We start from the raw sequence: 144,179 nt of genomic DNA, 5'->3' as shown, positions 1-144,179 counted from the left end.
GCTGTAATTCCACTGGGGCCTGCTTGATCCCTGATATGAATACCATAATCATTTGAGCTGTCAGGTAGCTGTGAAGGTAGTGGGTACATGTCACCACCCATACGTTGAGGCTTATCACAATCTGTACTCAGATGACCTAGCTCACCACAGTTCCAGCATGTAGGAATGAAATGACGGCCCCTACCACGTCCACCACCTGTACTTCCCATTAAATTTAAGCTCAAATTCTTCATAAGATCAACCATCTGTTTCATATCCTGTCGTAATCCCTCATCAGAACGTGCAGAAACCATAGGTACTCCCTGACTAGCTTCTGGGTGTAGCCTCCACTCTACGAATCTCCGGCTGTGCTACAACTGGAATCATCCCCAACTGATTCATCCGCTGCAGTTTCCAATCTTTTGACTTAGCAATTTCTACCGCATCCTCAAAAGACCTGGGCTTCTTCAATTCCACTTTCCAGCGAATACTCCTCTTAAGCCCGGCTACAAACTTGTTCTTCTTCATCATATCAGGCGGTACCTGATCTTCTCCCAAAGCCCTGCATAGAGTCTCCCATAGCAAAGAAAATTTCTTCATATAATCATCTATTGATTCAAACTCACCTTGTGTCAGAGCTTGCACCTCATGCCAAACCTTGTCGGGGTCTTCTACTTTCTTGAACCTGTTGCTAAGTGCTGTCTTTAATCCATCCTCAGTCATCTCAATGCGTGGAACAGCAACCCTCAATGACTCCTCATAGGCTCTATACCAGGTCCTTGCATCCCCTTTCAAACAGATGCTCAACAGCCGCAACACCTGTACCGACTCATTAATATGGTTGCTTATACATGCAACCTCCATCCTTACCAAAAAATCTGCCACATCCTCATTCGGACCACCATAAAACTCTGGATAAGACATCATCTTGATCCCAAAACTTCACCTTCAATCCCAAAAAAACCCAAAAACACCTTCCTTCAATCTCTCACTCTGGGGCATACACCCTCGTAAGAGAAATCCCTGAGCAATCCTCAGTGGGGGCACCAGAAGGATGTGAGGTGAAAAAAAGAAGAAAGAACCTGCCTCTATAGCTCTTCCACCTCCCAAACTTGGAAACACTACCACGAACGGGGCACCACCAGCCACCGGCGGTTGGAACACTCTCTCAACATGCACCACCCACCCACACCATAAAGACAGCTCAAAACCACAACGAACAGATGATCATTCAGCAAAAAACATATACAGCATCAACCATGTACAAACTCAGCAAGTACACCAAAGACCAGGACTCTGGCCAGGATTTACTGCCAAGGGAATATACCCTTGCGTCTGACAACCAAGCCTCTGTCTCCCGGTCCCTGTAATCTCCAGAGGGCGCCCACACCAGCAACCCTTCTTCACTTTCTCTGTAGCTCGGCTACTCTCTGTCCCCAGCTGCTACCTGCCAATTGTCGTAGGCGAGCCCCACTGTCTCCAGCCCACACATCAGCACCTCTACTGCATCCAACACACAAAAACCCAAGGCTCCCTCTCTGGTCAGCATTCACGCACTGCCTGCAATCATCGCCCACACAAGACCAGCTACTCCTCTCCAGAAGGCGCCCACACCAGCTAACCTTCACTCAGCAGCTCCCACTCTCTGTATGTCGTGACCAGCAGCTTCACCAACCACCAGAGCCTTGCACAATCCTCAGCACCACGAACCACTGCTCACCGTAGCATCCTCAGACATCTAGCCCAAGCTTGATCTTCTCAGTCCCTTCCTAACAGCAGCCCTCCCTTGCTGCTTCAATCAGATGCCCACACTAGACATCACCCAAGAGACCTGCAGCCTCTTCTGTACCTGCATCTCTGCTGCGCCAATCACCAGGCTCTCTCTCTCTTTGCCTCTGTCTTCAGCGCCACAGCAAGGCTATCCTCGCACCAAGACGAGGGGCTATCAGACAGCTAGACGGCCCAGGGAGAAGGCGGCGGTGACAGTAGAGCGAATAGAGGCGAGAGGGAGAGAGAGAGGAGCAGCGAACAGAGAACAGCGGGGAGAAAGCGGCGGCGAGCAAGGGCGGCCTAGGGAGAAGGCGGCGGCGATAGTAGCGAAGAGAGAGGGCAGGGGACTTTTGGATGGTATTTCTCTTACCCGTTCTCTCCGGCAAGGCTGTCCTCTTAGCCCTCTTTTCTTTGCCATTGCCACTCATCCTATGTTATCTCGCCTAGATGCTACGGCATCGCATGATGAAGTGGTTGGTTTGCATCTCCCTCATGGCAAGCAATTGGTTGCTCAAGCCCTTGCGGATGACACTTTTATGTTTCTCAGGGCCGAAAAAGCCAATATAGATCGAGCAATGGAAGCTTGGAAAAATTTTGCATTGGCTTCTGGGCTGAAAATAAATTCAACAAAATCAGCCCTCATTGTATGCACGGAATTTGATCTTGAGGCATTAGGGTGGCAAGGCCGTGTGGTGCATACAGGAGACATTGTTCGTCATCTTGGGTATCCGGTGGGTGTGGATGTGGACCCCCAAGCGCTTCTTGCTTGGATTTCTGCTCGGATCTCGGATAAATTTGTGTATTGGAAAGCTCAAGGGTGGCCTATGCACGTGAGGGTTAAGGTAGCTGAGGTTATTATGCTTAGCATGATTTCCTATTTTTTGCCTTTGCTACCTTGGACGCACAAATCTCTTCTCCGTTTGGTTGCTCCCATTCGGTTTATGCTGTCGAAGAGGCAAGGAAATATTATGGGTCAAACATGGATAGCTTGGAATCACATTACGACACCCAAAAGAATGGGTGGGGCTGCTTTACTGCATGTCTGCTTGCATAAGGTGGCGCGTAGGTGGGTCCTTTTTCAGGATATGTGTTTGCAGGAGCAGCCTTGGGTATTCATGGCTCGTGACTTGATTGAGTTGGAGGGATTGTCACATGGACGAACACGTGTGCAGGCTTCATGGTGGGACATTGTGAATGCGGCTCATCCTGTCCGTATTCGCTCATCTCACATTTTATCGCATATTCTCCTTTCTTGGCATGAAGTTCTACTATTGGCTCGGTGGGATCCTGGTCATGAAAGACTACTTTTGAACTCTTTGCAGTTCGAAACATTTGTGGAGTCGCGTGTCATTTTTTGGCCAGACAGAGATGCTTCACGCATACGACTCAACCGCATGGTCAGGTTAGGCTTGGTTAGAATCCGAGATGCTGTGATACCTGGTGGTGATTGGCCATACTCGTTTCGTCGTATTCGGTAGCACTTTAGGTTTCCTCGGACATTTCAGCCACTATGGGTTGACATCATGCATGCAGTTGAGCCTTTTACTCCATTGCCTCGGCCATCTGCAGATCAGCCTTGGCTTGATTGGGCACTATGTAAATCTGGTGACTTGACATCACTTTCAGCTAACCAGGTCTATCATAAGCTCGTATCAGAGAAAGATTGGGTTTCAGCCAAGGCCAATAAGGTGTGGGGATTGCACAAGTCTAAATCATGGTGGCAGAAAACTCTTATGCGTGGTTGGCAGTGTAAACTCCCTTACCAAGGTAAGGTTTTCATTTGGAGGATGTTGGTGGGAGGGTTACCTACACGGGATCAGCTCAGCCGTCGTAAAATTACATTGGCCTCTTGCTTCTTCTGCACGACATGCACTGAAACAGTTATGCATCTGTTCATGAGTTGTCTAGTGGCCCATCACATTTGGTCTTTTGTCTCTCGCGTTTGGGAGGCAGTAGAGAGGTCTACTGTTTTGGCTCATCAGTGGATATTTGGGATTTGTCCTCAAGTCATTACTTCGGACAGTCACCTTGTGATATTCCATTTCCTTAGATGGACAGGACTTTGGCATATTTGGACTACACGGAATGGGTTCATCTTTGATTCCTTGTCTGGAATACATGGGCACATTCTACGTCTCCGCGGTTTGCTGCTTTGGCAGTTTTCTTCTCTTCTCTCAGCTCAGCTACTGGATGCAGATGTTATTTCGTTATGGTCTACGGCGGCTCGGTTGGCTGATCTTTGCTGCTTTTATCTGGGATGCTTATTTGGCTAGGAGGCCTTCTTATTAGTGTACAGGCTTGCATGGTCATGATCCTTTAGAGGATCTTTTGTGGGGGTTTTTTTGTGGCCATAGGTTTTGTGTGAGCCATGTGGCTGATGTACATTTTTTACATAGAATATAAAACACCATTTTACGAAAAAAAGAGAGAGAGGGCAGGGGGGCTGGCGGGACGGGGCGCAGAGGGGGCTGGCGGAGGTGATGGGGGGCGGGTGGGAAAAGGGAGGACGAGGGGCTATCAGACAGCCAGATGGCCTAGGGAGAAGGCGGTGGCGACAGTAGCGAACAGAGACGAGAGAGAGAGAGAGAGGAGCAGCGAACAGAGAACAGCGGAAAGAAAGTGGCGGCGAGCAAGGGCGGCCCAGGGAGAAGGCGGCGGTGACAGTAGCGGGGGGGGGGGGGGGGAGGGGGGAGAGAGAGAGAGAGAGAGAGAGAGAGAGAGAGAGAGAGAGAGAGAGAAATGAAATGTTATATTAACGTCTTCAAAAGGCCATAATGACCTATGAGACCAAAAGTTACATCATGGTGGATCTGATACAATGTCTGGATAAAAAAACCCAGAAAATTAAAAATAAAGATGATACTACTGGCACCTAGAAAATGAATCTGGGACTGGAATATAGCGAGAGAGAGAGAGAGAGACCTCTTGGTGCACAGCAGGGTCTTGTGGGAAGTTTTGGGTTTTGATTCATGCTCCAAGGGTGCAGTTTCATACTTGTACATACTACAGAAAAGGTGCTGAATTAGGGTTTTGAGAGAGAGAGAGAGAGAGAGAGAGAGAGAGAGAGAGAGAGAGAGAGAGAGAGCTCTCGGCGCACAGCAGGGTCTTGTGGCAAGTTTTGGGTTTTGATTCATGCTCCAAGGGTGCAGTGTGATACTTGTACATACTACAGAAAAGGTGCTGAATTAGGGTTTTCAGGTGTTGAATTAGGGTTTGAGAGAGAGAGAGAGAGAGAGAGAGAGAGAGAGAGAGAGAGAGAGAGAGACCTCTCGGCGCACAGCAGGGTCTTGTGGCAAGTTTTGGGTTTTGATTCATGCTCCAAGGGTGCAGTTTGATACTTGTACATACTACAGAAAAGGTGCTGAATTAGGGTTTTGAGAGAGAGAGAGAGAGAGAGAGAGAGAGAGAGAGAGAGAGAGAGAGAGAGAGAGAGAGAGAGAGAGAGAGAGAGAGAGAGAGACCTCTCGGCGCACAGCAGGGTCTTGTGGCAAGTTTTGGGTTTTGATTCATGCTCCAAGGGTGCAGTTTGATACTTGTACATACTACAGAAAAGGTGCTGAATTAGGGTTTTGAGAGAGAGAGAGAGAGAGAGAGAGAGAGAGAGAGAGAGAGAGAGAGACCTCTCGGCGCACAGCAGGGTCTTGTGGCAAGTTTTGGGTTTTGATTCATGCTCCAAGGGTGCAGTTGGCTGCTGCTGTTGGTGGCATGGCTGCCAATAGCCTTAACATGGATCTTATTGAGGAGATGATCGAGAAGGATGTGGGTTATGCTTCAGATGCCTCGGAGCAACAAAAACGTCAAAGGTTTGATGTTGATGCAAGCTACACTCCGGTGAATGTTGGAGAGAATGTAGAGGAAAGTTCTCAGGTACCTTCTCCGGAGTTTGCACGTTTGCTACAAATTACTGGTGAGCTTTTGCAAGAATATTTGAAGGCAAATAGCGTGCAAATGGCTGCAGTAGATAATGGTGGTGTGGCTGATGTACAGCTAGGAGATTTTCATGATCGTGCTGCTATCTTCTTCTTTTTTTTTTCCGAGAAGAGATCCTTTCATTAGTTAAAAAAACCCGCCCACTGGGCTACAAAAAACCTCTCTTGCTCATAAGAAGGGAGAGCAGAGATCCAATCAAGGCAGCTAGGGAGACTCTCCCTAGGTGCAAAAAGGGTACAAAGATCAGTACAAAAAACTGAGAGCTATATCATATACAATAGGAGGGGGGGAAAACAGGTGGCCTGTAATGCCAGCGGGGGGCTCCCGCGTGTAGTGTATAGAAGGGGCCGTTGCGCCAAGTGGTGTGGAAGGCTTGGCGCCGCAAGATCGCCGCATCCGAGTCGCCCCAGATGCGGTCATACTGTCCGCGCAGGGTGTGGATCAGCTCCTGCCAAATCCCCCGAACAGTCTCTGCTGGTGGCTCCAGTCTCCCCTCAAAGGCCCTGAAACACCGGGCTCTCCAGGTGAACCAGATGGTGAGGCTGCTGAGGAGCTCCCATCGTAGATCCCTCTCCTGTGTCCAGACGGCGGACGAGAAGTCCGATGAAGGAACAAGGCAAGGCTGGCCCCTAATGAATCTGATAGCCTGGCTGTCCTGCTCCGTCTCGTATCCCAGAGCAGGCAGGCACTGACGATGTCGACCAAGCAGCGGCACCCCACATATACATGCCCTCTAAAGAGAGGGGGACCAAAATGCACAGCATCCTCAGCCAAATCTGCTGCGCCTGTGGACAGTCCCATAGGCAGTGTCTCTGTGTCTCCAAAGGGTGGCCGCATCGGACACAGGCCACCGGAAGACCATTGTAGACAAGCCAGGTGCCAACTGCAGAGCCCCTGTGGGCAACAACCAGCCACACTGAAAAGTCGAGATCCTGCGTGCCTTGTCTACTAGCCCAAAGCCTGGCCCAAAAATCCTCCAGGAACTCCTGTGAGAGTCCCTGTAGCCGCCAATGCTCCGCTGTGGCTGGAGAGACCATCCTCCTCGCAGCCAGAATATGCCTCCCCAACCGAACAGTGTACTGGAAAAAGGTAATCTCTGTGGTCTCGGGGGACGCATAAGGATCATGCCACTCGTACTCGCGAGGGTCCCATTGGAGCCGGGCCAAAGGGCGCGCATCATATGCCCAAATGCGCCAATCAGAGTCCACATCTGCAGGGTCTGGATCAATATGCCACTTCCGGGAAGCGGCGGCCACTACCCGTATCCTCTGAAAGATGCACTCTGCAACCAAAGGCGACTCCGCCTCCACTCTCTGAAGTCTGCCCTCATCCTGGATCTCATAGTAGAGGCATCTCCCATCCTCAGTGCAAGCTCTGACAGCAATCAGGATCTCCAAGTGTGTAAAGGCTCCCATCCATCGTGGGGCCGCTGGCTCGAAAGGCGTGAACCACTCCTCAGTGAGTGCCTCCTGAATGTCATCCCGCATAATCAGCCCCCCTCTGAAGTGACTCAGCCTCTCCACCTGAACCTCCTCTGGGAGACTGCAAAAGGCCTGCCAGTCTCCAAAACTGCGTGCTGGGCCTGCCGCCAATGGTCCCCAAGCTAGACGAGGCCGAGAGCCCAGCACATGACCCTGCTCAGTGCATACCGCAGGGCTCCATTTGAGCGGTTGTCTGGCCCGCTCCTCATCACAAGTAGGTGGTCTCTGAGAAAGCCCCATTCTCAGCAGCTCCCAAGCTCGTAGGATGCTCAAGGCAAATCTGTCCTCCCATCCTCTACTGAGGCCTGTCCTCCTTATCTCTATGAAGATCCATCGTATCTCTGGTGCCCAAGTGCCCCCTGCTGGCGGAGCCCTAGCCTGCAGTCGCTGAAAAAGCAGCTCCTTCGAAGGCTTAGCGCCTGGAAGCAGCCCCCGAATAATAAGCTTCCCCAATAAGGCTCTACTCTGATCAACTGGATCTATAATGCCCAAGCCTCCTTGGGCCAGCGGAAGAGTAATGACTGCCCAAGCAACCTTAGCCCGGGCTGGCTAACCGTCCCGCCCAGACTAAAGAAAGTTGCTGATCAGCCTCTGTACCTGGCTGATGCAAGAGCTCGAGAAGATCCAGCAAGACGTGATGTACCACATGGTCGCTAAAAGCACTTGATTTGTCACCACCACCCTCCCAGCCAAGGATAGCCGAGCTGTACTCCAATAGAAAAGCTTCTTCCGAATAATCAGAAGAAGCGGGGCGATCTGCTGCTCAGGTGACAAATCAAGTCCAATCTGGCATCCCAAATACCGCACTGTTGTGCCAGGAGGAATCCATCTAAAACCCGGGTCTGGGCTCCATGCCGGAGTGGGAGCGCTACTGATCCAAAAGGCCACTGTCTTGCGCCAATTGATCAATGCTCCCGAAGCTGTCCCAAAAACCTGTAGCGACTGCTCTGCCCTCTGAAGATTGGCCTCCTGGCCATGCAAAAATAATCCCGTGTCATCAGCAAACTCAGTATCGAGCAAGTCCTCTCCCCGGACTGGGAGCTGGAGTCCTCGCCGAGAAATCTTGCTCGGGCCGTCGCCTCCGAGAAGGTGAAAATGTTGTCAAGGATACTGCGCTCCTTGACGAATCCTGTCTGGGTAGCATGAATCAACTCCCAAGGAAGGGCTGGATCCTCAAACTCAAGGCCTTGGCCAGTACCTTGTAGACAATATTGAGGATCGTAATAGGTCTCCACTGCCGAATATCATCAGGCACTCCCTCCCCCTTGGGGATAAGAAAGATCAAGCCCTCTGAAAAGCTCTGTGGCATCACCCCAGTGTCCAAAACATACTGAAAGCCCCTACGGAGGCTTGGCCCCAAAATGTCCCAATAACGCATAAAAAAGGCTGGCGTCAAACCGTCCTCCCGAGGGCAACTTTGGCGCGGAAGGACCCTCAAAGCCTCAACCAGCTCATCCTCTCAAAGAGGCTCACCTAGAACTGTGCGCATACGATCTGTGACCCTCCTCTGTACATGGGCCCACACAGTGTGTCTGCAAGCATCACGTGCCTCCGTGGCTGGCTCCGCTGAGAGCAGGTGTCTATAGAACTCAGTGGCAATGGCTCTAATCTTCCTGGGCTCAGTGGCTAACGAGCCGTCCTGTCTCCTGAGCTGGCGTACACCTGCCCGAGCAAGGCGGGGTCCGATAATCTCAAAGAACTCCCCAGTCACTCTATCACCAAGCTGCGTCCATTGTGAGGCCTGGCGATGATAGTAGAACTCATGTCTCTGCTCCTCTGCCTCTCTAACCTCCTCGCGTGCCTGCCGTGCATGGTAACATGACTGCCTCCCACCCTATGTGCCGGGTCCTCAAGCATGTTGAAGTCTCCTCCAACACACCAATGTGCGGCCTCGGGCAATGCATTTGTAACAAGGTTCCAGAACTCTGCTCTGGCACTAGCATGTTTAGGCGCATAGACATTGAGCACGCTAAAGAGCTCATCATGCATCCTCAGAATAACATACTGTGCTCTACTCGGCACAATGACCCCGCGATCCACAATGGCCTGTCGCCATGCATCTGCAATGACCATACATACTCCTCCCTGCCCACCCAAGGGGCCAAACCCTGCAAACCAAAATGTGTCCCATCTGCCAGGCATCACGGAACCATATCTCCGAATCCTGCTCTCACTCAAATGGTGCTCCTGCATCATTAGAATATCAATACTGCCCCCAACCAGGCATCTCTGAAGCTCCTGCCTCGAGCATCCACGATAGCGTACATAGTGTGCGCCGCCAAGGCCTTGTACATTCCATGAGATGATCCTCATGGATGACCTGCTGAGGTGGAGGCTGTCTCAGCCATACGGCGGGCCTTCGCAAGTGGCTTGGATGGAGAATAGTCTCCATCCGAGCGGCTACGAATCTGCCCACCTGGTGTGCTGCAAGAATCTCGGATCAGGCGCCAATGGCTGTGTCCCATGGCAACTGCCTCCCGCTCAGAGAGAGCAACCTCGTGTATACATACATATCCAGGGTCGCGTGCTAGGTCTGCCACTATGCGAACCACTAAGTAGCGAACCCCGGAGGCATCCGCACTCCCGGAATCAAAGAAGTGAGCCAGCTCCCAGAGTCGGCCTATCACGTCTGTCACCTCCAGATCGCTCACATGGTGAGAAAACTCAACTGCCTGAGTCTTCAGAATGCTAAGAGCGAGATCCAGAGTCCACTCCCGGTCACTAGTGCCGCAAGAGGGAAGGAGAAGGGCACCGCTGAATCAAGTGCCTCCTCCCCTCGGGCCGGAGGTATCACCACATGCACTCTGATGGGTGCTGGCTCGTGGGGGCCCTCTGCTCCAAAAAGCCGTGTGAAGGAGTAGTCAAAAGCCTCCGAGCATTGTCGAGCGTTGAGCCTACTCAGCCGACTGCGGATAGAAGATATCCGTGAAGCCCGAATCGGCATGGTAGGTCTCCTCTGCGGAGCTCGAGCAAGGTCACTGCTCAGTACCCGCTGGATAGCAGGTGAGTGCCAAGGTACTGCCCGGGCCTCCCGGGGAGCTGAGGCGAGCGGAGGGGGAGGGGGGGGGGGAGAAGGGGGTGGGGAAGGAGCCGCTGACAAAACCGGAGTGGGAACGGGAGGAGGCGAAGGCGGAAGCGAGGCGGCAGGGGTGGACGGGGGAGGGGGGGGTGGGGGCGAAGGAGGGGGTACTGGCATCTCCAGATCCTTAGGCTGCGCTGGGGTCTCCTCCTGGAGGGGAGCAAAGCTGTTCCTCACTGAAACCCAGTGATGTTGAGACTGTGACTGCTGCTGCATCGGCCTCTGGGCCTGCTGCTGTGGCTGTCTCCCTCTACGGTGCCCCTATCCAGGCTGCCAATCTGAGGTCTCCGTGGGCTGAGCAGGTGTCCCGGAGGCTGCTTGCCGAGCCGCATCTGTGGGCGGGCCATCGCGGGCTTGCTGCTGTGGTGAAGGTCGGGGTCTCCTGCGAGGGCAGGCCTTGGCCAGGTGACCGACCTGCCTACATATAAAGCACTGGTTCCGGAGCCCCGAGAACTCCACTCTCTGATCAATCCATCCCCCCCCTATCCTAGGTAGCTGAATGACCTTTGGAAGGGAGGACATGTCAGGAACCAAAACCCTGGCTGAAGGCAGGCCAGCTGCTCTAGCCACCACTGAAGCTGCTGTGGGGCCAGTCTCAAGCACCGAGCCCACCAATGCCCCTATCCTAGAAAGGAGCGGAAGGTACTCGCGGCGGAGTCCAGGGAAGCAAACTGTGACATGAAAAAGGCGCTCTCCCTGCTCGGCCGCTGCTGGGTCGAAGCCATGCTGCCAAGGTTTGAAGAAGGCCCGAGCGCCCCTGATGTCCAGGGGACTCATGTCTAGGACCTGGGCCGCGCTCTGGGCTGTCTCGAACTCGATCTGGTAGTGTCCGCGGCCCAGTAGCTGAACGTCCAGGATCTTGCCCACATCTGCGAGAAGGCGGGCCTGGAGAAGATCCCGGATCTCCCCTTTGCTGGGGCGAGTGCTGACTATACGGCAGATGGTGGAATGTGCCTGGAGGCGTTCCACCTCTGCGGCGAGGCTCGCTTCCTTCTCCGGCGAAAGAGAAAGCCTGATGGGGGTTATCCTCAGGGGCGGGCGAGGGGGCTGTGGAAGAGTCCCTCTGAGGTGGGGCGGGAGGAGCCTCCATCAGTGTCTGAAGCTTTGTTGAAGGTGAAGCGTAAACCGAAAACCCTGTAGGAACCGAGCTGCACAAACGGCGGAGGAGGGGGAGAACAAAGGGGGGGCGGAAAGAAAGTGAGGGGAGGGGATTACAAACACAGGCGGCAAGGGCAGGGGGGGCGGAAGAGAGACGGAGCAAGAGGGGGGAGGCTGTCGCGAAAAAAGAGAGCAGTGGAGGGGGGGGGCTTGCGCGAACGAGCAGAGGCCCGGGGGGGGGGGGGGGGGGGGGGCGCGATAGAGCACAGGCCCGAGGGGGGGGGGCTGGCGCGAGTGAGCACAGGCGAGGGGGGGGCTGGCGCGAATGAGTACTGGCAGGGGGGCACACGTGGCAGAGAACAGATGCGGGGGGGGCGCTAAAGAGCAGAGGTGGGGGAGAGGCGAGGGCAGATAGGAGGCGGGGAAGGGATGAGCGTGTAGACTGCAGCACGAGCGGGGGGAGGGGGAGCGGAAGCTTCAGCGAGCGCTCTTAATTGGGGTCTAAATTGGCTGCTATCTTCTTCTTTACTGGGCGTGTTCCGTTGTTGCCTTGTCTTAGAGCATGGTTGGGCCGCTTGGTGTCGCCTGAGGCGCTTGAGGAGATTTATGATGGTCTGAGAGGCTTTTATGAAATACTTTTTCGCACTTCGGAAGCCCGTAGGGCAGTCTTGGAGCAGGTGCCACTCTTTTTGGATGGGTAGTTGGTTCATGTGGTTCCGTGGAAGCGTATGGCAGAGTACCAAGATATGTTGCGCCAGGGTTGCCCAGTTTGGGTTGAAGTGAAACAATTCCCACCAATGTTTTGGCGTGTTTTACCAGGTCTCATGCGAGGTATCGGTGATTTCTTGGTGGTGCCTCGAATGACATCTAGAAACCAAAATCGTCTATGCATGTTGTGGGATACTGGGAGACCTAGGCCGACACATTTGCGTGTCAATATGGCTGGGCTGCAACCTTTAATGTATGAATTGAGGTGGGATACATTTGCTGGCCACTGTTTCAAATGTGGTGAGATGGGCCACTTTGTCTCCGAATGTCCTAAGAGAACAAGTTGTTGCTACCAAGGATATCGTTGATGGGCAGTTATGAGCATGACGCTCCTTTACATGATGCCCAGCACATGGATGTACATGTGGATGTTCAGAATGAGGTTGAGCAACCATGGGTGGAAGTACGTGGTAAAAAGACACGATTTGTTTCCCCGCGGGGGGATTTCTCAGATGCTGTTTGGCGGAGGCCTTTGCGTACTCATCAGGGGCCCTTACATACATATGCTCGTCGCCCTTTGGGTTCAGGTGCCCAGCAACAGACCAGGATTGAGAGGCCGGGAGGCCAACTTTCTTAGGGTACAGGGGCTCTTGGGGTGGATAGAGTAGAACGCTATCCTATTAGAAGTCGCCTAACAAAAGAAGCACAACAACAATTGCCTCTTGTGTTTGGTTCGAAGGGTGAGGTCATCTCGCCATGGGATGGTCATTACCCTTCGGCACGTGCTCGGGAACTCCAAGGGCAGTCTGTGATCACAAATACCATGTCTAAAAATGCAATGCTTCAAAGGGTTCGTGATTTGGCAGATTGTCCTGGGCCTAGTACACGGCCTTGTTGATTTCTTTTCTGGGAAGGCTTATGAAAATTGTACAATGGAATGTAAAGGGTATTTCTTCGCGCCAAAAGCAGTTCAGGCTTTGGCGTACAACTTTTTGTCATGGTTGGGATGTTTTGTGTGCAATTGAACATAAGCAGCATAAGTTGGCTGGCAAAGCCTATGTATATAAGGTGTTTCATGTTTTCTACAGCGGACATCCTGCTTCGTAGTCAGGTGTTATGTTTGCTGTTCGTTCGCAGTTTCAGCCTTCTCTTGTGATTCAAGATGTTCATGGAAGATTTCTAGTGATACAGATTGTTTGGGATGATACGCCTTTATGGTTGTTAGGGGTGTATGCTCCAAATAATGCTCGTGCACGCCGTTTGCTGTGGAATGACTTGTGTGCTCTTTCAATCTCTCATCCTGGCTTTGTGATCGGAGACTTTAATATGTGTGTCTCCAGGGAGCAAGCCACGTCGCCTCATTCTGTAATGGATGGCCTGGAGAGAATGGCGTGGGAAGCTTTTGCAGCAAGGTCGCTAAAACAAGACATGTGGTCTTGGTTGCATCCAGATGAAAGGGGTTACACTTATGCCTCACAACAGTTTCGGGGCACTTATGCTAGATTGGATAGGATGTATATTTTACATCAAGATCTCTTTTTGCCAGAGGTTCTTACTATGATGGTTGATCAGCAACAGGTTTTCTCGGATCATTGGCCGCTTGTGTTTGAAATGGTCTATCATCTTGTGGATGCATATAAAGGCTTGTTGAGACGCTTGCCTTTGCGCTTAAACCACACTTTTTTGGAGCATGAAGTTTTTGATGTTTATATGCGTCAGTTGATACGACATTCCTCCACAAGAGTGTCCATGGCTGATTATCATGCTTGGCCAGTGTTCCTTACCAACACTCGGAAATTAGCGCGGCATTATGGTCTTGCTAATGCCTCTATACAAAAACAGCATGTGGCTCTGCTTGAGTCGCTTTTAAAGGGCTTGCAGGCATTCATGTTTACTGACTCTATGGATGCTGAAGTTGTGGATGCCATAGAATGGCTGAAAAAGGAGCTATTTAGGGTGCAGGAAGCACAATATGTTCGCTTTAAACTACTTGCACGTCTTGATGCTTTGCGGGATGCTAACTGTGAATCTCATCGCTTCTATGATAAGTTGCATCAAAAACATATGCTTGAGAATATTGTTAGGCTGATGGATACCCAAGGCAACCTTCTTACTCAACCTTCTGAGGTTATTCAGCATTGCATCTGGTTTTTTGAAGATTTGCTTGCCCCTCGAGAAGATGTCTCGCCAGTTGTCCTGGCTGCAAGGGAGTCATTGTTTGCTGAAGTACGATATCAAGTTGACCCTGATGTGGCGGTTCAGCTTGATGCTTCTGTTACTCAAGGTGAAGTGGAAGCTGTTCTCTGCAAACTTTCCATGGGAAAGAGCCCTGGTTGGGATGGTTTGACAAATGAGTTTTTCTGAAAATATGCTGATGAGCTTGCAGAGCCTTTGACGCTTATTTGTCAAAGGGTTTGGGATGAGGGATATATGCCTGCCAATTGGAAGTTGGGCATACTTCGTTTGTTTCCCAAAGTCCCTTCGCCTACTTCTTTGGCTCAATGGCGCCCGATCTCACTTATGGGTATTATGTATAAAATCTTTACAAAGATTTTTGCCAATCGCTTGCAGAAGGTGCTTCCTACTCTTATTCATCCATATCAATATGGATTTGTGCATGGCAGGAATATTTTGCATAATATTCTTAATGTGGTTCAAATTGGAGTGGATTATGCCAAGGCAAAGAAGCAAGAGATTGTGATGGTGCAACTGGATCTTGAAAAAGCTTTTGATCATGTCAGCTGGTCTTTCCTTTCTCAGTTAATGACAGCCATGGACTTTGGTCCCAAAATGGCTAATTTGGTGCATTTACTTGGCTCTGGCTCTATCACACGGATTATGCTCAATGGAGGACTTTCGGATGGTATTTCTCTCACCCGTTCTCTCCGGCAGGGCTGTCCTCTTAGCCCTCTTTTCTTTGCCATTGCCACTCATCCTATGTTATCTCGCCTAGATGCTATTGCATCGCATGGTTAAGTGGTTGGTTTGCATCTCCCTCATGGCAAGCAATTGGTTGCTCAAGCACTTGCGGATGACACTTTTATGTTTCTCACGGCCGAAAAAGCCAATATAGATCGAGCAATGGAAGCTTGGAATAATTTTGCATTGGCTTCTGGGCTGAAAAGAAATTCAACAAAATCAGCCACGGAATTTGATCTGAGGCATTAGGGTGGCAAGGCCGTGTGGTGCATACAGGAGACATTGTTCGTCATCTTGGGTATCTGGTGGTGTGGATGTGGACCCCCAAGCGCTTCTTGCTTGGATTTCTGCTCGGATCTCGGATAAATTTGTGTATCGGAAAGCTCAAGGGTGGCCTATGCACGTGAGGGTTAAGGTAGCTCAGGTTATTATGCTTAGCATGATTTCCTATTTTTTGCCTTTGCTACCTTGGATGCACAAATCTCTTCTCCGTTTGGTTGCTCCCATTCGGTTTATGCTGTGAAAGAGGGAAGGAAATATTATGGGTCAAACATGGATAGCTTGGAATCACATTACGACGCCCAAAAGAATGGGTGGGGCTGATTTACTGGATGTCCGCTTGTATATGGTGGCGCGTAGGTGGCGCTTTTACGTGTGCAGGCTTCATGGTGGGACACTGTGAATGCGGCTTATCTTGTCCGTATTCGCTCATCTCACATTTTATCGCATATTGTCCTTTCTTGCCATGAAGTTCTACTATTGGCTCGGTAGGATCCTGGTCATGAAAGACTACTTTTGAACTCTTTGCAGTTCGAAACATTTGTGGAGTCGCGTGTCATTGTTTGGCCAGACAGAGATGCTTCACGCATACGACTCAACCGCATGGTCAGGTTAGGCTTGGTTAGAATCCGAGATGTTGTGATACCTGGTCGTGACAGGCCTTATTCGTTTCGTCGTATTCGGCAGCACTTTAGGGTTCCTCGGACATTTCAGCCACTATGGGTTGACATCACGCATGCAGTTGAGCCTTTTACTCCATTGCCTCGGCCATCTGCAAATCAGCCTTGGCTTGATTGGGCACTATGTAAATCTGGTGACTTGATATCACATTCAGCTAACCAGGTCTATCATAAGCTCGTATCAGAGAAAGAATGGGTTTCAGCCAAGGCCAATAAGGTGTGGGGATTGCACAAGTCTAAATCATGGTGGCAGAAAACTCTTATGCGTGGTTGGCAGTCTAAACTCCCTTACCAAGGTAAGGTTTTCATTTGGAGGATGTTGGTGGGAGGGCTACCTACACGGGATCAGCTCAGCCATCGTAAAATTACATTGGCCTCTTGCTTCTTCTGCACAACATGCACTGAAACAGTTATGCATTTGTTCATGAGTTGTCCAGTGGCCCGTCAGATTTGGTCTTTTGTCTCTCATGTTTGGGAGGCAGTAGAGAGGTTTACTGTTTCGGCTCATCAGTGGATATTTGGGATTTGTCCTCAAGTCATTACTTCGGACAGTCACCTTGTGATATTCCATTTCCTTAGATGGACAGGACTTTGGCATATTTGGACTACACGGAATGGGTTCATCTTTGATTCCTTGTCTGGAATACATGGGCACATTCTACATATCCGCGGTTTGCTGCTTTGCCAGTTTTCTCTCTTCTCTTAGCTCAGCTACTGGATGCAGATGTTATCTCGTTATGGTCTACGGCGGCTCGGCTGGCTCATCTTTGATGCTTTTATCTGGGATGCTTATTTGGCTAGGAGGCTTTCTTATTAGTGTACAGGTTTGCATGGTCATGATCCTTTAGAGGATCTTTTGTGGGGGTTTTTTTTGGGGCCATAGGTTCTGTGTGAGCCATGTGGCTGATGTACATTTTTACATATAATATAAAACACCATTTGACGAGAGAGAGAGAGAGAGAGAGAGAGAGAGAGAGAGAGAGAGAGAGAGAGAGAGAGAGAGAGAGAGAGAGAGAGAGAGGCAGGGGGGTGGTGGGAGGGGGCGTAGAGGGGGCTGTCGGGGCTGGCGCAGGCGACCGGGGGGGGGGGGATGCAGGCAACGGAGAGAGAGAGAGAGAGAGAGAGAGAGAGAGAGAGAGAGAGAGAGAGGTATTACCGTCGGTAGAATGCAACACGAGGGCATATACGACCAACTGTGGGACTTGAACTCGGGTGGATCATGGCCTTTATAAGAGAGAGAGAAAGAGAATTTATGGATCATATAAGAGAGAGAGAAAGAAAGAAAGAAAGAAAGATTTTATTAACGTCTTCCAAAAGACCGAACTCGGCCTATGAGACAAATCGGAGTACATGTATGGGGTATCCTCTGTCATCCCAACAAAATGAAAAAGTACTGAATAAAAAAGCTGAATTTGGGTGTGTAGGGGATGGAGCTCTATTACTAGGAGAATGCAAAGCTATATGCTTGGAGTATACAATCATGATATGCAACCTAGCTAGCTCCATCCTGTACCATACTGGGGGTATAAAATGGTATACATCAGTGAAGGGGGTGTCCACAGCTCCCTGAAGAACATGCCTGGGTGTGCTCTGAAGCGAGCCAGTCGCTCCTCACCCTCTCTGTGAAACTGAGCTCTGATCTCTGTCATCTCTCTCTGGTATAGGCGTGGTGTCCGAAAGCCAGGTGTCCTCTGTCTCCTGCGGGCTCTAAGTGTCTCTGCTCTCTGGAGAGTAATTCCCTGCCGTGTAGGGGCTGGGAGGGGTATGGATCTCTGAAAAAATGTAGTAATCTGTGTCTGTCGCCCCCCCTCTGGAGTTGTCTGAGCCTGTAATAATGTCTCTCTGTGGCGCTGTATGTCTAGAATGTATCTCCCCAGTATGCGCTGGTCTGCTGCCTCAAAGATCTGGCGTAGGGAATGTGGCTCTCTGAATAAAATGGGATATCTCTCTCTGATGGCTGTATATGCTCTGCATCTGCATACATAATGCTCCTCACTCTCCACCTCCTCTCTGCACAATCTGCATACCCTCTCCTCTCGGGGGATCCGTGCTGCTGTGCCAGTCTCAATCTCCAATCGGTGTGATGAAACTCTGAGCTGACCAATAGCCACTCGGGAGCCGTGTGGTAAAAAGCCCTCCATGTATCTAGGCCTCTCTATAAATCCATCATCAGTGATACTCATGAAGTGATCTCTGTAGTATAGCATCTTCGGTGGAAGAGGCTGTGTAGGCGATATCCATGTCTCTCGTGTATAGAGCTGCCATAGATTCTGTCTCAATACTCTGTTCCTCTCACTATGAGAGAGACGGATATGTGGTGCATCCCTGTCATACTGGAATGGTGGTAGATGATCCATGTCTAGGCCATGCTGTGAGAACCAATGTGTGACCTGTGCATACCATGATCCTCTGTCTCCTGCCTCAGCCAACTGTCTAGAGAGAGAGAGAGAGAGAGAGAGAGAGAGAGAGAGAGAGAGAGAGAGAGAGAGGTATTAACGTCGGTAGAATGCAACACGAGGGCATATACGACCAACAGTGGGACTTGAACTCGGGTGGATCATGGCCTTTATAAGAGAGAGAGAAAGAGAATTCATGGATCATATAAGAGAGAGAGAAAGAGAATTCACCCAAGATAGGTCAACTTGTGATATAGAGAAAGAAAAAAAGATATATTAACGTCTCCTAAAGGCCGAAATGGCCCATGAGACCAAAACAAGGTACAACTGATGATGATGATGATGATGTCTCATCATAACAAATCTGAAAGAAAGAATGAAAGTAGTAACATCCTAAGAGAGCTAAGAGCTGAAAGCTAAACTGTTGAATCGTTGTGGTAAAGTCCTCCGGTGGCGGGCAATGATGGCTCGAATCTGCCGATGGTGAGGGAGTCGTGGACGCGATCCTTGTGGTCGTGGGCGTCTCGCTCTACAGATGGCAATGGCTCTGTCCAGGGTGACTCCTCTAGATCGTGGTCTGCAAGGTAGGCCTGTAGATGGGGGAGTAGAGGCTGGTGGGGTTACAGTGCTGGCTCTAAAAATATCTGTGAGGGCTCTCTGTCTAGGCGGCTTTGGTCCCACTACCCTCCTGTCCCTCAGTAGGCTCTCTTTGTGGCATCTAAGCTCAAGTATGAAGAGCCCTAAGCACCTTTGGTCCTCAAAGTCCATGATCTGACACAAAGGTCCAAAGCCCTCACGGAATAGGTAGTGGTACCTCCCTTGGAGCTCATAGTAGACAGTACAACAACATATATAGTGTTCCTCCGACTCCACCTCCTGATGGCAAAGCTGGCATATGCCATCCTCTAGTGATATATCCTCATATCGACGTGTCTCTATCCTCAGCCGGTGTGGAGAGGTGCGAATCTGTCCAATAGCACTCCGAATACCATGTGAGAGGGGTGTGTCCATGTAAACATGGCGGATAATAAACCCATCCGAAGAGAGGTGTAGAAAACGACTATGGTAGTGTGGCATTTTTGTGCCCAACGGCTGCGGGGGCCTGACCCATGTCCTCTCTGTATCTAGTCTCACAATGTCCATCCTGATCCCTTGATTCAGCTCTGAACGGCTGAGATCTAAGAACGGGCAGTCCAGGCTGTAAGCAAAAGGCAGGAGTGCATCAATACTCATTCCATGCAAGGCCAGCCTTGTGCGCATCTGGGCATACCAACACTGGGTGTCTCCCTCATCTGCAAGCTGTTTGGAGGAAGTGAGTGCTAGGTGAGGGTATTTCTGCTGAGGGAGCTCCCAGAAGAGGAGCATTTTACAGTAAAAGATAGAGACATCACACTATGAAAAGGAAAGCATACGACGAAATAAAGAGAGGAAGAGATTTCACCATTTGCTGCTTTATCTTCCCCCATGGATATAGCACACACCCATGTTGCAGGTGAGGGTTGGTGAACTAAGAGAGTTGGAACTGAGTCAACGAAGGTGGCCAAGGGATTGACATTGTTACTTGCGCTGAGGTCATGTTGCTTCTCCATCATAACAGAGCCACAGAGCACAATGGAGACCTGCAGTTTGTAGTGCTTGGTGCACATGGAGCCTTTTGACCATCACCTTGCAGCGGTGGCCCAAAACTCGTAAGGCCGATGGAGCTGAAGCTGGAGCCCTGCTTTACCTTTTGCAAGGGGCGGTGAGTAGATTGGGGGGGTGTGTGGGTGTAGGAAGGGGCGAGCAGATCAGAGGCGTGAGAGAGAGGCAGCTGGCATGGAGGCGGTGAGATGAGCAAGGTGATTACGTGCAGTAGGGGGCCATAGGTTGGCGGTGGACAAAAGAAACTGGTATGAAAGGGGCCTCCTGGGAACGGAAACGTTGTGTACAAGTGTGAAGCGCTGGAGTGGTGGAACAGTGTGCCGGGCAGTTAGTTTGGATGGGCAGCAGGTAGCAAGGCCGAGTAGGGTGGACGGTGCCAACTGTGAAGCGGTGGCGTGAAGCTCTCTGAGCATGCCAGTGAGTCAATGTGGAGGACCGCTGCGCTACAGGTGTGAGAATGGTGGCTGTGAGCACTATGTGATTAGTGATAGAGGTCAACATCAGAAGTCCGCCTCTGTTGCTATAGGCACGAACAATTTGAAAATTGTTACAGCAATCACCTCCTCACCTTTCTTTTTGGCTTCTCTTCTCTGCTGCACAGACAATGCTGTGACCAGGTAGGTAACCGCCTCTTAGTGGAGTTCGAGTAATGCCAGGCTTACAGAATTGCAGAAGCTTCTCTGATGAAGCAAAAAGCATTGGCTATGCCTAAAAAGATGGGGATGTAGGGAGGGGGAGCGATGGAAGCTCAACCCCGTCCCACTGGGCGTGCCAGCTGTAGCTGAATTGGTTGCCCAATCAACTAAAATGACAAACTTAAGGGAATAAGCACGACTAATAGAAAAGTACTCACAGAAATGGCGAAACACTTGATATTGCATTTGAATGATTTTCAAACTCAAGTACACCCACCTTTTATACAACTCATTAAGATTTTCACACCCGTGTGCATATGGGATAACTCACACACACACACATCTTTCTCAACTACAATCATGACTACAACTCACACATCCACACATCCGGGCAACCCGCCCTGCTACAAGCAGGGAAGCACTTTTATATTGATCCCCCTTTTAGGGATGTGACATGTAGGATATCACTGAGGGCCTGGTGATGCATCTTGTGAGAGTTGTTGGCAGAGCAGGGAAGCACTTTTATATCGATCCCTCTTTTAGGGATGATCACATATGCTTTGAGCCTTTGGTTTTACGATAGATGCCCTATCATGTATTTGCATTGGGATTCCGGTGAGTGGGAGTGGATGGATTTCCACCGTTTTTAGTTTTCTTTCCTCATGTGTGAGACCTTTGTTGCTTTGACGGGGTCTCTCTTTGTACATTTGACATAATAGAAACATTGGTGGAGGGATGCTACCAACCCACTGAAAAGCATGCCTTTCTTTAGTTATAGTGTGCGTAATGGTAGGCGTCTTGTCCTAGAACACATTTCGAGGGTCTCTACTCTTAGACCTCATTGGGAGGCTTATCATATCACATCTGACATTCAGAGGACTTTTTGGCAGAGGTTGTGGCTCTCTTTACAGAGAACAAAGATATCCTTCTTTATTTGGATTTCTCTACTTGTTGTGGTCTCACCACCAACTAGTGGAGATTGGTCTCGCTGATGTTAGCCTAGCATGCCCGAGATGTGCAGGAGCTTTAGAGATAGTCTACCATTGCTTATGGGAGTGCATGGAAAGCACAGAGAATTTGGAGTCTACCATTGCTTATAGAAGTGCATGAAAGCATAGAAAATTTGGATTGCGATAGCAGATCTCCTTGGAAGGATGAGGACGGATGCTTACACATATCCTCCTTTATTTGGCTCTCTCTACTTGGTGGTCTTGTCACCAACCAGTGGAGATCGGTCATTGGTGTTAGCTTGTAACTCTGAAGGGCGGGGGGGGGGGGGGGGGGGGGGGGGGGTCACAAAACACTTACCATTAATGCGATTAAAAACTCAAATTGACCACAACCTTAAACATATGCCACTTAATTCCATAAAATTGTAAAAGATAGATGTGCACATTTGACACCACTTAGAGGCCGGAATGGGTCGACCACCACACTGCCCCTCCCCCCCTTCTTGGAGTATTTTATTATCCAAGGTGATAAATATCATGTACAAGCTTTAAGGGCCTTAGTCTCCCCACGAGAGATGCGAGATTATCCATCTACAACCATCATTCGACCATACACACGAGCTGATCGAAAGAAGCCCCAAAATACCATGAATGTGTGTATTCCGTGTAGATGCCGGCCAACATAGCTTACCTGATGGCCCACATAGCTGTCTATGAATGTATATCGCTGAATCATAAGCCCATAAAGTTGTCCATGAACCCACATGGCTGAATCATAAAGCCCATAAAGTTGTCCATGAACCCATATGGCTGAGATACAATACCCCATGGTAATAGCAAGTGCCCAATGGCTCAAATACATGCCTGATTTTTGTAGCAAGTGTCCAATGGCTGTCTGTATATAACCAATTAAAAAGACAGATGCTCAATGGCTGAATATAGTGATCAAATACCCTCGCCTTTAAGGTTTTTTCGCGAGATGGAAGCGTTCAAAAATCCCCAACAACCGGTATACTTCATGGGCAGCCTTCGAGAGAGAGAGCAACCGGCATTAGGGCAGCTTGTAGAGGTGGTAGAGAGACATAACCTTGGAGTAGAAAGAAAGAAAGATATATTAAGCGTCTACTAAAGACCCAATGGGCCTATGAGATCAAAGTGATACAATAATGTCCATGGCATATCTCATCAGAGAACCACCAAGAATAGAGAAGAGCTGCCAACATTGTAGAGGCTGGTTTGTAGCAATAGAGCTTGCTCAAATGAAGAGAGAGGGCTCCAATTTATAGATTTGGGGCTCTCATGAACTAGAATGGAAAGTAAAAGCTATAATGACAAGTGTAGAGCTAAGGTGACTGTTTAGCCACATATTAGAAACCCATGTGAATGCACTCTTAGAACCTTAGGCTTTATAACCTTTCACATTCCACCTTTTCATATCCCCACATACATGCATGGAATTATACCCACTTTCACCTTCTTGTAATCGAGCATGAATATTCACAAGCAAACAATGAATTCAATGGTGTCCTTTGTCTCTTTGTGTTTGCATATATAATGTTTTTTGTTAAAGGCTTTTTGCCGACAACTGGTGTCCTTTGTCTCTCTATGTTTGCGTATATAATGTTTTCTTCTGAAGGCTTTTTGCCGAGATGACAGCGACAAGTGTGATGCCACTTGTCTCACTTTCATCCAGAGTCCTGCCACATGTTCTAATTTGAGAGATGGTCCCCCCCATAGACTTCATCTCTAAAAATATCTAAACTTGTAGACATAGAGGGTTCAGTAAGTTTCCCCATGTGCTTAGCTTATGGACGTAATGATGCGAACATAATTTCCATTGGGGGGGTTGTCCAAAAATAGTAACCCTCCTAGATTTTAGGAGTGTAATCCTTTGTATTCCACCTCATTAGAAATGTATGCGAGCACCATGCAGAACCATGTTTCAAAGCTAGATATCTCCCAAGGATCACACGTAGGATAAGGGTGCTAGCAAGAGGAGATCTAGATTTGCCGTGGGATTGGAAATAATAGCCACTGTTAGAAGTCATCTCCTGTCTAGATTTATACACCAGTGCCTTTGTTGTGGGTGTGCCCGCCCTTATGAGGTGTTTTCCCATTTTTCCCCACTCTCCATATTTTTCCCTTATTTTTTCCCATTTTTCTAAGGCTTGGGAGGGCTGCCAGAGGGTGCCAAGAGCAGTACAGTGCTGGCCGACTGGGTGTTTATCAGTCGTGGGCACTGTTGCTGCTGGCCGACTGGTTTTCATCAGTCGTGGGCACCAGTTTGCTGGCGGACTGCATTTATGCAATCGTGGGACCTCTTTCTTCAGTCGTGGGCACTTTAGTGCTGGCCGACTGCCCTCCAGGGAGGTATATATAGGCCCCCAGCCCCCATACCTCATTTGTATCATTTCTCGGGATCTTCTTGTGTATATAGAGCAGAGTTACACGCCTACATCTCTCTCTCTCTCTTGTGCTGTTTTTCTGCCTGCGTTTTTGCTCTCGTGTTCCTAGATTTGGTCATCATCTCCGCTGCATATTCTGACATGGTATCAGAGCCTAGGCTCTAGATAGGTCTTGGGATTTGTGTGAGCAAGAGGGGGACTGTTTTGTGGCTGATTGGTGGACTGTTTTGGGCTTATCGGGAAGAGGAGAAGCAAGAGGAAGGCGGGCTGATTTGCTGGACAGCCACTTGCAGGTTTTAGTTCTTCTGTGTTCCCACCCACCCACCCTTTTCAGAGTACATCCCCGCTATGGCAGATCTGTTTGAGATGGCCGAGAGACATGTGAAGATCCTGACACTCCCCACGTTCCCGGTGGACCGTCAGTTGGACGGGAGCAACTACGGCATATGGAAGGTGATGATGGAATCTATTCTGGAGTCGCACGACCTCGCTGATTTCGTCGTTGTTGGTGTTCCACGGCCGGAAGTAGAGGAAGGGGAGTTACCGTCAACCCGAAAGGACCGGGAGGCTCAGACACAGATGTGGGATCGTGTCAACGCCAGGGTCCGTTCGTTTATTTTCCTCAACTGCACACCGCAGGTAATCAATCATGTAAAGCACATGACGCTGGCTAGAGGTATATGGCAGCATTTGGCCTCACTTTACAACAGGGTATCGCCCATGAAGAGGATTTCCTTGGAAGTACAGATGCGGGTTATGAGCCCTGCAAAGTCGTCGACGATGCGGGAGCATATTAACAAGCTGCAGGCTCTTCAGTAGGAAGTTCTTCAGGCTGGGAAGGAGATATCGTCAGAGGACATGGCCATCACGTTGCTGTCACACTTGCCCTCTTCATACTCAGCTTTTTACTCCTCTTTGATTACTAGTGGCAGGCTCAGCACCATCACGTGGGAGGAGCTTGTGCCCATGGTCCTGGACCAGGAGGAACGATTCACGAACCCTCCTCAGGGTGGAGGTTCGGAGGCCTTAACTGGCCAACGGTTGAAAGGCCGTAACTCGGGCAAAGGGAAGGCTTCATCGGAGAAGTCTTCTGAGAAGAAGTCCGACGTTGACCGCGAGAAACTGAAGGCAGAGAGGACCTGTAATGATTGTGGCGAGAAAGGCCACTATTGGAGGCAGTGTCCCAAGCGGAAGACCGAGAAGGGTGAAGATTCCTCGGTAGCAATCATGAAGACTCCGGCTTTTGTGCACCTGGAGGTGATGGACACCGATGCTTCATTTTCTTCAGGCAGGGAGGAGATTGGAGGATTCTCCGCAACGGATACTCGGGAGTGGATTCTCGATAGTGGTGCTTCGAGGCACATGACTCCTTCCCGTTCCGGTTTACAGGATCTATGCAGGCTTTCTGGTCATATTCTTTACTGGGGATACGTCCGCTATCCCAGTTCACAGTGAGGGCAGGATGGAGATAGTTCCCGATGGCAGAGGGGGGAAGCATTCCTCCCAGGTGTTCATAGTTGCCACACGTTTTTTGAAACGCGTTTTTGAAACGTGTTTGAAACGTTTCAAAAACGTTTCAAACAAATTTCCAAAAGTTTTTTAAAAGTTTTTTTCAAATTTTTTTTCAGGTGTTTTTTCCAGGTTTTTTTTAGGGGGGTGTCCATAAATTTATGTTTGGTACAGTTTAATGCTAAAATCTACATTCAACTTTCATATACATGAATCATGATACATCATGAATGATGAATCCATGATTCAAATTTCATACTGAATCCTGATTCTTAATACATCATACATGATTACAATTTACATCATACAATGATCATACATGTAACATGAATCATGATACATCATACATGATACATGGCAGTCTTCAGGCTGAATTCCCTTTGCTGCTTCATGTTCTCTCTTCCATTGCTGAAGAGACGCTACAACCTCTCTTGGTACTTGACTGCAAGGGCCAATGCCTTCCCCTCTTACTCCTGTAAAATGGGCCTTTACCCTAATAATAGACCCACCTGACACTTTGGCACAAAAATTGCATTTCCACCTTTCTGTGCCTGAACCCCCATATCTGCTCACAGGAGTTACGTGGTTCCACATGGCATCCTTAGCCCGAGGCATGATGAATGAATGAAGAAATTTGGGCAACCTGGCAAGAAATGCCCAAATTTCAAATCTGAAATTTGGTCCAAAATCAGAAAAAATCAGCATTTAGGGTTATTAAAAACCTGAGAAGCAGGGTGCGTAGGGGCCGGAGGAGTAGGCTTGGTGCGTAGGCAAGGTGTGCATGCACCAATGTAGGCAACCTGGCAAAAAATGCCCAAATTTCAAATCTGAAATTTGGTCCAAAATCAGAAAAAATCAGGATTTAGGGTTAGTACAAACCTGTTACCTACGGTGCGTAGGGGCCGGGGGAGAAGGACTGGTGCGTAGGTAGGGGTGCAAGCAAACCTGGAAGACTTCAAAGGCTGGAAACGTCTCTTTCAAGCGTCACTTTCAAAACTGAAATGCCAGGAGATACTGCATCGTACGTTTTCTATCATAAAAAAAAACTGGCCCAGCAAAAAAACGCGTTTCAAACGTTTGAAACGTTTGCACGTTTCAAACGAGTAGCCTAAAGTTTGAAACGCGTTTTTTTGCAACTATGCAGGTGTTGTATGTTCCGGCACTTGGTTTTCATCTGTTGTCAGTGCATCAGGTGTGCAAGACTGGCGTACGGGTGGAGTTTGATGAGCATTTTGTTGCTCTTCGGGACAAAGCAACAGGCCAAGTGGTTTGGAAAGGTGGAGTGGAGAATGGAGTTTACAGGCTTCAGTATTCTCTCTCCCAGGTCCTCAGGGTTGTGATGAGTGGCAGTCTGGTAATGGCTACTCAAGTGTGGATACGCTGCAGGTGCGGGCTTTCCGGGAGCAGATGGTGGATAGCGTACCAGTAGATGGCAGCAGTTGGCAGGAACTTTCCAGTACTGATGTTGGTAGTTCTTGTGTTCGTGAGTCAGAGGAAGCTGAACAATTCACTTATGCTCCGATGTCTCGTAGTGTTCGGGACATAGAACCTCCAATAGATGAGGATGTTCTTTCCACGGGGACCTTTCGGAAAGCCAGGCAGGTGGCAGGTGCTTACTTGCAGAAGGAGGTGGTTGCTCCAGGCTTTGTGGTTCCGGATTCAGAGGGGGTGGTTGACAGGTTTCATCAGGTTTCCAGGACTTGATTGTGCACCGTAACAGGTGTTGATCCTTGTGAGCAGTGTGATGTCTCTGTGACTCAGAAGCTGTATGGTTCATTGATCTGGTTGATGGACACCAGATTGGACGGGAGCTTCCTAATGAGGCGGTTGAGCTCATGGATGCAGATGTCTCTTTGGGAGGCAGGATTGCGTTTCCTGTGGTTTCTGCGGCATGCGAAGGATCATGGACTCTTATACACAGGGGGGGGATTGTTGGATGGAGTCCGACTCCACGGTTGGAGTGACTCGGTTTGGGGAGGAGATTCGGACACGAGGAGATCTACTTATTGCCCAGGAGCAGTTTTATGGAGCAGGAGGAGGCTACATTGCAGGTTTGGGCTTCCACTGGAGGAACCCATGGTCATCCAGAGGCACTTTGTTCGTGAACAGATCGTTGCTGATGACATCTTGCTAGAGTTCTGTTCGATGGAGGACAGTATGGTGGACCTCTTCACGAAGTCGCTCTCTCAGGATTTGCTCAGGCGGCACCCCAGCTCCCAGTGGTTGGTCACACAGCCAGGAGCTGAGAGGGGGTGTTAGAAGTCATCTCCTGTCTAGATTTATACACCAGGGCCTTTGTTGTGGGTGTGCCCCCCCTTATGAGGTGTTTTCGCATTTTTCCCCACTCTCCGTATTTTTCCCTTATTTTTTTCCATTTTTCTGAGGCTTGGGAGGGCTGCCAGACGGTGCCAAGAGGAGTACAGTGCTGGCCGACTGGGTGTTTATCAGTCGTGGGCACTCTTGCTGCTGGCCGACTGGTTTTCATCAGTCGTGGGCACCAGTTTGCTGGCGGACTGCATTTATGCAGTCGTGGGACCTCTTTCTTCAGTCGTGGGCACTTTAGTGCTGGCCGACTGCCCTCCAGGGAGGTATATATAGGCCCCCAGCCCCCATACCTCATTTGTATCATTTCTCGGGATCTTCTTGTGTATATAGAGCAGAGTTACACGCCTACATCTCTCTCTCTCTCTTGTGCTGTTTTTCTGCCTGCGTTTTTGCTCGTGTTCCCAGATTTGGTCATCATCTCTGCTGCATATTCTGACAGCCACGGGGTAATAATAATAACTAGGAGCTAATAATGGCTTAAAGCTTATAAATAAACCAGTAACGCTTTATAAATAAAAGCAGGCCACTTTTAGGGAGGTTATTACTATATTAGTGACTTAGGGTCACTTATTAGACACAAGAGACTGAAGTAGCCATGTGGTAGCCTGGGGATACGAAGGAGCATACATGATCTCTCGACCATGGAGGTGTTAGCGGCAGGTGACTTGGATTGGTGGTATGGGATGCGAGGTTGGGGTCATCAGTGACTTGTGGGTTATTGGTCGACCATGCTTCCGCAATCAAAGATATAACTCCATACTGGTAGCCTTTGAGCTTGGTAATATGATCCATGATACCAATATAAAGAGAATAATGGTCAGAGGCACAAAAAGCCCTTTCCATAAGTCCATAAACCAGGTTGCCTTCCTCTTATGCTGTTGACGCATGACTTTGAATCAGCTGACCATGCTTAATAGCATTGATGGCGAGTGTGGTCCCCAGTTGTGATCTTCTTCTTCCTTATGAGAGAGAAGGAAGCATGTGCTCTAATACCAGTGAAAGGGGGACTAGGGCCTTTGACACACCTTCTTATACCGTCAATGCATATTAAACATTAAACATGGCCACAACCACTTAACCACACTCCATAAAGAACTTGGACAATGGACATGTCACATGACACGAGGATCGGAATGGGCCGACCCCCTCAAAAGGTATTTTCATTCCAAGTACAAGCTTTGGGGGTTTAGCCAGATTCAGGAAAACTGAATTATTCACATACAATACCATATCATCATAATCATATACAATGAATCCATAAATTCTGGTCTCTTAAAACCTGGCCAATATTCGGTGCAGGTCTTGATTCTTCCCCTCAATGCACATAAGCCAACATTTACCAATAATCATAGGAAGTACAACAGGCTGGTACAGCACTTAGGGTATCCGGTAGAGCTGGTACAACACTTAAGACATCTGGTACAAACGGTACATGAAGTACATCAGGTTGGTACAACACTTAAGGCATTTGGTACAGCTGGTACATCAGGTTGGTACAGCATTTAGGGCATCCGGTATAGTTGGTACGACTAGTATAGAAGCTGGTACAACAAGTACAGTGGTGGTACAGCAGGTACAATGGCTAGTATAGCAAGTACAGTGGTAGTACATTGATTGGTGCAAGTACACTTGAAATAGCAAGAATATCGCCATAGAAAAGCTAGAGGGATAGAGTATCCTTTTGTAGAGAAAAGTGAAGTAGCGTAGAGACTCTCCATAGAGTGTTGTAGAAAGAATGTGAAAGAAGAAAACTTGGCTCTGATACCCCAATGTAACTCCGAGAGGGCGGGGGTTTCACAAAACACTTACAATTAATGCAATCCACCCTCTCCTCGAGGAGAGCAATTAACCCGTTGACATTTCCTACTCTTTAAGCAACCATATTCTCCACAAAAAGACTAATGCCTGATGCTTTTGTTTCCTTTGCATCCAACGAAAGAAGAGAACCGAACCTTTCTGACAAATCCTGTGTACACCCTTGTAGTGATACAAGGTTCATTTTGTAATTCTCCTTTGGACGAGGAAAAAACTCCCTCTGCTTATGATACCATGTGTGTTATGCACTTTTCATAAGGCTTTTCTTCTTTTGTTTTCCGACCTGTGGTCTTTTAAAAAAAGGGTAGGGCACTGAAATTGGTTGGTTTGCATACTGCACCTAGCATTCTTAACATAATTAACCACTATGGTGTGTTCTGGGTTGCATGTGTTCAGAAGTAGATACTATAAACCATTAGCTTTTTGCACATGACCAGAAAATGTTGCCATACAAGGTTCTAAAGCCCAATTTCCATTTCTTATTGACTTTTTAACACTCCTTTTATTGCAGGACACTTCAAGCCAAATTTTTTGTTCCCATTAGTTTCAGTAAGATGATGAAGATCAATTCTGTGCCAAAGAACCTGAAGTCTTTCAATGTGCGGCAGGTATGCATGTGAAACTGTTGTTTACTTTCAAAGATGCAAATGAGTTTATTCTGTAGGGCGTGCCAGGGCATGTCTTTTCAAATATCTTTGAGAATGACATCCAGGCAACTGCTCCCCAGTAAAGTAAGATCACACTTTGTAGATGGGCCTTGAGGAAATGTGTAGGCAGGGAGAGCTGGATTTCCTTGCATAGCAGCTCACTGACCCCCCTTCCTCTGTCGCACTTCTTGCAGTTGCATCCTCCCCTCCCTCAGCTGCTATCTGGATGTCTGCACACTTCGATGTTTTTTCCATTTTTCTTTCAATTCCTTTTCAGTTCTTCCACGGCTCATTATATCCATGGTACCATTGTATTGCTTATGGTCTCATAGATCCTTGGGGTCTTCCGTAGACATTAATATAACTTTCTTTCTTTCCAGCAGTCCTGTGCTTCCACCTGTGAGTTGCAAATTCAGGACATACTATGGCGACATGGAGAGGCCTGGTGGAGGATAGTATTCTTATTAGATGAGACATGCATTCCTCTCGCATACTGGCACCTTGTATCAGCCACATGGCTACCTGTCCTACTTTTTTCTTTATATTCATTTTTAGTTACTTTTCCTTGGACCAATATTTTCATGGAGGTTCTGTACTACCATTTGGTCCATAGACCTTTTGGGTCTTTTTGAGGATGTTAATATATCTTTCTCTTCTCTCTCTCTCTCTCTCTCTCTCTCTCTCTCACACACACACACACACACACACACACACACACACACACACACTTTTTTTTTTTTTTTTGTAAAACCAGTTGAAATTGCATTATATCATAAATGTACAAAAGGGTTTGACATCAAGAGGATGTCTAAACCCTAGAACTTTAAAAACAGTAGTAAAGAAGTTCTATCGAAGATCAGGGCAGTGCTCAAGAAAAGAGCCTATGCCCTATCCATCAGAAACAGTAAAAGAAAAGCTGAACACAAGAAACATCCAAATCTTCCTCATGTACAGCATCATATAAGGACTGCCGCAATGAGGCTCGGAAGAACTCATAAGGGTGCTGAAGGGGTGAATTCAGATATGCATGATTTCGCTGTAGCCAGAGGGTCCATAAGGCCCAGTATCTGATCCAATGGAGGAAAAGAGAATATTGTGACAAAGAAGCTGATAACGTGCCAAACATCCAGAAAAACCTGTAGAACCTGTGTGCAGGAAATCTGAGAGATAAAAAATAGGAGATCTTGTCCAAAAGGTCTCTGGAATATGAACAAGACCACAATAAATGCGGAATACTCTCAGTAGTATGATGACATCTTGGACAAAGAGGAGAGGCAATCCTTCTTTGAGCCAATTTCACTCCCACTGGAAAAATACCGACAATGCATCTCCAAAGAAAGAGTCGCTGCTTCAATGGCATTTTCAACTTCCATATCAATGTCAGTTTTCCTTTCCACCAAGCTAAAGACTTATCCAGATGCCAAAGAGAATTAGCATGATGAGCAATCCATGGAGGAGGTAATATCAATCGATAAGCCTGTATAGAAGTCAATAGATGCAAAGGCTGAGAGGATAATCTTGAATTTGAAGACTGAAGATGCCAATCTTGAAGCCTGTCTCTTACATCCAATGTTGGAATCGGAATGAAAGGGTGTAAGAGATCTACAATAGCTTTCCATATAGATCTATGATGCATCCCAAGATTGTATTGTTGACATGCTGTCGGAAAAGAAAGAATTTGCCCTCGAGTATCTACCACGTCGTCAATGAACCGGATGCCCAACTTCATAAGATTGTAAGCTCTGATTGGTTGTTGTACAGCAAGGGGAGAGTAAAAAACAGCACTCCAATGTAGGCTTTCCATTCGAAGCGAGGAAGCTATAGAAGCAGGACTGGGAGACCATTTGATGTGAGAGAGCACTTTCTTCCAATCCTGAATCAAGGAAGTAGAAAATGGACAACCAGGGATTTTACCTTGAAATTTGCCAAGCACTACTTCCGATGGATCAACTAACCAACGACCATAAGCATTTGTGCGCATCTGACCACACAAAATTGCCAACATGATAGACCAAGGCTGCTCTTGTTGAAAAAAGGTTTTGAGCATAGTGATCTTTCTTGCCAGCGCATGAAATTTGATGTTTATAATATTCAAACCACCATGCATTCTTGGCGAGCAAAGCAGGTCCATTTTGAGCAACCTTAAAGCTTTTTTATGAAGCTTAGTTTTCCAAAAAATCTCCATGGCTTGAGACATAAAAGAAGAAAGATCTCGAGATGACCAATGTAAGAGAGGAAGGTAGAATTGGACATAAGCCAGAACAATGGACTGAACAATTCGAAGCCGTACATGCAATGGCCAAGTGGAGATCTTCCAATATTCTAATTTGTCCTGAATTTTGTTTAGCACCCAAGATATTTGTTGCTTATTTCTGATTTTCCAGCCAATGGGATAGCCCAAATGTCTTACTATGCTTTCCGGATAAATAATCTGGCCGGGCCACATGATAGCATGCCAGTCACAATGCTTGAGAGGTAAGAGTTTTGATTTCTGAAAATTAATTTTTAGACCAGCTGCCAACCCAAAATCTGAAAGAGTATCCATCAATAGACGAAGCTCCAAAGGACTGTTCTTTGGCATGAAGAATGAATCATCTGCATAAGCCTGTGCAATGAAAGGCCGTGAACCAGAAATCTGAAGCCCATCTAACTGTCTAGTATCAACCAGATGATCCATATAAAGAAGCAAAGGATGCGAAGCAATAGCTCCATTTCCTTGGATGGACAGGACTTTGGCATATTTGGACTTCACGGAATGGGTTCATCTTTGATTCCTTGTCTGGAATACATGGACACATTCTACGTATCCGCGGTTTGCTGCTTTGGCAGTTTTCTCTCTTCTCTCAGCTCAGCCTACTGGATGCAGATGTTATTTCGTTATGGTCTACGGCGGCTCGGCTGGCTCGTCTTTGATGCTTTTATCTGGGATGCTTATTTGGCTAGGAGGCTTTCTTATTAGTGTACAGGTTTGCATGGTCATGATCCTTTAGAAGATCTTTTGTGGGGGTTTTTTTGGGGGCCATAGGTTCTGTGTGAGCCATGTGGCTGATGTACTTTTTTACATATAATATAAAACACCATTTGACGAAAAAAAAAGAAGAAGAAAAAGAAGAGAAGATTATGTTTCTGCCTTGGGGATCTAAGCAAGGGTGGTGGGACGACAGGGACGCGCGCAGCATGGATAGAGTATGGCAGCTAGCGGAGGGAGAAGGACGTGTGCAACACACAGAGAGTATGGTAGCAGCGCCTGGCGGAGGGACAGGGAGGCGTGCAACATAGACAAAGTATGGCAACAGTGCCTGGTGGAGAGACAAGGAGGCGTAAGCACACATAGAGTATGGCAATGCTTGTGCGTAGGTAGAGCAGGGTGCAGGGCATGGACAAGATGACGCGGCATGAGTAGATAGAGTATGGCAGTGCCTTTGCACAGGTAGAACAAGGTGCACGCCGTGAGAAGCCAGAGTATGGAAGTGTCTGTGCGTAGGGAGAATAGGGCGCACGGCGTGGACAAGGCGGGGCGGTGTGTGAGCAGACAGAACGGGGCGCCACCTGGATTAGGTGGCGCACACTGCGAGGAGACAAAATGTGGCGCCTATGCACGGCGTACGAGCAGAGGCTCACGCCATGTTGAGAAAGAAAGAAAGATATATTAAGCATAAAGATCCAATGGGCCTATGAGACCAAAGTGATACAATAATGTCGATGGCATATCTCCTCATGGAAAGGAAAAGAAAATAGAAACAAAACAAAGCTATCTCACTGGGGTGATACAAAACTGTCCATGGAATTTTCATCATGGAATACTAGGAACATTGAACATGAGAGGAGAATCAACTTCCAATAGATGGTATACCACTCTCCAAAATATCAAGCATGGGGCTAATGAGTATGGACGAGAGGTCTCCCTTAGCTATATCACGTGGAAAGGTAGCTTGATGGCGATGGAGCATGTCCTGGATCTGGAGCTGATGAGGGGATTGTGGCCGACGTCCAAGGGGCTGAGGGCATTTGGCATGCTAGAATGCGGAGGCCCGGTCCGAGGTAACTCCTCTTAGGTGAGGTTGGTCTGGAGTAGCCCGAGATTGGTCCAGAGAATCCACTGTATGTCTGTCCACCTCTTGGGTTCAGAAGGCGCTAGTGATGGTTGGCTGGCTAGGGAGGGGTCGGGGTCGGGGTGGATGGGGGCGAAGCTTTCTCAAAGAAGTGTCCTTGTGTCTGCGGAGCTCAAACAGGAAGAAGTCAATGATCCTGGAGAGTGGACCAAATCCCTCACGAAACAGACAGTGAAACCTCCCGTGGATCACATAGTATACTGGACAGCGACATATGTAATGCTCCTCTGTTTCAACCTATGTGTGGCATAATCGGCAGATCCTCTCCTCACTGGGTCTCCGTATGAGCTCCCTGGCTCTGAAGAGACACTCAAATCTACTTCTGTCCACTCTGAGGCAGTGGGATGAAACCCGTATCTGGCCAATAACAATCCGCATGGCATGGGATATGTGAACACTCAGGTAGCCCGGCTGCTGGATGAATCCATCCTGTGCGTGTGACGAAGTGATCTCTCTAGAAGTGCATCTTTGTTGGGAGCTCCGAATATGTGATCCATGTGCAGTGGGTGTAGAGGCTAAGAAGATCTAACCGGATAACCCGGTGAGAGCTGGAGAAAAGGGAGTACAAACTGTACTGAAGGGGTGGACCGTGGGAGGCAGTCCATGCTGAGCCCATATGCTAAGAACCAAGTGGAAACTAAGGCATACCATACTCCAAGGTGGCCCTCGAGGGCTAGTTGTCTCAAGGACTCAGGGCAAGCCTCAGGTACTTGTGGGGATCCATGTGACTGATGCGATGGAGGTATGTGATTATCTAGAAGAGTGCATCCACTACCATCGGGGCTGCAACAAACTCTGCCTGGATAATTTGGTGTGGGACTGATGGTTTGCTGTGGATCATATGGGAGAATATCATGACCTGGGGTCTCTCAGCTCGTTGCCAATCCTTGTTGGATAAAGCTGCCCCCAAAAGGCTGCTCCATACATCAGGGCTGGTGTGAGGAGGGTGTCAAAAAGCCAACCCTTCATCATAGGCTCTTCGAAATGTGTGTGGAGGCACTGTCGCTGAAGTAAGTTCAAGGCTGCATATCCTCGTGTCACTCTGGCTTGTGCTGCGGGAAGCATGGTGAAGCGTGGGCCACTCAAAGTGACACCAAGGTAGACATAGCATGAATCATGAGACAATATCCACAGGATCCCCTCTATATGTGAAGCTCAATCTGGATGTGAAGGGGCGAGAGGTATCGAAGACCATTACCTTGGTTTTACCAAGGTTAACAGAGAGGTCCCGCTGAGTGCAAAAGTCCTGCAAGGCACCCAACTATGTTTGAAGCCCCTTGGCTGAGTCTGAGAGGAGGACGATGTCATCTGCATAAAGTATGGGGATCAATATGCTTGCCAGTGTGGGACCAGCCCTGCCTAATCCGTCAATAAAGCTCGAGATCTCATCAATGTAGAGGCCAAAAAGAGTGGGTGATAGAGGGCAGCCGTGTTTCACCCAATAGTGCTGGAAATCTCCTGTGACGTACCTCCTAGGGCTCTCACTCGTCTGGTGATGGACTCACAGTGGGCGATGATGCTCTAAACCATGTTAGATGGGACTCCTATCTCCTATAGACGAGGCTCGGAGTACACTATCAAAAGTTGTGCAGAATTACACAAAGCAACAATAAATCCTCTAATGTTGTGCTCTACCCTGCTCGATGATGGCATGGAGGGTGAAGATGTGGCCAAAGGTAGAGTAGCTCCTCCGAAAGCCTACCTATCCTGAGGCTCTACATCCCTATCTCTCTGCAAATGAACTGAGCTTTGCCTCTAGCATTGATCCATAGAGTTTGGCCAATGTGTGGCCAATCATGATCATCCTATAATTATTATGATCAAGTGGATCTCCGGCTTTGAGGATGGGGTTGATGGTATTAGCAAAACAAGAGGGTGGAAATCCTTCACAAAGGGCTCTAGTGATCATGTAGGATAGTAGGGGCACCAGGGTATCATTGGCATGTGAGATGCACTCGGCAGTAAGTTCCTCCTGATCATAAGCTCGCCCATTACGTAGTCTACGAATGACCTTGAGGACCATGCCCTTTGTGAAGAAGGTGGAGGTGATAGGGAAGGTATTTGGTGGTTGGGATAGAGGTGGCTGATGGGGGATATGATAGAGGGAGCGTACATAGGAGTGCCATGCGCAACTTTCTTCAGCTGCTTCAAGTCCATCCTTAGACCCTCCTGAATATTCAGTTCCCTGTATGGTCCTTGACAGTAGCCTCTAGGGCTTCCATTTCTGCCTGGAGTTCCCCTATCACTGCCAACTGGGGTGGGCTCTGGCATTGCCTGTTGTTGCATCTGGGTCTCTCTCAACATCCGAATCTCCTCCTCTTGTTGGTTCACCTTTTCTACCAATTCTTCAATCTTGTTATTCTTGTCCTCCACAGTCTTGATGTATGCCTCTAGCTCCTGTAGGTTCATCCTGGCTATTTCCCCCAAGAGCGCCTTCTTGGTGTTGTCCTCCACAGTGTTGATGTATGCCTCTAGGTTCATCCTGGCTATTTCCCTTGAGAGAGAGAGAGCGAGAAAGAAAGAAAGTTATATTAAACGCCTTCAAAAGACCTATTGGGTCTATGAGGCCAAAAGTGATAAGAGTAGTGACCACGTAATCTCGTCATGGTACAAAAGAAAACAAACACTAGAGCTATGAGCTGGGAATGTCAAATCCAAGCCATATGATACAAAGTGGGACCATGATCGTCATACTGCCTATGGAGCTAACCCCCCAGTAGGAGGATGGGGCCATCAAGGATATCAAGCATGGTGCCAAGCGTGGGAAGGGCTTTGCACCTCTCCAAGATCTCCTCAAGCTAGGGTTGATTTCTGTGTGTTGGGGTCTAGGGAGTCTAGGGCATTGGGCTCACTGTAGCACCATGGCCCGGTCTAGAGTGACACCAGAGTGAGGTTTGACGGGTCGGGCACTTGAGAATGTGTGGCTTGATGCGGCTTTGGGTATGTCATCCATGGCTGGTGGGGCGTCCTCTCGTGGTTGGAAGAATTGAGTGATGGTCGCCTAGGGCCAGGAGAGAGATGAAAAAGAAGAAGAAGCAGAGGAAGAAGGAGACGGAGGAGCAGGAGGAAGAGCAAAAGAAGGAGAAGAAGCAGACGAAGAAGGAGAAGAAGGAGAAGAAGAACGAGAAGTGGGAGGAGTAGAAGAAGCAGAAGAAGAAGGAAAAGCAGGAGGAGCAGAAGAAAGAGGAGAAGACGAAGAAGAAGAAGAAGAAGAAGAAGTACAAGGAAGAGGAGGAGGAGGAGGAGGAGGAGGAGGAGGAGGAAGCAAAAGAAGGAGAAGAGGAAGCAGGAGAAAAAAAAGGAGAAGAAGCAGAAGGAGAAGGATAAGCAAGACAAAGAGAAGAAGGAGCAGAAGGAGCAAAAAAAGGAGAAGTAGGAGAAGCAATAGAAGGAGAAGAAGGAGAAGAAGAAGAAGAAACAGGAGAAGAAGAAGAAGAAGAAGAAGAAAAAGAAGAAGCAGGAGTAGGACAAGCAGGAGAAGGAGAAGGAGAAGAAGAAGAAGAAGAAGAAGAAGAAGCAACAGAAGAAGGAGAAAAAGAAGGAGAAGAAGAAAGAGAAGAAGGAGAAGAAGGAGAAGAAAGAGGAGGAGGAGGAGGAGGAAAGGATGAGGAAGAGGAAGTGGAAGAGAAAGAAAGAGCCGAACGAAGAGAAGAAGAAGAAGAAGAGGAAGAGGAAAAGGAAGAGGAAGAGCAAGAAGAAGAAGAAGAAAACGAAGACCAAGAGGAGGAAGAAGAGGAAGAAGAAGACGAGGAAGACAAAGATGAGGAGGAAGAGGAAGAGGAAGAAGAAGAAGAAGAAAAAGGAGAAGGAGGAGCACAAGAAGGAGAAGCAGAAGAAGAAGATGAGGAAAGAGAAGAAGAAGAAGAAGATGAAAAAGTAGACGAAGACGAAGAGGAGGAAGAAGAGGAAGAGGAAGGGGAAGATGAGGAAGGAGAGAAAGAGGAAGAGGAACAAGACGCAGAAGAAGCAAAAGAAGGAGCAGAAGAGGGAGAAGAAAAAAACGAAGAAGAAGGAGACGACGAAGAGGAGGAAGAAGAGAAAGAGGAAGAGGAAGTAGAACAAGAAGAAGAAGTAGAACAAGAAGGAGAAGAAGAAGCAAAAGAAGCAGAAGAATGAGAAGGAGAAGAAGAAGAAAGAGAAGAAGAAGAAGAAGAAGAAGGAGAAGCAGGAGGAGCAGAAGAAAGAGCAGAAGAAGTAGAAGAAGCAAAAGAAGAAGCATAAAATGGAGAAGGAGCAGAAGAAAGAGAAGTAGAAGGAGAAGAAGATAGAGAAGAAGAAGGAGAAGAAGGAGGAGGAGGAGGAGGAGACCCAACGGGTCTATGCGAGAGAGAGAGAGAGAGAGAGAGAGAGAGAGAGAGAGAGAGAGAGAGAAATGAAATGAAATGTTATATTAACGTCTTCAAAAGGCCATAATGACCTATGAGACCAAAAAGTTACATCATGGTGGATCTGATACAATGTCTGGATAAAAAAACCAGAAAATGAAAAATAAAGATGATACTACTGGCACCTAGAAAATGAAACTGGAACTGGAAGGTAAACAGAGAGAGAGAGAGAGAGAGAGAGAGAGAGAGAGAGAGAGAGAGAGAGAGAGAGAGAGAGAGAGAGAGAGAACAAGAAGAAGAAGAAAGAAAGTTGTATTAACGTCTTCAAAAGGCCAAAATGACCTATGAGACCAAAAGGTTACATCATATCCATGAGGTACATCATCTTGGGTACAAAATAGGAATAAAGAAAGATAACAAAAATCTAGAACTATAAAATCTGATCTAAGTACATGAGCAAAGAGCTCTCATATCACCCTAATACATCTCTCATGGGCCGTTGTGACATGGTGCTCAAGATGGTAAAACTGAGCTGGCGTGAGAAGGTCCTGCGGTGATGGGAGATGATGGCTCGGATCCTCCTGTGGTGGTGTGCCCGTGGGCGAGGGCCATGGGGTTTGGGGCGTCGAGCTCTGCATAACTCAGTGGCTCTATCGAGTGTCACACCTGTCAGCCAAGCTCCTGCACTAGCCTATGGTCTAGGTATGATGAGTGGATCGACCCTCGAAGTACTGGTATGGAAGAAGTCTGTGAGAGCTGTCTATGCTGGTCCTCGAGCAAGTACAGCTGATCTGGATCTCACTAAGGACTCCCTGTGTCTACGGAGCTCTTGAAGAAAAAGTTCCAGGCATCTCTGATCCGGGAAGTCCATGATCCTAGAAAGTGGTCTGAACCCAGCTCGAAAGGGGCAATGGAACCTCCCCCCAATCTCATAGTATACAGGGCATCCGCATATGTAATGATCCTCTGTCTCGGGCTCTATGTGACAGAGTTGGTATATCCTGTCCTCTGGTGCGGCCGCCCTAGGCCCATATCTGGCAGTCTCCACTCTCAGCTGGTGGGACGAGGTTCGGATCTGGCCGATCGCACATGTCACCCCAAAGGATAGGTGTGTGTCCATGTAGCGTGGGCGGATGATGAACCCATCCTCTATCAGGCATAGGAGGTGATCTCTGTAGAAGGCCATCTTCGTCCCCAGTGGACGACTAGGTGAACTCCATGTCCTCTGAGTATCCAGTCTAACAATGTCCTTCCTGATAACCCTATTCCGCTCTGTGCGGCTGAGAGCAAATGACGGGGCCTCTATGCTGTACTGGAATGGGGGGAGTGCCTCCATTTGCATACCGTGCATGCCAAACCAAGTGCCTACCTGTGCATACCCGTACTCTATATCTCCCTCAAGTGTCAGCTATCTCGAGGACTCCAGGGCTAGCCGGGGGTATCTATCAAGTGGAAGCTCCCATAGCCTGTGCTAGTTATGTCACTATCTGGAATAGAGCCTCTGTCACTCTTGGTGCAGCCCCCATCTATGCGTGCACAGTCTCATGTGGCACTGATGGCTTACTCCTAATCATGCGTGAGATCATCGCCACTAGGGCCCTCTCCATCGGCTTCCACCCATCATATACCTCCTTTGTATCTGTCTCGGCCAGCTCTCTCCTCTGTCTCCTCCTATGGTATAAGCTAGGACCCCAGATGAGGGCACCATACAGTAGTGCAGGTGTAACTAGAGTATCAAATAGCCAAAGCTTCGTCCTCGGCTCTTGAAACTGTATCTGTGAACATTGCCTCTCTAGCGAGCCAAGGGCTACATATCCCCTCATCAATCTAGCTTCGGCTGCATTCTGCATCAAGAACCGAGGTCCAGCAAAAGTGATCCCAATGTATACATATGAGGTAACATACTCCACAGGCTCTGCATTGTATGTAAACTATACTGCAGATCTACTTATCCACTATGAGGAGGTGTTAAAGATCATGACCTTGGTCTTTCCAAGGTTCACAGTGAGGTCCCGGTCCTTGCAAAAGGCCTGTAATGCATCCAAATGCCTTTGCAGCCCCTCTAGTGAATTAGAAATAAGAACAATATTATCTGCATACAAGAGGATCGGTATCGGGATTCCCGCCAAATGTGCTGGTGGTCCTCCTTGTCTGTCTATGTAATCCGAGATCTCGTCAATGTATAGACCAAATAGAGTAGGACACAAGGGGCACCCCTGCTTCACCTCGATAGTGTTGTGTATAATCTCAGAGTCACCTCCTGTAGCTTGTACTTTGCCTGTGACTGACTCATGGAGTGTAATGATCCCCCAAAGCATCTCTGCTCTACTGGCACTCCCATATCCTGCAGTCTCCTCATTAGTCTGACCCGTGGGACGGTATCAAAAGGTTTGCGGAAATCCACAAAGCAGCAGTATATCCGATGCCGGTGAGCTCTCCCCCCCTTAATGATCCCCTGTAGTGTAAAGATATGATGAGAGAGAAAGAAAGAAAGATATATTAATCGTCTACTAAAGACCCAATGGGCCTATGAGACCAAAGTGATACAATAATGTCCATGGCATATCTCATCATCGAATGGAAAATAAAAGAGAGAGAGAGAGAGAGAGAGAGAGAGAGAGAGAGAGAGAGAGAGAGATATTAAGCAGCTACTAAAGACCCAATGGACCTATGAGACCAAAGTGATACAATAATTTCCATGGCATATCTCATCACGGAATGGAAAATAAAACATAAAGAAAACATAAACCTAGCTATCTCAGTGGGGTGATACAAAACTGTCCATGGAATCTCATCATGGAATACTAAGAACATAGAAACATGAGAGCAACATCAGCTCCGAGTAGATGGTATACCACCCTCCAAAATATCAAGCATGGGGCTAATGAGTATGGCCGAGAGGTCTCCCTCAGCTATGCCTTGTGGCAAGGAGCTCAATGGGGGTGGATCATGTCCTAGATTTGGAGAGCTGATGAGGTGATCATGGCTAACGGCCGGGGTTCCGGGGGCGTCGACCACGCCGGAGTGAAGAGACTTGGTCCGAGGTAACTCCTCTCGGGTGAGGTAGGTCCGGAGGAGCTCCAGGAGGGTCCACAAGATCCACTATATCGGTGTCCTCCACCTCTTGGGTCCGGAAGAAACTGGTGATGGTTGGCTGGTGAGGGAGGGGTGGTTGGGGCCGAAGCTCTCTCAAGAGGGTGTCCATGTGTCTGCGGAGCTCAAGCAGGAAGAGGCCTAGGCAATGCTGGTCATGGAAGTCAATGATCCTGGAGAGTGGACCAAATCCCTCACGAAATAGACAGTAAAACCTCTCGCGGATCTCATAGTATACTGGGCAACGGCATATGTAATGCTCCTCTGTCGTCTCAACCTCTGTGTGGCATAATCGGCATATCCTCTCCTCTGTGGGTTTCCGTATGAGCTTCCCGACTCTGAAGATGCGCTCAGCTCTACCTGTCTCCACTTTGAGGCAGTGGGATGAAACCCGTATGTAGCCAATCGCAATCCGCATGGCATGGGACATGTGAACACTCAAGTAGCCCGGCTGCTGGATTAATCCATCCTCAGTGAGTGTGAGGAAGTAATCCCTGTAGAAGTGCATCTTCGTGAGGAGCTCTGGAGGTGTGATCCATGTGCAATGGGTGTAGAGGCTGAGAAGATATAACTGGATAACCTGGTTGGTATCCTCATGAAGGGAGTCCAAATGGTACTGAAGGGGGGTAGGCAGTCCATGCGGAGCCCATATACTGAGAACCAAGTGGAAACTAGTGCATACCATACTCTAGAGTGGCCCTGAAGTGCTAGTTGTGTTAAGGACTCCAAGGCAAGCCTCGGGTACCTGTGGGGATCCATAAGACTGATGTGATGGAGGTATGTGACTGTCTGGAAGAGTGCATCCACTTCCATCGGGGCTGCAGCAAACTCTGCCTGGATAATCTGGTGTGGGACTGATGTTTTGCTGCGGATCATATGGGAGAACATCTTGACTTGGGGCTTCTCAATTCGCTGCCAATCCTCGTCGGATAAATCTGGCCCCAAGAAGGCTACTCCATACATGAAGGCTGGTGTGACAAGTGGGTCAAAAAGCCAGCCCTTCGTCCTAGGCTCCTCGAAATTTGCTTGGAAGCACTGTCGGTCAAGTAATCTCAAGGCTGCATATCCACGTGTCACTCTGGCATGTGCCGCGGGAAGCATGGTGAAGCCCGGGCCATTGAAAGTGACACCAAGGTAGACATAGGATGAGACAATCTCCACAGGATCCCCTCTATATGTGAAGCTGAATCTGGATGTGAAGGGGCGAGAGGTATCGAAGACCGTTACCTTGGTTTTACCAAGGTTAACAGAGAGGTCCCGCTGAGTGCAAAAGTCCTGCAAGGCATTTAACTGTGTCCGAAGCCCCTCGGCTGAGTCTGAGAGGAGGACGATGTCATCTGCATAGAGTATGGGGATCAATATGCCTGCCAGTGTGGGACCATCCCCGCCTAATCCGTCAATGAAGCTCGAGATCTCATCAATGTAGAGGCCGAAAAGAGTGGGTGATAGAGGGCAGCCGTGTTTCACCCCAATAGTGCTGGAAATCTCCTGTGACGTACCTCATGGGGCTCTCACTCGTCTGGTGACGGAGTCATAGAGGTCTATGAGACGAAAAATATGATACAAGGTATCCATGGCTTACAGTGATCTTGGTAAATAATGTAAATGAAAAAGAACCTAAAACTAACATCAACTGCATACAAGTAAGTACTGGCTAACTGAGGCCTGTACAACTAGAGAGACTAAGGCTCATGGGGTGGTGGCATCCTAGAGAGTGGAGACCTAGCCTCCTCAACAACTATGTAGAGCGGAGGGACAGGGACAGCGATGGCAGGGCATGGACAAAGTATGGCAGCAGCGCTTGGCGGAGGGAGAGGGACGCGTGCAACACAGATAGAATATGGTAGCAGCGCTTGGCAAAGGGACAGGGACACGTGCACATGGACAGAGTATGGCAAAGCTTGTGCCGCAGGTAGAATAGGGCGCATGGTGCGGATAGGGTGGCACGGTGCAAGCAGACAGAGTATGACAGCACCTGTGCGTAGGCAGAACAAGGCGCACAGCATGGACATGGTGGCGCAAATAGCGAGCAGACAGAATGGGGCGCCTATGTGCTGCACACAAGTAGAACCTAGGCTCATGGGGTGGTGGAATCAAGCAGAGTGGAGACCTAGTCTCCTTAACAACAATGTAGAGCTCCTCAATATCCACCCCTTGTGGGAATGTACCGCGGTGTCTCTGGAGCAGCTCCTAGATCTGAGACAACCGAGACTGGAAAAATTGAGGGCACACTCCCCTCATAAAAGATTAGATTAGGTATTATCGTCCACTGGGGGCCATATATGACCCATGGGACCAAATTTCCTTACAAAGCATAGATAATTCTCCTTTAAACGAAAGGGTTTAAGGGGGTGTTAGTTTGACTACTTACACGGTGTTGTTGATGATCCAAAAGTTGGTTGAGAAATGTGCCTAGCATGGTGGGAGAAAAGAAACTTGCCGGCAAAAGCTATTGTATTTGTTCACATCCATCTAGAAGTTGCTTGAAGTTATCTCTAAAATGTGAATAAGCTTGGCACTTCAACGTGAAGTGTTACTCCGTCTCAATGGCATGCATAGAACATTGTCTACATAGCCGACTTTCTGTCAAGTGACGTGCCCATGTACCTTCCTCAATGCTAAGGTCATAGCTGTCACGGTACAAAAATACGATTCGTACAGTATGATACCGAATGGAAATTTTTGGTACGATATGAAATTTTGGAATACCATATGATAAAATATGATTTTTTTAAAAACACTTACAAACTATGGAGCTTCAAGCTTGAATGTGAGGGAAGGTTGGGGGGGGAGGAGTCCACAGCGCTTGAAGAACTAGAACATCGAGATGTGTCTCTCCTAGCTGGATCTCCCAATTGTCTCCAAAAAGTGCATGCATAGGTAATGCGATGCCAAAAGTCTCCTAGTGTGGAAATATGGGCAGTGCATCTAGGGTGATAGGTTTAGGGACTCCTTTGCAGATCAAAATGGCCCTGTCCAAATCTTCTCCCTCGTACATAACTTGAGGATTTGATTGTCTAGCCCACCTATACCAGGGATTTCCAAGTGATGTAGCAAGATTCTCTCCTCATCCTACCAATCAAGTATACACTACCAGTCTACCTCGCTTGATTTTTTGGGTCTCTCAGCAACCCCATATGGAATGTTGAGTGGACACGAAAGTTGCAAAGTATTGCGAGCATTTGGGATCTTCCATCTTTAATTGTTGAGCATGATTTCTATTTTTGTTGAGCATTGGGATCTATTTCTCAAAGAGGGGGGGGGTTGGGTTTGGGGGGGGGGGGGGGGGGGACTTATCATACCGTACAAACCATATGGTACGAATTGGTTCATACCGGTACGAGAAACAACCATGGCTGTGGGGGTGGCATCTAGTGTGTAATAAAGTAATGGCTCTCCTAGCATGAGAGAGAGAGAGAGAGAGATATTAAGCGTTTACTAAAGACCCAATGGGCCTATGAGACCAAAGTGATACAATAATGTCCATGGCATATCTCATCATGGAATGGAAAATAAAACAAAAAGAAAACATAAACATACTATCTCATTGGGGTGATACAAAACTATCCATGGAAACTCATCATGGAATACTAAGAACATAGAAACATGAGAGCAACATCAGCTCCGAGTAGATGGTATACCACTCTCCAAAATATCAAGCATGGGGCTAATGAGTATGGCCGAGAGGTCTCCCTCAGCTATGTCACATGGAAAGGTAGCTCGACGGCGGTAGAGCATGTCTTGGATCTAGACCTGATGAGGTGATCGTGGCCGATGGGGGGACCGAGGGCGTCAGGCACGCTGGAGTGCAGAGGCTCGGTCCAAGGTAACTCTTGTCGGGCGAGGTAGGTCCAGAGGAGCTCGTGGAGGGTCCACAAGATCCACTATGTCGAGAGAGAGAGAGAGAGAGAGAGAGAGAGAGAGAGAGAGAGACCAAGGTTCAAATAGATGAGATCTTAATGTTGTTTGTTACAGTGCAAATGCTTATTTTATTTGTTTCAAATAGATGAGATCTTAATGTTGTTTGTTACATATGTGTCTATATAGGTATCCAAGCTGTTAGCTTCAGTGTATTCTTCAAAGATAGAGGCTGATGCGGTGGATGATGTTGCTAACAATGAGAGGCAGACATGTAGTGAATTTGTGTATGATTTCATGTTGAATTTGTATGGGCTCAAAGGAATTGCTGAGTCTGCAATCCATGGGCTCTTTAAAACCATCAAGGGCTTGATATCCAGCAAGCAAATGGAGAAGCATCACAAGGTAACCACCTCATGGTTTAGTTGGAGTTATAGTTCATTGTTACCTCCATAGATTGGTCTTCTTGTGTCTGGTGGTAGGATTGAACTCGTCGGGCAGAAGCCTGGGTTCAAATTCTGCCAGCCTACACCCATAGGACGATTTTAACAAAATGTATAACATATCTCTTTCAAGACAGTCATTTTGTATGCATATGATTATGTTTTACAATTCAATTTTTTATAGGAGCCTGTGGTGTCACTGCACTTCCTTCTCAAACTCAATGTTTCTACTGCTGCTTGTTAAATCTTCCGTTCCGTCTCTTTTGGGTGCGATTGTGTGTGTGTGAGTGTGTGTGTGTGTGTGCACCCTTTCTCTTTGTCTCTCCTATTCCTGTGTTAAATAATTTGCTCATTTCTTATTTTCTGCTTTACTCCCCTCTTATGTGTGTTTGTGTCTTGTTTTTTGTGCCTCTTGTATTTTTCACTTGTTTCTTCTCTCTCTTTCTTCATGGCCCAATCTGTAGCTACTTACCACAGAACATAATTGTTTGTTGATCCCAAACGCAGACAGTTGCATTCTCATTTGCAACCTTTCCATTGTGACAACCCCGAACTGCAACAATTTTGTGACACTCTCGAGGAAGGCTTTGCAAACATTCGACAACCTTGGATGCGCTTGTGCCAGATTTCAATTTGAAAATCCCTTGTTTGTCTTCTCTGTTTTTTGTGTTTTGTGTCTTCTTTTTTTGTGCCTCTTGTATTTTTCGCCTGTTTCTTCCCGCTTTCTTCATGGCCCAATCTGTAGCTACTTACCACAGAACGGAATTGTTTGTTGATCCCAAACGTAGACAATTGCATTCTCATTTGCAACCTTGCCGTTGTGACAACCCCGAATTGCAACAATTTTGTGACACTCTCGAGGAAGGCTTTGCAAACATTTGACAAGCTTGGATACGCTTGTGCTGGATTTTGAAAATCCCTAGTCATGTGCTCTTCGACCCCGTTACGAGACTATCTCAGAAAGCGGTAATCCTTTTTTTTCCTGGTAAAATGCTTGCTACGGTAGATGTTGGCCAACGGATAAAAGCCATGCTTGGTGGATGTCTTGTGGAAGGGGTTTACTCTACAGCAAGAGGTTTCTATGAGGTCATTCCCATTGAATCCAAGCATAAATAAATGTTGTATTTTTTAAAATTTTGGATATACTTAGTTTTATTTAGCCATTAACCTTTGTATAGCTGCTATTTTTAGAAGCATTGAGTGTAAAAACAAACTAGTTATACAAGCAAATGTAGTTACTCACTCACAAGCATCTACAATACAAGTTCTTTGGACAACAAATGGTGCATGTATACCCTTGGTCGCCCACGAAGGACTATCAGAATTTTATCAAACATAGGTGCCCTGTATGGGTTGCAGTGGTGGGTCTCCTAGTTTATATGCGTCCTGCATTGCCTTTTTTGGTTGAATCACTGGGTAAGGTTGTATGCCCTCTCAAATCTTCTCGTAGTGTAAATAGATTTTGTATCCTTTGGGATACAGACAAACAAACCCCTTACAGGGTTGCAATGGATATTGAAATGCAAGGGATTCCGACACAGGAAGTTTTCTTTAAGCTTAAGTGGGGAAATTTTGCAGGTTCTTGCTTTACTTGTAAAAAGTTTGGACATATGTAGTCAGAAAGTCTATTGCGGCCTCCTGTTGTAGCCATGCCCTCTCCTCAAATTGCTCCTATACTATCTGTACAAAGCTTAAAAGGGAAAGAATGTAAATCATTCATAGCATCTAGGTCTAGATAAAGGAAAAGAAAAAGTTGCCTCGACAGGCTCTGATGTGATGAATGTGAAAGATGAAGACAAACCTGACTCTGATACATGGCAGACTCCCAAAAAAACAATATCTTCTAGACAAAGACCCTTGGTCTCTCATAACTGGATAGAGGAAGCTTTTGCATTTGCTTCAAGAAATATTACAGGAGTAGGAAGTATGTGGGTGGCGGTAGTGAGAGGTGATTCTTTGTTTGCACATGATGCAGAGAACTCCATGCACAAAAATATGCTTGATTTTCAAACTACAGAACGTCCTCTGCATGGTGACTTGACCAGTCATGGTGCCATGCAAGGTGAGGTGTAGCATCTACATCACTTGCATTGTAAATAAGTCCATACTAATCCAGTGTTTTACTTACAATATACAAGGCTTATGTGATGTAAATAAATGGAGGCTGCTTTGGTCAATGTAAATACAATGCATCCTCATGTGGTTTGTTTGCAAGAGTACAACTAGCATGGTTTTGCTAGAAGACAAGGAGTCTTCTCTGGATATCAAATCTTCTATGTAGGATCTCAAAATTTTTCTGGTACCTGTTGAAAATATGAAAGCAAGAGCAAAACTAGAAATGAAACAAAAACAAATGAAAGACAAAGAGTTACCTTGAGATGAGTGTAGACAAGACACAAGATTGATACTTTCATTGATGTGACACCTACAATATATAGGTGAGAAGTACAAGATTGAGTAGACTGACTTATGGGATAAATGTAGAGATGCCACATGGCACTAGACTCAAGACACAAAGACTTAAGTGAAACTAGACTAGAAATAGTACACCTAGTGTGCACTTATTTCCAACACCCTCCTTAAGTGGACACTAGGAGGAAGACAAAAAAAGACAAGACTAGAAGATAGACATAAAGATTGATAAACTGAGAGACTAGACATGAGAGACAAAAAAATCCTGAGACACCCCTCCTCAAGTGATATCCTCATATGGGTCCACAAGGGTAGGGACAAGATGGATCTAAAACAAGACACAGTCAGATTGATAGACAGATAGACAGACAACAGATAGATAGACAGACAAGACTAGATAGACAGAAGACTGACTGTAGAACTGACTGTAGACAAACAGATGGACCTTGAAGACATCCCTCCTCAAGGGCAATCTCTGCCTCTCAAGTAGGGACAAGAGAGAGGTCCTAAAGCAGAATGAGTAAGACACTAGAACCCCTTGACCTACATCATCGGTGGTCAAAGTGGTAGACAAGAAAGGTGAAGTAATCAGAAAGCCCATTCCTCATCATGTGAGGAATGAACAGCAAGATCTGCTGATGTAGATGCTGTAGCAACATGGGCTGAGGTAGATACAGGGGCTGATGTAGAGGTTTTAGAGTAGCAGTCCTTCTCCCGGTGATTATCACGGCCACAAATGGTGCATGGATGAGCCTTGAAGCAGTCCTTCTCCAAATGATTAGTTTTTCCACAATGGGTGCAAGGCTTTCTTACCTTAGAACCTCCTTTCTTTGCTAAAAAAGCAGTGTCAGTTACCTTTTGTTGTTTTGTTCTTTCCTCTTCTTGGAGAGCATTGATGATACCTTCAAGAGTAGGATTATTGTGATACTTGAAGGTAGTGACAAGAGTAGCATAGGTTTCAGGTAAGCTTTTGAGAAGCACAGCAATAGCAATATCTTCGGAGATGGGGGACTTCACTGAAGCAAGGTGAACCATAAGACTGCGAAAATAATTGACATGAGAGGCTATAGTAGCTCCCTCCTGCATATATAGATCAAAGAATGAGATCATAAGTGCAATCTTAGAGTTTTTAGAACGAGGTCCAAAAAGGGTATCCAAAGTGATCCATGCTCGAGAAGCAGACTGTATGTCGGAGATGTGATGAATGTAATCATCGCCAAGACCGAGCAGGATGATAGCATAGGCTTTGTCATTCTTGGCAGTGGGAGCATAAGTGATAACTTGCTCAATGTCTGAATCTTCGGGAGCAGCATGGTGAACAACGTCCCAAAGACCTTCTTTCATAAGATGGCACTTGATTTTGATTTGCCAAGTATGAAAGTTGGAGCCATTGAATTTGTCGATAGACATGAGAGAATGAGTAGAAGAGGCCATGTGGGAAGGTCTTACCTCTTGCTAAAATGCAAGGGCAGTGTCTATTCCCTTACAAGATTGCAGAAATGAATGAAAAAGAGATCCAAACTGTTTTTAGAAGCCGGCTCTCTCACCACTTGTCAAGGCCATAGCATGTGACAGCCTATCGAAGCATGAGGAACTAGCAGTTTGCAGATATGAGGAAAGGACTGACCAGCAAACTGAAGGAGACAATGTAGCATGTACCTTGTAGATTCTTCAAGAGGAGAGGGAGACCGACAGTAGCTGCAGGTATGGAGTGATGCGCAGCCTGTAGAGGGTGAAGCGCAGGCAGCAGCAACTGTAAACAGGTCAACGCAGGCAACAAAAACTGGCGCAGAAAATGGCGGGCAGATTCCTGAGTGGAATGGCGGGCAGATTCCTGAGTGGAATGGCGCAGATCTGGGGCAGGAAATAGGCGGCCAGAACTTGAGCACGATGGAGAGGATAACGAGCGACGAGGCAAGGTAGAAGAGAATCAAGGTAGCATCAAGCTGGAAATGAACTAGGAAAACCTGGCTCTGATACCATGTTGAAAATATGAGAGCAAGAGCAAAACTAGAAATGAAACAAAAACAAATGAAAGACAAAGAGTTACCTTGAGATGAGTGTAGACAAGACACAAGATTGATACTTTCATTGATGTGACACCTACAATATATAGGTGAGAAGTACAAGATTGAGTAGACTAACTTATGGGATAAATGTAGAGATGCCACATGGCACTAGACTCAAGACACAAAGACTTAAGTGAAACTAGACTAGAAATAGTACACCTAGTGTGCACTTATTTCCAACAGTACCCTCATAATGGTTAAGCATGATTTGTAGCCTGTATTACTCCACAATGATCCGAATGGCTGTTGGCTTGTGGTACAATGTATGATTCAAAGAGAACTCTATGAATTTGCAACTATTTATGCTTTCCGAACTTCAGCATATAGAGTTGAGATGTGGCACTCCTTACGCGTATACCCATGGATTTCGAAGGCTTTCATCACACAGGATTTTAATAATTCACCCGACTTTCATGATAACACTTCTTACTGCTCTCATATGCTGTCCTTTGAAAGACAAGATTGGGTGCAGACAATGACTTCTTTGGATGCATGTGATTTATAGACAGAGCTCATGCCGTAGTCAAAGGGTTATACTTTTCATCATAATGTTGTTTTGCATTACAGGGCTCGTTTGGATAGATGTTACCTTCTGAATGCTGCTCAATATGATGCATACACGTGTAAGTTGTGGGTTGATCATACATTGCGCCTTTGTGATCATTCGCTGGTATGGCTTGCTCTGTACTTTGGTGTGGCTGACAATGATTGTCCCTTACCTCATAAAAGATTGCTCATGATCAATAATAATTATTTGTCGCATGCTCTTTTTGCTGATTTGGTAGATACAGTTGTGCATTCTCTTCTCATGCACACGCAAGAGGATATAGATTTTTCTTGGTTCAACTTTGTACGGTGAATGCAAGCTGTGATACATGACTATGGAAGGTGGTATATGGGAGAGAACAGAAGACAAATTGAACAAGCAAAATTGGCAATTGAAGAGTACACTGAAATGAGCCATTCTAGAGAGTTGATTAATGATGAACAGTAGCTGTCAACACAAGCTGAAATTTGTCTTCGCCGTGATGAACGTAAGCTTAATAAATGGCAAACTAGGGCAAGGCAGAAGCCATGCTTGATAAAGGCTGCTCGTCAAAAGCTTTTTTCAAAGGTCTCTATGCTTCCAGGCAAAAACAATGTATTACAACAGTCAAAAGAACAGATGGTATTTGGACATGCACAAAAACACCGCTTGCAGAGTCTTGTCATGATTACTTTTCTCACATTTTTGCTGCCTTTCTCCGGCTTTCGAGAGAGGCTCTTGTTGTGCAAGAACTTTTCTTACGCTAGGTTATGCCTATCATTACACGCCAAGAGGCTAACAATATGGATGAGCCCTTTACGGATGTAGAACTGGACGATGCTTTGAAGGGCCTAGGTAAATGGAAGTCTCCAGGCTGGGATGGTTTGACAGTGGAGTTCTACATGCAAGTTTGCATCTTGTGCAGTATGGATTTGTCCCTCGAAGGCAAATCACTGACAATATAGAAAATGTGTATATTGGCATTGAATATGCCAAGTATACGGATCAGGATGTTCTTATCATGTAGGTGGACATAGCTAAGGCTTTTCATACACTACAATGGGAGTTCATAGCTCAGCTTATGGACAGAATGGGATTTGGGCCTAAATTGAAAAATGTCATCTTTTGATTTTATCAAGAGGGATCAACTAAATGCATTTTGGGTGGAGAACTTTCAGCTTCATGGTATCTTGGGAAAACTGTTCGGCAGGGTTATTCCCTTAGTGCACTTTTGTACGCCATTGCGACTCACCCAATGCTCCTTTACATGGACAGATTGACACAAGATGGACAGCTACACGGCCTCTCCTTGGCCGATGGTACACAATTTGTGGCACATGCATATGCGGATGACTCTTTCTTTTTTTCCAAGAATACAGAGGCTGATGTAAGGACTCTCATGAAAACACTTTCCCTCTATGGTTTGGTTGCAGGATTACATGTAAATTTTCAAAAATCAAAGTTGCTGACTTTGAAAGATTATGATTGGCATCAGCTTATGTGGCCTTGTCAGATCATCCCACCTAAAGAGATAGTCAGGCATCTTGGTTATCCCATTGGTTGGGAATTGTCTTTGAAAGATGAAACTCAATGGGTGATGGCAAAATTGCACTCTAAAATTGAATACTGGAAATTATCTACATGGCCTCTACATGTGCCATTGCGTATAGTACAATCAATAATCTTAGCATATGTCCAATTCTATCTTCCGCTCTTACCTTGGCCGAGCAAACAAATTGATAATTTCATGTTTAAAGCGATGGAATGCCTACAAAAAACCAAGGTAGATAGAAAAGGGTTACGTTTGTTAAGGCAAGACCGTATCTGCTCGCTTAAAATGCATGGTGGGCTCAATCTCCTGAACATTCATTATCATATATTGGCAAGGAAAGCCACTCTTCTACTTGCATTTATAGAGCAAGTCAAGCCATGGGCATGCACGCTGGGAGTGTTAGCACATTCATCCCTAGTTTCTGCCCATGTTTGGTGTCTCTTTTGGTCCCTTTTTCATGGCCCTTGCTTGTGGGCTGGCCACCCCTTATTTATATATTTTTCTAGGATTTTTCCCAGCCTGATGTATTTTCCCAGTTGGCCAGCTTTATCATGTCCAGTTGGCCAGTAGTAGCATGTCCAGTCAGCCAGCCCTTCCTACCTATAAATAGGTGGGCTGGCCTCTACACGTCTTTCTTTTGCTCCCTCACTTATGAGACTATTTCTGTCTCTTGCTTGGGATTGTATCACTTCAGTATATTCGGCATAGTTGCTCCATATCTCTCTCTCTCTTGCACACTCTAGTGCTTATTTGTTTCCGCTTTGTGCACTTTCATGGTATCATCGCTCCCGGTTCAACGATTCCCTCTGCTGCCCCAGATTCAGCCCTATCTACAGCCCCTTCACCTCTGCGTTGTTCTCAGATTTGCAGCCCTGTGGATGCTGTGTTTTCTGGACAGCTGCTGCTGATTGCTTTCCCTTCACTTTGGCTTCATTGCTTAGAGCGTGAGGTAATTTCTCATCAGTGTTTTTCTTCTACTTGGAGTTTGGAACTAGGCGGCCTGTTTTTTCAGGACAACAGCCCCTCTTTGGCTGCGTTTTCCTCTCCAGTGGACATTCCCTTTTGTAGAGGGGGTATTGTGGTGGTTCGGGCTTTGGTGGCAACCTTGGTACCTGTGGTGGACACTCCTTCCGAGATTGTGCATATTTCTGAGATTGAGCCCAAGCTTTTGTGATGGCTGCCCCAACTACACTTCATATGTTCTGTGAGTTTGCAAAGTTGGATGGTTCCAACTACACTTTGTGGAAGGTGAAGGTGAAATCAGACTTGCGTGGCATGGATCTCTAGGATTGGCTTGTTACACCTGCCAATGCCACCCCTCCCACCCTTGCTTCTGGTGGTGTGACTCAAGCACATATTGATATTTATCCGTCGAATGATCGTTGTGTTTTCTCCTTTCTGATGTTGAACTGTCAGGATTCTGTTCTCTCTCATGTGCGTACAGCAGATGCTGCACATGAAGTTTGGAAAGCATTTGGAGATCTCTACGAGATTAAGTCTCCGGGTCGGATTTTGGCGTTGGAAAAGCAGCTTATGAACTTATCAGTTTTTGCCTTACCATCTTTATCTTCTTTCATCTCGAAGATGAAAGATCTTTGGGACAAGCTTGTTGTTTGTGGCATGGATATCTCTACAGAGGATATGGTTGTTCGGCTTCTCTCCAAGCTTCCAGAGAGGTTTGATGCTTATTTTCAGTCTCTTGTTTCTTCTCCTTGTCCTGTTCTAGTTACTTGGGAGGAAGTTCTCCCCTCCATTATGCAGATTGAGTCTCGCTTTGAGGAGTGGACTGGCACCTCTGGTGGTTCTAATGGAGCTTTGGCTGCACGAGATAAAGGGAAGAATCAATAGAAGAGAGGGAAAGGGGGTTCTTACAAGAACTCCAAGGATAAAGACAAAATCAAATCTTCTAAAAACAAGGACATTGAGTGTCATTATTGTGGCAAGAAGGGTCATAAAATGCCCCAATGTCACAAGAAGAAGCGGGATGAAGAAGCAAGGAACTCTTCCTCTACAGCGGTGTCTCAGACCAAGAAGGATGATGGTATTCTTCTATAAGCAGGTACTCGTCGTATACTTGCTCTTGTGATTTCTCAGTCTCGCAGTCGTGGATTGTGGATAGCGGTACTACTGCTCACATGACACCCCATCTAGATTGGTTCGAGGACTTCACTGCCAGGTCAGGCGAGATCACTTTGGGTGATTCTTCTTCTGTGCCAGTGCATGGACATGGCACCATCCCCAGCTCCGCTCTTCCGAGGACAAGAGGTACTTCTCTGATGTTCTGTACATTCCAGATTTGGCATTTAACCTTTCATCAGTGAGTGCTCTTACAGCTCAGGGTGTGGAGGTGATCTTCTCTCGTTATGAGATTACCATTCATGAAAAGGAGACTGGTAGCATCGTGGCTTAGGGAGTACAAGTTGACCGCTCTTCTTTCTTCTGGTTCTTGTTCTGCTCTTTGGCATGCTCGGTTTGGCCATTTGAGCTATCAGCTTCTATAGCGAGCTTCGAAGGATGGGTTGGTTGAGGGTTTACCGACCATCAAGGCTCCATCTTCTGCTTGTTCCTCTTGTTTACAAGGGAAGCGACACCGAGCTGCCTTTCCGAAGGAGGCGACACATAGATCTTCGACATCACTTGCTCTTGTTCATGCAGACTTATGCGGTCCTATGAGTATTGCGTCTTTGAGTAAGACGTTGTACATGCTTGTGATGGTGGATGACTTCTCTAGATATACTTGGGTCTTTTCAGCACTTTTGTGATTGGAGAGTTGAGGTGGAAAAAGAGACCGGTTCCTCGGTCAAGGCTCTCGGGACCAACAGAGGGGGTGAGTTTACATCCCAGGAGTTTCAGCAATATTGCAGGACCCATGGCATTCGGAGACAGCTTACTACAGCACATACTCCATCACAGAATGGAGTTGCAGAGAGGAAGAATAGGACCATTATGTAGATGGCCCGTGCTATGCTTGAGCATTCTTCATTACCTCGATGTTTCTGGGCTGAGGCGGTGTCTACTGCTATCTATATTCAGAACAGGTCTCCTGCTCTTCCAGATAAAACTCCATATGAGGCTTTCCATGGTGAGAAGCCCTCTGTTGTTTATTTCCGGATATTTGGTTGTTCGTATGTTCATGTGCCAAAGGAGCATCGCTCCAAGTTGGACTCAAAGTCTCAGCGCATGACTTTTCTCGGATACAACACTGTGTCCAAGGCATATCGTCTTTATGATCCTCAGGCCGGCAAAGTAGTTGTGAGCCGTGATGTGGTGTTCGACGAGACTCCTACATCTTCACAGGGGGGTGGTGAGCTTCTTCCTCTGCCTCCGCCTCCTCCTCCTCCTCCTCCTCCTCCCTCTGCTTCTGTTAAATCTCCAGTTGTGGATTCTCAGTCAGATGCTGATGACTTTGCTCCTCCTCCAGCGAGTTTGAGCAAATCTGTGCTTGGATGGTACTATCAGACAGTTCGTGATTTTGGGTTACGTGAGCTTCCTTCTACTCCGCCTGGTTCTCTCAGGCGATCTTCCAGAGTTACAGGGAAACAAATTCATGAGGGCAACATGTTTGTTTACTATGCTCTTATGTCCTCTATCATTCATGGTTCTTCTGATCCCACTTCTGTGGACGAGACTTTCACATGAGCCTTGGCGTCGTGCTATGTAGGCAGAGCTGGATGCTATTGAATGGAATAGCACTTGGATTTTGGTGCCTAGGCCACTGCAGCGTAAGGTGATTGGTGTGTGCTAGATCTTCAAATCGAAGTTCCGAGCTGATGGTAGCTTGGACAAGCACAAGGCGAGGTTGGTTGCCAAGGATTATGCTCAGCGCCCTGGAGTCGACTTCCATGAGACTTTCGCTCCAACGGCCCGGATGACTACCATTCGCACCGTTCTTGCTCTTGCAGGACATCATAGATGGCTCGTATTCCAGATAGACGTCAAGTCGGCTTTCCTGAATGGAGAGCTTACACAGGAAGTTTATGTTGATCAACCGCCGAGATTTGTTGTTCCAAGCAAATTGGATCAGGTGTACCGGCTGAAGAAATCTTTATATGGTCTGAAGCACACTCCGCGGGCTTGGTACTAGCGGATTGATGAGTTCTTTTAGAGCTGGGCCTGCGCCGTTCTCATGCAGTTTCGAACCTTTATATCCTCCTTGAGAGGGGGTTGATTGTTATCATTGTGGTCTATGTTGATGACCTCATCTTTACAGGTTCTTATTCGGTGCGGATCCGTTCAGTCATGGATGCTTTGGAGACAGAGTTCGAGATGACGGATCTTGGCCTTCTGCATTATTTTCTTGGCTTTGAGATTTGGCAGACCCCGAAGGGCATTTTCTTCTCTTAGCAGAAGTACACACGGGAGATTCTTGACAGATTTCAGATGACTGGATGCAAACCAGTATCTTCTCCTATGGATACTAGTGAGAAGCTTTCTCTACTTGATGCTTCTCCAGGGATTGATCAGGGCAGTATCGGGTTCTCGTCGGTTGTTTGGTTTGGTTGACCTACTCTCGATTGGACGTATGTTTCGCAGTCAGCTTATTGAGTTCTTTCTCATCCAAACCCCGTCAGCAGTATTGGCAGCGTGCTCTCAGAGTTCTTCGGTACTTGCGTGGCACTTTGGACTTTGGCATCTTCTATGGCCAAGGATGCACTCTTCTTGGATGGTCTGATTCAGATTGGGCTGGAGATCCAGATACTCAGCGTTCGACCACTGGTTGTGTTTTTTCACTTGGGTCTGGAGCCATTTCATGGAGCAGTAAAAAGGAGCCTACTGTGGCGCTTTCCTCTACAGAGGCGGAGTATCATGCAGTTTGTTATGCTGCATGTGAGGCGATTTGGTTGCGGAGATTATTGGAGGAGCTTGGCTGTCCTCCTACCAGATCTACTCTTCTTTGGTGTGACAATCAGAGTTGCATCGCCATCGCCAAGAACCCTATGTTTCATGCTCGTACAAAACACATTGAAATACAGTATCACTATGTTCGTGAACGGGTTCTTGCTTGAGATTTGTGTTTGGAGTATTTTCCTTCAAAGGAGAATGCTGCAGATTTGTTCACCAAGCCGGTTTCTAAGGCTTCCTTGGCTCCTCATCTAAGGCTTCTCGGAGTATGTTCAGCATCTGGTGTTGAGAGGGGGTGTTAGCACATTCATCCCCAGTTTTTGCCAATGTTTGGTGTCCCTTTTGGCCCCTTTTTCATGGCCCTTGGTTGTGGGTTGGCCACCCCTTATTTATATATTTTTCTGGGATTTTTCCCCAGCCTAGATGTATTTTTCCAGTCTATCATGTCCAGTCGGCCAGTAGTAGCATGTCCAGTCGGCCAGCCCTTCCTACCTATAAATAGGTGGGATGGCCTCTCACTTTTCCATCTTGCCTAGTCTTTCTTTTGCTCCCTTACTTATGAGACTATTTCTGTCTCTTGCGTGGGACTGTATCACTTCAGTATATTCAGCATAGTTTCTCCATCTCTCTCTCTCTCTTGCACTCTCTACTCAGCACACTCTAGTGTTTATTTGCTTCCGCTCTGTGCACTCTTTCAGGGAGCTCTGTGCACTAACAAGCAAACAGATGCATATGAACATTGGATCATCAATTGTGGTGATATATTTTTGGGCATTTTCACGGTTGTATTCTAGGCTCTCCATATTTGACTGCTCTCATTCGAGATTGGCAAGCTATATTGTTGTGACCAAAGTTACCACTCTTAATACTCGCCTTAACATGTTGCCGATTCAAAGACTTCTGGGTTGAGTTTTCTACAAGAAAAGTCACCCCTTTTATGCATGTGCATCTTTTAGATCCTGCTCCGACCCCTTCCCAAGTCTTAAAAGGTGTGATACGTTACTCTGCTTTTAACTCCTCCAGGGACCACAGATCAGTCTCAGATGCATTGATTCCGTGCTGTGCCCAAGGGCTGTCTAGGGTCTCTTCTAGATGTAGCTGATGTGACCATCTAAAATAAAAAAAGGCTTCATCCATAAGATGGCAAGACCTTAAACATGTGTCCATATTGACTATGTTAAGGAAAGGTGGTGTTTGCCAAGATAGAGAAAACCAGTCATCCCCCAAGGAAATCAGGGAGAAGCCAACACTGGATGTATGTTTATGAATTTTCGGAGCCACATGTTAGGCCCATGCAGCCATACGTCTGCACATCCATGCATACACATGCTATGTTTTAAGTATGCTCAAGTTTCATTGATTTATATCAGCTGTAACAGGTAAGGCTCTTCAGCAAATTTGTTGGAGTAGAGGGGGAAAGCTACAGAGAACTGGATTTGTACATCTACTTGAAGCTTCTTCAGAAAGCAATGGGCAAATCAGGCGCCATTATTCCTTCAGATCAAGATGATGGGTTAATATTTCTGAACTTTCCTTATCTAGAATACATTCTGGATGAGCCAAACCTGATGCAATTCATGGGTTCTGAGGCAGCTGCAAGAGAAGTGGTCATGAAATTTGCAACGAAGTATGCCATCACCGAGAAGGCATCACCTGAGGTAATTTGATAACTAACAAACACAATATTTTGAAGTTTTTTCAACTTAAATTGTCATGTACATTTATGGAGATTGAAATGCATTCACATATGCTTGCGTGTCATCTGTAGTTTTAGATGTATAATGGAATTTTACCACCTGAATCGAGACTGATAATTGAACTACATGAAGGTGCACTAATCAGTCTTAACCGTAAGCGTATGCAATTGAAAACATGTATAGTTGCATGCACCCACCTACACAATCAGCGTTAAAAAAAAAAAAAAAAATATAGGGTGGGGGGGGGAGGAGGGTGGGAGGGTGGGAGGGTGGGGGACTGTTCTATTACTTCACTATACAAGGAAAGCAGCCCTCAAAAGTGAGGAAAACTTCTTTAAGATCAGAAACAGTGGAAAATCAAGTCAAACTGCAGCTGGTCCATCTCTTGTAGTCTATGGCAATCATAAAGAGATTGGCACAAAGATTGGCGAAAATAGGAGTACTTGTCAATCTATGTGCAGTGAAAGATCACGTGTTGCGTCCAATCCAGAGAGTCCAAAGTGCCCAAAAGTGTATAATCAGCCAATCTTCGGTGATATCTCCCAAAGACCAGAAATGCTTGGAGAAGCGACGTTCTGGAAATAAGGCAACCAAAGAAACAGAGGTATGCAAACAAGCCCATAGTAAATGAGACATGGACTCATTGCGATGTGAGCATCTAGAGAGCAAGAGGCAGATGCTATCCTTCTTTTGGCTAGAATTTCACCAACAGCTAGCACTTCAACTAGGCATCACCAAAGAAAAACTGTCTGCTTTGATGGCAATTTATTGTTCCAAATCTTTTGGAGATTTTGTTTCCACCACTTGGCTGTCTTATCCATATTCCACAGCCTGTTTGAATGAGCAACAATCCATGGCTTGGGAATAATCAATCTGCATATTTAGGCAGCTTGAGCTGTGACATAGGCTCTTTGTGAAAACCAGGCTCATCTCTCTACAACATCCAATCTAACAATATGTTCTCTCGACAGGTGCTCTAATTTTCTGCTAGACATGCCTGTAATGCATGCCCGAATTCCATATCCTCTGCCCCTGGGAGAATGTAAGTATTCTATCATCTGGAGAGACGACATCCTGGATTAGACACATGTTTTTAGTGGAAAGAAAATAGGCTTTCCTTGTCTCTTGAATTGCTTAAGATTCAAGAAAAACTCTGCTCTAGTGAATGCTCTCCAATCTGAGTGAGTTACCCTCTAAAGGTCTTCCAGACCAATCCCAGTAGTGGAGGACATTCTTCCAATCAACTATCAGTCTAGTAGTGAAAGGACACTCTGGTATCTTCTTTTCCAAGTTTCCAAGAAGGAAATCCCAATCTATACATTGCCACCTGCCAAGAGAATCTGTTTCAAGTGCAGTATGCATAGCTACAATCATCACTATCCAAGGCTACTTCGGGCAAAAAAAAGGTGGACAATAGATTTGCTTTTCTTGCCAAAACATGATAATGAATATTAAGAATATTCAGCCCTTCATGCATCTTTGTTAACAAATCCATTCACATCCAAGAGCCTAAGAGCATTTTTTTGATGTCTGGTTTTTCATAGGACATCCATGGTGTGAGACAGGAAAGTAGTGATATCATTCCAAGAGGCAAGAGAAACTGTACATAAGCCATCAAGATGGATTGTACTATCCTTATTAGTCACACATGTAAAGGTCAGGTAGGCAAAAAAATTTTCATCTTTTGAAAGACCCAATTTGTGGTATCACTAACATATACATTCCAACCCAATGGGTAACCGAGATGTTTAACAGTATGTGTTGGTGAAAAAAACTGTCGAGGCCATAGTATATTGTGTCGATCCGATGCTCTAAGTGGTAATAGTTTGGATTTGCGAAAATTGATGAACAATCCTGTAGCTTTCCCAAACAATTGGAGAGCCCTCATAGGGTTTGCAAATCTTGCGAAGCATTTGGGGGGAAGAAAAAGGAATCATGAGTATAAGCTGCGCTACTAAATTACGACCATTTGACAATTGCAAACTATGCAAAAGTCCTTGATATGTGAGTCTGTCCATATATAGAAGCAAAGGGTGACTGGCAATTGCATATAGTAATGCACGCAAAGGCAACCCTGCTTGAGTAATTTACCCAATATCCAAGACTCAATTTCTGTTATGGTATGATAGATGAAGTAAATCCCGGATAAAAAATTATTCTATGGAAAAGAATCAACGGCTGTGTCTCTCAATGAGGAAAAAAGCGTTGGTCTCTTTGATCCAAGTGCAAATCTTTTCCTTGATCTGACTATGATACTTACGGGTTCGATCAGTTCAGTTCAGTTAGTTAAGGCTCTTGACTACGTTAGAGTAAAAATATCCTGGAGGAATCGCCCGTGCTTTCCGGGTGAGGGAAGTTTTTTCGGGTTCGGTTTTGGAAGAACCGAGGGATTAGTCTCTTGTTCGGATATCCATAGGCGAGGCCCCAAGTGAGGGACCCTGCCCCACGCAAGAAGTGCTACTTCTGCTGCTAGCACCCCTGAAGTCGTTGCGCGTAGTGGGGACAGGGATCTTTCAAGAAAAGAAAAGGAGTGGTACCTACCTGTAGCTATGAAATCCCATTGAACTGATCGAAAGCCTTTGCAACATCTATTTGCAAAATCAGTACATCTTGTTGTGAGTATTTGGCTTACTCAATGCCCCGATAAGCATTACAAATGTTATCTATGATCTGTCTTCTAGGAACAAAGCCATATTGGGCTTGATGCAATTTTCTGTGCAATATCTTTTTGACTCTCGAAGTTATCATCTTAGTGATGATCTTATCAATAACATGCATACGGATGCCAATCCAAAAGATTGTGACAGAGCTGCTTCTTCGGCACTAATGTGACTAGTCCTTCTTTCTAGGATAATGGCATTATACCATATTGTCATGATTGATTGATCATAAGTAATAATGGATTCTCAAGAAGATCCCATAATTGCAAAAAGAATTCGACAATCCACCCATCCCATCCAGGAGGTTTCCATTTGCCTAAAGCCTTGACTGCATTGTGTATCTCCATAGACAAAAATAGGCTTTCTAGTTCAATGGCTTCCTACACATCCATTATTTCTATGACATTCTGAAGCAATTCTATCCGAGCATGTGTCATAGTGGGGGGTTTAGCTGGAGGCGATGCAAAAGCTTGTTGAAAGTGAGTTACACATTCCTGCTCAGGTTGCAGGAAATTTTGCATCTACTCGTAATTGTCCTTTTGCACTTGTGAGATGTATTGTTTTTGTTTGGTTACATGGAAGCTTTTAAAGAAGGCTTTAGATGAGCAGCTCTTGTCCAACATAGGCTTATGTGTGGATTTGACTGGCCACTTTTGCCACTTTCTATAATTATTCAATTCAAGTTGATGCTTGGCATATCATATCTGGTCCTCTTCCTGAGGAAACAAGGGATGAACATGGCTAGTTTTTTCAAGAGTTTGCAGTTGATTTTTCAGCTAGTGAATTCTCTCTCTCTCCTTACGCATATACCATTAGCCATACTCTGCAATCACCCCTTGCATTCAAGATGCAAAATGGTACCAATCAATATCCATATCTTCATAAATTGCAACCTTCAAAGAAGGACAACATCGGCAACCACGTCTCTGAAATGCTGATGTGTCAAATAATTGTTGTTAATCAATAGTAATCTCTGAATTGATAGTTGTAAATCATCTATTGGCATGTCAAAGTACAAACTCAGCCATATACGAGCATGATTAGAGAGCTGCAAAGATTAATCCACCCACATTCTACGTGTAAAAGGATCAATCCGAGTAGCATGCATTCGACAAATACCCTCTCACACATACATGTGCATATACATGTACATACACACATACATGTACATGCAAGACACGGCGTGTATGCACACATGCACACATGCACAGAGGTGTCCACACACACACGTGTGCACATGTACAGGCACGCACACTGACGCGCACACACAAAGTGGATTTACGCACACATGCTTATATATGTGTATGTGATGTTTGTGTTTACCTAAAGCTTGCATTGGCCAGGTTAAAAGATTGTGTCAATTTTTACATTGCAAAAAGTTGGATCTTATATTATTGGGAAATTTCTTGAACATCATGGTTAAGACATGATGTTCTGAGATTTCAACCATTAGAGGGCACATGCTACCTTTTGGTTTGAGATCTCCCTTTATATGATTTTATTTTACTTAATAGAAATCTCTCTTGTAGAGCAAAAAAGAAGAAGAGAAAATGTTGTCTTAGAGACGTGGTGTTTAAATTTTATTTTATTTTTCCCGAAAAAGAGGCTTCTATGAAGTATCAAAAAATATACAAATGGGAGATTTCCAAAGGGGAAATCTCAACTAATCAGGTGCCTTGTGCTGCCAACAAGGTCCCATTGAGTGGTAGTGAAAAGATGCCATAATCCCACTCTCATTAATTGGTGGTGCTTTCTCTTTGTAGACCTTGAAGATCGGCGGATTTTGGCCCAAAGTGGCCAAGAGGGTGTGGATGATATCACTCCAAATCTTGCAAATGCATTGTGTATCATAAATCAAAATACCCTCAATGCCCTCAGTGTGTCTAGCCTTCCAATGCTAGCAATACTCGCCCATGCACTGCCCAACCTTTGTGCAGCCGGGACGTATCTTGACTCCGGCACGTCGTGAAGACAAGACTGCCGAGCTGACCAGATCCTTGTTGTTCCCCTCATACTTGAGGTGTGGACCCAATTGTGTCAACCAAGTGATAGCACCAAAAGAAATGTCGTTCCCCTCATACTTGAGGTGTGGACCCAATTGTGTCAACCAAATGATAGCACCAAAAGAAATGTAAGCATCCCTCCTCATCCTCCCAAAGAGATGTGCTATCGCATATGTGCTTCCTTTCACTTCAATAAGCAATGGTAGATTGTCTTTGAAGCTCTTGCACATCTTGGGCATGCTTCCTTTCACTTCAATAAGGAATGGTAGATTGTCTCTGAAGCTCTTGCACATCTTGGGCATGCTGGGCTAACACCAACGACCAACCTCTGCTGGTTGGTGGCAAGATCACCAAGTAGAAAAAGCCAAATAAAGGAGGATATCTATGTCTTCCTGTAAGAATGCCACAACCTTTGCCAAAAAGTCCTGTGAATGTCAGGTGTGATACCATAAGCCTCCCAATGAGGTCTAAGAGTAGGGGCTCTCTGAATGTGTCCTAGGACAAGATATGTGGCATTCTGCACAGTATAACTAAAGAAAGGCATGCTTTTCATCAGGCTGGTACCACTCCCACTCATTTGGTAGGACATCCGCTGTACAACCAAAGTGTTAAAACCCTAAGATCTCTCTAGATAATTGTTATGCATAAACATGCATAAATCAGGCATAAACTCAACCACCCAAGGGATGCACACATGAATAATAATGAAATACATCATACCTCTACCTTGATGTCCCATACCATCAAGAGGTATAACTCCAATCCAATAGCATGTAGCTAAAGTGTGAAATGGTAGAAGAGTAGATATGAACCTCTACACAAGAGAGCATAACATAGCCTTGGCCTCATGGAGCCCAAACCTCCAAGCCCTCTTGAGTGTGCCCCATACCTCTATTATATAGGAGGGCCCTCAAGTGACTCTTGACTCTCCATTTCCCATGTGTGACCCTTGGATGCTTGACCCTCACCTTAACCCTTAAGGTTAGTCCTAACCCATGCTCCACTAGAGCTTGTTCCCATGCTCCCATGCTCACAAGCCTAATGTGGGTTAGCCTCCTAGTATATGCACACATAATGTGTATATAACATAGCACACATAATGTACATATAACATACTTCCCCTCTCTCAAAACATTGCACTCTTGCAATGAAAATAAGGAGAACTGCGCTGAACAATCTCAACCAACTCCCAAGTCGAATCCTCAATTTCCCTATCTTTCCACCTAATTTTAACCTCAGGGATTAGTCAACTAGAAAGTTTCCTTTCCCTGAATTCAAGTACCTTATCAGGTTCATGTGGAACATAGGATAATTCATCGACTTCAACGAGTTCTTGTGAGGAGTAACTATGTTATCCTCACCTCCCAGTTTCCCTTTCAATCTATGGATATGAAAGACTGGATGAACTCTAACAATTGGAGATAGTTTTAGTTCATACGCAACCGTGCCAATCCGATGTATAACTCGAAATGGACCACAATATCTAGGAGATAAATTCGAGCATTTTCCCATTGACAAAGTCTGAGAATCTTTAAGAACATTAAAATAAACCAACGCTCCTAGTTCAAAAGACCGAGATGAGCGTCTCCTATCAGTATAAAACCGTGCCCTATCATGAGCACTCCTGATAGAATCCCGAGCTTCGGTCAGCATTTCCTACATATCACGCAAGAAATCCCTTGATGCATCAAGCTCGATGTCCTTAAGACCGACATCAATAGGTGCCCTAAGTTGATATCCATACATAAGTATGCACAGACTAAAAAATAATAGCCGTAAATTTAGAACTGTTATAGGCAAATTCCATCATTGGAATATATTTTTTCCAATATGATGATTTTCTAGAGACATATGCACGAAGCATATACACTATAATCTGATTCATACACTCTGTTTGCTCATCAGACTACTGTGGATGATCAGAGCAATTCACATTCAAAGTAACTTCCTCGTTGTAAACCATTCGGAATAAAGTAGGAAAGCATGGCATTATAACAGCAAAAACCAGGGATTCATCGGCGCCCCGACATACCCACATCTGCATATGGAATAATCGACGTCTCAAGTTAGTCATATCAACATAGAGAGTCATCAACGTCTTGATGAGTCACATATGTCCATCCGTAAACCTATCAGGTTGATTGTGTAAATCACCTAAAGTACGGAACTAGAGAAAGAAATGCCAACAAAGGAAGAATCCAAATTTCCTTATCCGAACACAACAAGATAAACTTGTTTGAACTCTAAAGAAAGAGATTTCAACAAGTGAAAATGCCGACGAGATTACCCTCATCAAACATGCAGGCTATAGATAAAAGAAATTTATCTAGAGAATGCCCACAATATAACTTATAGAGTGAATTTAGAAAATGAGATTGTCTTTGAATGTTGAGGTCAACATGCTAAGTGATGTAAGCAAAGCAACAATCTTGAGCCCAAATTATCCCATAAGATAATATATGTGAGGGATTACTAGCGTCCCATACCACCATGATACCACCCATACATACCTTAACAATTTGAAACTCCCTAGTATGCCGTCTAGGAAAATATAAATAAAATCCTGTATAAAAGGAATAAGATGGCCTTATCCAGACTTTCACATACTAAACCTGTCTCTATATACTTGAGACTACATCAAGGAATAACCCTTATCGAGTACATCATTAGAAAAGAATTTTGAATTATTGGCGCCTTTCTAATGATAACTACCCAAAACACAGTAAAGTTAGGGTAGAAAAATAACTCACCTAGATACATAAGCAACTAGGTATCCGAGTTGGAATATATACAAGAGTATAAGAAATATACTCCAAAATTACGTGCAAAAAATGAAGGCAAATGCTACCTTCAAAGCACATGTAATTATTCAAAAGATCAAAAGATCCTTATAAAACCATGGATAAAAGCATAGAAGCTCCTAGAATCCATAAAAACCATAGTTGATCATAAAAATCAATGCATACCATCTAATGGACATAAATCATGCCAAAAGAAGCATTAAAATTGGTGGCCAACTCATCAATCTGGAGTATATGAACATTGTGTTGTTCAAATAAAACTCCAAGGTAAGAAAGTCAAACACATGTATGTAACACTCAATAAAAAACCCCTAGACACAAGTGATCTAGGTAGAACTTGATGAGTCTATATAAAACTTGGAAAACATCCAATAAAAATCCACCAAAACAAACCGATCAACTAACCCATGATAGAGGCTTAAGAAATTAAGCACAAATCACACTTAAAAAAGTGAAAAAATAAATTATCATGGAAAAGTGTCAAAGGTGAAACACGCTTTGAACGTAAATTATAGCCATCAAAAGAAATTAAGGAACATGTCCAAAAAAAATGGCTAAACAATGGTAAAAAATCATGAATACATCGTTTAGAATTAATCCAAACATAAATATCCATTAATACGAGGTATAATCGTATTAATAATATGCGAATAACCCGCATCTATTTAATGTCAGCACGAGAAAACGTACTTCAACATTAAATAACCCTCGAAAATATTAAATTCTCGAGAAAAAGAATTATCATGATTTTTTTTCTAATTTTTTCTAATTTTCTAGGGCCTCAAAATATGATAATTTTGAATTTCACCAAACCTATCTTATGGCATTTCAAACCTATATTTTTTCAAAAAAGATTTAGCAATCAATTTTGCCAAAATATCATTGATATTTTAAAAAATATCAATTTTTAGGATTTCTAAAAATAATATCTAGAATATTTCTAATTTTTCTCGAGAATCCCATCGTTCACCAAATTTGCAATTCCGCCCGACAATTCTCAAATCCAATGAAAGTTTTTAATTTTAATGGATTTTTTAATTTTCTGTCAAAAAATATATTTTTAAAGGAATTTGAATGGTCATGGGTGCCCGAATGGACACACCACTTGCCAAACACTAACCCCACATTTTTTCAAAATTTAAAATAACTTTTGTCTAATTTTTCACTAATTTTCAGGAATTTTTTGAAATTTTTAAATTACCCCGAACGCATTCAGAATACGAACGGTCAAAAAAAATTCAGAATTCCAACGGTTTTCCCGGAATACGGAAAGCCAAAAGTTTTGGGAAAATGGAAAGACAAAAAAAATCGGAATGTGAAAGATCAAAGGTCTCCAGAATACGGATGGTGAAAAGTTTTTCCGAAATTCGAAAAGCCAAAAGGTTTCTGAAAAACGGAAAGCCAAAGTTTTTCCGGAAATTGAAAAGCCAAAAATTTTCAAGAAGAAAATTTCAAAGATTTTTCATAGATTTTTTTTCTCAAATCCAACAGTTTCCATTATTTTCCAAGCTTTTTTTGAAATAAATGCAAAAGCTTTTTTTTTGAAATAATAAAAAACTTATTTAAAAAAAATATAAATAAAAATAAGCTTTTTAGCTTATTACCATTTTGATTTTTTCGGGGGGGGGGGGGGCGATTTTTTTTCGCTCGGCTGCAGCGCAGCCCCCTTCCCCCCCTCCCCCCCACGTCGCCTGCGCGTGGACAAGTGAAAGAGAGAGGGACTCTCTCTTCTCCCTTCTCTCCTCCCTTTCCTCTCCATTTCCATCTATCTCCTCCAATCTCTTCTCTCTCTCTCTCTTAATCAGAGACATTAGCTTATAGAGCTTATGGGTTCACCCTTATAGATGAGCAATGGAGTTGACACTTGAAAAGTGGGTCGCTCTAAGGAAATTAATGGGTTTGGGGCTTGGATAGCCAACAATGGTTTCGTAACCTTTAGTGATGTAGAATCTTCACCATCAATAATCATGTCTCGTGTGATAGGGTTTCTCTTTGGGATCTAGACTTTTTTGGGTGTTGGTGGTGAAGGTTCTTTTGGGTGTAAGCATGTTAACATTTACTAAATAGCATGTCCATGGACATTGCTTGCTAGCATATGCTATTTGTCTTTCTATTTATTTAACAAGGTGCCTTTTGAAAAAGAGTTTTTTTTTTTACGAGACGTTTTTAATACAATTTAAAAAAGAACCCTCAACAGGGACAGCTTGGTTCCAACTGCATGGCTTTAGTATGGACAGGCTACCTCCATTTCAGTACTCCCTGGATGCACCCTCCCTCTCTCACACGGGCAGAGATTACCAGACTTATCAGGCAGGACTTGACTCAGCTGGACACTAGGAGGACATGGATACAGCCGACACACGAGCTTGGTACGAAGATGGCTTTCTATAGAGATCATCTTCTCCAGCTCACGCAGGTTGGGTTTGTGATTAGACCTAGCTACATGGATACTCGTCTTTCTCATGGGGTACGGTGTGCTATCGGTCAGATGCGCACATCCTCACACCAGCTAGAGATTGAGACTGGCAGATTCAGAGGAATACTAGCTGAGGCCAGGATTTGTCAGCTGTGCCAGATGGAGCCAGAGACAGAGTTACATTACATATGTCACTGTCCAGTATATTATGAGATACGATGCCGTTTTCATTGCCTGTTCAGAGAGGGTTTCGGACCACTTTCTAGAGTCATGAGATACCAGGATTAGAGATGCCTTGGATTATGGAGTTGCGTAGACATAGAGAGGGTCTCTTGAGAGGGAGGGGATCAGAGAGGGAGAGACACCTACAGAGGCAGATTAGAGACTTCTTTCGACCAGAGATTGAGCAGTCAGGCCAGCAGGCATTGCAGCTAGCCCCAGAGTATAGCCGCACCAGAGGTACACAGATTGATTGGGCTATAGAGCTGGGGCGGTCCAGGCGCCACAAGATGAGAGGCCCATCTCGACACCGGCGGAGACAGGGCTGATTGTTGAGGACAACAGAGGTGCATTCTCAGTAGTGATGGAAGAAGTAGTGATGGAAGGGCTGATTTGTTGATATACACAAATGTTTTGGTGGACACACACACTCAGAACGCCCTGTCTCATTCTTCCTCTCTCTCTCTCTCTCTCTCTCTCTCTGCATGCCACGAGTCTTACACGCGAGGAGAGAAGGCAAGAAGGCCTTCTATCGAGATGGTCGGGTTATCATTGATGGCCGGCCCATGGATTAGCGGTTTGGGGCCTATGGGACATAAACCAGGCCACTGACAGAGATACACATAGCAGTATGGAAGCGTAATGGTTCACTATGGGTGCAGCGTGGACGACTGGAGCATGTTATGGTGGGGAGAGACATCATACTTCTGACAGAGACACATCAGAGCCCAGAGAGAGGGCTACCTCGAGTAGAGGGATTCCAGTGGGAGTCAGCATACAGGAGGACCACACGCCAGGGTACCTCGAGAGGGTCGGGGGGGGTAGCAGTCCTATTCAGACGGGAGCTACAGGGGAGACTGAGAGTGGTAGCACAGGATCCAGAGGCCAGATACATGTGGATCAGCTTACAGCTCTCACAGGACAGGGTTATATACATAGCTCTATGTTACTTTTCTCCATCAGGATCCTCCTATGTCATTACAGAGGACATGCCACAGGAGGAGGAGACAGGAGCCTCGCCATACACTTGTCTGTCAGAGGAGATTATGCATTATTCTACACTAGGGGAAGTATTTCTTACGGGTGACTTCAATGCCCACACACAGAGCAGACAGTGTGAGGTGTATGACTATGATGACATGGAGATCCTCCACCCTGTGGATCCAGAGGAGATAGGGGCTAGTCGGGCATCAGAGGACACTGGACCAGACAGAGGACATTATGGGGACCACTTACTGGAGTTGGGAGCCAGGCATCATCTCGTTATTTATAACGGGATGCTACAGTGGCCGGGATCAGGAGGGCTGACATGCTTCCCACATGGGGGTCATACACGGACCGGAGGCACGGTGGTAGACTACATTATGGAGTCTTTGGAGGCATCACAGCTTGTCACCTCATGCTCCATTACACCTCGTCCATTTGGGGAAGATCATACATACTTGGCATTTTCACTAGCCGGATCACCAGTATCACCAGCCTCCCACATACCGACGCCACACACTACCATCTACTTCACACATGACATGGCAGACATATACACTGGCAGAGTAGAGGATGGGCTCCTACTCATGGATCCGCTGGCATCTATGGATACCATTACAGCCCAGCTGGCATCACTCCTACACACGGCTGCATTACAGAGCTTCCCACATCGTGTACACTCAGGAGAGCCTGCAAGACCTGGGACTATGCCCCAGAACAGATGGTATGATGACGAGTGCAGAGCCCTATACTCACGGCTCCGCATACAGAGAGCCTTGGGAGCCATCACAGAGCAGGAGTCTAGGAGAGAGATGAGGAGACTTACTCGCCGCAAAAGACGGGCCTTCGCAGAGATACAGGAGCTAGAGATCTTTCATTTCTTCATGAGTAGAGATAGCCCTGTCTCATGGCTGCACTTCAGAGAGCCCCGGACCCCGACACCTATTGCAGACCCACAGACATGGCGCACATATGCAGAGGGTCTATACCATGCCCCACAGCAGCCACCTATACCTCAGCCACAGGAGCCTCGACCTACCACAGCTAGCTTCTTTACCCACTCGATGGTACAGGAAGCTATCCGCCGCCTATAGCATGGACGGGCCGCCGACCATATGGGCCTGCAGGGTGAGCATCTCATATATGCAGTAGATTCTTTAGCTCCTTTTCTTGCACACCTGTTTAATAGGGCACTAGCAGAGGGTTTGCCTGCGGAGTGGACAATGCACACCATTGTGCCGATTCACAAAACAGGGGATATGCTCGATCCGAGCAACTACAGGACGGTTATGGTTGGCCAAACTCTATGGTGCAGTGCTGGAGCAAGAGCTTAGCTTATATGCTGAGCGAGCAGGTTTACACTCATCAGGGCAGGCAGGCTTCAGGAGAGCTTTCTCTACCACTGACCATGTATTCACTTTGAGATGTATGATTGATCAGGCCAGAGTGAGGAAGAGAAAGCTCTATTACTGCTTTGTGGATTTCCGCAAGGCATTTGACACAGTACCACGAGAGAGGCTCTTTCAGCGCCTGCAGTCTCTTGGCATTCCAGCAAATATGACATGAGGCATCTATGCATTATATGAGCAGGTTTTTGGGCGAGTCAGATGTCCAGGAGGTATGTCCGAGACTATTGCTAGCACCATTGGTGTGAAGCAAGGATGCCCACTTTCCCCCACGCTATTTGGGTTATACATTGATGAGGTGGCTGACTTCATTACACGGGGAGGCGGAGATGGAGTTGATTTAGCAGGTACCTCAGTACATATTATGCTCTATGTTGATGATATTGTATTGGTGTCTGAGTCTCCAGGTGGTCTACAGCAGCATCTACATGCACTCGATGATTTCTACACACAGAGGGGTCTTACTGTGAACCTTGGGAAAACCAAGGTTATGGTCTTTCATACATCGAGACAGGGCAGGAGTCAGCTGACATTCACTCTCGCAGGATGCCAGGTGGAGGTGGTGACATCATACGTGTACCTAGGGGTTACCTTCTCTGTAGCAGCCACACGCTTCACCATGGGTTCAGCAGCCAGAGCTAGATTGACACGGGGATATGCAGCATTGGCTATGCTAGAGAGACAGTGCCACCAGGCGCATTTTCAGGAGCCCCGGACGAAGGGGTGGTTATTTGACACATTAGTCACACCGGCATTGATGTATGGAGCAGCAGTATGGGCGCCAGGCCTTGCTACCCATTGGTGGACACAGATAGAGAGACCACAGGCCCTCATGATGGCACGCATGATACGCAGCAAACCGTTAGTACCTCATGACATTATCCGAGCAGAGTTTGCTGCGCCTCCTATGATGGTAGAGGCCATATTTCAGACTTTATGCCTGCTAGACAGATTCAGAGAGATGCCACAGGACAGATTATCATACAGAGCTTTTGAGCCATCTAGACAGTTGGCTGAGGCAGGAGACAGAGGATCATGGTATGCACAGGTCACACATTGGTTCTCACAGCATGGCCTACACATGGATCATCTACCACCATTCCAGTATGACAGGGATGCACCACATATCTGTCTCTCTCATAGTGAGAGGAACAGAGTATTGAGACAGGATCTATGGCAGCTCTATACACGAGAGACATGGATATCGCCTACACAGCCTCTTCCACCGAAGATGCTATACTACAGAGATCACTTCATGAGTATCACTGATGATGGATTTATAGAGAGGCCTAGACATGGAGGGCTTTTTACCACACGGCTCCCGAGTGACTATTGGTCAGCTTAGAGTTTCATCACACCGATTGGAGATTGAGAGTGGCAGAGCAGCACGGATCCCCCGAGAGGAGAGTGTATGCAGATTGTGCAGAGAGGAGGTGGAGAGTGAGGAGCATTATGTATGCAGATGCAGAGCATATACAGCCATTAGAGAGAGATATCCCATTTTATTCAGAGAGCCACATTCCCTACGCCAGATCTTTGAGGCAGCAGACCAGCACATACTGGGGAGATACATTCTAGACATACAGCGCCACAGAGAGACATTATTACAGGCTCAGACAGCTCCAGAGGGGGGGCGACACACACAGATGACTACATTTTTTCAGAGATCCATCCCACTCCCAGCCCCTACATGGCAGGGAATTACTCTCCAGAGAGCAGAGACACTTAGAGCCCGCAGGAGACAGAGGACACCTGGCTTTCGGACACCACGCCTATACCAGAGAGAGATGACAGAGATCAGAGCTCAGTTTCACAGAGAGGGTGCGGAGCGACTGGCTCGCTTCAGAGCACACCCAGGCATGTTCTTCAGGAAGCTGTGGACACCCCCTTCACTGATGTATACCATTTTATACCCCCAGTATGGTACAGGATGGAGCTAGCTAGGTTGCATATCATGATTGTATACTCCATGCATATAGCTTTGCATTCTCCTAGTAGTAGAGCTCCATCCCCTGCACACCCAGATTCAGCTTTTTTATTTAGTACTTTTTCATTTTGTTGGGATGACAGAGGATACCCCATACAGGTACTCCGATTTGTCTCATAGACCGAGTTCGGTCTTTTGGAAGACGTTAATAAAATCTTTCTTTCTTTCTCTCTCTCTCTCTCTCTCTCTCTCTCTCTCTCTCTCTCTCTCCCGCTGAGAGACATCTTTGGATAGTGAGGTGTATGATGCTTACCTCCTTTGTTGTTGGAGTTTTCGTCCCAGATGTTATCCATTAGGAGCTCCTAGTACCGTACTTTTTCTCATAGTTGTTCCAGTTTCAATTAGTTGTTTAGTTGTTTTTAGCTTTTCTTACACAGACATTATATCAGATCCACCAATTGTTGTAACCTTTTTGGTCTCATAGGTCATTTTGGCCTTCTGAAGACGTTAATATATCATGTTATTTCATTTCTCCCTCCCAAACGTGGACATTAGAGGCAAGATTACAGGGTTGATTGTTGAGGACAATAGAGGTGCATTCCCAGTAGTGATGGAAGAAGGTAAATTTTTGTATTATGATTGCAATGTTCATGGAAGAAGATGGTACATGCTACATTTTTGTATTGTTACCAAGTCACTTGACTGGATTGTAAAGCTCACTTTCACTAATTGTAGGATTTCAAAGACATGAAGATTCAATCAATCATATCCTTTTGGAGAAACAACTTGAATCATGTGCCATCATCAAGGAGTACGAGGCCAAAACATGTTGTAAGCATCAACGTGGCAATACCATAACTGAAGAATTGAAAGAACTAGTTTACTCATTTTGGGAATCTGAGTCACGTGTTTCTCCCAATAAGACGGATGTTTGTAGAAAAAGATTAGGAAAGAAAAGTTACATCATGTCTTTTTCGCGGTCAGCCATACATGTCTTCGAAGCGCCTTCGTACGATGCAACTGTTGTGCCAATCTCTCGGAGCATGTTATCCTTCCATTTCTGCATCTCTTTTTTCATTTCCGTGTGCATCAAGGCTTCGGCTAATTCCATCTCAACCCGTACTTGGGCTTGCATTCCTCCCTTCAATTGGACATATATCTCTTCCTTCAGCGTTTCGTATATCACTTTCCTTTGGGCATGCATCTGCTCGGTCCATTCCTTTTCAAGCTCCTGTCGCATGGTGTTCATCTCTGTCCTTATGTGAAGATGTAGCTCCTCATAAAGGTCCTCATCTCGTCGGGCCATCTGCGTAATCCTTCGTGAGCCAGGGGACATGATTCCTTCCCTCAGTCTTCTGCGGTAGGCATTTGGTGCCTTCGTGGGGGTGTGAAAGGTTGTCTCACCATCTTGTTCCCCCTCTAGGGGTTGAGACATGTTTTCCCCTACTAGTTGCTGCCTTGGGGGCCTGAGCAAGGGTGGGTGGGAAAAGGCCGCAAAACTGAAAACTGGCAATGCACCTTAGAGTAAGGGTGGGTGGGAAAAGGCCGCACCTTACTGTACCTCTTGCACCTTACTGTTTGCACCTGCGCAGCCTGCCAGTAGTCCTCCAGCCGTCTGCAGTTCTTCCCGACAGTATGCAGAAGAGAGAGAAAGGGAAGTATAGTCCCTTTTGTGCTTTCTGCAACTACCTGCAAACCCAGGCGCCTCCTACAGTCCTATTTGCCTGCAGCCCTGCACCTTACTGTACCTCCTGCACCTTATTGTACCTTCTACCCGACTGTACCTTCCAGCAGACAAAATGAATCTACCCTTGCAAAGAGAGCGAGAGAGAGGGGTAACCAGCACAATCTATCAAAGAACCTGTCCAGTGGGTCGAGGAGACAGACGCTGGTTGCACAGACGAGAGCACGGCGGTTACCTCCAACTCGATCGCCACTGGTTGCACCGACGAGAGCACGGCGGCCACCTCCAACTCGACTGCTGTCCAGTGGGTCGAGGACGGACGCTGGTTGCACAGACGAGAGCACGGCAGCTACCTCCAACTCGATCGCCACTGGTTGCGTAGACGAGAGCACAGCGGCGGCTACCTCCAACTTGACCGCTGGTTGCACAGACGACGCAGTGCTCTAAGCACAAACGGCCTGCACTCCCTCCTGATCGGAATGCTTACAGCACCCGCTTCTCTTCTATCCGGCGGAACTGAGGTAACCGAGAGAGAGAGAGAGAGAGAGAGAGAGAGAGAGAGAGAGAGAGAGATTTTATTAACGTTGTCAGGCAAAATTTTGTAAAGGTGTTTTGGGCTTGTGTACATATGGGATGCATGGCATGCAAAAAAGCTTTGCCCTGAATGCCCTGGCAGGTGTACAGAGTGGATGGTTTTGTAGTAGGCTAGTACATGCATGGTTTTTTTTTGGGAGTAGGTGCTTGAGGTTTGAAGTTTCTTTTCATTGTAGCTATGCGTATGGCCTTGAGGAAGGTTGGTCTCCAATGTGTGGAAAGCTTGCGGAAGGCCTTTGATGTTGGCAGCCTTTGGGCTTTGACGCATGTATGTTGGAACAGGATGATTTCATGCTCCTTTAAGAGCTCTTGGTAATGCCTCCATATTGGGATAATGATTGGACAAAGCATGTATGGAGTCATGGATTTGATAGTGCACTCTTACCATATATGATGCCTCCACGTGAAAATATATGGGAACCCCAAATGTGATGATGGCTGGTCGATCGTGGGCTGATTTTGGATGTTATTCTTTGGCGCCTATACTGTGTAGGTGTTGGCCATATTTAGTAAACATGTGAAGATGGTTGGCAGCGCATGGGCAATAGCCATGTTTGGTATTTATGATGTAGCTGATCGAGAAACAGTGGCGGCTCTGCTATGGAGATGGTCGTGGCCATCGCAGCGTATATACATGATCGCTACAGTGTGTGGGGCTCTGCGGGAGGAGGGTATGGTGGTTGCAGAAATGAAGGACCCTGATTGCCAAGGCGGCAAGAAAAAATGTGTGAAGAGGAAAAGTTCTTGAGGAGCGAGGGTGTGCAGTCGGTTGTTGGAGCAGTCGGGTTTTGTTGGGGCAAATAAGTGGTTGTGGAGTTGGCAAAGAGTGATTGTCTGAAAGCTGCAGTTTTTTGCCATCCTTCTCTTGACAACATCAAAGAGGCAGTAGCCAGGGCTCGGGTTAGGGAGGCACCGAGGAAAAAAGTGCGTGAAGGGGAGTTTTCTAGGAAGAACATAGAGCGGCTGCAGCCGCTGCTGCCGCTGCTATTATGGAAGAGTCTGCTCTGTTGCCTAAGCTTGATAATGTCAGAAGCTGGTGGTGTGTCGACCTGATGTCCTGGAAGTTCCCTATAATGGGCAGCAGATAAGTTTGAAAAAGTTGATGAAGGGTAAGGAGTCTGTGTATCGAGCTGAGGGCTCTACCGAGGACTGAGAAGCGATCCATCGCCTACAGTCTGGACATTTGGAGCATGATATCAGGCGACCAATGAAGTGGATGACAGAGGCGGGTTCTTTTTGTTTGTTTTGCTGCCAGTTCTCTGAGGCTGGTGATGCCAGAGAGAGTTTTTTATGTGTGTGTACATTGTTGAGGTTGCCGCAGAGCTGGTAGCACAAAGAGAGAGAGGGTGTCTTGTTGCCTTTACTGCCGCAGAGATAAGAGCAAAGTTTTCTTTTTGGTTGGGTAGTCGCCTCAAAATGCAGAATGGCGAGCTGAGTGGCCAGCTGGCCGAGCTTATGTTGGTGTTTTTCCTTTTTGCCGCTGGTGTCTGAGGCCAGCTCATGGGCTGAGGTGATGATGTTCTGAGAGGAGGTGAGAAAGGGATCAGTCGTCATGTTTGTGGGCAGCTCGTAGCCAGAGGGTGTGTTGTTTTTTGCTAGTATTGCTGCTGCTGATGGTGAGCAGAGATGTGTTTGTTTCTTGTGTGTGTTGATTTGAAGGAGAAGGCGTGATTGACGTGTTTGGTGGTGTAGTCCACGGATTAACACTTTCACAGCGCACTTTGTGCCAGCCTTCGATTACCTCGTCATGCACACAGTGGAAGCATATGTGTTTGCTATGGTGCCCCCGTTTTGTGCTAGTGATTCCAAGGTTGGGGGAGTGGGAAGCTATAGAGGCCTGTTCCCTTGTTCTTTTTTCCACTCTACAGCTTTTTGGTGCCCCCACTGAGGAGAGCTAAGTATTTTTCTTTGCCTACAAGGGTGTATGCCCTAGGGGTTGAAGGTTTCACAGAAGGTGTTTTTCTTGTTTTTCTTGGGATTTGAGGTGAATCTTGGGGATTAAAATGATGTCATATCCAGAGTTTTTTGGTGGTCCTAATGAAGATGTAGCAGATTTTCTTGAAAGAATGGAGGTTGCGTGCATAAGCAACCACATCAACGAGCCGGCACATGTATTGTGGTTGCTGAGTATATGTTTGAAGGGAGATGCGAGGACATGGTTCAGAACTTTTGAAGAGTCATTAAGGGATACTGAGCCACGCATTCCAATGACCGAGGATGGATTGAAGACTGCACTTTTGAACAGGCAAGAAGGTTGAGGTTCCAGACGGAGTCTGGCATGAAGTGCAGGGGTTGACACAGGGCGAATTGGAGCCAATTGATGATTATGTAAAGAAATTCTCCTTACTGTGGGAGACCTTGTGCAGGGCTTTGGGGGAGGATCAAGTGCCTCCGGACATGATGAAGAAGGATCGTTTTGTTGCAGGATTGAAGGGAGGCATTCGCTGGAAGGTTGAACTAAAAAAGCCCAAATCTTATGAGGATGCTGTGGAGATTGCCAAATCAAAGGATTGGAAGTTGCAACGGATGAACCAACTGGGGATGGTTCCAGTGGTAGTGAGGCCTGAAATTAGAAGGGTAGAAACGGTACCGATGAGAGCCATGCTGGAAAGAGTGCAACCGACAGAAGCTCAAATGAATAAGGCCACACCACAGGGGACAAAGGTGGCACCCACAGCTGTTACAGCTTCTGATGAAGGGCTTCAACAAGACATGAGGCAAATAGTGGATTGTATGAAGAATCTGAGTTTGAAAATGATAGGGAACACAGGTGGTGGTGGACGTGGCCGAGGCAGAGGTTATAATCAGGAAGGGGTTGAAGGTCAGACAAGCTATGGAAGTGGCCGTGGTTTTGGCAAGGGTAGACGGTTTATTCCTACATGTTGGAATTGTGGTGAATTGGGGCATATAAGTCCCGATTGTGATAAGCCGCCGCGAATGGGGGGTGATATGTATCCCTACCCTCTTAGATTCCCAATAGGGCAAATGATTATGGAATTGAAATTAAAGGTGAAGCAGGGACCAGTGGGCTGACAAATGAGGAGAAGGGTAAAACTAAGGTGGTGAATGTGGTCACCCTTGAGAAGACGAAGGAGACGGAAGCTGATGTAATGCCTTTGGGGAAATGGACGCCACAGGAAAGGGAAGGCAGAGATGCTGCAGGGCCTAGCAAGAAGAAAGGTAAAGTGAAGGAAGGAGGGGATGTAAAGGTCAAGCGGTTTATGCTTTTGAGTCTTTGGATGATGTACCTTTGTGGGATGAGTGGGATATAGAAAGTCTGCAGGATGATGAACCCGAGTTGGAGTTGGATGATCAGATATGTATTCATGTTAAGAAAGCCACGAGCAGAATTGATGCTATGAGGGAGGAGCGAGACCAGAAGACTATGAATGATGTTGATGCTATGGATGAGATTATGGATGCTGTGATAGATGAATTTCTTATTGGCCTTGATAAAGATAAAACACACAAAAACTGAGGTGGATGCTTTGGCAATGGTGCCTTTTGAAGGGGAGTTTGTTTTTCCTGTAGTGGATGGCTTTGATGGTGATGTTTCTTATGTTAATGGACAAGAAAGTGCTATGGGACAACAGGTTATAGAGTCTTGTTCTTTGGGATATGCACAGCATTATCAGTTATTATTACCCTCAACAGGAGTTGCTTCACTGGTTTTCTAGTAATAGTGTTGACTACATCAGTGATTATGGAATTGAGATGAGACAGGATGCTATGTATGTCAAGAGCTTTGTTTCCAAAAGTTCTTATGTTATGCTGTGGGATGTGGGATGGCAAACTACGTCTTGGGAAGATGACAATGTTTCTTCGAACACATGGAATAGAGATGTTTTGGTTACATTGTATGATGCTCAAAGGATTGACAGAGGGAAACGTGGTCGTATGCTTTTTGTTGCTGATCATAAATGATTTAGCAGGCTAGGGGTTGGGCAAAGTATGTCAGGCAAAATTTTGTAAAGGTGTTTTGGGCTTGTGTACATATGGGATGCATGGCATGCAAAAAAGCTTTGCCCTGAATGCCCTGGCAGGTGTACAGAGTGGATGGTTTTGTAGTAGGCTAGTACATGCATGGTTTTTTTTGGGAGCAGGTGCTTGAGGTTTGAAGTTTCTTTTCATTGTAGCTGTGCGTATGGCCTTGAGGAAGGTTGGTCTCCAATGTGTGGAAAGCTTGCGGAAGGCCTTTGATGTTGGCAGCCTTTGGGCTTTGACGCATGTATGTTGGAACAGGATGATTTCATGCTCCTTTAAGAGCCCTTGGTAATGCCTCCATATTGGGATAATGATTGGACAAAGCATGTATGGAGTCATGGATTTGATAGTGCACTCTTACCATATATGATGCCTCCACGTGAAAATATATGGGAACCCCAAATGTGATGATGGCTGGGCGATCGTGGGCTGATTTTGGATGTTATTCTTTGGCGCCTATAGTGTGTAGGTGTTGGCCATATTTAGTAAACATGTGAAGATGGTTGGCAACGCATGGACAATAGCCATGTTTGGTATTTATGATGTAGCTGATCGAGAACCAGTGGCGGCTCTGCTATGGAGATGGTCGTGGCCATCGCAGCGTATATACATGATCGCTACAGTGTGTGGGGCTCTGCGGGAGGAGGGTATGGCGGTTGCAGAAATGAAGGACCCTGATTGCCAAGGCGGCAAGAAAAAATGTGTGAAGAGGAAAAGTTCCTGAGGAGCGAGGGTGTGCAGTCGGTTGTTGGAGCAGTCGGGTTTTGTTGGGGCAAATAAGTGGTTGTGGAGTTGGCAAAGAGTGATTGTCTGAAAGCTGCAGTTTTTTGCCATCCTTCTTTTGACAACATCAAAGAGGCAGTAGCCAGGACTCGGGTTAGGGAGGCACTGAGGAAAAAAGTGCGTGAAGGGGAGTTTTCTAGGAAGAACAGAGAGCGGCTGGAGCCGGTGCTATTATGGAAGAGTCTGCTCTGTTGCCTAAGCTTGATAATGTCAGAAGCTGGTGGTGTGTCGACCGGATGTCCTGGAAGTTCCCTATAATGGACAGCAGATAAGTTTGAAAAAGTTGATGAAGAGTAAGGAGCCTGTGTATCGAGCTGAGGGCTTTGCCAAGGACTGAGAAGCGATCCATCGCCTACAGTCTGGACATTTGGAGCATGATATCAGGCGACCAATGAAGTGGATGACAGAGGCGGGTTCTTTTGGTTTGTTTTGCCGCCAGTTCTCTGAGGCTGGTGATGCCAGAGAGAGTTTTTTGTGTGTGTGTACATTGTTGAGGTTGCCGCAGAGCTGGTAGCACAGAGAGAGAGAGGGTGTCTTGTTGCCTTTACTGCCACATAGATAAGAGCAAAGTTTTCTTTTTGGTTGGGTAGTCGCCTCAAAATGCAGAATGGCGAGCTCAGTGACCAGCTGGCGGAGCTCATGTTGGTGTTTTTCCTTTTTGCCGCTGGTGTCTGAGGCCAGCTCATGGGCTGAGGTGATGATGTTCTGAGAGGAGGTGAGAAAGGGATCAGTCGTCATGTTTGTGGGCAGCTCGTAGCCAGAGGGTGTGTTGTTTTTTGCTAGCATTGCTGCTGCTGATGGGGAGCAGAGATGTGTTTGTTTCTTGTGTGTGTTGATTTGAAGGAGAAGGCGTGATTGACGTGTTTGGTGTGTGATACTCATGAAGTGATCTCTGTAGTAGGCTATCTCTACTCATGAAGAAATGAAAGATCTCTAGCTCCTGTATCTCTGCGAAGGCCCGCCTTTTGTGGTGAGCAAGTCTCCTCATCTCTCTCCTCGACTCCTGCTCTGTGATGGCTCCCAAGGCTCTCTGTATGCGGAGCCGTGAGTATAGGGCTCTGCACTCGTCATCATACCATCTGTTCTGGGGCATAGTCCCAAATCTCGCAGGCTCTCCTGAGTGGACACGATGTGGGAAGCTCTGTAACGCAGCCGTGTGTAGGAGTGATGCCAACTGGGCTGTAATGGTATCCATAGGTGCCAGGGGATTCATGAGTAGGAGCCCATTCTCTACTCTGCCAGTGTATATGTCTGCCATGTCATGTGTGAAGTAGATGGTAGTGTGTGGCGTCGGTATGTGGGGGGCTGGTGATACTGGTGATCCGGCTAGTGAAAATGCCAAGTATGTATGATCTGCCCCAATAGGACGAGGTGGAATGGAGAATGAGGTGACAAGCTGTGATGCCTCCAAAGACCCCATAATGTAGTCTACCACCGTGCCTCCGGTCCGTGTATGATCCCCATGTGGGAAGCATGTCAGCCCTCCTGATCCCGGCCACTGTAGCATCCCGTTTTAAATAACGAGACGATGCCTGGCTCCCAACTTTAGTAAGTGGTCCCCATAATGTCCTCTGTCTGGTCCAGTGTCCTCTGATGCACGACTAGCCCCTATCTCCTCTGGATCCACAGGGTGGAGGATCTCCATGTCATCATAGTCATACACCTCACACTGTTTGCTCTGTGTGTGGGCATTGAAGTCGCCCGTAAGAAATACTTCCCCTAGTGTAGAATAATGCATAATCTCCTCTCACAGACAAGTGTTTGGCGAGGCTCATGTCTCCTCCTCCTGTGGCATGTCCTCTGTAATGACATAGGAGGATCCTGATGGAGAAAAGTAACATAGAGCTATGTATATAACCCTGTCCTGTGAGAGTTGTAAGCTGATCCATATGTATCTGGCCTCTGGATCCTGTGCTACCACTCTCAGTCTCCCCTGTAGCTCCCGTCTGAATAGAACTGCTACTCCCCCCGACCCTCTCGAGGTATCCTGGCGTGTGGTCCTCCTGTATGCTGACTCCCACTGGAATCCCTCTACTCGAGGTAGCCCTCTCTCTGGGCTTTGATGTGTCTATGTCAGAAGTATGATGTCTCTCCCCACCATAACATGCTCCAGTCGTCCAGGCTGCACCCATAGTGAACCATTACAGTTCCATACTACCAGAGACAGAATCGAGATGGAACAAGAGAGAGAGAGAGAGGGAGAGAGGGAGCTTAAAAGTTGAGAGAGGGAGAGCTTGAAAGTTGAGCTTGAGAAAGAAAGAAAGAAAGAAAGGTATATTAAGCATCTACTAAAGACGCAATGGCCCTATGAGACCAAAGTGATACAATAATGTCCATGACATATCTCATCATGGAATGGAAAATAAAACATAAAGAAAACATAAACATAGCTATCTGATACAAAACTGTCCGTGGAAACTCATCATGGAATACTAAGAACATAGAAACATCAAAGCAGCATCAGCTCCGAGTAGATGGTATACCACTCCCCAAAATATCAAGCATGGGGCTAATGAGTATGGCCGAGAGGTCTCCCTCAGCTATGTCACGTGGAAAGGTAGCTCGATGGCGGTGGAGCATGTCTTGGATCTAGAGTTGATGAGGTGATCGTGGCCGATGGCCGGGGGGCCGAGGGCGTCGGGCATGTTGGTGTGCGGAGGCTTGGTCTGAGGTAACTCCTCTCGGGCGAGGTAGGTCCGGAGTAACTCGTGGAGGATCCACTATATCAGTGCCCTCCACCTCTTGGGTCCAGAAGAAACTAGTGATGGTTGGCTGGCGAGGGAGGGGCCGGAGTGGTTGGGGCCGAAGCTCTCTCAAGGTGTCATGTGTCTGCAGAGCTCAAGCAGGAAGAGGCCTAGGCAACGCTGGTCTTGGAAGTCAATGATCCTGGAGAGTGGACCAAATCCCTCACGAAATAGATAGTGCAGCATATGTAATGCTTCTCCGTCTCAACCTCTATGTGGCATAATTGGTAGATCCTCTCCTCTCTGGGTCTCCGTATGAGCTTCCCAGCTCTGAAGATGCGCTCAACTCTACCTGTCTCCACTCTGAGGCGGTGGGATGAAACCTATATCTAGCCAATCGCAATCCGCATGGCATGGGACATGTGAACACTCAAGTAGCCCGGTTGCTGGATGAATCCATCCTCAATGAGTGTGAGAAAGTGATCTCTGTAGAAGTGCATCTTCGTGGGGAGCTCCGGAGGTGTGATACATGTGCAATGGGTTTAGAGGCTAAGAAGATCTAACCAGATAACCCAGTTGGTATCCTCGTGAGAGAGCCGGAGAAAAAGGGAGGCGAAACTATAGGGGGGGTGCGCGGTCCATGCGGAGCCCATATACTGAGAACCAAGTGGAAACTAGTGCATACCATACTCCAGAGTGGCCCTCAAGTGCTAGATGTCTTGAGGACTCAAGGCAAGCCTTGGATACCTGTGGGGATCCATGTGACTGATGCGATGGGGGTATGTGACTATCTCGAAGAGTGCATCCACTACCATTGGGGCTGCAACAAACTCTGCTTGGATAATGTGGTGTGGGACTGATGGTTTGCCGCAGATCATACGAGAGAACATCATGACCTGGGGCCTCTCAACTCGCTACCAATCCTCATTGGATAAATCTGGGCCCAGAAGGCTGCTCCATACATCAAGATTGGTGTGACGAGGGTGTTCAAAAGCCAGCCCTTCGTCCTGGGCTCCTGGAAATGTGCCTGGAAGCACTACCGCTCAAGTAAGGTCGAGGCGAGAGAGAGAAAGAAAGTTGTATTAACGTCTACAAAAGGCCAAAATGACCAATGAGACCAACTATGTAGCTGGTGTATGGCAGGGAGAACAACTTCCTTAGGCACAATGGACTGCCCTTCAACACCTCTGAGGCTGCTTCCTCAGCATCAGAGTCTACTTGGAAGAAAACTCTCCCAAGTAACCTCACGTCTTTGAAGTGGAGTACGAACTGGGAGGGGCAAGTATCCCATCATGGGCCTGGAGATTGGATGGATGTGACTCGAAGATTTTGGCAATGATAGTCGTCTTGGTGTCTCTTTCAATCTTGGCGAAGAGGGTCGCGAGCTTGTCTTCTGTAAAATTAATGGTTTGCCCAGTCGCACGAGAAGAAGTGGGAGTCTGAGTGAAAAAGGCCAACTTGAACACCAGGAAAAACTTTCCGACTCTGAGGGTAAATGGGAAAACGAGGGGCTAAGTCCGGGCTGGAGGCGGAGGCAGGGAAGCAAAAGGAACAGAGCTGCAAAGAGGGGAAAAGAAAGCGAGCAGGGGGAAGAAGAGGTGGCCAGAAGGGATCAGCAGGAGGGGGAAGGAATGGCAGGCAGAATGGCTCAGCAGGATGGGGAGCTTCACGACCCATTTTGACTTTCACCAAAAAAATTTGCCTGCTTTTTGATGTTCTACTTTATAGGATTAAAGAAGGCCTAGTAAACCCTCCTTCATAATGCAGATCAAGAAGTTGGTGAAGGAGAACGAAGTGAAAAAATTGGATTGGGATCATCTGATGGAAACCATACTGGAGTCTCGTCCCCATACACAAGTATGCCCATGGAATCCCTTCCTTCCATTTCATCATTTGTTTTAACTATCTGCAAAGAAAGTGAAATGTTGGTATACCTTCCACTTTTTTGAGTCCAGGTGCAAGAGACAAAACAAGTTGTACCAACGAATGTTCAAGAAAAGGCACCACTCACGGAGGAAAAGGTTAATACAAACCTCTCACGCCTGTGTACTTGTATGGATTTTTTAATGGATTTTGTGAACCTGTCAGTAGGCTCTTGCTAGAATGGTTAGCTCATGTCTCACCCTGCTCTAAAGGTGTGAGTGCATATCGTGACACATCTCTGGAAGGGAAAAAAACAAATTTGTAAACCTATTATCCAATGCAATGTATGCCACATGATTTATTCTATTGTTTGAATATAAAGTGAGAGAATGCTAGTACCTCCATTATGGCCTTTTTTCTAGTTTGAAGAGGTGGGGAGATTGTGAGCTGATGTACTCAATTCTCTCCTGTTTATGTCTTCAGCTGCAAGAATTGGTGAACTTATTCATTGCCGGTGATGCGAATCAAGATGGGGTTCTGACATTCACTGAGTTTAGAGAGATTATCAGCACAGCCGATCCATCAATCTCTACACAAAGTGCACTGAGAATGTTTAGAGAGACCCTTCTGCTGATGCCAGACGGTGGGGATAGCATCAGCCCTCAAGCATTTGCAACGATTGCTCATGACCATGGCATCAGTGCCCCTCCAACAGTTGTTTTTGATCTTTTGAAGAAAACATGGAACCAGGTAACACTAAAAATTGTTTAATGTAAATTGTTTGATTTCCTTTGAATTAATGTTCAGGCCAGGAAGTGTCTCTTTCTTTAGAAATTCCTGACCAAGGCGAGCTGTCTCTCTAATTCCAAACCAAGGCAGTTAGACTCTGTCTATCACAAGTCCGTTGATTTTTATTTTTTTTCAAACAAAGAGACTTCTATTAAGTATGATAAAGTCTATACAAGATCACGGCCATAAGCAAGATCTCATCAAAAGGTGTAAGGAAGATGCAGCCAAACAGGGGCACGGTGGTGCCAAGAGAGCCTAATGGGGAGTTGGATAAACTTATATACCATGGTCCCACACTCTCATAAAGCAGCCCTCTTTGCTTCTGCTGCTCTAAAGGGTCTCTGAATACAAGCCCATGTGGCCATAGGGTGTGAATAATATCTCCCCAAATGCGAGAGATGCTCATAAGAATCTGTGTGCCCTCGATCACCTCTGTTTATCTGGCTCTCCACTTCTATCAAACAGTGATGGCTGGCAATGATCTCTCAAGTAGTGTCAAGCTTCCCAAGGGAACAAGTAGGGTGTGACTGCGGAATCCGTTCAATTTTAGATATCAGACACTAAGAAGTTAGTCTAGAGAGGCTTTGCTTGGACCCTAGGTACTTGGCAGCCATGTGTTTGTGGACCTCACTGCCACAGCTGTTTGTGACTGAGAGCATTCAGAAAATTGCTTTCTGCAGTCTGGCTAGACCAGATTTGGAATCCATTGGTGACAGTTGCGAATTGCGATATTTTTGATACATTGCTTCTTGCCAGTGCTTGTCACACCATACTAATTCAGTTGCATGTTCAGGAGCTAAGATATTTATGAGGGGACCTAGCAGATTGTGCTCCCTCCTACACTGCTCTTGGGATAGTTCTTGTTATGAAGTTCGCCGATTCTCCTTCAGACTACATTACTCAGCAGCAGACTCATCTAAGGACTATTATTAGAAACTTGCCAGTTTTGTGGATATGGAGATGGAGCCATTGAGGGCAATTAAAGCTTCTGTATACGGTCACTTCACCTTGTCTAATACGATTTACACATGAAGTACTTCTAGAACAGATGGCCTGCTTAGTTCTGCTGACATGGTGTAAAACATAAAGCTTTTTTTGATGTAATGCTGCATTGTGATGGTTTTGATGCAGTTGATCCACATTTGTTCTTTGTGCATGCTCTTTGAACATGTGCACTGCATGGTTTCGTCGGTTTAACCCGGATTATACATGTTGGGTTGTATTTCTGAAGGTTCAATCGGATGTAAACGAGGACAAGATGCAGGAGGCTTCTCAAAAGAAAGAATTTGAGGGCCTCAAGAAGACTTTGTTGTCCATGCTGGCTGAGCAGAAGAAAGTGACAGAAGCAGTTCAGGTGTTTCATGATCTTGTATTGAAGTTTTGTGGTGGAGATGAAGAGGAGGAAGCTGATCAGGATATCAATACAACATCAGAAGCAGGAGACTTTGCAGATTGAGGCGATCAATCCCATTAAACACGCGAAAATTATGGATGCTGAGGACTCAGGAAACATGCTCCAGATGGAAAGGCAACATTCATTCTGTCACAAATTCCACCTCACAATATTGCAAACATTCTAAGATACTGTGGATGTAGATTTTCAATGTCTTTCTTTCCTATTTAACTCTCTTAAGGGCTTGTATCCGAGAGACAGCTTCTTTAGTAGAGTCTAGGATATTGTACAGGCTGAGTCACTGATATGTGCATAGGAAAACCATGTTAGTCTTTGTTGGTGTTGGCATTGATGCAGCAGAATTGGAAATAAGTTCTTGCTTGCATGTCAGGTTTAAGTTATATTGTTGGACCACTATCAAAAAGTAGCAATGCATGTTTTTATTGCATTTGATGGCTATATATATATATAACTGGAGTTCAAAACAGAGCCTTGCCACGTGCAACTTGGCCTAGCTGCCAATGCAGTGAAAAAGGCCATTTGTTTTGGTCAGCTACAAAACCGCACCTTGGCTAAAATCTCTTTGTTGCTCCTCGTCCCAGGAAAGCATAAAGTGAAGGCTATTGAGAGGTGCATATGGGGTGTTTACAAAATGTTCTTAAAACATCATGTTTTGAACAAAAAATGGTTCAATAACTTTAGTGTGGGAAAGGCTACAACATAATAACTAGCCAATGATACTTCATTTTTGGATGAGCCCACAAAATCAATGTGAAAGGATCCTGTTGCTTTTGGGCCACCAAAGTTTACTCATATTCAACTCTATTTAGCAACTAACTGTCACAAGTGATTGATACATTTATTTATGAGCATATTATTACTCACAGTTGTGGTTGCTTTCTAGACTTCTTATTTGTGTCAATGTAAACCAAATCTCATCCTTGTAGCACCAACATCTTCATTTGACATGAGAACCCTTGTTCTCTCTACATACCCACCAGGACACACCTGGTCGTAGTCAAACTGAAAAAGTTATGAAGGATACCATTAACTTCTAAAATTATTGGAACATCCTATGTAAGCTATAGCACTTGCAAACGATGATGGTGAGACTAAAGCCAAGTAGGGAATGAGATGATGAGCATTCATGTGTTCCCAAGGCTCTTTAGATAGCAACTAGTGCAAAAGGCATGATCTAGAGCCTTCACATATTTGAGTCTCCAAAGCTGAGGCAATGTGAGGTTGTATTGATGCCAAGTTGAAATCCCAGTGAGATGCATGCCATGGTGTCAAGTACACGTGTCGCCACACTTCCATGTATATACAGAGTGCTTTAGATGCCTTGGGTAGATTCGAACCCAAGTCCTCTCTTTGGGAGGCTGGAGTGCTCCACTCAGGCTGAGCCCATGGTTGCTCTCTGTTAAAGATGGTATCAAAGAAAGTGCAAATAAATTTGTATATATTCTCTTCAAACATGTTTTTTTGTGAAACGCCATCATTCACCTCTCAAGCCAGCTAAGCCAAGTGGGGTTTTGGTCAAAGGTGAACTCCCAATTTGCATGCAAAAAGAGTGGTTATCCATTCTTTATATTCCCCCCCCCCCCCCCCCCCCCCCATCTTTGGAAAGGAAGGCCTAAGCTGCATTCCATGTTTTGGATAATTTAAACTCTTGAAAATTAAAAAGGCCCAATAATATCTTAGTGTGATAGTTCATTGAATGCTCTTGGTGATATGGTGAGTGATTGATAAAATAGTGATTGCAATTTTTAGTCAAAGAAGGATTCCAAAGGAAAAACAACAAATCATTAAATAAATGATCATGAAAAAAGTTATACATGTTCAAAAGAAATTTGGAAAGGCTATTTCCTTCATAACATTGTTGAGAGTACATAACAAGGACATGTACAAATCTTTGTTTGGAAGGTCCTCCCTTAAGAGCTTTGGAATCAATCCAATAGCTGTTTGGATGGAAAGAAATGTTTTTCCCCTTCTTTTTTAAATAAGGTGATCACATCAACTTGATTAGGGTTTGGGTTGGGGACTAGCGATAGAGCTCTAGGCCATCTTGGAAACACCCTCGACACAGAGGTAAATGAGAAAGACATGAAATCAATACCAAAAAGACTGCTTGCTTACACAAGAAAGGCCAAACTTCATAAAAACTAAATTGACTTCAAAGAGCACATGACACTTTTAGTAACACATTCATCAGACAAGAACAATTGTATGTATATGCAGAAACATCGGCCCTCTAAATTCGTTTTGGCAAGGATCAGTTCCATTATTCTCGCGAGAATCTTTGTAGGGTTGTTCAGGAAGCTCAGACGATCTACTTCCTCCTCATTTTGGGAAGACAATGAGAAGGATTACCTCAAAGAGGAGAATATTAGTGAGAGCCTTGGAGGATGCACCTGAGAAAATTATGTTTTGTTCAAAAATATGCATTGAAAGTGAATGAGTGTCTATGATCCCACCAGGTGTTTCCTTTCATAATTCTCACAAATAGGCCACAATGAGTGGTTGTTGGTCCTTTTATTTAAAAAATGGATCTTCTTGCAAACAAAGTCTCAACGCCTTGATTAAGACCAAAGAGGAAGATTGGATGAGGCCCATGACCCTTATTTGTCTTCACTTCTCATTGCCCATTTAGCTCTTGGGTTGCTGCTACAAACTAGAAGATTGAGAGTGGTTAGTGCCCATGACTCTTATTTGTCCCAATTTTCTTTAATTCCTCCTTGTCTATTTAGCTTGCAGGCTGCAGTAGGGGGCGTAGCACATTGCTCCTATTTGGTTATCCCATGTATCTTGTTTAGTGCAACCTATAACTAAATATATATCTTTTATATTGATATCCTTTAGAGCTAAGCACAAGGTCTTGATATGCCTATATTGGAAATTCAAAAGAGGGAAATACAAGGATAAGGTGGTTGCAATGGCTTCTCGAGTTGTGGGAATTCGAAAGGAGAAAACCATCTAAGCACAAGGTGGCTATATTTGTGGTGATTTTTAAGTCATAAAAGGCGGACACGGATCCCCAAACCCGAGGGCAACCTAAGTACCCAAGGATATGCTAGAATGCACCACATGTGATGTGGATCATTGTCCCATAAAACCTTGAAGGCATTTGCCAATTCAAAGCAAGAGTTCAATAATAGGGGTACTCTCACCTTGTAAAGGGAGATCATACAAGAATTAGCAAGCTTTGTCAGCCCCTACTATGATGTGCTTGACCTTGTAGTCTAGTGTGAGAAATCGTGCTGAACTACAAGCTTCTTCATGCAATATATGACATGCTTCTTCATGTAATATATTTCATGCTTTGTACTTAGACAAGGATGTGTATGGTCTCCTTGTCGTAAATCCAAAAAATCCAATTTTAATTATTCTCACCTTTTACAGCATTTTAATTTTTGATAGTGTAATCTTCATGGTCTTTCCATTCCTAAGCTTTGAGATATGGTATTTGGACTAATGAGTTGAATGTTAGCTCACAGTGGAGTTGAATTCACATGCACAATGTTCAATGAAAAGAACACAAGGATGTAGAGTGTGACAGAGATAAAGCTCTCTGCAAGTACAAAGGAGAAAGTACAAACGAGCAACAAGCCTAAACAATGGATGTGGTCACTTATATACTAGCTAACCTTAAGGTATCTAATCACACTTGGATGACTATGGAAAAAAAGTGTGCATGGTATCAGTACATGGTCTCAATGCAGTACTACCATAAATATCTAACAAACCCCTTGTAGTACAAATGTGAGATTTATCGAGATTATTGCAAATTGGTCTCTGAAAGGGATGAGGCCCAAAGCTTTGTTGAATGCCTTAAAGTTTTCACGTAATAATAGATTAGATTGATCTCTCACGTGCATGGATTCTCTCCTTGACATACTGGTAGTGTACTTCAGTATGCTTGGTCCTTGCATGAAAGACAAGATTCTTGGGTATTGACATTGCTTATTAAAAATTGGAGTAGGGATATCCGAAAGGACACAAAGATCCTGCATCATCAATCTTCTCAACCATACACATTCAAATCACACAGTGAATGCTGCCCTATATTTACCTTCATAGGACAAGGTTGCCACAATTGGTTGATTCTTGTTTAGCCAAGAGATGCATGAGTTGCCATAAAGAAAAAAGTAGTTTTGAGAGAGGTGACATGTCGTGTATTATAATCACATGCACCTCCCTTGACATAGAATAATCCAAGGTCTTGAGTGCCTTATAAGTATCTAAAGGTATGTTTAACTGCTTGCCAATGGCATCTAATAGCTTGATTATGAGTGGTCGTGTCGAATGGTTCTCTAGGATTATCGAGACTGAGCTTTACACCAAGTTCCATTCGTGTAGAGATTGGTTTGTAACTTTCCATCTTGAACCTTTTGAGTAGTGCCTTGATGTACTTGGCTGCTTAATGATTACCATCATCTTATTATATAAAATGCATGCCCAAGTAGTAGTGCAAAAGACCAAGATCTGATATCTTAAAATTTGAGACAAGGTTAGCCTTAGAGCCTATGATCAAATCCTCAGCAACATGTCATCAACATAGAGAATGCCAACAAGCAAATCCTACTTGTTCTTTTTGACACATACAGTGCTTTTTTATAGGACTATTTTGAAATCCTTGTCTAGTCAAATAGGCATGAATCATTTGGTACTAAGCCCTGGGGGCTTGTGTCAAACCATATAAAGCTTTCTTAAGCTTGTATACCTTCTATTCTTGACCGGGTTGGGTAAATCTAGCTGGTTAACTCACATAAACTTCTTCCTACAAGTTACCATAAACTTCTTCCTACAAGTGACCGGGTTGTTCTGATGTGTAATTGGTGCACTTTCCATTTATTGTAGACTGCCAAAGCAGTAACAAATTTGATAGTGGTCATATGAGAAGTGGGAGCTAACTTTCATCATAATCAATCCATTGTTATTGGGCATAACCTTTTGCAACAAGTTTGGCCTTGAACCTGTCCACAGATCTATCAACCTTTCTCTTGACTTTGTAAACCCCACTTAGTACCAATTGCTTTCTTGCCAAGTGGTAGATCCACTAAATCCTAATTACCATTTTTCTGAATGGCTTAACTTTCATCGTGCATGGCTTTAATCCAATTTGGATCTTCTTGAGCCTCCTAAAAAAGAATGAAATTCATCTACATCATGTACAGAACTAAGAAATGAAAACTTAGCAATATCTACTAAAGAAATAGTTCAAGCACCGAATTTGTTTCTACTCTGAAAAGGAGCAGACAATTTGCTATCCTACAAGGTGCTTTTAACCCATTTAGGCATAAACCTAGGCTCACTGATTGTTGATCTTTTAGAATTTACTGCATTTTCCAAAACAAAAGTTGGTGCATCAGTTTCTTTAGCATTCCTCCCTTGCAACAAACGAGGATCACTAGGTAAAATTTGCTGAGTATCAACAGAAACTGGTAGTGGCAACAAACCATCAAACATGTCCATGGAATAAACATAGGTATGTTTATTGAATTTCATCATAGGATAGATAAAATCCTCAGTAAAGAGAACATCCCTATCGACCATGATTTTCTTGTTAAGAGGATTGTAGAGACGATAGCCTTTGGTTTCTACACTATAGCCAATAAAAATGCATTTCATTGCCTTATCATAAAGCTTAGTCCTACTTTGTGCTAGCACATGGATATATGCCAAATATCCCCCCCTATTTGTATGGAGGGTTTGGACTTTTAAGCTAGTCTCATTCTTAACCATAGCAAGAAAGTGTTAAAAATGACAAAATACCTCTGATTTTGTTTTCATGGAGTAAGACCACGCCGAATTTACTATAGTCATTAGTGGAGGTCACAAAGTAAAGATTTCTTCCCAAAGACGAAAGTCCATATTGGACCACACATCACTGTGCATGAGCTGTAATTTGTGGTCGTCTCTATCCCGGTTACATTCTTTGGGAAAGGTTGGCAGGAGAGTTTGCCAAGGATACATCCTTCACAACACATATCTGGGTGAGGGATTAAGTTGAGGGAGATTCTCTAACATCCCTTGTTTATGCAAAAACATTAATTCACCAATCGATGTATGGCAAAAACTAGCATGCCACAACTAGGTATTTTTTATTGCATTTGAAGCGTCTGCCAGTAGACAAGCATTATCACACTTGTCATACATGTCTAATTTATACAAACCATAGCTGAGAGTTCCAATGCATAATTTTCCTAGCCTTTTCTCTATCACAAATAATGCATTTATCATCTGCAAATTCATGGTAGTACTATCACAAATATCTAACATTGTCTCTGCTTTCAGCTCTGGTATGTGGACTATAACGAAATAAATATTTGTAATATTTGTTTTGCCCTTGGCCCATTGCTCAAAGAATTTTCATGTTTCCATCCATGAATTTCTTATAAAACATGGTACCCAAAAGGTGGGGATGGTCACTAAAGGGAGCTCCGATGGAGGGAGATTTTCTTGGTTTTCCTCTCTCTCTACTTGAACAATCTCTCTCTAACTATTCCCACCACCATCTCCGCCCACCACCTCCCAGCCCAGTCCCCTTTACAACCAACCTTGCTCTTCCCTTTCTCTCTATCTATTACCATCTTCGCTCTCCTCTCCTCTCCTCTCTCCAACCATCTCACATATTTTTATTTTCTCTCTCCCCCTTGTCTCACTCCCTTGTCTCACTCTCCTCTCTCTTTCTTTTTCTCTCTCTATATATCTGTCTCTTTGCTCACTCTCTCTATCTACCATCCCTCTCTCTCTCTCTCTCTCTCTCTCTCTCTCTCTCCTTCTCTTTTCTCTTATCCTCCTTCTCTCTACATATATATATCCTCCTCTCTCTCTCTCTCTCTATCCATCTCTTTGCTCACTCTCTATTTCCCCTCTCTCTCTCTCTCTCTCTCTCTCTCTCTCTCTCTCTCTCTCTCTCTCTCTCTCTCTCTCTCTCTTTGTTCACACTCTCTCTCTGTCCATATTTTCCCTTACTCTCTATAGCCTCCTCTCTCGCTTTCTGTCCTTCTCTTTGGTCACTCTCTCGATCTCTTTGCTAACTCTCTCTGTCGTCCCTATCTCACTCTCTCTATCCTTCTCTTTACTCACTCTCTCGATCCTCCCTATCTCACTCTCTCTATCCTTCTCCTTACTTTCTCTATCCTCCCTCTCTCTCTCTCTCTCTCTCTCTCTCTCTCTCTCTCTCTCTCTCTCTCTCTCTCTCTATATATATATATATATATATATATATATATATATATATATATATATATATCCTTCTCATTTCTCAACATAGTACACTTAACTCATGTTTTGTGTCTAGATACTCGAGTCTACAAACTTAACACTACCTTATTCATCTACACAATACAAAAAATGTCAATTCTTTATTGCTTTGTGTACAACATGTTGCATATAAACATTGTTGAAACTATCAATGATATCTTATTGCAAACCCCAACATGCATTGCTCTCGCCCTCTTTCTCTCTTTTTCCATATGAAAAACAAGATCATGACATAATCATAAACAATTGCTAAACCCAGTCAGTTGAATATACACAAACAAATATGTTTATTGCACTACAATGAAATCTCATCAAGACAGCCTCCACAATTTCCTCTTCGGGATCAATACAAACAATGTTCATGCCTAATTTGTGCGCTACCATAGCACAATCTCCATATCCTGCATAAAGCTCTACTCTAACTTGCCCTTTTTTTGCATGACACTTCAATAGGCTATCCCAAAAGTCATATCCACGCTGACATCTACCTGCAAAGAAAATATCTCTCTTAATTCCATTAAAAAATGTAACACCCTTAATTTGGAGCACTTATATGTTTGTACCATACCTTGCCATGATGTCCCATCTGGGCATCTGCCACCCCAATGCATCACGGTGCAAGGATTAATAATATAATCAAGTGAGAAAGGTTATGTATGGTTTACTCTAGCTATGCTCGTGAAGGTAGTAGTGACGTGGGTATGTATCTGCATAAGAGTATGAAATGATCTATCGTAATAAAAAGTGATGCTCAATAACCTCTATGGTTAATGTTTCTTACCTCTTATCCAAACGCCTTTCCAATATGTGTTGTATATCACACATGGTGTCTAAGGAGAGGCCAGATTACTCAGCTTGTGCTATAATGGTTTCCACTTAATACATAGTACCAATGACAATAATAGAGCCATTGTCGTCTAGGATGGTCTCACAAATCGGAAGCAATCAAGTATCATCTCCATCTACATGGCATAGACATAACATGTAAGAATGACATACATGCAACATATACACAACAACACTTAAGGTCTTAATGAAGGAAAAATCATCTCATCACTCACATGTACAGAGATTCCATGGTGGGACAATGTCATCGGGGTAGCTGTAAACAAAACCTCCTCTAGGCAACCTCACTATAATACAATCACACGCTATGCTTGTATTGACACCTTTAACATTAAAGGTCTGGTCTCCCTCTTTCACCATCTGAAAAAAGACGTAGTAGCTCCTCGTGGACACTCCTGGTTAATTGCACAACCTATCTTCAAAGGATTCCCAACAAATGCCCTCATCTTTGTAGAATCATGTCCTGCTACACCATGTTGAAAAGAGTAACACATTAACTGTCATTAGAGGATATAAAAGACACACCTTCACAATCCTTACACATGTGTTCACAATTGATTATTACACCTGTCAAGCGCCGGGAACATCGAGGACTACTTTCGTGGCCATACAATGAGAAACTACAAAGCGTACATTTTGTAAGTACATGCACCACACATATACGTTACATTATCATTACCAATGAGTAAAATCATACCTGGAAAATTCATTTTGGATTGAGGTCAAAACACCTAGGCTAGGTGGATTATTATGTTGCAATGGTGCATTTGGCACTTCACCTCTTGCCAAGCTTATCTGGATCCATAACTTATTCATCTACGTTGGTATCCAAACTATGTAACAATAAAACTAATGAACCACGAGTAAAAGAGTGCCCTGCATGTGTTGCTACATGACCCACTTCTTCAACTTTTGGGGTTGCCTCGATCTTGCGATCCTCATAATCGCTTTCATCATACTCTGACGCAGAGACATCAAAGTTGTCCTCTTCCTCTTGTGCCTTTCCTTTTTTGTTTTCCTTCATTGCATCCTTCGTTCGGCACTTTTGCCCCTTCATGATCTTCATCATCCCCTTCATCTTTTATAATACCTTTTCCTTGTCTTGAACATGTGATTGGTCACGTAGACTTCTAGGCTTCACAATAGAAATCACGATTTGAAAAGATATAAGAAATAGTATTAAAAAATAACTGAAATATCTAATTGTATAGTTCATACCATGGTTGATTGCTTTGATTTACAAGCCCGAGTATACATCTCCTTCTTGCTCTTGGAAATTGCCACTTGGAAAGTCAAGGAACAATGGGCATCTCTTGTATATCCACGCATCCCAGAGGTCTCAAAGTTGCTGCTTTGCAGTTCTCCATTTCTCTTCGAACTCATTTGCAGGCAAGCTATCTACTACTACGGGGTCAATATCTTGGATGGCTGCGAGGTACTCATCGTATTATTCACATGTTACAACATTAGTTTGATAATATGTAAATGTTAATCATATATTGCAAGTGTTAGAAGATTGAAGGTTTACTTGGAATACTATTTGGGAAAGCTCTGAAAGCTCGTAGTTGTACCAAGAGAGGCGACCCTTTTTTTGTGCGTCAAGGCATGCTTCTCCATCCATATCTTATTCATCGCTCTAGTGAACTTCATAAGTGTTTCTTTATTTGCTAATCTAAGATGAAAGATAAAACATACTGCACTTGGACCTTCCCATGTCAAAGAGATTTAAGACATACATTCTCGTAATGTGTACGCCAACATGACCTAGCAGTAAAGGAATTCCATGGGGACAATATCCACAATGGGTTTTACGTGCAACACGGTCCCAGTAGCTACTTTAGTACCGTTGAACATTAAGAACACATGTGTCCCTCTTTCGAGTTGGAAAGGCGCTGTGTAGAAAAGAGGAGCTCGAAAGAGGATTGCAAAATAAGACCGCTCGGAAGGAGATTGGAAAACGAGAGAAAGAGATCGAACGAACAAAGTGAACCAAAAAAAAAAACAAGAAGATATAAACAAAGAAAGAAGAGATATAAATAGAGAGAAAGCTAAAAATCGAGAAAAAAATTTAAATAAATAATAAATAAATTTTAGGGTTAGAGAGAGGGAAGGAACAAAGAGAAGGGGAGGCATTTGAAAGATAGAGAGAGAGAGAGAGAGAGAGGGGGGGTGGGGGTCTGAGGGAGCGCGAGAGAGAGAGAGAGAGAGAGAGAGAGAGAGAGAGAGAGAGAGAGAGAGAGAGAGAGGCGGTGGCCTTAAATGAGAGGAGGGTCCCCTCATCACTAAGGACGGCCACCCTTAGTGGGGGGGACACCTCATTAAGGGCAACCTCACCCTTTGTAAGGGGACCCTCCCCTCACTTAGGTCAACCACATCTCTCTCTCTCTCTCTCTCTCTCTCTCTCTCTCTCTCTCAAAGGAGACGTCATTATTTAAAATTTATATATTAAATAAAATAATTATTCAAATTTATAATTTTAATCACAACAATATGACCATCACATATAAATTACATGTATTCATGAAAATTCAAGATATTTAAAAAAGAAATTATTAATGGGAGTTAGTTGTGTAAGCATTTATTATTAAAAATAAATTTTATATTTTATATATTAATGATATTATTTATAATCATTGAAGAATGTTTTTATGTTTGTCAGAAATAATACTTTTTTAAAAAATGAATATATTTTTTAAAATTTATTCTAATATGTATAGATTTAGTGTTTAAAATTCGAATTCGTTTTCATTAGTTTGTTGTGTGTTTGTTGTGAGTTGATTTTATGAGATATAGTACTTAGCAAATAGAGATCTCTTTCTCTCCTATCTTCTTTTAGTCTGTTTTTTTCTTCCTCCTTGACATGGAGAAAACTTTTCACATTTTTGTAGGAGGTTTGGAGATTGATCCTATTGTTATAGAACTGTGCAAGGATGGTTTTATATTACTATACTTGATGATTTTGATGGAATGTTATATCCTCATTCTAGATTGAAAATTTTTGCAAGATCAAACTACAAGATGATGGTGTAGATTATCTTACATCTATCTAGTTAGCTATCTAGTTAGATTATCTTACATCTATCTAGTTAGCTAGATGCACTGGAAAGAGGAACCATGTTATATCTTTGATAAAGATATACCAATAGAATACCTAGTTGTTCCAATAATAGGAGAGTCAAGAAACACTACAGCAAGCACACCAAAGCAAGTGATTATTGATCTTACAAATAGAAGATTCTCCCACATGTACACCACTTTAGAAGAGGGTGGTCAAATACTTATTGTCTGAGGAATCTCATGTAGGTGTTCTTAGTAGAATGTTATTAGCAAGCACACATATTGACAAGGTAGAAGAGATTTCTCAAATCTATGATGGGAATATGGTTTTTGAGTTACCGAATGTACGTGATCCTCCATCCTCTCCAATGAAAGGAATGAAGCAAGCATATGATGGCCATTGTTGGGTGAAACCCGGGGAGAGTCATGATGAGAAGTTTCCCGAAGTAGTACGAAAGAGTTCCTGTGGAGCTTACTTGAGTGCACTTGTGCCTTGTGGAACTATAACTATGAATGGCACACTGAAAATAACATCATGGATTGGTAAGCTTATTATCTTGGCTTAATTTCAATAAACCTTAATTAATAAGAGTATTTATTGGGACTTTGTAATTTTCCAAATAATAGGCAAGCTCACACAGAAGCTTCCCTCACTGGGCTTAACAAACGGATGGATATGGCTCTCTAGCTTGTTTCTATGCAAGCATAAATCTATATGTAGAAGAATGTGTGGTGCTATGGTGTACTATTGTATGCATGCTGACCCACATATGACCAGATTAATGATACATCAAGGGGCACATCAAGGCAGGCATTACAAAAGATAAGAGAACTTACGTAAGAGGTAGTTTCAGAGGTAGCTACAAGTGGTCCAAGGAAGATACAAATGGATATCACCAAACAACTTGTATCGGATGCAGTTGTTAGGAGGCATACGAAGGATGGATCAAATATTATCAACATGGAGTTGTCGCTATTATTGGAACACATGTATCCCCTAATTCAATGTCAAAGGTGGTGTATTCCATATTGATTTTAATTTTTTGATTATTCTTGTCAACTTAAGTTTACATAGTTTGTGGAAGTGTTTGTAATTGAGACTGAGGAATCCTTACTACACAATGAAAAATGCCGGGTGACTATGGAAAAGAATCCATCATACACATGTCCCGATTTTCAAATCAAGGTAGGGGTTGGTAAATAATATTGTGCATGCAAGCACCTTTATTTTATATATTTATGTAATTTCAGGTTAGGTGCAAACCATAATATGTTTATACATCAACCCTTTTTGAAAAAGGAGGACCTAATGAGAATGTTCAACAGCACAGCATGAGAACAATCTGAAAAGGACCTTGTACTATTGATGACATTATACTGTAGTTTTGAAAAGGTCCTTCATTTTGCGATAATAAAATGTCCTTTGTATCATGGTTCAATCAACTCTCTAAGAAGGTCTATTTACTTTTTCATTTTTTAAATGTTTTAGCACGACAATCAATATGGTTGTATGTCAATGTGGTGTCTAGACTATGTTCATTTATTATTTTAAGGTCTTCTCAATGTGGTGTCTAGAATATGTTCATTTATTATTTTAAAGTCTTCTCAATGTTGATGTCTACATAGATTTTCTTGAATATATTACTTATTCATGCAATTCCTTTTTTTTAACACATGGCACTTATCATCCATGCATCTACTTTTCTAAATTTAGGGAATATCCATGCAAAATCCCTTTTTGCTTTTAGCATTATGTTTCTATAAATATAACACCTAACTCTTACTCTAATCTTAAATTCCAAATCTTATTGCCTCCCTCTCTGTCTTATTGTATTTTTGTCTCTCACCATCATTCTCTACCTTAACAACCCTCACCATTATCTAATCTTTGGGGATCTCATTATGTCTTCTTCTAATGGCCCCAACTATACTCTCAAGGGTACTTTGCAAAGATTTATGTACGAAAACAAGCGGAGATACAAAAGAATATCTGAGAATCACGACAGAGACCCGTAGTCTTTGGAGCAAGATGCTAGCGAATGAGCCTATTGATTCCGGAGATTTTTATGTCTTGAATATGAAGATTAGAAGCCCTATCAGCCACTTGCTGGAGTTACAGGTACATTGCTGTAGAGAAAGAGGAATCCATTTAAGAAGAGTTGAAGAATAGAGTAGCACATATAAATGCATAGGTGTAGGAACCCTTATGTAGTTATGGTATGTTATGTTACCTTTTATAAATAGTGTTTAAGTTGTAGCCCTTACAAGTATATAGATGTCTTTAGTCTTAGCTTGCAAGGATGATGTAAAAACCTTTCTGGAATAAAGTGGTCTTTCAACTATAATTCACCTTGTCTTTTTATTAATCACCTTGTCAAATTTTAGGTTGTTTGTTGTTTTAAGGAAACAGCATGTGATCTCAATGTAATTTCTTTTTGCGAGTAAAGTTATATCTTGCCTGCAATTTGGCAGCAATATTATCCTATTCAATTTTATATTGTTCATTGTTCTTCATGACATACTCGCTCTTCCCCAAAAAAGTAAGAAAAGATGCCTTCATTATTAGGGTGTAGGATTTGGGAAGATGCCTTTATTATTGACATTAAAAAGAAGAAATGTATTTTTTTATTGTTTGGTCCAAAAGAAGAGTACACCTCTCCCACTACTATAAATATACAAATAACCTCCATACAACTTTGTTAACCACTATTTAGCTTAGCATTCTTAGTAGAGCACACCACCCACAACCCTCCTTCGTATTGTTTGTGATGGCCTCATGAAAAATTAGCATTGAAGTTGTTGCTACAAGTATCGCTAGGGAGACTACCAATGCGGAGGTCAAGCAAAAGACCGTAGATGGTGCACAAGAATGGAAAGGTCTCAAGAGGGTGGGAGATTGGGAGAAAGAGAGAGAGAGAGAGAGAGAGAGAGAGAGAGAGAGAGAGAAGGGAGGAGCTAAATTGGGCTAGAGGGGAGAAAGTGGGCTGGGTTGAGAGGTGGTGGTGGAGGTTATAGGAAATAGTGGTGGGCTAGGTTGGAGGTAGTGGTGGAGGGATTGGAGAGAGAATGTCCGCATTTTTAAGAGATAAGAGTTGCTAGAAAAAGGTTCCTCCACCAAGCTCCCTCAAAAAACACACTCCCCAAAAGGTTAAATTATATTGCTATAAGAAGTTGGCATATCATCCCTAACTCCACATCTAAGAGACTTGATGTAGGCAAAAAACAGGGTGATGTTAACATGGTCAATACGTTGATTGGAGAGAAAAAGTATAGGAAAGGAAAGAGGAGGAGGGGGAGAAAATGAGAGAAAGAGAAAAAGATGAAGATGAAGGTGAAGAGGGAAGAACATGAAAGGGAAGGAGGAGGGAAAGACAAGGAGAAGGAGAAGAAAGAAAAGGAGGGGGGAAAAGGAAAAAAAGAGAAGGAGAAGAAGAATAATAATATAAAAGAGAGAGAGAGAGAGAGAGAGAGAGAGGAGGAAGGGAAAAAGAAAAGAGAGGAAGAGAGAAAAAAAAAAGAGAAAAAGAAAGAGAGAAAGATGTGTCGCTTGGGTGGACATTCAAGGGATAATCGGGCTACCTACTTAGCATTTATGATTTGTGGCATGGTACTTGCAAGATCTTGATATGACAATGAGTCTCACTAGTTGGAATTCATTTCTATGCATAGGTAAAGAATTAGAGCCTTGCATGGCTCATTGTTATTCCTCTTAATGTGCATGGGATAATATTTTTTGCTCAATAGGGATAAAGAATTAAAGATTAGGTTGTAGTATAAGTGCGTTATGGACTAAGGACATATGTGAAGAGCCCATAACTTACCTAATGGGGAACTATTTCACTACATGTTGCAAAAAAAGATTAAAAGTATTCAAAGTTTGCCTGCACCTACAAATCTTACACACGTCCAATTTCTTATGGGGCATGTGAGCTTTTGTAGAAGGTTCATTATTACACAAATTTTCCAAGATTGCTACATCTTTATATGAGCTAACTAAGCAGGATATTAAGTTTGCATAAGGACCAAAGGAAGAGAAAACATTTCAAACTCTCCAAACCCAAGTAGCCAATGTGCCAATCCTAAGGCAATGAAGGTGGGATGCGGTATTTCATGTGTCTTGAGATTGGATGTGCATAATTTTTTAGCCAAAAAATCTGAGTAAACATTCAAAGCAACCCCTTCACAAAGGTATTTGAGATGTGGATGCCTTGAGATTGAATTTGATATTTCATGTGCATGTGGGTGTCTTGAGATGGATGTGCACAATGTTTTAGCTAAAAAATTTGAGTAAACATTCAAAGCATCCCCTTCACAAAGGTATTATTCCAATAAATAAATTCAAGGGTAAAAAAAGCTATCATGTCTATCTATTAATTAGGACATTCCTCTTACATTTCCTTTGAATATGAGCTCTTGATTGTTAACTTTTGGTCTTAAAAAATGTAGATAAAAAGTTAGAAAGCACTTTTGTGTCCCCCCACACACATATCCTACAACCAAAGGTATATGAATTAGAACTTCAAACATTGTATGTATCGAGGTCTCTGCCAACCATCTATGTTCCATTATCATAGATTTATTTATGATGATACCCAACCATAAACAAAGTCATCAATATGGATCAAACTTACTAGAGATCATGTAATACTGACCTATATGTCACCTCCAGTCTCATTTGAGTGTCAGTGCACTCTTCTAAGGTCGAAGTAGGTGGAGAACACATAGCTAATGACCACCCAAAGTCATCCATAATAGCCATTGCCATTGCCATTACCATTACCAAAGAGCATGTGACATGGTCATCACTTAAAACGTCCATGATGGAAAACCTCCTTAAGTACCCATTCTATATATTGTAGGTAGATCAACTTGCTTAGAGTTACACCACTTTACTTGGTTATTTGATACAATGAAAAATTAGTACAAGACCCTAAATCGCTCCAAATACTTGCTTTGTAGTATATCTTCTTTCTCAATGAAATGGTCGTAGTCTGAAACCTTAACATGATGCCTAGGAAGCAATAAATGAGGAAATGCTTTAAATGAAAATTAGGGCACATAAACTAAATTTGCATTCTATACTCTATTTTGTAAGGGCTCTTCATGTTTGAGGGTGGATTTGTACATTGTAACACTCAAGTTTACATGATGTTAGAGACAACTCTTAGTAAGTGACTTGACAATCAAACTTTTAAGTTTATGCAAAGCAAATGATTGTATACCGAATCATTAATGAAAATGTTCTTTGTTCATCCCCTTCATGAAGCACCCTTATCTCTCAAGTTTGTTGTCGGTTGCTCAGAGATGATCCATCAGTGAGATGATCCTTTGGTCCTTTTTTATCTTCTTGTACTATCCTCTTCTAAATTATCCCCAAGGATCCGGAATATGATCTACACTCACCCTTTAGATGCCTCTCAAATATTTGTTTTTCCTCCTCTAGACATCATCAAGGTCCCTTATCATATCGGAAACAAATGGCTCTTAAAGTTCACACCTCTACCTCACTACAATGTCAAGAAAATACTTCACATAAGAGTGAAGGATGCTCTGGAAGCTAAATAAGCACATTGGTGTGTGACACTACTTATGCAAGTAGCCTACTTGCATCACTCAAGGCATTTTCTATGTAAACCACTTGTGCCTGGATGGCCGGAAAGAGGCATTCCATAGGTACTCCTGAGATTTGTGTTGAAATTTGAGCAAAATGATGAGCTATGGTGGATCATACACTAGAATCAACATGATTAACAAAGTGATTAAGAAATAATTAAGACGTAATTAGTGAATATTAGCAGATAGATTAATGTAGGCATGGATACTCAAAAACCAGCAAATTCTCATTAGGGCTATGCCTCAATTTATAGAGTTTACATCAAGCATCAAATCCCATTGATTTCTCCATGATTCACTCCCAGAATATCTCCACCTCTTGCCTGATTCTCTCCACCTCTTCTCTTTTCCCTGAATATCTCCCAGAATATCTCCACACTCCTAAATTCCCTCATGCTACCCATTATTCTCTCCCAGTAGATTCTTCTAACCTTTTCACAGGTTCTTTCACAATTACATCTCCTCTTTTACAGCCTCTATCCAAGAGCTTGTTCCCACACACACCCTATTCACTTGTATATTTCAACACCTCCCCTCAAGTGAATAATCCTAGTACACCTAGACCCTATACCAAGTTTGCCTCCCTTTACTTGGCAGTCCGCGACCAGTGTCTACTCCTCCCCTCAAGTTATCTCAGCACACCTGGACCCTGTATCAAGTTTCTTTCTTACTTGACAGTCCGCGACCAGTGCCTCAAGTCCCTAAACTCCATAGTCCTTGACACACTCTCTCTCTATGTGTCCAAGGCTACTATAAGTGCCCGCGACCTTGACTAAAGTGCCCACACATACATCTACCACGTGGCCTACGTCATCGGTGGCTCAGAGGTGGTTTTACTTTATTGGGGCAGGTTAACATTGGGTTGTGGGGTCTCTCTCTCTCTCTCTCTCTCTCTCTCTCTCTCTCTCTCAGAGATTTTCACATGGCTCCTCACTCTTTGGAGCCTCACATCTTCTCTTCTCTTCAGTCTTCTTGTCGTGGCAGCTTCTCTCCACGCGTCCGTCTCTTCTTATCTTGAAGATATGTGATTGGGTTCCATCAAACAACTAACTCTCCTATAAATATTACAATATGGAAAAATAGGTACATGCACCTATGCTTCGAATCTATCAATACTTCTATACTAATTGGACCACCCATGATATCTTTTCTAGCCATGTGTGTACATCTTTGTATCCTACAAGTTATGAATGCCTACAACATAAATGCAATGTCAAAACCCATAATATTGATCCACTTTAACTTCTTGTGTGTGCTAGTGGTGTTACAGAGTTCACAACACCTCTTGTAACTTAGAGTCATCCAATGGTGAAACTATATAAAATCCATCATTTATGGCCAACATTTGCATGACACTTTCTTGTTCTACCTTGGCTTCATGCTCTTTCAAGAGTTTCATTATAATGCTTACATGCAAGAGTACGGTCTTCATCAAAAGCATTTGGAATGATGGTAGTCTTTTGAGTTTTCCTTTTCGTTTCTTTTGATCAGAGTGTTTTTATTTAGTCAAGATAAGGGCAATCTAAATTACAATATCTTAAATGACCTCCACACCTACTTGTTTCTCACCACACCAAAGGAAAGCGTCCTTAGTACATGTAGAATACTTAATCCAAATATGCTCGCCAAGTCTTTGCTCCATCCTCAACCATAGGATTTCCACTTGGGGCAATAGGGATTCATAAGTAACATATCCACATAGTGCTCATTGACCTTGTGAAGCTCGTTTGCCTTGGTAAATGCCAAAAGTAAGGTATCATGTAGATGTAGTCTCTTAATAAAATAAATACGACCACTTGTATAGAGCTCCAGCTTAGCAAGACCATTGTCGAAACTTGAATGTGAAGGTTTCAACAATATATGAAATGTTGAATGCGCATGTCCACCATCTAGTTTATATCCTAATTGGCCCTCGCCCAAACTCACAAGAGAGATCACCTCATGCACATTACTTGCACACTCTTAGTGGATAAGAAACTCCCTTTTAGGAAGGTCCAAAAATCAGAGTATCATAAGATATTGAAATTGTTTTAGGAGGTGGAGCAAAAGTAACAAAATTGAGGAAGGCATACTAATTGGCTAAGTTACTTGCAAATGTTGTTAGAATATCACAAAGGTAGAACTAAAGACAACTACCATATGGAATCCTTTGACAAGAGAATCTATAATGTACATTGCTCTTATGTCAATGTACATGATTATTAGTGTTTTGTCTTATCAGCGTAGCCCAGTGCTCACATAACCTAGTTTATAATGTAATTTTCCTGGGTAAAATTAAGAAATCCCGGTTGGAATTCAACATTGCCTTTAATTTTAAGGGTTGAAATTTGTACACTTTAATTATGAATCCCGACATTTGTACGATTTCTAGTGATTTTCAAGCCTAAACATTGTTTGGTTGAAAAAAACATTTTTTTCGAGCTCTAAGGATAGCCCTCAAATAAAAAAAATATCATTCCAAAAATTTCTAGCTAACCATATAATTTTTAAGTTATCTTTCTCTAGCAAAAAAAAGGCTAAAATTTGGTTGTTTTATAAGAGCAAATAAATTTTATTTGGAGAGACTAAAACCCTCTTGTACACGTGGCCTATTGGTGGGCGAGCACCGTGTGTAAACACAGTGTGCATTTCCGGCCGCCCATTTTTGCGAAATACGCTTCTCAACAACGGTTTTGTTTCAGGCTGTTTGGAAAGGAGGCAAAAACCAAAGAAGAGATGGCGGATTCTTCAGCAGGAAGGGTTTCTGAAACAGAGAAGAGAGAGAGGACAGGGGAAGAAGAATTTTGATGGTGGTGTTGCGATTAGATAGGTAGTTGGAGATGTCGGGGGGCTCAGCAGTGTCCGTCCTGCCACGGCCTTGTGCTGCAGGTGGAAGAATGGTATCCTCTCCTGCTGGAAACAAAGCAGGGGACCTCCGAAGCCAGCCTGGGACTCCCGAGCACAAACAACATCCTGGCCGCATGATGAACCTCATGTTTGACCCCCGTGTCATCCGTGGCCCTACCCAACCACACCACCATCGCAAGGTCAGTGCACTCTGAAAAAACCTTCTTTTTTTCACCCTTTAAACTAATTCAACACAACATTGGTTATTTTTTTAAGCTCCATGAGATGCATTGTGTGTGTGTGTGTGCACGCGCGTGGGCGTGCGTGTGTGTGTGAGAGAGAGAGAGAGAGAGATCTATTAACATTTTCTGGGGATAAAATGACCCATGAGACTGAGTACAAACACGAGACCTTAAAAAAATTTTCAGCTGAGCCAGAAAGAAACACTAGAACTGGACTGAAAGAACAGAGTCCCAACTAGTCAGTTGGTGGGGTGTCATGGTCAGCAGACGCTTCAGTTGAAGACTAAGGATCCTAGTGGTTAGACCAGGTAAATGCTTGAATGAGGGCTACAAAACACTACCCATTTTCCTACTTTGGGTGCTTCCCAAAATTTGGCTAATTCTGCACCTTGTTTTACAAGCATCAAAGTTAGCTCTTTTGCAATCCATAGTTTTGTGCCCTTCAAGGGCTTAATTGGCATTTTCTATTCAATTGCTAGTGTTATTGTGGATATTCGTTTCCATGATTTGTAGTTTTCATCATCCTTGTACAACACCTCAGATATCGCCCTTCGCGGTAGAGAGAGAGAGAGAGAGACAGAGCTATATTAAACATATGCAAAAGACCCTAAGGATCTATAAGACTAAAAAAGTGTTACAGTAGTTCCATGAGGTAGCTGGATCATGGAAAAGAACATGAAAATGAAATGAGCAGCTACATATACAATAGTGATCCTGATCATGTGAGGAGAGAAGTTAATCCTCTACAACATGGAGATGGCCAATTCCCTGGCTAATCCCTGATTTGGCAGCAAGTGGAGGATAAGTTTAGGGCACTAGCAGGTTCTGACAGGTAAAGAAGAAGCACATGCTTTCTGTGTCCAGTCAGCCAGGTCACATGACACTATACAGGGGAAAATTGACAGCATTAAAAGAAGTTTTGGCTTGTCTTCTAGTCGACAGCGATCGGATTTCTGTAGGGATAATTCCTTGAGCCTATAAATAGCAAGGCCAGTTCAATCATTAGATCATCCGATCTCCGGATGTGGGCAGGTCAATAGTTAGTTCTTCAGGTTAGAAATCAGTCCATTTTGGGGGGCCAAAGCATAGTAACAGGGGACGCCCGTCCCGAGCCTTAGGGAAGGGGGGATGCCGTCCCGGCCTCCCTTTCATACGGGGATGCGTCCCTCTGCAGGGGGGACGTCCCATGTGCCGTCCCTCACAAGGGGACGGCCGTCCCCTATCAGGGGACGTCTTAAATTTGTGGGACGGGGGGGTGTTTGGGGACGTGAAGAAATTTTTGGAAGGCTTTGCCTCTTAGGTTTTAAGTTTTAAGTTTTAATGTTAAAAAAAAACCCTATGTAAAGGCTTATATGCGAAGTTTGCTGAGTGATCTTTGCTCTCCTCCATCTTTGTTGTGCACAGTTGCTCTCTTCCATCTCTCCTCTGGAGTGTGCACAGTGCACACTGCACAAGTTCTTGAGGCTTGAGCCTGCCAAAGCTCCACCTAAGCTGCCATCAGCCTTCAATGGCCTCTTCCTCACGAGCACCAGTAGTTCATGTTGGGGGCAAGGGTTCAAACTTCAGGTTGGTCTTGGTAGGAAGAGGTGAATGCCCACATACACGTCCCGTCCCCGTCCCTGTTCCCTGCCTCCAGGCGTTCCCCATCCCCAAACCCTTCCCCGTCCTCGTTCCCGTCCCCTGACCCATGTGACTATGGGCCAAAGGCCACAGTCAAAGACATCTTTTTGTCGTATCGATACACTGAAAACACAATTCATCTCTATCTTCTCTCTGCTGTCTAATTGTTGCTTTTGCATTAGTGTTCCTAATCAATAGGCTTACGACTGGATCAAGTAAGTCAAGGCTGCCAAATGTCACATTGGTATTAGAGCATCAGCCAAAGCTAAGCATTAGAGGTCCCAAGAAGGTGCACAGATCCAGAGTAAGAAACGTAGCCACGGTAGCAGTCATAGGGCTGGTCGGTAGCAAGCAAAACCACAAGAAAGCAGCCATGGGAGTTTTATGCTCAAAGGGGCATACGTGAGGCTCTCATGAGCAGTTCCAAGGGTGGAGCAAAGGCATTATCATCCTCAAAAAGAAGACCATCGCTGTGTTAAGGGGCAGGGATTGCAGGCAAGGGGAAAAAGTGGAACAAATGCACAGTTTTCAACATCAAACTAGGAGTGGAATCTGAGGAATGGCAGGGTTTTCAATCAAGGTCAAGGTTGCTAGGAAGGAAGGATGACAAGTTTTGGAGTCTGGCTGCAGACAAGGGATGATGACAATCATCCAATCGAAGGTCTAAGGATGGAATCCCGTCATCAAGTTTAGTAGGAGGGGATGTCAGGTGCACACACGTGGACATGGCTAATTCCCTGGCTAATCCCTAATATGGCAGCAAGTGTAGGATAAGTTTAGGGCACTAAAAGGTTGTGACAGGTAAAGAAGAAGCCCATGCTCTGTGTGTCCAGTCGGCCAATTCATGACACCATACGGGGGGAATTGACAGCATTAAAAGAAGTTTTGGCTTGTGTTTTTCTAGGCGACAACAGTCGGATTTCTGTAGGGATAATTCCTTGAGCCTATAAATAGCAAGGCTAGTTCAATCATTGGATCATCTGATCCCGAGATGGAGGCAGGTCAATAGTCTGTCCTTTAGGTTAGAAATCAGCCCATTTTGGGAGGCCAAAGGCCACACTCAAAGACTGGTTGGAGGGGTAGGGTGTGAACACCAATGTGAGTTGGGACACCATCGAGGTCTTTGTATGCCCGGGTGAATATATCCTTGTAAGATTGGAAGAAGGCGGTGAGTGTAAGCCTGCCCACGGATTGGTTGGAGTGGTATGGTGCATAGTAACATAAAAACCCGTTTTGCCCTCTCGAAATGGCACGAAACGTTTCTAGCATGAAATGTTTCGAAACAAAACGAAACCTGCCCATCGAAATGGTGTTTCGCCGAAATGTAAAGTGAGGTCAAAAAAATAGGCAGGAGTTTTTTTTTTGCGAATGCGATTTTTGTGGTCATTTCCGTCCTTGTTTGCTACCCATTTGCCACTTGACGCATCCAACACTTCTTCTCGGCCACAACTTGTTGCTCTGCCTCTTCTCCTTGTCCACTCCTCCTTTTCGCTCCTTCACTCCTTCTCCTCCATGCTTCCTCTTCCTCTTCCCTTTTCCTCTTTCTCTCTTCTCCTCACTGTAATATGCGGAAGCTTTGGAGAAGAATCGGTAACTTCAATACTCGGAATTCAGCACTCTTTTCACGATGGAAATTAACGCACAAACTGAAAGGTGATGTGCAGAAAATAGAGAGAGAGAGGGAGAGATGGAGAGGACACAGTATTGGGTCCCAATTACCCTATGTAGGGCCCCCACCGCGGATGGTGTATTTGCTTTATTAGAATGATGTGAATCTGATTGCTTGAGCTCTTGGTGAGTAATGAGATGAATGAATGGGAACATGGGCTCTCCCTTTTATACTAGCCCAACTAGAGCAGTCGGCCAGTACTACTGCAGGCGGCCAGCAATAAATGCTCCCACGATTGGAAATTCAGCATAAAATGCTAAAAATATTCACATTAAATGTTGCGTTTTATTCCTAGCTAGCTGAAAAGGGATGCGCCTGCTTCCAGAGGGCTGGGCACAGCTTTTGCCCACAATCCAGGGTTGGGCAGCCTGTATGGGCTGCCCCATACTTGCCCTACAGCCATGTAAAGGCTGTAAATTCCTGGAAATTGCCTTATTCTTGCCCTAGGGCTGTCCTACAGCCCCTTCATGGCTGGTGGGTTCAGCCTGGGCCTTCCTGGCCCTCATGGGGGTGGTTCCACACCATTCCCATGCCCCCACTAAGATCCGGGGTAGCCCTACGGGCTGGCCCCTTGTCCTAACCACTATCTACTCAGTGATCTGGCATCTGGTACCATACCAGATACACAGAACCACTGACATCATTCCAGAGGGAGACTCACAGCGCGGACTGGCACTGTTTCATGTGCAGGACAGTGCACACCTGACCTTGGACACATGTGCAAGACGATGCTCACCTGACCTCGGACGACTGAGATGGATCCCTGGCTGACTCGTCCCGGACTGGGCTCACATGGGACTAGTTCACCATCCCAGGTCCTACATCTTCTGTATAGAAATGTCTACGTGGCATCCAAGTGCGGGATGCACGTGACATCCCCTTCTGCTTAACTTGACGGAAGCTACATAGCCTCCAAATAATCCGTCAATAACGCCGGATAGTCTTTGAAAAACTCTTTGTCGAGCCATACCGCTTCATGGGTTCCTCGGTCCTGAAACTTCGTGAGGAACTGTCGTAGTCTTCGGCCTAAGCCATGCTTGAAACGGTGTAGAAGGATCTGTTCTGGAACCATAACTTCTGCTTCATCCACAATGTCTGGTTTCGCTTCGTCTTTGACCTCTGAAGGGGTTGGACCTGCATATGGCTTTAACCAACTGACATGAAATACATCGTGCATAGTCCAACTCGGAAGTAGCTTTAACTGCATAGACATCTCATTAATCTTTTTCCGGATGGGAAAAGGTCCGAAGCTCCTGAAAGACAACTTTGGGCATCGCTTGCCCACCTGCTTCAATCTTTGCTTCATAATCTGAAGATAAACCCAATCCCCTTCCGCAAACTTCATATCCCTTCGGTCTTTATTGGCCTGTCGAGTGTAGGCCTCTTGCGCTTTAGCCAATCTGTCTTTTACTGACTCTAAGATCTCCTGGTAAGACTCCGTTACTCTGTTCACCTCCGGTACTGAAGACGAAGTCCTAGTTAACAACGATTGGAAAGGGTTCCAAACGTTGCCTCATATGGAGTCCTGCCAATAGCTGAAGAAAAAGAGTCATTCAAAACAGCTTTTCCTACTTACCTTGCTGATCGTGGACATAACACTTTAGCACATCAAAGGCCAACTGGTTGTATATCTCTGTCTGGCCGTCTGTTCGTGGGTAGAATGCACTGGAAAAATTTAACTTAGTACCAAAATTATCAAACAATGCCCTCCAAAAATAACTGGTAAACTTGGCATCTCGGTCTGACACTATAGTTCTAGGAATCCCACCAATCGGGTACCAATGCCGAATGAATAACTGGGCAACATCCTCGGCGGTCACATTGGCTCTGCAAGGATAAGCATAACAAATTTGCTAAACCTATCAACAATAGTTAAGCACTGCGTATTACGCTTACTGGGACTGGGAGGCAAATTTGTGACAAAGTCCATGGAAATGTCTTGGAAAGGACCCTCAGGAATTGGCAAGGACTGTAACAACCCTATCTTCTTTCTGCGAGGCGCTTTCACCTTTTGACAAATGTCACAGCGTTGTATATATGTAAACACATCATGCCTCATCTTTGGCCAATAGTATTGCTGTTCTAATTTCTCCAGAGTCAAATTCATGCCCCTATGACCACCTGTAATGGCGTCATGGGCATCATGGAGAAGAGCTGCCCTGAACGACTTCATGACACATAGTCGGCCTTTGTAGAAAAGCCAACCATCGCGTATCAGAAAGTGGCATGGTCCTGTGGCATCCAATGCCTGTTCCCACTGTATACTGAATTCCTCGGAATCCACGTACGTGTGCTTCATGTCCTCTAGTCCTGTACCAAAAAGATCAAGTCTAGTGGTCTGAATCAAAGACACTTGTCCTTTCCTGCTCAAAGCATCGGCCACTGGATTTGCTTTTCCTGGAAGGTACTCAATCATACCACCGAACTGCTGGAATATCCGACTCCAGCGGTGTTGTCGATCACTCCACTGTGCACTTGGCATTGTCTGGATCCAGCGTAATGCCTGATGGTCAGTGCGAACCTCGAAGTCACGGCCATACAGGAAATGTTTCCAATGTTTCAAGGCCTGTATCACTGCTAGGAGTTCACGATCATAGACTGAATAGTTCTTCTCGGCAGGCAGTAACTTACGAGACATGTAAGCTTAAATGTAGCTGGGGCGTTCGTCAAGCCAAATGGCATGACCACGAATTCATAGTGGGCCCGTTCCGTACGAAAGGTTGTCTTGGGGATGTCCCCCTCCACAATCCGCACCTGGTAGTACCCACTCTTTAAATCCAGTTTCGAGAACACCTTTGCTCCATTTAGCCTCTCGAGAATATAGTCAATTGGAGGCATCGGGAATCTGCTCTTGATAGTCAGCTTGTTGAGTGCACGATAATCGACACACAAACGGGAAGACCCATCTTTCTTCTTGACAAACAAGATCGGTGCTACAAATGGCGACACGCTGGGGCGGATGAAGCCAGCTTGCAACAATTCTTGGAGTTGGCGGTCCAACTCCGATTCCATTGCCTTAGAAAGGCGATACGGAAACTTGCTCGGGGGTTCCGAGCCTGGGAGGAGGTCAATCTTGTGGTCCTCCAGTCTGGATGGGGGGAGCTGGGGAGGGAGGCTGTCCCGAATAAAAATCTTTTGGAACTTTTCATGGAGAACCGAGTACTTCTCGAAAGCACTGGCCACCGTCTGGGCTGTCTAGATGTAAATCATCGCACATCGTGCGCCTTTCCTGATTGCTCGCTTAGCCTGCAAGTGGCTTATGAGCGGAAAGTTCGGAATTCCTGGCTCACACTTAATGGTCACTGGGGCGTTTGACACATTCCGATTGATCTAGAACGTGTGCTTGTCCCACTTGACATCAGAAACTTGTGAGACCACTGAATACCCAAAATTATGTCTACCCCTCCTACAAGAGGGGCAACCATAAAGTCACACACAAATTCTATGTCCTGAATCACTAACTTAGCACCTAGAGCTTCATACTTGACGCTCGTTGTCATGCCTGTGCTAAAACCCTCAACCTGTTTGTCCACCGAAGTCAGCTCGAAACGGGCACGCCTAGCGGCCTGTTTCGTGACCACATCCTCCGTGCTGCCGCTGTCAAACAAGACAACGACTCTCTGGCCATCTATGTAGCCAAAGGACTTGAGCAATTCATTGCGCTCATACTCCTGGTCATGGGCGCCCTTCTGCTTATCTTCGAGCTTCCGGCTAATAATTGCTCCAACTGAAGCACCGGGGTTTGAAGAACTAGGGGTAGCCGTTGGGGTCTGTGTGGGAGCGGAGCTCACCACGGAAGCTGTGGAGGCGGCGGCGGCGGGCTTTGGAGGCTTCTTCGGACAATCCCGAGAAGTATGTCCTTTTGTATGACAAAAGAAACATCTACCCTCCTCCTTGTACTGAGAAAGCTCCTCAGCCCTCAACTTGCCACCTGTCTTACCTACCTCCGCTTTCTGGTCTGGAGTAAGCTTAGACGCATTGTTCGAGTTCTTGGAGCAAGAGGCTCCCGGGCTTTGTCTTGGGGAAGACCCCGTCTGGTTCTGGCTTTTCCCCCCCGAGGCGGTAGCCCTGGGAGAAGCCGGCTTTGGTAGTGGCCATACACCCCACATGTGTAACAGAGGACGATGTGATTATGGGGTGGGGGACTTGGGAGGGCGAGCGAGATGGTTCATGGGGGTTGCTGCCATAGTGGCTGGTGTAGAGGGGGTTGGGAATGAGTGGTGGAAGGTAAGTCACCAAAGAAGTATGTTGGCAAAGGGGTGGTGTGACAGCATACCTCTGCTGCTCCTTGAAACAGGGCTTTGAGATACCCTCCACGCTTAGTTTTGTTGGGTTTGGACAGCTTGCCGATATGCTCCTTGAGATTGTTGTAAATGGTCTTGCCCATGCTACCTTGGTTCCTGCCTCCACGGCAGCCTTGACCATGCTTTAGTTTTTTCTCAACATACAATATGGCTTGTGGGTCAGATTTATCATCTTGACCACATACACTTTTTTTGCACCAAGATGGTTCTCAAGGTTTGTATCCTAATCTGATTCCTCGTCGTCTCATATTAGTTCTTAAGAACTTTCCATGCTTCAGAAGTTCTGGTAGAATGTTGAATCAGGGTCATCACCAAATCATTGATGCAGATGATGATGGAACATAACATATTTGTACTCCTTTGCCTCCACGCCAAAGCGAGAGCAGGGTCTAATGGTATGGCCGATTTTGTGATAATAATTAACACTTAATTATAAATGCTAATCAATGAAAGATTATGAGTTTGCTTTGACTCCAATTCCTTCATTAGCATGTATATTAAGTGCTACTTATTATCATTATCAATTCAGTAGGGGCCTGGTCCCCCGGCACTTGTCAGAGGTGGGATGTCATCAGGAGCATTGCGGCATGGCATATTTGGCGGGCACAGTACAGTGAGGATATTCAGCCCCCCCGCACCACCCTCCCCCAGTGGAGTCCATCCGTGCCATATGGACATATATCATTCATACCCTCCATGTGGCCGGTGGGGGAAGCTGCTGGGAGATTCGGACTGCATGCAGAGACATCAAGAGGCCTTCCTACGCATCTGGCAGTATGGTCCCTTCCTCTCGGACAAGTGATCTCAGTTGGCACTACAGGCCACCGGTTTGGATTCTCTCTCCACCCCTCCGCACCTTCCTTCCCCTTCTTGTATGAGGTAGTTCTCTCCGAGAGCAGACAGCCATGGAGGGGACTACCCTCACTAGTGTTTTTCCTCTTTTGGATGTTCTGAGCATGTATTTCAGCCTGTTGGCTGGTTTTTCATATAACTAATAGGCAGATCTATTTCCCGGTGGAAAAAAAAAACGTCAAGCTATATTTAGTGCAGTGGCCCAAATTTCTGAATAACACACAATTAGCAGCAGAGATCGAGTGCATTGATTGTAACGGCCAACAGCTTCAATAGCTTCAGTATTACATAGTAGAGAGAGAGAAATGAAATGAAATGAAATGTTATATTAACGTCTTCAAGAGGCCATAATGACCTATGAGACCAAAAAGCTACATCATGGTGGATCTGATAGAGAGAGAGAGGAAAAAAAGAAAGAAACATGTTATTTACGTCTACGAAACACCCGAAGGGTCTATGAGACCAAAAAGCTGTTACATGTGATCCATGAGTAAACTAAATGTCAAGACAACATGAAAAAAGTAAAAGACTAGCTACTGAAAGGACATAAAAGATCAATGTACTACATAGACCCTGTGTATACAATATAAAGTAGGCATCAGCAGAACCTCATGTGTCCGGGCTTCTAATGTGTCCTCCTCCTCATGGAACTGTTGGCCTCAATACCCACCAACTATGGGGCTGCCTCTCTATATCATCTAAGCAAGTCCCGAATCTTGAGCCTGGTGAGTGGAGGCCCGAGGGTCTGGGTAGCCAGGACGGGGGCCATTTGGCTCTCTGGAGGGACTATGCTCTCTTGAAAGACTCCTTGCCAGCCTACTGTGGGTCTGGAGGCATGGGTCTGGAGGGTGCTCACTTACTGGGAGTGTCTAGCTCTGCCCGGGTCCATGTGCACTTACCAACACAAAGCATCATTAGTGTTCCCTTTCCCTTTTTATTGATTTCTGCCAAAATGTACTTTTTTTTGGTAGCAAGCCTCTCTCTGTTGCACCCTGCAACCTGTGCATATTCTTGACACACACTGAAGGCTTCTTTTGTCATCCCTCTACAGCCAGACCAGTCATGCCATGAAGCATCTGCAATGAAGAAAGCCCATAAAGGAAAGGTAAAGTCTTCAAAAAGCTCGTTGGTGACTTCCAGTGAGCCATGCACCACCAGGAAACATCTGGACATACAGGTTTTCTCTTTCACTTGTTCTACTACATGTTTAGATTAAGTTGGCTTCATCGTGGTGAATTGGCTGAACAAGAGTTCTTGAGATTGTGAATCGGGACTAAGCTTGGACTTATCTTTCAGACAGACGCATACTTGGAGGAATTTGTGGAGAAATTGAGTGAATACGATATGGATACTCAAACTGATCCCTTCCTTGACAGGCCTCCAACACCTCTTTTCATTCCTCAAAAGTCTGGCCCAGATGCTGGAACTCAGGTATTCTTGTTTACTTTCAAATGAAAGAAGACCTTTGTTTGTTTGTTTGTGTGTGTGCGTGAGAGAGAGAGAAATGAAAATGAAATGAAATGATATATTAACGTCTTCAAAAGGCCAAAATGACCTATGAGACCAAAAAGGTTACAACAATTGGTGGATCTGATACAATGTCTGTGTAAGGAAAGCTAAAAACAACTAAACAACTAACTGAAACTGAAACAACTATGAGGAAAAGTACGGTACTAGGAGCTCCTAATGGATAACATCTGGGAAGAAAACTCCAGCAACAAAGGTAAGCATCATACACATCACTATCCAAAGATGTCTCTCATCGGTCGAGTACTCTGACTGGACGTCTCCCATGCCGTGCTAGTATGGTCCTGATCCTCTGTTGTAGACTCCGCCGGTGTCGAGATGGGCCTCTCATCTTGGGGCACCTGGACCGCCCCAGCTCTATAGCCCGATCAATCAGTGTACCTTTGGTGCGGCTGTACTTTTGAGAGAGAGAGAGAGAGAGAGAGAGAGAGAGAGAGAGAGAGAAAGAAAGAAAGAAAGATATATTAAGCATCTACTAAAGACCCAATGGGCCTATGAGACCAAAGTGATACAATAATGTCCATGGCATATCTCATCATGGAATGGAAAATAAAGCAGAAAGAAAACATAAACATAGCTATCTCAGTGGGGTGATACAAAACTGTCCATGAAAACTCATCATGGAATACTAAGAACATAGAAACATGAGAGCAACATCAGCTCCGAGTAGATGGTATACTACTCTCCAAAATATCAAGCATGGGGCTGATGAGTATGGCCGAGAGGTCTCCCTCAGCTATGTCACGTGGAAAGGTAGCTCGATGGCGGTGGAGCATGTCCTGGATCTGGAGCTGATGAGGTGATCATGGCCGATGGGGGGGTCGAGGGCATTGGGCACGCTGGAGTGCAAAGGCTCGGTCCGAGATAACATAGAGCGCTGAAAGTAGAGGCTGATACAATGATCATCATGGGGAAGTACATGGGGTGTAAGCAAGAGTCTCATCATGGAGTACAATAATGTCCATGGCATATCTTGTCATGGAAACAGAAAATGAAATAGAACAAATTGTAGTAGGGTTGGTTGCCCGGTACATGGTTCTCCTCTGGATAGTATGTCCGGAGTCCTCAATGTTCACGGCAGAGTGCAGACATGAATATTCAATAGATAGATTAGAATAGAGCATGGCACAATGACAAGAATGACAAGAATACCATAAACAACACTTGCATTACTCCAAGAACACGGCGGGGTGTGAATGGCGAGGCTAGTGGGGTGGCGGAGAGGTAAGTGGAATAGGGGGTTGCTGCCGAAGGTAGCGAGCAGAGAGCCAAGTGAAATAGACGATTTCGGGCTTATTGAGTTGAGTCCAAAATCGGCGGCAACGCAGGCAGATAGATTCATAGAAAGAAAGAAAGATATATTAAACATCTACTAAAGATCCAATGGGCCTATGAGACCAAAGTGATACAATAATGTCCATTTTATATCTCATCTTGGAAAGGAAATCAAAACAAAAACTATCTCACTTGAGTGATACAAAACTGTCCATGGAAATCTCATCATGGAATACCAGGAACATGAAACATGAGAGGAGCATCAGCCCTCATTAGATGGTATGCCACCCTCCAAAATATCAAGCATTGGGCTAATGAGTATGGCCTAGAGGTCTACCTCAGCTACGTCACATGGAAAGGTAGCTCAATGGTGATTGGCCGAGGGGTCTCCCTCAGCCACGTCACGTGGAAAGGTAGCTTGATGGCGATATGGCCGAGGGGTCTCCCTCAGCTACGTCACGTGGAAAGGTAGCTCAATGGCGTTGGAGCATGTCCTGGATCTGGAGCTGATGAGGGGATCGTGGCCGACGTCTAGGGGGCCAAGGGCATCCGGCATGCTGGAATGCGGAAGCCCGGTCTGAGGTAACTCCTATCGGGTGAGGTGGGTTCGAAGTAGCTCGAGGTGGGTCCACGGGATCCATTGTATGAGTGTCCTTCTCTTGGGTCCAGAAGAAGCAAGTGATGGTTGGTTGGTGAGATAGGGGTCGGGGTGGCTAGGGATGAAGTTGTACTTGTGTCTGTGAAGCTCGAGTAGGAAGAGCCCTAGGCAATGCTGGTCCGGGAAGTCAATGATCTTGGAAAGTGGGCCAAATACTTCATGGAACAGAGAGTAAAACCTCCCATAGATCTCATAGTATACTGGGCGGTGACATATGTAATGTCCCTTTGTCTCAACCTCAGTGTGCCATAATCGACAGATCCTCTCCTCCTTGGGTCTCCGTATGAGCTCCCTGGCTCTGAAGACGCGCTTAGCTCTTTCTGTCTCCACTCCAAGGCGGTGAGATGAAAGCCGTATCTGGCCAATCACAATGGAACATGTGAAGACTCAGGTAGTCCAGTTTGCTGGATGAATCCATCCTCAATGAGCGTGAGGAAGTGATCTCTGTAGAAGTGCATCTTCCGTGGGAGTTCTGAAGGTGTGATCCATGTGCAGTGGGTGTAGAGGGTGAGAAGATCTAACTCGATAATCTAGTTGGTGTCCTCATAAGAGGGCCAAAGAAAAGGGGAGTCCAAACTATACTAAAGGGGTGGGAGGTGGTCCATGTGGAGCCCATATCCTGAGACCAAGTGGAAACTCGTGTCTCAAGGACTCTAGGGCAAGCCTCGGGTACTTGTGGCAATCCATGTGATTGATGCCATGGAGGTATGTGACTGTCTGGAAGAGTACATCCATCACCATCGTGGCTGCAACAAACTTTGCCTAGATAATCTATCGTGGTGGTTTGCTACGGATCATACGAGAGAGCATTCTGACCTGGGGCCTCTCAACTTGCCGCCAATCCTCATCGGTTAAATCTTGCCCCCACCTAGAAGGCTTCTCCATACTTCAAGGCTGGTATGACGAGGGTGTCAAAAAGCCAACCCTTTGTCCTGGGCTCCTGGAAATGTGTCTGGAAGCATTGCCGCTCAAGTAAACTCAAGGCTGCATATCCCTGTGTCACTTTGGCATGTGTTGCGGGAAGAATGGTGAAGCGTGGGCCATTGAAAGTGACACCAAGGTAGACATAGGATGAGACAATCTCCACAGGATCCCCTCTATATGTGAAACTCAATGTGGATGTGAAGGAGCGGAAGGTATTGAAGAACATTATCTTGGTTTTTTTAACCAAGGTTAACAGTGAGGTCCCGTTGAGTGTGAAAGTCCTATAAGGCATCCAAATGTCTTTCAAGCCCCTCGACTGAATGGACGGTGTGTGGTCTCTGGGTGATGGCCTCTATACACCACCACCAGGCACACAAGGAAGAAAAGTAATGGGATCAAAACTAGGGGATGCTCCAAGGGCTCCTACCAGACTTGCACCTGTCCTTTCACCTCCAGCTGACTCACTTGGACACTCTTACACCCTCTCAACCTCCCTTTCAGCTCCAACTGCCTCCTCCAGCTATCCTCCCTAGTCAGCATAGACCTCCATAAGCTCTGACGGTCCACCTATTAGCCTCTCCTACCACAGCTGACCTCCAACTGACCAAATTCTCTCTCAGCTGATGCAGAATTGCGTAGATTCTCACTTGTAACCTGATTCAGAAGCAGACTGCTCACCCCAGTCAGAAAACCATCCGGATGCCAGGCTCACAGATTGTCCTCCATTGTTAGCAAACCTCAAAGACTTGCTCCAGAGCCTCACTACACTTGTCAGCACCCCTTGGCTGATTCCCTTCTGACCTTCAGACCCAGTTGGACATCTTGTCCACCACAAACAAACTCACCTGATTCCTGTAATCGTCTCCTCACATCCACCCATGGTTCCTACAATCCTGATCTTCACTTCTCCCAGCACAGTCAACCCTTCTCTGATCATCAGCTGACCTAAATAGCTCCGGCTGACATAGAACTAATTGAAATCTCACGCAGAAATCCTCCCCTTTACCCACAGTCAAGAAATGTCCTCCAGGCTCTCCAACCTTCCTCCTACATCATCTAAACTCAAGATCTGACCCTTATAGCCTCTCTCTGGATAAATCAGTTGCCCTCAGCTCACACGCTTCTGTCTAGACTTGACTGACCCAGACCCAATTTACAGAAATAGTGTAAACCGACTTAGAAGTCCCATAATTCTTCCTCTAGTGTCCTCTGACACCTCTAAACCCTCAAAACACTTAAACTCTATCAGAACCCACCACAATTAACTCTCCTGACTGCAGCTGACTCACAGCTGCCACAGAAACACCTTGATCTCACTAGTCTTTCTGATTGCTAACTGCTGAAAGTCTCCAGACTGTCAGACCAAGCTCACAAGCTCTTCTCACCCACACATACAAGCCAAACCAAGATCTCTACACCCTAGCTGACAGCTGACAAAAAATCGACTCTGTATACTTTCTCTTCTGATTCTGACTCAGAATCAGTTCTAACATAGTAGACAACAGATTTTCTCTTACAGGGGATCCTCCTCCATCATCTCGCTCAATACAACAGAAATATAGCATCACAAGACTAAAACTCATCCAATCACTCAGAGCTCAAGCTCAAAACCTTATATTCTTTACTGAAACAAAAAGACAGTCTCAACATCCCTAAGACTAGGGTTTAGAAGAAAAAAGAAGAAAACACAGAATATTTCTGGGATCCTCCATAGATAAACCAAGGAACAACTCCACAGGATTCGGCACCCGGCCCAACAAAAAGTAGCAACAGTTGAGAAGAAAACGATTTGGACCAAGTATCTAACAGAGGGGTTATCCAGAGAAACCAGAGACACATCTCTTGGCCAATTCTCTTGTCTTTCACTTTCCCTCCGCTCTGGCACAAACAAGCCCTCTTACATTGCGTTGTCCTCCGTGATCATCAACATAGGCAAGATCTCCAGTCCTCCAGTCTTAAGCAAAACCAATTCAACCTGCAGGAGCCCACTCTACTGCAAATTGCGCTCTCCACTCACTCTTGTGGTAACCCGAACAACTGCTCTGGGAGCGTCCTCGAAAAAGACCTCAATTGCTCTCCTTGAACCTGCGTCACCGCCCTCGTTTCTTTTGGAAACACACTGCTGTCCAGCTTCCTTGTGTCGCCATACACCCTTCTATTTTCATTAGCGCACCTGCGTTTTTCACCTGGCTGCCATGTTGCCATTTTTGCCATCTAGGATTCACACCACACCATGATATACACACTAAATTTACCTTTACATTGTGCTTAGGATGGCTCGAGATTCCCCACATATTAGCCCACCCCCTACATGAAAACATTTATGTTTTCATATCTTTATTTGCCGCAACTCTCCTCCTTGGCAAACAACCTCTCCACCTTTCCAAGACCAAATGCCAAAAGGCCATCATAAAAACAACTATCCACCGTGTATACAAAAACTTTGTTGCAGCCCACCCCCCAGGGTCAAATGGCATCCTCTACCCAAATTGTGGCACACACTTGTGAAAAAAATCACCCATACCCTCCTCTTCATCATGGCCCATCTTCTGCTCCTTTTGTTCCTCCAAATCCTCAAAGATACTCACACTACTAACACCACTGCATACATCACCACTATCCAACAAAAACAAACCCTTCATGCTCTCTAATGCAACCACACTTGTCAATCCATCAAAAACAAACCCTTCATGCTCTCTAATGCAACCACACTTGTCAATCCATCATGAAGCTTATCTGCAAACTCTTCATTCACCACAAAATCCCTAGCATCATCCTTATACACTAAAAATGGCCCATATGAGTCAATCACCATGTCATTCACATCCTCGGGCTCAGCAAACTCCGCGCAAACACCCTTCACACTCTCGGTCTCAAAGAAACTATCTCCGAAAATATCCAATAAAAGTAGATCATCATCATCAGACAAAGAAGGAAAACCCAAACCACAACTGTCAGCCACGCCCTCACTCACATAACTCTCAGACTCTTCTATCGCTCCATCGTTGCTTTCCAGTATCTCCAGCTTCAAAACCTGAGGCATCTCCCTAAAGCTCTCCTCACCTTGCTCAGCATATTCAACCTCGTCCAAACTCTCTTGACCAAACTCCATATCAACACATGCATTGTCTTCCACATCAGCAAAGCGGCTGGTTACCATCACCCTTGGAGACCGGCCCACTAAGTCTGTCAATAAGTCGGAGATCTCATCTATGTAGGGGCCAAACAGTGTTGGAGAGAGAGGACATCCCTGCTTCACCCTATGGTGCTAGTGATGACATGTCTCCTGGTGCTTGGACTCACCAACTCATACAATGTCATGACTCCCCATATCATCTCCACTGGAAGGGCCAACTCTTCAAAGGCGTCTAAAAAGACGCGCTCTGGGTACAGGACTTGTGGAAGTCCACAAAGCAGCAATAGACCTTCTGCCCCTTTGACCAGGCCTCTTCATGATGGCTCTCAATGTACAATTATGATCCAAGGTGGAATAGGTCCTTCGGAAACGTGCTTGTCCCCAGCTCTGTGCCCATGTCTCTTTGCAAAGGCGCTGATCTTGACTCTTAACACTGATCCGTGCCCAATGTGTGGCCAATTGTGATGGTGCAGTAGTTATTTGGATATAATATGGGTCCCCGGCCTTATGGATTGGCACAATGGTATTACTAGACCATGAGGGTGGAAAACTTTGCCAAAGGGCTTTGTTAAACATATGAGCTAGGAAGGGGGCGAGAGTGTCACAAACACGAGTGATATGCTCAGCTAGTACGTCCTTGTGGTCCTTGGCCTTTCCATGAGTGAGAGTGTCACAAACACTAGTGATATACTCAGCTAATGAGTCCTTGTGGTCCTTGGCCTTTCCATGCTGCAGCTTATGTATGTTCTTAGTAACTTTGTTTATGGTAAAGAGGGTGGTGGAAGTGGGTCGGGGGAGGTGAGAGAGAGATAGTATTGTATTACTTCTTCTCTTGTATAATGCCTCTTATTTCTCATCAATTGTCACATGCCCTCCTTTGTAATAACAAGAGCATGTTTAAGATACACTGGGTGGCTTATGACTTTCAATTATCTGTCACAATGTTTTCTCTTCTTTCTCTTTCAGATAGAGGAAGGAGACCTTTTCAATTTCGATGAGGAGGTGGAACCCATGCTAGAAGTCTTGGTAGGAAGAACCTTGGAGCAATCAGTCATGGAGGTCATGGAAGAAAAGCAACTTGCTAATCTTCATGCATACCAGGTATTTGCTTTTGCAAATGTAACTACTTATGCTACAACCCTTTCCAAAGAGAGATGCTTGCTTTGCAGCCTAACAAAAGATATAAAACCTCATATTATGAAAGTTTTTAAACCCTTTTGTGTCTATTTTTCTATTATTTTTGTAATATTGCATGGGTTTGGAATTTCTTACGCCCTATTTTCTTAACACTTTTCCTACTTTCTTTTGCTCCACACCCATATTCGACGTCCTTTCAAAACCAACTTCATGTAAACACAGGTGTTGTGTCTAACAAGCGCTGGAGCTTCCCCGTCTTTGCGCCTATTGCCTTCCCCATCGCCCAGCTCCCTCTCTCTCACTCAACCCTCCAGTATTGATAAATGCCTCATGTAAATCCCGTAAATAGTGACTTTAGCCATTGACACAGTACCTAAGGGCTCATAACTTTTTCTGAGATATACACCCTTTTTTGATGGTGGAAGGATATCTTTTTGAGGGGAAAAAATGGATTCAGTTGATTGTTCTTCATCAATTTTCTTTTTTTGGTCAAAGTCATCCTGTTCAGATACCTTTCTTTTGAGAGATGGAGATTGTATATCTAGTTATCGGCATCCTGTCAGGCATTTGCGTGTGCATGCCTGCTGCCAGTGAAGTACTTGAAGATTTCACTTCAAGTAAAAGGTTTACCAGAGCAGTTTTGTATGGGATGCTGTGTGCTAGCTGTAAAAGATATTTATTGGATGTGTTTTAGGAACACTTTGAGCAAATTCGGGCTGCAGAGCTTGTTGCAACTCAGCGAATGGAGGCTGCAGAGAGAAGAATAATAGAGGAGAAGAAGAAGCGCATCCAGCAAGAAAAGAAGAGGCTAGATGAAGAGCAGAAAGTCAAAGAAAAGGTTCATTTATTCTTCTCAAACTCATACCTGCCTTTTAGTCCATCTAAATTGTAATCATACATCTGATGAAATTTTCCATGTTGAAACATTGTTATGGGAATCATTTACATCTTTTCCTAAATATTGTAGCAATTCCACACACACACACACAAGTTCCAATTAAATTAATCCTTACTTGCCTATGTTAAGCAATAGATCTTATCTAAGTACGCAAAGCTAGCTCCAATCTGGAGCCTGGCATGGCTATTAAATTATGAAATTGTGACTTAATTCACGAAGCCTGGTTTGCCAATGCTTGGGTTTCGTCCAAGATTGTCAGACGGAGAGCAGAGGCACCATGAGCAGTATCATCCTGGTGGGCAGTCCCTACCCGATACGACCCATACGTCTCCAGACCATGAACCACTGAAAGGGACTGTGTCGTGTGGTGGCTTTGAAGGTGGTTTTGTAAGCCCACAAAGTGCCGGGGAGAGCCTCTGACCAGTGACTTGGATGTTGATAGCACATCTTGCGGAGTACTTCGGTAGTGCTTTCAGCCTGCCCATTAGCCCGGGGGTAATAAGCACATGACTCCAATGGAAGATCTTATACTCGCTCAGTAAAGTGGTGATGACTTCGTTGACAAAGTGGGAGCCTCTGTCTCACTGGTGATTTCCAAGGGGCATGTTCTTGGATTCATCTAGGTATATAATTCAATTGTATTAGCGGACATGCAGATTTCACATTGTGAAGTTTTCGTCCGAGTTGCGGCCAGTTGATATTGTGCTTATTCTTTCTATCTTTAGTGGTGCATTTGCCCAATCAACTACTTATTTTCTGTACTAATTCTTTCTATTTGCTACTTCCCTTAGTGCTAGGCTTCATTATGGCTGAGTCTGCCCTGCATCTCCGGAGGTTTGACAAAAACTCAGTACGAAGGGCTTTGTGTGAATATATGCTCTTATGTGTGTGTGTGTGTGTGTGTGAGCATATCTTGATACAGAGTTCTACACCCACTATTGGGCAGTGATGACGTTAGTGGAGATGTCGTAGTATCTAGTCCATACTATGCATAATGGAGTTGATAGTTACAGTCTTGTGGGTTGACTACCATGAGTATATAACATGCACGTTCCTAAAAGGAGAATTTGGGCATGTTCCTGGATTCATCTAGGTATATATATTTCCAAGGGGCAGCCAAAGTGGACAAAGATGTGCTCATATAAGAATCGAGCAATTGTGTAAGCAATGCAATCCTTGGTGGCTTGGGCTTCCGCCCACTTGGTCGTGTAATCTGTGGCGACGAGACTGTATTTGCACTGCCTTGAGTGTGCCACAAGATTGATGGGCCCCACAAAATTAATGGCCCACTTCTCGAATGGAGACCATGCGAGTGGAGAGACCGGTGAGATTGGTGGGTGGGTTTGGGCCCGCACCGTTGGCAAGTGTCACAAGATTTGGCGAATTGAATTGAATCTTTGAACATTGTCGGCCACCACAAGCCGTGTTGGAACAAGAGGGCGCCCGAGATGTGTCCTCGATAGTGACCACCACTAGGACCGGAGTGGGCATCTTGATTTGGAAGGGTTGGCTCTTCACCAAAAGCCGCTGCTTGTCTTTGGGATTGGAAACCTGTGGAAAGCAAGGCAAGAACATCCCCATACCAATCTAGGACGGCATCAACTTAAAAAAAGACATTGTCAGGAAGGTCATCATCAATAGCTGTTGGTAGGCTCCCCAGTGTTGATGTGGGAGAGGTGGTCCGCTATGACGTGATGTTTGCCCGGGCAAAGGAGAATCTCAAAATCGAATTCTTGGAATAGCAACAATGGGACAAGGCCTTTTTCAAGCATAGGCCATACCTTCCTCCAGTTTTAGCTCCTATGAACCATGCTCATAGGGAATCCACAAACGGTTAGAACCCATGTTGTGCAGTAAACCATGGTCGACCAATGAGTAATGAGTAGGTCCCTCTGACTTTAGGGAGCCGGATCACCACAAAGTCAAGAAAGAATGGGATCCCCTAGATTACTACAGGTACACCTTCCACTAGGCCAATGGGGGTCACCTCCCATTGGTCGGCCATTCGAACACAAAAGTTGGATGGTCTTGTTACCTTCAGACCTATTGCATGGAGTGTGATGGCATTACGTTTACCGAGTGTGATGGCATTACGTTTACCCCAGAGCCACCATCAACAATTGCCTCGGAAAGTGGGTACCATGAATCTCCACAGTGAGGTGGGGACTCCGGTAGGGAGGGGTTGGTGCGGCTGATACCCATGTAACTAGCAACGCGTGACCCTGTAGTGGAAACCCACCATACCGTCCACTACTAGAATTGGATAGCGTACCATCGAGCTGCTCCAGTAGTGCACTGAGGCATAATCTGGAGATGAGGGTCACTGCCATCTTATTTTCCCTAAGTAGATCTTCCACAGAGAAAGGTGGAAGCTATGGTTTGGAAAGTGGGAGGGAGGGGGTAGGCGGTTTGAACTGCAGCCCTCTACTTCTACAAGGAGCGCATGAACACTAGTTTGCAACTAGATGACATAGAATCTGTCCTTTCAAGTTTGCATAGAGATGTTTTGCCTTGCTTCAAGGACCCGCATTAATTGACAAGAATCTACCCCTCCAATCGAGTGCCCAAACACATCATGGTCATTTATTTTGGTGACTGGGTAGGGATATATTGGTCATACAAATGACAGGAATTTACTTCTTACTTAGCATCCATAAGAAGCTTTTTTGCTGGAGCACTGTCTAGTATTCTTGGTGATTTGCCAAATAATGTCAGGTGATGATGGCAGCATAAATGTTTCTGCTAAGGTGTCTGAGAAGGTCTGATTCTTCCCCCTTAAGAAGGGCAGAATGTTTCTGCCAAGGTGTCTGAGAAGCTCTGATTCTTCCCCCTTAATAAGGGCAGAATGTTTATCTTGAAATGTGGATTGATGCTCTTTTTCTATGATACTTGCACCCACTTCCAAGAGGCAAGGTAGCATGGAACCTGCCTTGAACATTGTCTTCTGTTGGTTGCTGAGTACACTTCCGTTGACAAGAAAATAATTTGAGAGAAACTTTTCTATTGATAACAAGGTTGACATTCTTAATCAGCATATAATCATTTTGTATTCTTGATTTTCTAACTTATTATACCACTTCACTACTGTGCAGACTGAGGTACAAATGTATGTAAGAAGCTACCTTAAAAACATGACAGATTCGATCTTCCGCACTCTTCAAAAACTTAACTATTTCTATGATCCAGTTGAACGAGAGGTAGGCATTTTGTTCTTGGATCTTCTTAGTCTTTTTTTTGTGGTTTTCCAGCTAGTTTATGAGAGGTTATAAGGCAATGGTATGTAGATGAGTATTCAACCACGTGTGGATGGTAAAGATTTTCAATTTTGATTGATAGGTGGAGGAACTATATCTTCCATTCTTGATGAGCGACATAGATAAAGAGATGTCAAATATCAATATTGCACGATGCACCCTAAAACACATGGTAAGATGATCTCAATATAACTCTATCTTTAAATGATTGCCTGTGATATCTCACTGAAAGGGAGACCCCCAAATGATACTTGGTCGCTCAGGGTCACTATCATATAGTGTTTTTTATAAAAAAAAATCTATTAAAAAACCCCTATATTAGTTTGTCAAAGGAAAAGACCTGGTTTGATTACATATTGACCGCAGTGCAGCATACCCAAAAAAAAAATGAACTCATCACATTATCTAGTAGCCTGTGCACAACTCGAGCTTTGTTTAACATTGGCCTCCCTGCAGCACTGACAACCCCACCAAAAAAACTGTCCAAGGTGATCTCAACTGCCACTAGTTTGTGTCCCCGATCCATGACATTTGCAAAATTCTGAAGGGCATCTGTGAGATTTTTCTTCATTTACCTCAATCTATCCCTTCCGCCACCAGGTGCTCTATGGAGGGTCCAGGGATGACCATTCATCTGTTGCTTCATCTTTAGGCAGCTGTAACATCTCACAAATGATCCACAGAAGAGATGCCATACAGTCTCCTCCTTGGAGACCACATAGAGAACCAGAATAGAGGACCATATAGTAACTTTCACCATGCAGGGTTGCTAAACCTTGTTTTTGGGGGTATACAAAAGTACACATTCTGTAGATGTATAGGAGGTTATATTATAAAAATATATACCAACTTTTGGGTACGCCTTGTTTTTGGGGCATACAAATGTAAACATTTTGTAGATGTATAGGAGGTTAAAATATATACCAACTTTTGGGTACACTTGTATTTACATACCTTTAACTATTATGAGTATTTATTTTTTTCTTTTTTTCAAGAAAGAGAGGCTTCTTATAAGCATGAAAAAGACATACAAAAATCACGGCTGTAAGCCGAAAAAGAATAGAATCACCACAATATGTAAGGTGATTTCAACCACTGAGGAGCATCATGATGCCATGAGAGACCTGTGGGACTAGAAGCAAAGAAAATGCCATGGTCCCGCTCCCTCACAAATATAACGCGCTTTGCATGAGAAGAACGAGAGGACCCTTGAATACGAGCCCAAGTAGCCATGAGAGTATGGATGATGTCACCCCATAGAGTACTAATGCACTGAGACCCAAAAATCTGGACACCCTCAATAGCCTCCGTGCATCTAGCTCTCTAGATTTGCCTTGCTGTAATACTGGAAACAATCTCCCAACTGGTGTCAATTCTCTGTCTGAGGGTTGTATAATCAGAGTGAGGGACATCTTGCAGTAAACCATGGTGGGCAATACCTTTACGAATGAAAATAGCAGAGTGTGTACCATTGCCCTCGTGAAAAACTTGCGGACCGGACTGGGAGAGCAAAGCAACTGCCCCCAAGTCACATGCATGGCACGGCCACTCGATTTGCCCATAAGTTGGGCTATAGAAACCCAAATCTGCTTTGCAATGCTGCATCCCCATAAACAATGCTGTACGATCTTAGAATCTGCCGCACATCTAGGGTAGATAGGTGCTACACTGAAAACCGATCTCCACTGATTGGTGGGGAGACCACCATGTGAAAATAACCAAAAGAAATGAGAGATCTGGCCCCTTCTGTATGAAGGCCAAAGCCTATGCCAATATTTGCGTTGTATCACTGGAGAGATATCATAACTCTCCCAATGAGGCCTGAGAGTAGGGATCCTATGCATCTGTCGAGTGAGGAGAAGCCTGGCATTCCGATCGTGAAATTGAAAAAGGGAAGGCTTTTCAATGGATCGAAAGCATCAATCCACTCCCACTCTCCTAGATCCCATTGAAGATATCTGATAGGACTACCACCATATAGCCACAACACCAAGAGCCATGAGTCACTATTTGAGGAGAAGGGTCGATGAACCAATGCTTTCCCAAACGACCAACAATCCTCACTGGACTAAGCCTAGTATCTGGGATGATCCCCTCCTTGCTACATCTCCTCAATCTCCCTCCAGGCATGATAGAGTAGATGATGCAATCTGAATCCTCTTGGCCTGGGAGAGCAATGACCTGCAGAGGTACGCCTATCCTCGAAAAGACTCCCAGCCAACTCAGATGATAGTCTCCATGAAAGGTTCCAGAGAACCACTCATGCGGAATAGCTGCATCAATTTGATCAATACATATGCGAGAGCCCCTAAGATGCTGAATGGATGCAGCTCTCTGATCCTCCAAAAGACTCTTAAAGGTCTTCCAAGCAAAAACTGTGTATGCACATCTCTCCCAACTTAACCACTGCATGTAACCAGATGCATCAAGTGGCTGACCGGCCTCATCCTTGATTGCTTAATTTTGAGCACCAATTGCTCCGTAGCAAGAGCAAAGGCTATAAGCTGTTGCAAAGTGTGTTTCGGGTGCAATTCAATGCCCGAACGATAAGCTGGTTACAATCCGGAGCGAAACTTCCTCTTTCTTTTATCCTCAGTGATTTGCATAAAGGGAGTTACCTCAAGCAATACTTTCCAAAACTTATTGACATACTGCTGCACACTTTCATTATCTTTTTGCTGAAGTCTATCCCACTTTTGGGTGAGAGTTTGCTCCGCATTAGGTGGCAAGAATTGGGCATAAAATCTGTCCTTAAATTCTTTCCAAGTGCAAATGGGGTCTTTGGTGGTCTTTTCAGTGATCCACCAATGAGCAGCTGTCCTCTTCAAGAACATGCTAGCATGGCGTACTTTAGACTTCTCAGTGAAGTCCTCATCACTAAAAGCAATATCAAACTATGCCACAAATGCTAACACCTTGGAAGCATCATGCTCTCCCTGAAAAACATCAAACTTAACGGACTTGTCACCTGCTTTGAATTCCTTGAGCTTTCTAGCATGAGGCTCATGGTCTTCTCTTTTTCTTTTTCCCTTATCCAACGAGGCAGCCCTATCTGCATGGGCTCCATAGGCCATCATGGAGGTTTCATGAAGCACGGTGGCATGTGCTCCATGAACCTGAAAATCAAATGCATGTGACCTCCCTGCATAAGGCAATGTCTCTCCATGAGACAACTCAGTAGGCAAAGCTCTTCTATTTGCAGACCTGTCACCCCCTCCATGGGATACATGCCTTGAATATATGTGACCATCATGCCCTCCACGAGCACTAGCATACATATACCTGTCACCCTTTGTGCCTTGTGGAGAAGATGCATGACGAGAGGTGGTTGTCACCTCTTCCCTTTGCATAAATGACCTCAACCTTTGAGATGCGGGATCTCCATGCTTCAAGCGAGGTGGATTTCTGAATTTCAGCTCTCCATCTTCCCCCTCTTTGATATCACCTTTGCGGAGGAGGTAGGAGAGTGCCAACTCCCTTGGCTTCTTGCCCACTTCTCGTGCCATAGACTCAAAAGTCATATCCACCATTGCTTCGGCAGTCATATCCACCATTGCTTCGGCTTTCCTTGCTTCAATGGCACTTTGTACATGGGGATCTTTATGCAAGAATTTCAGCTCTTGCTCTTTTGCCTGCAAAAGCTTTCTCATATGCTCCAATTTAGTCCTCAATGCATTAGGCTCCTCTTCTTGCATAACTGTCTTTCCATGAGACGATTGTCCCCTCAAATCACTATCATTCACCCTCTCAAGGGACTTGTGCCTTCCCTGCAAAGCATCAGAATCACGTGAGGCACTTGATGGGCCCCTCGAATTAGGCACTTCCAAAGGGTTGCTTGGCTGTCCATTGTGTCAAGTGTGCTAGATGTGGGGTGTCCAAAACACAGGTTCGTTTCCCTACTAAGAAGAGGGAAATGACCGTGCTCTGGTACCAATGAAACCGATCCCGTCAAGTGGGAGTAGACTGCATTGGACGCGTAATAGCACAACTTAAAGATCACAATATGAATGGACAACTCAATAACAACTGAAAAACTGAAATGAAATAAAGATCAATGGACACCAGCACTGGGGCCAGAACGGGCTGACCCCCCCCAATATATATAATATATTATTGGGAGTATTTAAGGGGTACAATGTTCCATGGGTTCGATGAACCAGATGATGTCCATGTACAACTGAAATGAATACAGTTACCAAACAATAGTCTTGAAGTAGACGTTCGAAGTAGAGCGAACCACTTGAAGAAGTCTAGTCTCTACGGTCTCGTGCCTTAACTAGAATCCGCAGAGAGTGCCCCACTGGTGTTCTAGGACCACGCACAAGCAGGTGCTCCCATACTAACGCCTGGCTCTCCCGATCTCGGCACCCACAGACCGTGGTTCTCCAAAAGCTTGGACTACCCGGCACCGAACGGGTGTTAGCAGCAGTGAATATCCCTCGAAAGATTTACACCAAAGACCTTCGCTTGAATCTCAATCAATGTACCTTGTAAAACAATGAATATGGCCTCCAATAGAGCTGGGCACCCATGCATGAGAGGAGATGGCCCAATTGCTGCTATTGCTGGCCGCCCGCAAGAGAGAGAGAGAGAGAGAGAGAGAGAGAGAGAGAGAGAGAGAGAGAGAGAGAACCAGCTGCAGTCGCTTGCGTGGTAGAGAGGGACGCCTGTAGCTGCGCGTTTGTGGGAGAGGAAGATGCCTGTGTGCAGCTTGCTTGTGGGCAAGAGAAGGAGGCGCCTGGGTGCAGCCCGCTTGTGGGCAAGAGAAGGTCGCCTGCAGCTGCCCACTTGTGTGCAAGAGAGAAGGTCGCCTGCAGCTGTCCGATAGCATGAAATGCAAGTGAGTCACCTATAGCTGCCCGCTTGTGGGAAAGAAGGCGTTGCCTGTGTGTAGCCTGCTTGTCCGCAAGCAAGAGAGAGGCGCCAAGCAATGGTGGGGGCACCCCTCGAACAGCTGGCCGGCCCACCCTTTGCATGGGAGCGGCCAGTTCGAAGGTTCCCAAGGGGGGGTGGGTAAGTGGCTATGCACCCACCCCCACACACACGATTAAGGGAGGGCTTCCCTCCCCACCATGGCCCATGTGTGGGTGCCCACCCTACAAAGGGCACCATAAAATATTGAGAAGGCCGCCCAGTCATTAATGAGTGTGAACCTGCAACCTTATAAAAAAAAATAAGGCTATAAAATAAACAAATGCAATACACTTACCACCTGTTCACACGCAACAAAACTCGTCAGAAGATAGAGCAAACTTTACGACTCACTGGCAGGGCGTCCCTGCTCAGTAAGGGGCACGTCAAGCAGGCAAACACAAGAATACAAGTCATGCGAAAACAGTTCCAGACATGCAAACATGAATGCATGTGCAAACAATGTCATGGACATAAACATTCTTGTCGGGCACAGTGATGGCACGACAGAAAGTATAAATCCCGGTCTTCCTATGGAGTGACAGTCCCATAGGTAAGACACAGATCCAAGCACAAGCCTCCCTATGGAGTGACAGTCCCATAGGCAAGACACGGCACAAATAGTGGCTCTTCCATGGCGTGACAATCCCATGGATAGAACAGAGTCCAGGTCATACACGAGTGGCACCAGTCTGGCTCCCGTCCATGTTATGCAAAATACTGGCCCCTTCACATGAGACACTGGCCTGGCCTTAAGTGAACAAGACACATGGACCAAATGGTCGGCCAATTGGTGACAACCTCTCTCCCCCTGCCCCCGCCTTCGCCCCCCTGCTCACGTCAGTGCCCCCCCTCCCGCATGCGCCCCCTTGCTCCTGCCCACCAACACCGCCTCCCCCCTCTTTGTCCTGCTTGCCAGCGCCACTTGCTCCCTCTGCCTTCGTGCGCCCCTCCCTTTTTCTTCCCTTCATCCCTTCTTCTTTGCTCGCGTCAGCAACCCCCCCCCCCCCCCCCCCCCCCCCCCCCCCGCTCGTGCCTCTTGTCTTGTTGCCCCCCTTTCTTCCTTCGTCGTCGTCGGCAGCACCCTCAACTTGTGGGCTATTTCTCTATTTTCGACAAGTTTCAGTCACTTCTGGTCTTCGCCCCCAGGTGGACTCCATGGCAGCGCTCCGTCTCCCTCGATCGAGCATAGTTGCCACACGTTTTTTGAAACGCGTTTTTGAAACGTGTTTGAAACGTTTCAAAAACGTTTCAAACAAATTTCCAAAAGTTTTTTAAAAGTTTTTTTCAAATTTTTTTTCAGGTGTTTTTTCCAGGTTTTTTTTAGGGGGGTGTCCATAAATTTATGTTTGGTACAGTTTAATGCTAAAATCTACATTCAACTTTCATATACATGAATCATGATACATCATGAATGATGAATCCATGATTCAAATTTCATACTGAATCCTGATTCTTAATACATCATACATGATTACAATTTACATCATACAATGATCATACATGTAACATGAATCATGATACATCATACATGATACATGGCAGTCTTCAGGCTGAATTCCCTTTGCTGCTTCATGTTCTCTCTTCCATTGCTGAAGAGACGCTACAACCTCTCTTGGTACTTGACTGCAAGGGCCAATGCCTTCCCCTCTTACTCCTGTAAAATGGGCCTTTACCCTAATAATAGACCCACCTGACACTTTGGCACAAAAATTGCATTTCCACCTTTCTGTGCCTGAACCCCCATATCTGCTCACAGGAGTTACGTGGTTCCACATGGCATCCTTAGCCCGAGGCATGATGAATGAATGAAGAAATTTGGGCAACCTGGCAAGAAATGCCCAAATTTCAAATCTGAAATTTGGTCCAAAATCAGAAAAAATCAGCATTTAGGGTTATTAAAAACCTGAGAAGCAGGGTGCGTAGGGGCCGGAGGAGTAGGCTTGGTGCGTAGGCAAGGTGTGCATGCACCAATGTAGGCAACCTGGCAAAAAATGCCCAAATTTCAAATCTGAAATTTGGTCCAAAATCAGAAAAAATCAGGATTTAGGGTTAGTACAAACCTGTTACCTACGGTGCGTAGGGGCCGGGGGAGAAGGACTGGTGCGTAGGTAGGGGTGCAAGCAAACCTGGAAGACTTCAAAGGCTGGAAACGTCTCTTTCAAGCGTCACTTTCAAAACTGAAATGCCAGGAGATACTGCATCGTACGTTTTCTATCATAAAAAAAAACTGGCCCAGCAAAAAAACGCGTTTCAAACGTTTGAAACGTTTGCACGTTTCAAACGAGTAGCCTAAAGTTTGAAACGCGTTTTTTTTGCAACTATGCGATCGAGGCCGCCGTTACCTGCCTTTCGTTTTCTGAAGCGGACCTGCAGCTTCTCGCTACGATTGTAGCATTCCAGGATTCCATCTCTCCGCATCTGTGTTGCCTCGTCAGATTCTGTGCCTCACATGATATCTATTCCCAGCCTTCGGGGCGACCCCATTATACAGAGAGTGAAGTATTCTGGCCTTCTAGGCCAATGCTTCTTTTGCAGGCAGATGGGTCATTTGGCCAGAGCTGGCCCTCGGCGTCAGTCTAGGAGACCGCCTCCGGTGGTTCCCCTCCTACTTCCCGCTCAGATTTGCACCAAGGGGCCGAGGGAGGAGCAGGTTCCCAAGCAATGGAGCACTAGGTATACCGACCATGGAGGACCCACCAACCAGAGAGTGGCGGACGGTTGGCCCCCGCCTAGGGCACCAGAGCTGAGCATCGTCGCTGTGCTCGCCAGGCTGGCAGCATGCAGGAGGATTCGGTTCTGACAGAGAATCGTTACGAGCACTTATCTCAACACCTCTGCCTGCAAATGGCGGGCCCCCTCCAACCACGGAGAGCCCCCGCCTAGGTCGCCAACCGAGCACCAGAGCTGAGCATCGTCGCTGTGCTCGCCAAGCTGGCAGCATGCAGGAGGATTCGGTTCTGATAGAGAATCCTTACGAGCACTTATCTCAACACCTCTGCCCGCAGACGGCGGGCCCCCTCCAACCACAGAGAGGGCCCCTCCGCCCCCCCCATCTAGTGGCTGATTCCTTGTCGCGACTCCTCTTTTGGCCCTCAGTGCCCAGTGGGGCCGGTTGATCCCACCCTCTCTCCGTCGAGCCTCCCCCAACAGCCTTCGTCTCCAATGGATGCCTCTCAGTAGCGTCCCTCTCCAGCCTCTCTACCTCCCCACTCCCCTCGCCTCCGACTCTACCCGCAGTTGCTCCATCTGTCCCTTCCTCTTCTTCCATGCCCACCATCCCCCCCCCCCCCCCTCCCCCTTGGGCCTCTCCAGAGCATTCCCGTCGGTCCCCTGTAGCCCCTGATCCGCCGGAGAGGAGACAGTCGGCAAGTTCCATTTGTCGCCTGATTCATCGTTTCTCAGAGTCAGTGGAGATGACCATTGTGGCCTCACCGGTGAGAGCTCTCCCACTTGAGTCTCCAGGTGGACCCCCCGGGATCTTGGGACAGCCTTTGGATTATAGTTTCTTCTGGTGTCTTCCGACGGAAGGGACAGACAGGTTTGAGGAGACTGTAGCCCCTATTCGGATATGTGTGGTCTTCCCCACTCCAGACCCTCTACGCCAGAGAATGGCGCAATAATCTTCTCTTTCCCCTTGAGCGCAAAGCCGGGGAGGACAGAGTGGGATCTAGAGTCGGTGACCGCTACCATTCAGGGCCAAGCAGTTGACCTATTGCAGCATCTTCAGGACCTCTGGATCACCAACATTCTTACTCATCTATGGCCTCTGGCCAGGATGGAGCTTGCTGGATCAGCCCACAAAGACCAGGAAGGGGAGATGGTGACCTCCAGCCTGGAGGTGCTGCTTTTTGTGTTCATGCATACCTCTATCGCAGTACCTCTCCCCCGTTCTACAAGTATCTTCATTGTGATCGATGGAGCACGGAGTATGCATACTCTCGTGCTCGGACACGGATTGTGACTATTCCCCGTCTAAACCCGCGCCGAAGACTCTTCGAGTGGAGGACAGTTCCGATAGTTCCGTCTCACACAGAGATTGATATGAGGATTGTCTCATGGAACATTTAGGATTTAGGGGGGCCTTAGTGCTTTTAGAGACGAGGCGTCCTTAGAGGAGAGCTTCAACGAACTATGGTAGGGGGACCTATCGACATTCTTTCCTCCAGGAGCATAACCTTATTGAGGGGCGCACCTGTTAGCAGTCATCTCCTGTCTGTATATTTACACCAGGGCCTCTGTTGTGGGTGTGCCCGCCCGATATAGGTGTTTTCTCATTTTTCCCCACTTTCCCTATTTTTTCCTTGGTGTGAAGGGCTGTACGACTGCTCTGCTGCCCCTGGCTTTCCCTTGTATGCTGGCCGACTGTCTAGTGCTGGCCGACTGGAGGATCGTAGGCAGTTAGCACATAGCTTGATATCATTCACACCCTCCGTGGTCAGTGGGGGAAGCTGTAGGGGGGTTTTGACCGCCTGTTAAAGCGGCGGGAAGCCTTCTTGAGACTTTGGAGGCTTGGCCCTTTCCTCACAGATAGAGGCAGTGACCCCATTTGGCATTACAGGCCACCTGTGTGGTTGTTCCCTCCCCCTCCCCTCCCCACCCCCCCTCCCCCTCTATGAGATAGCCTTCTCCTCACAGAGCGGCCAGTCGGAGGAGAAGCATCTCTTCCGCTTTGATCATTTGTTTCCCGCCCTTATATGAGGCGAGTTTGTTTTTAGCCCGTCGTGGTTGTACTTAGCCCTTTGTGGCTGTTTTTTCTTTAACTAATTGAAGGATCTTTTTCCTGGAAAAAAAAAAAAGGCAAGTGAGCTGTCTATCATGAGGGTAGAGTTCTCATTGAGGATTATTGTAAACCCAAACCAAAAGCAAAAGAGAAACCAAACCCATATGGTCTTTAGTAAAGGTGATTGTACTTGATGCTTGGTATTGCAAATCTAATGGCTGATAAGTAGGATGTTTTCTTTGAATGGTTTTTTTTTTTCTTTTTGCTACACCACATTTAGCTCAACATATGGCATCTTTATGTTATGTATGTGGTCTCATAGGTCATTTTGGCCTTTTGCAAACATCAGTATAATATTCTCTCTCTCTCTCTCTCTCTCTCTCTCATCTCTCTCTCTTCTCTCTCTCTAGCGCAAGCGCCAAGCGCAAGCATATGTACATGTGCATGTGCGTGTGTGTGTGTAGACATGTTTGTGGTCTTTTGTATGCATTTGCAAATATGCATCCTTCCATGTGCGCTTCTTCATGTAAGCTAGTCCTTTTGTGTGCATTTGCAAATATGCATTCTTCCATGTGGCGCTTCTTTATGTAAGCTAGGACTTCCTTGAATGCCCCCCAATAGACATTCTTTGAAAGGATGGTCGCATGCAAGAACAAATCCTAAATCTTCCATCTACCACTAAATAGAGGTTTGGGGACATTCGAGTTTGTAGAATTGTAGCTTTTCTTTGTTCGCATGCATGTGTAGGTGTGGGTAACTATGTGAGGGTAGATACCCACATGGGGGATTATGCATTGCATGTGGGTAGTAACTTTATACATGTGGAACAAATCATTTTGATAATGTTTGATATAGGTTGAGCAAGCTGCTGTCTCATATGAACAGCGGACATGTTCAAGTGTTCAAAAAGTTGTAGATAGAATGGTTTCGCAAGTCTATACACATCATAAGGAGAGGGCCTCAAGTGTTCAAGGAGTTGTTAACCACATTATTGTACAACTCCAACCAAACAATGAGAAGGTATGTTTCCCTACTTCAAAAGCTAGCATTCTACACCATTTAAATTTTGTGCATAAGGTTGTACGCGCATGCAAACATACATGTATATAGGTAGGTAAGTAGATAGCTATCTATGTATGTATATAAAACTCACCAAGGAGAATGTTGCTTGTCATGGCTTCTGCTACTATTTGGACCAAGGGTTGTCATGTTGAATTTGCTTTAGTCTAATGTAACGATGTTGTTCAGGTGGAGAATGTTGTTTAATGACACTATACAAGAGACCAGCCATCAAGATCTATTTTATACTGGCAAAGAGGAGCTTATATCATACTCACACCCATAAAATTTCATAATATGTATACCATTTTAAAAGGATTTCTCAACTTAACCTGTATTTTTTGCATAAAAGTTGTAAACGTTTGCTACCCATAAAAGGCCATGCAAAAAGATACATCAAAAATTTATATAAAGGTGGATGATGTGAAAAAGAGTTAGAATTGTTTTAGATTTTCACTTGGTAAATAAGTGCACCTTTCACAGATGTCCAAGCATTTCTCTTGCTCAACTACCACTATGATCATGATGTCCACCCGCCAAAAGCTGGGTGCCTATCCTTCCAGTATGAAACCGTCTTCTTGTTTCGTGCTTGGGCCTGCCCATTCCATTTACCGAGCCGCCCACTCTGTCTCTTAGGTGCCCAGCTACCACTTAGATTGCCATTACTCTCTCTCTCTCTTTCTCTCTCTCTCTCTCAGGCGCCCACCAGCCACCACACCACTAAGGTTTTGAAACCTTAGATTGCCAATTGGCTATCTGCATGTCCTACACCTGACAGCACCAACTCTTGTGTCCGAGATTAAGTATATATTATAGACAACCTTATGGTATGCAAGCCTAAAGCTCCATGTGTGAGATTGGTTAACTTACCTAATCCTCTAAAGCCATTAATATGCCTTTAGATTCTTATTACCTTTAAAATGAAAATGGTATGTCGAGCATTTAAGAGAAACACGCAAAGTGTAATTAGCATATATGTTTTTTAAAACTGTTTTGCCTGTTAAGATGTGGCCTCGTAAACTTTTTCGTAAGTGTATAGTTGACAATGTAGCTTGAGCCATCTTTTGCTCCTCTGTCCGCTTTAATCGGTGTACTTCAGTTGGCTCATCAGCAAAGGCTTGTGGAAATTTACTGTCTAAGAGTTGCTTGACCCCTTTTGGCATTGGTTATGCCCTCCTTGGTTCAACAAGTCTGTCTTCTTCATCTTCATCTTCAGATTCCATCTCTTATGGAACAGCTAGAGAGAGAGAGCCCTTTTGCCTTGCAAGAGGGAGGCGGGGGGGGGGGGGGGGGGGGGGGGTGGGGAGGGCGTTCACATCCGGTGGTTATGATTGCTAAGTAATGATCTCCTCATTATTGGATAAAGTAGAAGGAGCAGCCTCCTCTACCTCTGATGGGGGTTTGTTTGTAGAGGAACACAACAAGGCTCACCACATCTTTTCCTCAAGATCATAGAGTTTGCAACCCTTTGACTCCATCTTGTATACCCTAGAAAGATGCACTTGCATTTTCAAATCCCACTTGGTCATAGGTTTGAGTGTAGAGCATGCATAAACAATCACTTCCAAAAAGTCTTGAAATAAGTTCAGTATTACCAAAAACCGATGAATAAAAACCAAGAAGCTCCAATTGATAGTTTAAACTTGTTTTATACAGTTTAAAAATTATATATATCTATTACATATTAACCATGGACAACCAAGGCACAAGGAGAGGAGAGAAAAAAAAAATCTTGGATTTCTAAAAAAGAGAGGAAAAAATCCCATCAATTTGACCCTTTGTATTCCAGCTTCCATTTCTGATTTGACCCTTTGTACTCCGGCTTCCATTCTTGCGTTTTGCTTCTTAATGTCTTTTACATACCGCAGCAACGCGCAGGTTGAGTATTAGTATATATATATACTGCCTCCTTACTATGTATGTTTGACTACTATCACCCGTTAGGTACCTTGCATAGCAAAGATAAAAAATAACTATTCAAAGCCTTCAAATTGATGACAAATATTAGGTGTGAAACTAGTTAATGCATAGAGTTTTGGCTATGTAATATTTTTTTCTTTTTTCTTGGTTTGAAAAAAATGTTTTTTTCCAAACAATATGATTATTTTTTTACCTCATAAATGGCTCTATTTTAGATTGAAGTCAAATTTGAATTAGTAAAATTTGTAATCTCTCTCTCTCTCTCTCTCTCTCCAATGGTAATCCACATAACCCATGTAGCAAATAGTGCTTGTTTAACCCATGTAGTAAATAGTGCTTGTTTAAAGTAAGTTGCAAATTGCTTTTTGCAATGGTGTCGTGCCTTTGGGCACTTAGCTTGTCTATGGTTGAGCTAAGTGTGCTCCATGACCTCAGAAACTTGACAATTTTCATTATTTTCAAGATACTTTCAATACTATTTTTTGTTAGATATTTATGGTGGTATTATAGTGACACCATGTATCGATGCCATGGGCACTTTTGTACCATCGGGTTTTTTTCCATGATCATTCAAGTGTAAACCGACACCTTAGGGTTAGCTAGTATGTAAGCAACCACATCCATTGTTTAGGGTTGTGGCTCATTTGTACTTTTTGCTTTGTACTCGTAGAGAGCTTCATCTCTCTCCCCTTTGAGCCATCCATTCTCTCTCACACTCTACACCCTCGTATTCATTTCATTGAGCATTGTGCGTGTGTGAGTTCAACTCCATTGTGAGCTAATACTGGTATCAGAGCTTTCATAGCTTCTTTCACAACCAATAATAGATCTATCTCCATTCATAGTTTTGAAGCCTCCATAGCTTCTATGCTTTGAAGCTTTCAAAACTTCTTTCACAGATGGCTTCTCTTCCAGCAGTGAAGAAGGTGACTATGTGTGGTGACTTCTTGGTCTTGCTTCCAACGGGAGGCAGCTTCTCGGTTTTGTCTCCAGTGCTTGCCAGTGCTCATCACGGTAGGCAGCTTCTTGGTTTTGTCTCCGATGCTCGCTAGTGCTCACTGGTTTTGTCTCTAGTGCTTATAGGGTGGCTTCAAGCTTGTTCAAAGCTTTGGCATTTCACAAGCTTACAAAGCTATCGGTAGTGGTATTATAGTCGGCATCACCAATGTGGGTCCAACAAGCGTTTATATCATCTTATTGCAAGCATTCATAGAAGTTAGGCATCGTGCATCTTCTACAATCGATGTCTCCATCACACTACAATGTGTCTCTGTCCACCATTAATCACGTCATCAAGGCCACTACTTCACCAGTGAGCTGACACGTGGTGGTAACTTGACATATGGTAGATAATCTTTGCAATCGTCGATGCAGGTCAAGGTTGATCAATGATCCAACCTTTATAATCGCCAATTCAAGTTTAGTTCAATTGACTATCCAGCTTTTATAGTCACCGGATTCTTGCATAAACCATTTATGGGATTTGGAACAATTCAATCGTGCATAAATCGTGAGATTCAACATGATTCAATTGTGTGATTTAGAACCAATTTAATAAGCAATCATACTTCTTCAATCACTTGATTCATCTTCATCAATCAATCGATTAAACATTTTCGATCGTCCGATTCAATCTCTCGAATTAACTTCATCAGTTGCTCAATTGATCTTTTTTCCATTGTCTGATTCAATCTCTCGATTCACATTCAGCAATCGACCAATTGATCTTTTTCGATTGCACTTCTTCAATCGCTCGATTCATCTTCATCAAATCGTTTGGTTGATCTTTTTCGATTGTCTGGTTCAATCTCTCAATTAGTAATTTAACTTCTTCGATCGAGCGATTCTTTTTCAATATCGCGATTCTACTGCTACACTTTGATTGTTCGTCATTTCTCCTTCTGATCTAGGACTTCAATTGTGTGATTCTACTATTACAATTTGATCGCTCGTCGATTCTACTTTAATAATCCAGGACTTCAATCATCTGATTCTACTATAGTTCGATCGCTCTTGAATCTATTTCAACAATCATTCGATCCAAGTCTTCAATCATCCTATTCAATTGTAGACTTCAATTGTCCGTTCGACTATAAACTTCAATCATTTGTCGATTCAAGTGCAGATTTTTAGTAGACTGATAGATTGGTCATTAGTATCTAGTGACTTCATTTCAACCTATTTTCAACATCTCTCTTTCTCAGATTCAACATACAGTCAGCTATAGCCACCAATGATTTTTTTTTTGTATTCTTTCAAAAAGAAGACAAGTTAGAATAGTCAAACTACTCCCTCTGGAGTTTCATGGTCAGAAATGTCCTTATGTGCCAAGGGTTTATGGGGTCTTGTCCAGTGGTGATGACCCCCACCTTGGAGATGCAATTTCTCCTAGCACTCCTCAAAGGAGTCAAGGCCAATAGACCTAGACACATGCCCCTTAAATGACTAATGATCAAAGAATATGGGATTCTAATGATACATAAGCTTTGGCATTAATTAAGTTGTTTGTTACAAAAAGGTCAATTGTTCCACATATTCATTCCTGCAAAACTTCTAAACTTGCTTGGGACACTTTTGAGAGTGTATAGTTCAATCGCTCTTGATTCTATTTCAACAATCATTCGATCCAAGTCTTTTGTCATCCTATTCAATTGTAGACTTCAATTGTCCGTTCAACAAAAAACTTCAATCATCTGTTGATTCAAGTGCAGATTTTTAGCACACTGACAGATTGGTCATTAGTATCTAGTGACTTCATTTTCAACATCTCTCTTTCTCAGATTCAACATACAGTCAGCTATAGCCACCAACTCATCCACCAATGATTTTTTTTGGTATTCTTTCAAAAAGAAGACAAGTTAGATGAGTCACACTACTCCCTCTGGAGTTTCATGGTCAGAAATGTCCTTATGTGCCAAGGGTTTATGGGGTCTTGTCCAGTGGTGATGACGCCGACCCTGGAGATGCAATTTCTCCTGGCACTCCTCAAAGGAATCAAGGCCAATAGACCTAGACACATGCCCCTCAAATGATTAATGATCAAAGAATATGGGATTCTAATGATACACAAGCTTTGGCATTAATTAAGTTGTTTGTT

The 144,179-nt window shown here is 45.1% G+C and overlaps 3 protein-coding genes across 3 annotated transcripts in view; 2 read left to right on the top strand and 1 right to left on the bottom strand.

Annotated features, from left to right (window-relative positions):
* The window catches only part of LOC147614905 (uncharacterized), a 10,587-nt gene extending 1,938 nt beyond the window's left edge, over nucleotides 1-8,649 (bottom strand). The window contains exons 1-2 of the mRNA XM_086780001.1: nucleotides 8,634-8,649; nucleotides 6,531-7,579 (exon numbers count right to left, since the gene is read on the bottom strand). Coding sequence (XP_086636127.1) covers nucleotides 6,531-7,579; nucleotides 8,634-8,649 — 1,065 coding nt within the window. The remainder of the gene's footprint in view (nucleotides 1-6,530; nucleotides 7,580-8,633) is intronic.
* A 21,440-nt stretch (nucleotides 8,650-30,089) lies between these two features.
* LOC147614904 (uncharacterized) lies at nucleotides 30,090-87,813 on the top strand. Its single transcript, XM_086780230.1, has 7 exons — nucleotides 30,090-30,207; nucleotides 45,824-46,039; nucleotides 58,858-59,136; nucleotides 85,088-85,177; nucleotides 85,276-85,341; nucleotides 85,667-85,933; nucleotides 87,204-87,813. The coding sequence occupies exons 1-7, from the start codon at nucleotides 30,154-30,156 to the stop codon at nucleotides 87,426-87,428; spliced, it is 1,197 nt and encodes a 398-aa protein (XP_086636356.1). The 5' UTR covers nucleotides 30,090-30,153; the 3' UTR covers nucleotides 87,429-87,813.
* An 18,984-nt stretch (nucleotides 87,814-106,797) lies between these two features.
* Nucleotides 106,798-139,614, top strand: LOC147614903 (flagellar radial spoke protein 3-like). The gene is made up of 9 exons (XM_086780228.1): nucleotides 106,798-107,173; nucleotides 116,712-116,837; nucleotides 116,957-117,091; nucleotides 124,147-124,281; nucleotides 125,012-125,155; nucleotides 128,308-128,412; nucleotides 128,552-128,641; nucleotides 138,959-139,123; nucleotides 139,352-139,614. The coding sequence occupies exons 1-9, from the start codon at nucleotides 106,967-106,969 to the stop codon at nucleotides 139,367-139,369; spliced, it is 1,125 nt and encodes a 374-aa protein (XP_086636354.1). The 5' UTR covers nucleotides 106,798-106,966; the 3' UTR covers nucleotides 139,370-139,614.
* Nucleotides 139,615-144,179: the final 4,565 nt, after the last annotated feature.

This window comes from Cibotium barometz, chromosome 41 (assembly GCF_041138505.1).
Source record: "Cibotium barometz isolate CiBa-2024 chromosome 41, ASM4113850v1, whole genome shotgun sequence".
NCBI classification, from domain to species: domain Eukaryota; kingdom Viridiplantae; phylum Streptophyta; class Polypodiopsida; order Cyatheales; family Cibotiaceae; genus Cibotium; species Cibotium barometz.
The sequence above is the reverse complement of the archived record's forward strand: the minus strand, read 5'-3'. Positions and strand labels throughout refer to the sequence as shown.

Bases quoted from the DNA above. Each gene is read 5' to 3' on its own strand.
- LOC147614904 (XM_086780230.1), top strand. From the start codon at position 30,154: ATGATGAAGATCAATTCTGTGCCAAAGAACCTGAAGTCTTTCAATGTG. The intron at 59,137-85,087 runs GTAATTTGATAA...TTCATAATGCAG, and splicing joins CCGAGAAGGCATCACCTGAG to ATCAAGAAGTTGGTGAAGGA. The intron at 85,178-85,275 runs GTATGCCCATGG...TTTTGAGTCCAG, and splicing joins AGTCTCGTCCCCATACACAA to GTGCAAGAGACAAAACAAGT.
- LOC147614903 (XM_086780228.1), top strand. From the start codon at position 106,967: ATGTCGGGGGGCTCAGCAGTGTCCGTCCTGCCACGGCCTTGTGCTGCA. The intron at 116,838-116,956 runs GTTTTCTCTTTC...CTTATCTTTCAG, and splicing joins GGAAACATCTGGACATACAG to ACAGACGCATACTTGGAGGA. The intron at 128,413-128,551 runs GTAGGCATTTTG...TTTGATTGATAG, and splicing joins ATGATCCAGTTGAACGAGAG to GTGGAGGAACTATATCTTCC.